We start from the raw sequence: 144179 nt of genomic DNA on the forward strand, positions 1-144179 counted from the left end.
AGTGAAGATATACCTTGAATATGGGGCTGGGGGCCAGGAATCCCTGCACTCTCACTGACTTTGATCTTTAGCAAATTACTTATTCCCTTCATTTCCCCATGTGTACAATGGAGGTGATAAATACCACTCCCCCAGGCATGTTGTAAGGGTGACTAATTGTTAATGTAGGCAAAGCTCAGGTGCTGTTAAGCATTTCTAACTATTCATTAATAGCAAATCTGTGAAAAAACTCCACATTCAGAAATCCCCTGCTTTGTACTTGTTTCCTGCACTGACTGTCCCCAGAAGTCTTCTGTAGGGGAACCAGTGAGCCCTGCTTATTTCATAGGTGATTTCCCCCCTCCCCAAACTCCTCTCTCCCATGCCCTCCTGCACTGTGTGCCTGGGATACTTCAGCAGGCCTGCGAAAACAGTTCAACAATCAAACCCCAACCCCACTGAGGAGGTGGAGCAGGAGTGGTCATTTGCCCTCAACTTGTCTGAAACCTTTATATAGACCAGATTCAGATTAAATTGCTGAGCACTGCTCTATTTCACTGACTGAACTACTGTAAATGATGGGTGTAACTGTGATCATGAATAACACAAGCAAAGCTGTTACTGTCAGGTTAAACCGAATGGGAGACCAGACATGGATTTCCAATGCAGAAGCAGCAGCAAACCCATAATTAAATAAAGCAACAGGTGGTGTATTTTTAATTTTTAAAAACAATTACTTTTTCATGGCTATTGGGTATGTCAGAAGGAAGCCTCCTAGTTCTCCTTCCAGACTTGTCTGAATTCTTTGTGCCAGAGTAGTCTCATTTTCCCAGACACTCCACCTACGCCAGTTTTATTTCATTCCCGACTTGCAGAGAATGTTAAAGACTTTGGAACCTCCTGCAGTAAAACAAACCATCTGGTTAACATGCCAAGCTGTACAATCCAGGAAAGAACTTTCCCAAGTCTCCAGTAAGAGGCAGTGGTGCTTATGAAGAGGAAAGGACACAAGGACTTTCATTCAGTGTGGGCATCCACAATTTGCCCAACTGATGGCAGCCTTGGTAACTTGGCAGGAGCCCAAGGGCTCTCCAGAACTTAAAATGGAGTAGATTGTGGCTGTCCTCGCCTTTTTAATAAGGAGCAGGCTGCTTGGATTAAAATGGACCTCATTGTAGGCTGAGGGTCTGTTGTCTCTGCTGTCAGGTCATCCATTTTTAAAAATGAGTGATTGCTCTTGACCAAACATTTCTACACTTTAGCCATCTCACTGAGGGACGTCATAATTAGGGATGTGTGTAGCTGGATCTGAAACTCGTACACAATCTGAATCCTATTTTGGGTTCAAAAGAGTTCGATTAGTTTTAAAATAATAATTGTACAGCTGAGAGGTCTTTTTCTTGCATTAGTTCTGAACCTGTTAAAACCATGACCTTCTGGGACTCTCCTCAATGGGGCTGATTTTTACATTGGTAACTAAGAGTCTGATGCAGCCTTCTCAATTCCACTTGAATTCAGTGGGAGACTAAGGGCACTTCACATCGCACGGAATTGGGTCCTAATGCAGTTCAGATATGTTCAAATAAGGATCTTAACCTGGGACTGTCCTAACTAAATTGAACCAGCAAATCTTTTCAGGCTCACTCACTGAATGCACTGTTGCATTGGAATTCATTGTAATGACTATGAAAGGTGACTTAACGGGAAAGGAAGGGGTGTCATATTGTTTTGTCTGGTGCCCCTCCAACCTGTAAGGCTGCTTTCAAAATAACATTTTTTTAAAAATAAAACCTATTTGTATTACAGTAGCTCCTGGTCCCAGTCCTAGCTGAGATCTTTGCTCCATTGTGCTGAGCACTGTACCAATAGGAGACTGTACCAACAGGAGACTGCCTGCCCCAAAGTGCTTACCATCTAAATAGACAAGACTAATGACAGGTGGGAGAAAGGTATAGTAGTGTCCCCATTACTCTGCTAATCCAATCACTCTGTGCTGCTAATCAAAGGACATAGTGTACATAGTGTTTTGCAGTGTGGTCATTCTCACTCAAGCTAGTCTAGTTCTAGTGGAGTATCTCAAGTGTAGTGGAAGAGCTTCAACAGAAGAGACTGAGAGAACTCTGCCCCAGAATAGTCACTAGTCTGGTGGTTAGGCACTCATCCGGGGGACCTACGTGCGAATCCCCAATCTGGAGCATGGACTTTACTCCCCTTCCAGGTGAGTGCCCTAACTGCCAGCTTTTGGGCAGGGCACCACCATTTCTTTGTGAATCTAGTGTTTCACTTCCAAATTTCCTTTTGCTTTTATTTATTTATTTTTCAAGTTAAAGATGCCCAAAGCTGAAACAAAGAATCTTATATTGAGTAGAATGAAACACCTTGTTTGACCTGATTACAAGATAACCTTTTCAGATATAAAGTAACTTTTCAGTTGCTGGAATATTCTCCTACACCCACCCCCCCCCCAAAATTATTTTCAGGTTGACCCAAAATGATTTTTTTTTATTTCTTTGGAATTGACAGAGAACTAAAAAAAAAAAATTAAAAAAAAATCAACTCTTAGCATCATTTTAGAATTGTGTGATCTTTGTATTTCTATTTTTCAGGTTGAGAATACACTTATTAAATAAAAACATAAGAATGGCCATACTGGGTCAGACCAAAGCTCCATCTAGCCCAGTAACCTGTCTTCCAACAGTGGCCAATGCCAGGTTCCCTAGAGGGAATGAACAGAACAGGTAATCATCAAGTGATCCATTCCCTGTCACTCATTCCCAGCTTCTGGCAAACAGAAGGCTAGGGACACCATCCCTGCCCATCCTGGCTAATAGCCATTGATGGACCTTTCCTCCATGAATTCATCTAGTTCTTTTTTGAACCCTGTTATAGTCTGGGTCTTCACGACATCCTCTGGCAAAGAGTTCCACAGATTGACAGTGCTTTCAGTGAAGAAATACTTCCTTTTGTTTGTTTTAAACCTGCTGCCTATTAATTTCATTTGGTGACCCCTAAGTTCTTGTGTTATGAGGAGTAAATAACGCTTCCTTATTTACTTTCTCCACACCAGTCATGATTTTATTAGGGTGACCAAATAGCAAGGGTGAAAATGGGGACGGGGATGAGGGGTAATAGGCATCTATATAAGACAAAGCCCCAAATATTGGGACTGTCCCTATAAAATCGGGACATCTGGTCACCCTAGATTTTATAGACCTCAGTGATATCCCCCTATAGTAGTCTCTTTCCCAAGCTGAAAAGTCCCAGTCTTATTAATCTCTCCTCGTACGGAAGCAATTCCGTACCCCTAAAAATTTTTGTTGCCCTTTTCTGGACCTTTTCCAATTTCAATATATCTTTTTGAGATCGGGCAACCACATCTGCATGTAGTATTCGAGATGTGGGCATACCATGGATTTATATAGAGGCAATATAATATTTTCTGTCTTATCTATCCCTTTCTTTATGATTCCCAACATTCTGTTCGCTTTTTTGACTGCCGCTGCACACTGAGTCGATGTTTTCAGAGAATTATCCACAATGACTCCAAGATCTTTCTTGAGTGGTAACAGCTAATTTAGACCCCATCATTTTATAAGTATAGTTGGGATTATATTTTGATGAGGTTTTGATATTTGCACAAGTGGTAAATAGAAAGAATCACTCAGAGATAGAATTGATGCTATTACAGTACTTTTTAGGAGTTAATGCTAAAGCCTTAGTCTTTATTAATATTACAGTGGTGCCCAAAGGCCATGATTAGGATCCTATTGAGCTATGTACTGTACAAACAGTTACTTGCTGTCTTAGTCTTCTTTTCAAACATCTGGTTATGATTTCATTTTACCTTTCCAAAAACCACTAACTACCTATTTAGATCTTTTGTCAGACCAAATGCCTGTGATTCACAAGGTACAGCACAGACCTGGAATTCTACTCTCCCCTTCTTTCTCATGCACAGTGGAACTGTACAATGTCTTCTGTACCCAAAGTCCTCTAGATTTGAGGATTTGGCCCCAACTTGCATCTGGCATGTTTTTAGAGTGTAAATATGTTTTCAGTCTCAGAATAAAAATGTATTATTATTTAAATAGCACGATTTAGTTTTGATTAAAAGAATTCAAGACTGCCATTTTCTGGAAATTGTATTTATTAGCTTTGAAAAACATTCAGGGAAGACAAAAAGACATTCACAGTCTACCAACAAAAACTATTAACCACAGTCTAAACCGGACATAAGTAAAACAATTGATCAGTTTCATTATTTTTACATGAACATGAAGACATGACGAAACTACATTTTACCTTTCACGTTTCCCATAAAAACTTCCATGGCAACATTTATAATGCAAGGATACGAAATGGAAGCATTTTATGCAGAACGTAAAATAGGAGTGTAATTTGGCTTACATATAACCACAAATGTAGAGAGACTTTATGATATCCCTGAAGGAGAGAAACAGACCTACACAGTACAGAATCGAACTCTTAGCAAAGGTTTGTCTGCTTATGGACAGAATAACAGATTTAATGTAAGATCTTGTACTGAGACTCCCTCATATTCGGGCTTATGTATTTGTATTACATAATAAAGCCATAATCTGCCCCCAATGTGCTAGGCGCTGTAAAAACACATTGTAAGAATTTACAGTCTAAAAAGATGAGTAAGGATGGGTGAAAGGAAAGATTAATATCCCCATTTTGCAGATAGAGAGCTGAGGTACAGAGATGAAGTGACCACCCTCCTCTCTCAACCTTTTGCAATGGGATTGCTAACAAATGTAATTACCAATGTTCATGTTTGCAGGATTAGGGGCTGTGTGCTGACCCTGAACTAACTGAGTATGTGAAATCCTGACCCACTCGTGTCAACAGCAAAATTCCCATTGGCCTCACCGTCACTTTATTTTCAGATATTCTCTTCAAATTATATTATGTTGAGAGACTTAGTGATGCAGAATGCATGTACTAATAAATCAGTCCATAAATATAAATAGATAATTGGGTATCTGTTTTGTACACTAGAGGGCAATGGTCCTTTCAACCCAAGTGACTAGTTGCTTGAGCAGTTTTTGTGGGAAATTTGCGGGGTGGGAGCGGGAGAATTCTTCAGAATGTTTTTCAGATTTTTGATGGAACACCTCAGCTAAAAACAAGTGTGTCGATGTTTGAAAACTATTTTTTGGCTTAAAAAAAAGTTCAGTTTGTATAAAACCAAACCCTGAAAAATTTTACTGAAAATATTTCACTTTCTGTTTTTTCATTAAAATCTGAGAATTCTGACCCAAATGAAAATTTGTATTGAAATTTTCATGGAAGTTGAAAAGCTATTTTTTGTTTGTTTTTTGTTTTTGATGAAAAAACTTCAACCAGCTCCACTAGGTACCCAGTCAGGCTCTGATTTCACAATACTTGAAATCTGCTTAATTTTAAGCATAGGGAATCATCCCACAGAAGGCAGGACTAATGTTATGGCCATTTAAATGTGACTCAAGCTATTAATGCAAAGAGACAATCAAATCTTTACATTCCTCCCCTCTGCCCTCTTTCCATAGTTTATAATAATCACTTAAAACTTGAAACTATTTCCACGCACACATCTATCTTTCTCTCCTCCCCTTCTTGCCCCCCCCCCTCCGCATCTTGGTACTTTCCATCTGATAAACATTGCCTCCTGTATTTTAAAGGAGTAAAAAGTAATATGGCTGGCATTTAGCAATAACTACTTTTAATTGTTCAAAAGATCCTTGTTTGTACATTTGCTAAACTAACCTCCCATTGGTGGAACAAGACCTTAAAGATATGGGGACTGAAATGCACTGAAGTTGGTCGAGCTGTGGGTGCTCACAACCTGTGAAAGTTAGGCCAACAGTATCTGGCATTAACCTTCCAAGGGCCCTGTCTAGACTAGGCAAACAGGCTGGGGGTAGAGGGCCCAAAAGCTAAAACCTAAGTAGAGAGGGGCCTGAAAGGGATTGTCTGGAGCATAGAACAGCAGCCCTCAAAACATCTTAAAGTGGCAACTAGGGTTGCCAATTTTGGTTGGATGTATTCCTGGAGATTTTGTCACATGACATAATCTTTAATTAAAGATGAATCTTTAATTCCTGGAGACTCCAGGCCAATCGTGGAGGGTTGGCAATCCTAACCTAGACTTAATTGCTATCACAAGGATGAACTAGAAGAGGCATCAGAGTACTAGGCCTAAGAACCCCCATAAGGTAAGTTTACCCTTTTACCCCACTATGGGGCTGCTCAGTAGGGGGTTGAGTTAGAAATTACAGGGTTTGTCTTTACTTGTTATTGGCTGAGACACTACCAAGCGAACTGGTATCCTGTCTTTTCTGCTAGCCCTAGCAAATCCTTTCATTTGGGAGGTGTGTAGGAGTGCTCATTGGGAATCCACCAGCTTCCAGAGCCCTAGGGTCTAGTAGTTGAAATGTCAAAAGAGAGACTTTGCACATACTTGGTTACATGCTAAGGTCTGCTCTAGGGCTCCACCCAATGGATGGCTGGAGTGTCCATCACAGAATAAATAGAATGCCACCCTTATAAAATGGCAATGTCACCTCGGGGCTAGAGAAAGGGACTGGTAGGCAAGAGATCTGGTTTTTACTCACAGCTGTCACAGATCTCCAGTGTGACCTTGGGCAAGAAACCTCATTGCTCTGGGCCTCAGTGTACCCATCTACAAAATGGGGATAATATTTACATTTCTAAAGTGCTTTGATTTTCTTGGATAAAAATCTCTAAGTGCCTGGTATTAGTATTATCAAATATGATTGCTTACCTAGACTTTTTCTCAATGACTTATAACATTTTTATGTGAGCTTGGTGCTTGTGAAAGTGCTAGGTTGGCAGCCCTACAGAATGAAGTTCTCTATCCCTGGAAGAATCTCAGCATGGGCCATATGAACTATGTAGTGTGCTTCAACCTGGGCTTGGTGGAATCATCCTAAGGGTAATAAAAGGTCAATCTCCATGTCAAGCCAATTTTTGGTCTCTCTAAAGAAACTGTTAACAAGCTTCCAGCTGTAGTGACACCTCATTACTAGAAAATGGACTGGACTGAAACAAGCAACATCCACTACCGACTTCAAGTTAGATCCTGCTTGCCTTACTTATGTGAGTAGTCCCATAGGCCTCAAGGCAAGCAGAATCTGTGCCCTGATTTGTTTAAACAATGAACTAGTGAAAATGATTTTCCCAATGCATTACTGTAGGTCAGTGGTTTTCAAACTGTGGGTCGGGACCCCAAAGTGGGTCGCAACTCTATTTTAATGGGGTCGCCAGGGCTGGCATTAGACTTGCTGGGACTCAGGGCTGAAGCCAAGGTCCGAGCCCTGGGCTAAAGCCCTAAAGCTTTGGCACCCCACCATGGTGGCAGGGGTTGGGCTTTGGCTTTGGCCACCCTGCCCTAGACGGTGGGGGTCAGGCTTCGGTCCCCCTTTCCGGGGTTGTGTAGTCATTTTTGTTGTCAGAAGGGGGTCGTGATGCAATGAAGTTTAAGAAACCCTGCTATAGGCAATCTTATGAATGGCCAGTAAAACACTTTCTTTTATAGAACTCAAGTGTTCTGGCGTATAAATTAGTAAACTATAACATATAATAGAGATGGCAATAAATAAAATGTAGAAACCTAACCAGCAAACCTACTATAAATATTCCCTGATGGATGAATCAACATAAGTTATAAAGAGCTGACTATGCTGAGAAGAGTTATAATTCAGCTGAATTAGTGTCATGGAGATGTCAAATGTAATTGCAGGGGGTGGGGGGGCGGGACCGGAAGGTGGTGGTGGTTGTTTTTTTTTATTTTAATTATTTAAAGAATATGTCCTGGACACTGAATTAGAAATGAATGTGATGGCAGAGTAACCAAAAGAAAACAGCAGTAACTATAACTAGTAACTTGGTCTGATATTTTTTTTATCCAATTAAGTCTACATTGTATTCGTACTGTACATTTTGTCTTATAGAATGCAACTGCCTACTGAATTGCTTCAATATTTGCTGTCAGTGTATCTAAAAGCACAAGTTAAGACAGTGCAGACCAAACTTGACAAATATTTGACACATAGACAATAAAGCCTTGTCTCCACTAGGGTTTTGGTTTTGATCTTTGTTTTTAAATCTCCCATTGGTGCAGTTTTCCGGGTCGAGGTAACAGTAGGAGTGTTCGTGTTGAAAGGCACAGGCAATTTTACTATCATGACATACGGATCTGCTCTGAGCAGGGTTAGATGGCATGATAGTAAAAATGCTTGTGTCCTCTCTATGCTGGCAATACTATCCACGGAGCTGCACTAGTGGTAGTGCAATGGTGAGAGATTTCCTGAGAAATGCTTATGTAGACATAGCATTAAGGGCTTGATCCTGCAAATCCTTCATGCATAGAACTCCCTTCGGCTTTAACTGGAGTTCTGGGCAAAGAGCCCACAGGACCGGGCTCTAAGCAGGAAATTGCCACAATTACCTGGTGACAGCTGTTAAACTGATAATACTGATAACTGATCTTGGTCAAGAGGCTCAGAAGAAAAGATCACCTCAGGCCAAGATTCAGCATTCAGGTTTGAGGTAGTCCCCTAATCTAAGGGCTTGTCTACACAGGCAATTTACAGCGCTGCAACTTTCTCGCTACGGGGTGTGAAAAAACACCCCCCTGAGCACAGCAAGTTTCAGTGCTGTAAAGCGCCAGCGTAGACAGTGCTCCAGCGCTGGGAGCTATGCCCCTCGTGGAGGTGGGTTTTTTTTAGAGCACTGGGAGAGCTCTCTCCCAGTGCTGCACCGCGACCATACAAGCCACGTTAAAGCCTGGCAGCGCTTTAGTGTTGCCAATGTAGACTAGCCCTAACTCTCCAAATCATCAATTTTCAGTGTCGGCTGAGTCATTCCATCAAAGGTCGTCACTGCACTTTGACACTTGATCCTATGTTGTTTCAAAACAAATATTCCCAAGAGTGATTTTTCATGAAGACGGTGCCGTCTGGTGGCCAGATGTGTTTATTCCTGGTAGCCCTAATCCAGAGAGAAATCTGGGGCCTCTGGGATTCTATACTTTTCAGAACAAAATAATATTGGAGTGCCTTCCAGTAGTGCAACATGTCTAGCATCTGCTACATGTGGTTCATTCTCTCCCTCTCAAATTCTCCCAGAAGGAGAATTGTGGGTTTTGTTTTGATAGGGCTTTCTTTTGTTTTGTTTTTTTAATGTACACAGTGCTGTGTGTTTGTTAGACAAGGCAAGTCAATGAAGTTTGCCTTGCATTTGGAGCTGAAAGTGGTGAAGTTTATGATGGTCCTTACTTCCTGTGGGAGTTGACTCCACAGTTGTGGACCAGTCCCCAAGAAAACTGTCCCTCGCACAGTTGAGCTTTTAGGTGCTGACTCTGTGGGTGCTGCGAGGCTGGAGCTCCCATGGGGAAAAATTAGTGGGTGCTCCTCACCCACCAGCAGCCAAGCTCCCCCCACCCCCACCCCCTCCTCCTCCCCTGAGCACACCGTGTCCCCGCTCTTCCCCCTTCCAGTGCTTCCCACCTGCCGCCTAACAGCTGTTTGGCAGCGCTTAGGACTTTCCAGGAGGGAGGGGGAGGAGGCAGTAAAGAGATGGGGTGGGGACTTGGGGGAAGGGGGTGGAATTGGGGCAGGGTGAGGGCGGGGCCAGGGGTGGGGCCGGAGGGGTGGGGGTCAAGCAGCCACAGGGCAGAGGGGAAGTTGGCACCTACCTTATGATAGAAATTTCCATTGTGCCTGAAAAGTGGAGTTGTCAGACACAGTCTTCATCCCAGAGCTTTAGGCAATCTTTTAGTTATATTGGGCCTAGGCATTCAGCACCTTGAAGATAAAGCCCAAGATCTTGAATCTGATTCACTGTTCTATGGGAAGTGTGGAAAGGAGAGGGTTTGATGTAGTGGCTGAAGAAACATGCTGCAGCATTCTAGCTGGAGTTTCCTAAGAGCTGATGACTTCATGCCCAAATACACTGCATTGCTTGTGACACACAGGCCCACTTGTGGTTCACTACTCCATGTTAGCAACTCTTGTCAGGCCTGACATTCTCATTACAGCTCACGCACTGGTGTCATGATATTTAGTTAAAAGGTGACATGTAATATAATATGTCTATCTAATGAAATCTAATAACACACTGGCCCTTAATGTCACTGTAAAATGTTTGTAACACCTCCGTAGGTGAAATCATGGATACTCTCTGATGATATGTCCAGGAGACTATAAATAGACAAAGGTGACAAACAGGTTTCTTCTATATAAAGGGGAAAGAAAGTATGGTGGCAGATACCCTGTCTAGGAAAGAGGGTTCTGACCTACTCCCTCAAAGTCAGCGGATGACTCCCAGGCTGGGAGCTACAGTGGCAAAGCATTGTGGGACACTCAGGGTTACAGGGTAAGAAGTAACACAACTTCTCACTGGTCTGGATTGCACCCCGAATTCTGTGATACTGCTGTAGTCCAGACTGGACATGACAAAAGTATGTATAACCAAGGTCAGGATGAGATGGTGTCTCCTACCTAGCTGAAAATGATAGCATCTATGAGTAATGCTTTCTATTACATGAGAGCTTAGCATCAGTGAGGAATCCAAGAACACTCCTAAATTACAAACTGAATTGACAAATTGTAGGGTGTGTACCTTCAACCTAAGTGTACTGCACCATCGCTGCAAACTCCTCAAAGTGCTTTCTTCTGCCCACCACAGCTGAGGAGACTATTGATGGATTTATTCTCAAGCAGGTTAGGGACACATTCTGCATTAATTTCATATTAGCCTTTTGGCTAAAATATCTGTTTCACAACTGATTTGTTCTCTAGTGGCAGAGTCTGTCTTGCACATGATGTTGTTTGGTAACTACAAGAGCCATTTGAGAAGCTTTTTCTCCTTCACAGCTTGTCTGCTCTTTCATCTTACCCATACTGCCAAATTCCTCTCAGTGAAGCTGCATGGGTGCAAATCAGGGCAGAATTTGGCCTATTATGCTGAATTTGTGACATCACAATACATTCTGTATGTGGCAATTTCAACTTTAACATTAGGGATGGTGACATCCCTGCAGGATCTAGCAAAAGGCTTAGTTAGGCTATGAGACAGAAAAGCCCTCTTTTAAAACATAAATATCTTTACTAATAGCAACATGGAAACAGGAAAATCAAACTATACATGTTTGGGTGTTCTTTCAAACTTTTTTTTCAATTTTGATATAGTGTTAAGGAAGGTCCACCTTTAAATACAAAGTTGAATGTGATGTGTTATAACATGTGCCTGCTTCTGGCTTGCAAGTGATAACTTTTTGTAAAACTTTAATCAGACGCTCTACTTTGCTTCTGGAAACAAATGTATTTTTGAGTAACTCATAGCACCAAAGTAGCTAATCACAAGTAAAGGCAAGTTTTACCAGTTTGGGCATAGACAAGTCCTTGCACATTTCAGGCCTAGTCTTTAAGGTGCTGAGCACTTCCTGTAGGGTGCTGAATTCCATCAACTTTCCTTTAAATTAGTTTCAGAGTAACAGCCGTGTTAGTCTGTATTCGTAAAAAGAAAAAAGAAAAGGAGTACTTGTGGCACCTTAGAGACTAACCAGTTTATTTGAGCATGAGCTTTCGTGAGCTACAGCTCACTTCATCGGATGCATAGCATATCGTGGAAACTGCAGAAGACATTATATACACACAGAGACCATGAAACAAAACTTCCTCCCACCCCACTGTCCTGCTGCTAACAGCTTATCTAAAGTGATCATCAAGTGATCATCAAGGAAGGCCATTGAAGAGGCTCGTTCACCTGCACATCCACCAATGTGATATATGCCATCATGTGCCAGCAATGCCCCTCTGCCATGTACATTGGTCAAACTGGACAGTCTCTACGTAAAAGAATAAATGGACACAAATCAGATGTTAAGAATTATAACATTCATAAACCAGTCGGAGAACACTTCAATCTCTCTGGTCACGCAATCACAGACATGAGGGTCGCTATCTTAAAGCAAAAAAACTTCAAATCCAGACTCCAGCGAGAAACTGCTGAATTGGAATTCATTTGCAAATTGGATACTATTAATTTGGTTTTGAATAGAGACTGGGAGTGGCTAAGTCATTACGCAAGGTAGCCTATCTCCCCTTGTTTTTTTCCTAACCCCCCCCCCCCCCAAGACGTTCTGGTTAAACTTGGATTATTGCTGTGCACATTGTAAGATGAGCTATTGCCAGCAGGAGAGTGAGTTTGTGTGTGTGGTTTTTGGAGGGGGTGTGTGTGTGTGTGGGGGGGTGGTGGTGAGAAAACCTGGATTAGTGCTGGAAATGACCCACCTTGATTATCATGCGCATTATAAAGAGAGGTTTCAAAGAGGGATGGGCTATTACCAGCAGGAGAGTGAGTTTGTATGTGTGTCTGTGTGTGTGGGGGGGAAGAGTGAGAAAACCTTGATTTGTGCTGGAAATGGCCTTCCTTGATGATCACTTGATGATCACTTTAGATAAGCTGTTAGCAGCAGGACAGTGGGGTGGGAGGAAGTTTTGTTTCATGGTCTCTGTGTGTATATAATGTCTTCTGCAGTTTCCACGATATGCTATGCATCCGATGAAGTGAGCTGTAGCTCACGAAAGCTCATGCTCAAATAAACTGGTTAGTCTCTAAGGTGCCACAAGTACTCCTTTTCTTTTTTCTTTAAATTAGTGGGAGTCAGGAAAGCTGAGCGTCTCCTCAGAATTAGGACCCTCAGGGCAGAGACAAAGCTTAATTTGGGCTGTAGTTAGTGATTTGGTCGAAAGCTAAATTAAAAGCAGCAACTGGATATTTTCCCTTCTGTATTGCTCAACCCTAAATTTGTTTGAACATACGGGGGAAAATAATCCTAACTTCTTTGAAAACAATTGAGTTACAGCTCCACTTAATTTGGCTCATTGAGTGACAGAATTTAGGAAAAGTGCGTGCACTCTTGCTCTCTCTCTGACACACACACACACTGGTGGGCAGTGTGACACCCTGGCACCAGGGTGGTGTGATGGCATGGAGGGGGGTAGAGTGACACCCTGGCATAGGGGTGGAGTGGGGGGTGTGTGGAGTGACACCTTGGCACTATTATTATTTGGTGTGTGTGATCTGGTCAAGCCAAGCCACAGCATTCTTATCAACGATGTTCAAGGCACAAAGACCTCCAGGAAGTTGTCATTTAGCAGTCCTCAATAATGTGTGTCATGGTTTGGGGCTGCCCACATTGACATAGTGGACTGTCTCTGAAACGTTGCTGAAATTCCGCTGCAGCACAAATTCCATGTCCAGTATGAAACTAGCTCAGAAGGCTCCATTGCCTTAGTGGTAAATCAAATCTGGGTTGACGTTGAGTGGGGTCTCAGAAAAGATAATTGTCATTTTCTCTGTGGACCACGAAGCTCGCCACTCATCCTCTATTGGAAATCCCTTGTCCGGTAAACTTATCCACAATGGGCAACATCAGGGCAGATGACCATTTGGTTGATTAAACAAGTCTTTATTTAACAGTAGATGTGGCATATCATGCAATATTGTCACGAGTTTTGCTATGCTTCCTCTTTGTGAACACTGGGTGGAGCAATATTGCAGAGAACTGGTGACCATGGTAGAGGAGTAATGCCCCTGGCACTGGGGCAGTGTCAGGGTATGGGGGGGTGGGATGAGTGCTGGCAGTGGGGTGGTATGATGGCGTTGGGTGGGATGCTTTTATGCCTTGGCATTGGGGCAGTGTGAGAGCATGGTGGTGGGGGTGGTATGACCCCCTGGCACTGGGGCAGGGTGCGGGGTGTTGTGGGAGCGGTGGAATGCCCTGGCACAAGAGTGGTCTGAGGGCGTGGGGAAGTGGCATGAATCCTGGCACTGAGGCAGTGTGAGGGTGCAGTGGGGGTGGTGGGAGGGCATAGTGGAGGGTGGTGGGATGCCCTGGCATGGGGGTGGTGTGAGAGCATTGGTGGGGGCAGTGTGACCCACTGGCACTGGGGCAGCACGTGGGCGGGGCGAGACGCAATGTGCTGCCCTGACACTGGGTTTGTGTGAGAGCAGGTTGTGGGTGGGAGTGGAGTGATGCTACAGCACTGGGGCAGTATGGGGGTGTGATGGGGGGCAGTGTGACACCCTGTCAGGGGGGCAGTGTGGGTATGCCCTGGCAGGGGGGTACAAGACTATGGGGGGGGGGCGGGGAAGGGATGACGCCATGGGGCGAGCCCTGACACTGAGGCGCTGTGAAGGAGCGGGGGAAGAAGGAGCAGGGGAAGGGGCCGTGTGAGGCCGGGGGGTATGACGCCGTGGTGGGTGGGGGATTCCCTGGCACGGGGGCGGTGTGAGGCCGGGGGTGCGCTGTGATGGGAAGCGATGGGATCCCTGGTACTGGGGCGGCGTGAGGCGGGGGGCAGCGCAGCGTCACCCGGAGAAGGGGCCCGAGGGGAGCAGCAGGCAGAGCCCCGCCCGCTTGGGCGAGGGGCACAGAGAGGGCGTCTCCCTGCCTGCCTCGGGCGCCGCCGGCAAACCCTGGGTCCTGTGGCGGGCGGGAGAGCTCCGGGCCCGGCCAGCCCCGCCGCCTCCCCCGCCCGGGGCCAGGCGGAGCCAGCCGCGGGAGGAGGAGCGGGTGAGAGGTCGGCCAGCTCCGGTCGCCCACAGAGGCTGAGTCCCGGGCGGAGAGGGCGGCGGTGAGTGCGGCGGCCCAGCAGGGGGTGGCGGGGAAAGGGCTCGGCTCGGCTCGGGTAAGCCCCGCAGGCGCTGGGGGGAAATCGCGGCTGGCGGCGACCCGCAGAACAGTGGCCAGCGCCGTGCCCGTGCGGCCGCTCTCCGCGCCGGCGTATCTGGCTCGGCGGGTGAGGTGGCTCCTGAGACCCCACCGCCCCGGCATGCCTGGCTGTGCGGGTGTGGTGCCCGAGACCTCCCCCCCAGTTACCCCCACCGCCCCGGCATGCCTGGCTCTGCGGGTGTGGTGCCCGAGACCTCCCCCCCCACCCCAGTTTCCTCCACCACCCCGGCATGCCTGGTTCTGCGGGTGTGGTGCCCGAGACCTCCCCCCCCCAGTTCCCCCCACCGCCCCGGCACGCCTGGCTCTGCGGGTGTGGTGCCCGAGACCTCCCCCCCAGTTACCCCCACCGCCCCGGCATGCCTGGCTCTGCGGGTGTGGTGCCCGAGACCTCCCCCCCCACCCCAGTTTCCTCCACCACCCCGGCATGCCTGGTTCTGCGGGTGTGGTGCCCGAGACCTCCCCCCCCCAGTTCCCCCCACCGCCCCGGCATGCCTGGCTGTGCGGGTGTGGTGCCCGAGACCTCCCCCCCAGTTACCCCCACCGCCCCGGCATGCCTGGCTCTGCGGGTGTGGTGCCCGAGACCTCCCCCCCAGTTACCCCCACCGCCCCGGCATGCCTGGCTCTGCGGGTGTGGTGCCCGAGACCTCCCCCCCCACCCCAGTTTCCTCCACCACCCCGGCATGCCTGGTTCTGCGGGTGTGGTGCCTGAGACCTCCCCCCCCCCAGTTCCCCCCACCGCCCCGGCATGCCTGGCTCTGCGGGTGTGGTGCCCGAGACCTCCCCCCCCCCAGTTCCCCCCACCGCCCCGGCATGCCTGGCTCTGCGGGTGTGGTGCCCGAGACCTCCCCCCCCCCAGTTCCCCCCACCACCCCGGCATGCCTGGCTCTGCGGGTGTGGTGCCCGAGACCTCCCCCCCCCCCCCAGATCCCCCCACCGCCCCGGCATGCCTGGCTCTGCGGGTGTGGTGCCCGAGACGCCCCCCCCAGTTTCCTCCACCACCCCGGCATGCCTGTTCTGCGGGTGTGGTGCCCAAGACCCCCCCAGTTCCCTCCACTGCCCCGGCATGCCTGGCTTTGCGGGTATGGTGCCCGAGACACATCCCCCCCCCCCCGGCATGCCTGGCTCTGCGGGTGTGGTGCCCGAGACCTGCCCCGGCATGCCTGGCTCTCCGGGTGTGGTGCCCGAGACCCCCCCCCCAGTTCCCCCCACTGCCCCGGTATGCCTGGCTCTGCGGGTGTGGTGCCCAAGACCCCCATCTCCCTCCCTGCCCCGCCCCTGCTGAGGCTGACCCTGGGGGAAGGTGCCTCCTGAGACACCCCCGTCCTCTCCCACGCCTGCCCGCTGTGGCGTGACTGGCGGTGGGAGAGTGAGGGGTGATATTCACATGCTCCTCCAGCGTGGTTAGCACACAGGGCAAATGGTTATTGAACTTCTCTCCCTGCATAGAGAGTGTGCCTGCTTATATAAGTGCCAGAGATGGAAGTGATGGCAGGGTATTGGGAGTGACTTATTACAGGAACTTCCCAGCAGGTGTGGAAATAGCACCTACCCTGGCTGGCTAGCCTAGTTTTCCACTTGCTGCTGTCCCTTCAGCCACTTCCTTAGAGTTGAATCAACCCCCACGCAAACACCTTCTGCCCCATCTTTGTGATACTGCTAAATTTATGGGGTAATAGTACTTGATACTGTTACAGGTGGGAAAAGGAAATACCTTGATCCTCGATGGGAACAATCATGACAGGACTTAAACCTATGGTAGAACACATCGTCTGGGGATTGTCTGGTGATAGTTGTCACTTTATTACTGAATATTTAATATATTTTCCCCCAAAACTAGTGGCAAAACTAGTCTTAAGGGAAGTGTGGTAACAGAAAGAAAGAAGGAAGTTAATTAAGGTGTCCTGTCATGTTTAGTGTTTGTCTGTTTGCCATGTTTGGCCTGTTTGCTGCTGGGAAAAAATATGCAACTTGTTGAAAATTCCATCTGGATCTAAACTCTGTTATCTATCTTCTCATCCTTATTACCTGTTTATCCCCTATTCCCCAAGCTGCTTTTGGGGACAGAATATTTACATTCACTAGTGTAATGACAGTTGTTTCAGAGGCTGGTATACTGTATACAGATAATCTTTTAGCTGATGTCAAAAAGTGTATTTGTTTTAAGAAAGAGTTTGGCTCTGCTTTTAAAGTGTATTAAACCTTCAAAATATTGCACATCCTCTTATGCTTGCGTGTAGCAATCTCTGGTGTTTCAGCTGCAGAAGTGAATGGATAAATCAGATAATGACCAATCTAAATCAGCCAAGGTTTTAGTTAGCAAGTTTGTGCTTTTTTTAACTTCCCCCACAAATTTCAATTTTGCATTAAAGCCAACATATATTTAGACTGATTTTATTTAATTTCAGTTAGTTACATATCCCTACTAAAAACCCCAATCAATTGTTAAAAATTACACTGAGTATGTAGCTATAAAAGTTCTGCTTAAACAAAAACATATTTGGAATAAGTATCTTTCCATCCATTGTGAATACTGATTAATTTTTATTCAGTATGTCTTTATAGTGTATGTTAGTGATCTGAGCATGAGGCTGGAGTCAGAAATTGCTGTGATCTAATCCTAGCATTGACACTGATTTGCTGTATAGCCATGGACAAATCACTTACAGCTGTGTCTCATTTTCCGCATCTATAAAGTGGGAATCACAAAATTCCAAAAAGGAAAGTTGTGTTGATTAAGGCCCCAGTCCTGCAACTATTTTTGTGGGCAGACAAGAACTTCATTGGGGCTCTGTGCTGGTCTAGTAGTCTGTCTTCATGCAACAAGTTGCAGATTGGGTCTAATTAGTGCATTTAAGTAGAAACATGTTATATTATTAATCAAAATGTGCCTCACTAACACTTGTGACTTGTCTTATATATAAATTTACTTTAGTCATTCTTAAACTGCAATAGCTTATGCCAGGCTAATATTCATGATGTTTTTAATGAGAGAAATTCTTTAAGATCCATCTAGATGATGTTTTTATTGTATTTTTTAGCATTATGTATAAAATAATATTTAAAGTGATTTGTCACATTTTCCCCAATATTGCAGTTAATTTAGAGCTAATCATAATAGGTTATTAGTTTGTATTTACTTTAATTGTAGATTAGCTTGAAAATAAAACTCCATGAGTAAGTGACCAGTACTGTATAGTAGTACTATTGTCTGCTGGTCCAACACAAACTAAATGCGGTTAAAGGATTAGTATACAGTTAATGACTTCTAAATCTCCTATTTTATCTCCCCATTGTATATTTTAGAGCAATTTGGGAGCTTTTTAATCAAGTGCTAAATGTCAGAATACATTTCATGAATTGCTTTCCCTTAGAAATTTAGTGCAATAAAGCAATCTTATCTGCATAATTATAAAGCTAATCAAGTTACATACATTTAGTAATGAAACACTTCGAATTTGTTCTGAGACTTCTAACTTCATCTCTTTTTTTGGATATATTGCTGTCTCAGAAGTATACACACTTCAATTCTATTTTTAATATTTTAGCACAGATACTGAGTTATAACAAACATACATTTTCAGCTACTTGTTTCATTTTAAATAATATGTATAATTCAGATCTGTAGTTATGTAGTAACTAATTCTGTGGATACTAAAGGTCTGAATTCTTGGGCCCTGATCCTGCAAAAGCTCAGGACCTTGGAGCCTAACTCATAAACAATGTGTCTGTGGCTCTACGAGTACAACCTGTGGAATATCTTAAATGCTGGCTTCACAGCAGGCTTATGTGTTCTTGGGATATTGGGTCTGTCCTGGAAGATATTGAACAACATAAGTTTTACAGAAGGTAGTAGCTCAGTTGCTGTACAGACAAAGCTCCCCAGCTCCTGATTCTTGGTCTGTTGGTTAGGCCCTGCAGCGGAAGCAAACCAATAGGAATTAGTCCAGCAGCCTGGTTCTAATGAACTGACCTACCCTATCCCATAATACAAGAACAAAGACAGACTAAATTAAATTGACAAATTTTAAAATGAATAAAAAGTACTTTTTATGCAATATAAAATTAACTTGTGAAACTTGCTGCCACAGAAATAAGCAAGTAACTTGGCAAGATTCATAAAAGGATTGAAGCCATCTAGAAATGAAATTAGCATCTGCATTTATAAAATAAAGGATAAAAATGACAAGGGCTATCAGCCCTCTTGCTTTGGTGCAGGGACCAATGACCTGCACCTGCTTAAATTGAAATCCGTAATAAAATGTATTAACTTCAGTGAGAGCAAGGAGCAGGATCTTTTCTCAAATCCTGAGTTGGGCTGAGGACTTGCAATTCCCAGTGGAACCAAACCGGCAGATTGTTTGGCATCTCTCTGGATTTGGTCCAGTTTTATCACTGCTGGACTCAGGCAGCTTTTTTCCCCTCAATGTGGTGATATTGCATGGACTAGACCTAATCTCTCTAAGGACGTTTCTACACATTAAAATTAATCCAGAATAAATTAAGAATTTAAGGTGGATTAACTATCCATGTGAGGACACTCTAACTCTATATGTGGATGCTTTTATTCTAGAATAAATCAGAAATAGCTATACTGGAATAACTCCACATGTGGACAAGTCCTACCCTGAGTATCATAATGGTATTTCAGATGGACCATAGGACAATTCTGCAATTGATGTGGCAATTCCTCTGCTCCTAACTATAAACCAGTGTGTGCATGTGACTGGATGTGTAAATCAGTGGGGGGAAGGTTTGCTTGATAAGTGAACATTTTCCAGTGTCTAGCTTCCAAGGATTAATAAGAACTATCAGTGAGTTTAAAAGAAGATTAATGAAAATTACCTCAAGAGTGACTTTTAATAATAGTAGTGGTGTGTGTGTGTGTACCTATATAATGAATGAGGGTTTCAGGATTTTTTTCCCCACACAGAAAATGTCTTGCAAATATGTTAGCTGGAGGGGAGAGTGTAGTTTCTTTCCTAAGTGTGAACAAATTGCTTTGTTTCATGATGACAGTTGGCAACAAAATGGCAAATTTAGGCAGCCCACTTACAAACTTTGGGGTATAAAATTCTCGCTGGAAAAACAATATAGGGGATATCAAGAAAGGGCGAAGGGAGGCAATGCTTGTAGACTGCTGTTATGGTCTGTCTTTCCATGCCTGCCTCTGCTTTCCTCTATAATAGGCAGATTTCCCTCCTCCATTCTGGATGTGCAAAAGATCCCGAATGCAGTGGAACCCTGTGCAGTCTGCAGCGCCTACCCGTTGCACTTACAGCTCTATGGGGCTCTATGCTTTCTAGTGCAGGGGTAGGTTTTGAAGACGGGAGAGACAGGTGGACTCATAACTGTTCGGCTCCACCTGTCAAACCTAATAGGGATGCTTCATTTTTGAGGCTGCTGAAGTCTTGGCTGTGGAGCAGCCTTGGTACCACTTCCCATTTTGACCCTGTGGAGGGACTACTGTTCCTGATCAGTGTGGACATGCCCAGTTTGGCATGCACACCCATTGGCTGAGCAGTGCTATATGTACTGACTGAAAATGGCAAACTGGGAGAGAGGGAATGTTGCAGGTTCTTCTGCCTCTTCACACCATTGTTTACCCAAGACCTCACCTTTGCTTTCACATATATTGTACTAAATCCAGTGTGCAACTAATATAATTGTTACATGAATCACTGAATTTTCTTTGTGGATCAGCAGATTTCTCCATCTTGTTTTGTCTTCTAAATGCACCGTCACCACCAACCTGCACCTGTTGAGTGTCTTGCTGAACCACTGGCACTGGAACACTTTTGAACACCACCAACCTGCCACACCTGTTGAGTGGGGGTGCTGAAAGCCAGTGTCTCCCCAAACTTTTTACTTCACACCCCCTTTACCCTGTCCGTGCCCCCTCTTCCCAGAGCTGGGGCCAGGACTGGGCCGTGGCTCTGGGAGGGTGGGGGGGACGCGAACAGGGGTAAGGGGGCTGAGGCTGGGACCATAGCTGGGGCCGGGGCCCCGCACAAAATCTTGGGGTGCTGCAGCATCCCCCGCATCCCTAGTTCCCACGCCTATGGGCTGAAGTGGTCTCTCGCTGGGTTTGGTAATCTGTGAATAGTTTCATTAGCCACATCAAAAGGAGATATGGTAGGATCATCCACAAGCACAGTGGGAAAGAAAACACTGACACTCATTGTTTGGTGGGAATAGTCTCTAGATCGGCTATTGAAAAGTCCAGTCTTCAGAGTTCTTGGAAATTTTAAAATGACCTAACATTTCAGTGTATATGTGCACAGCTGCTCATTTCACATAATATGCACATATGACTTAGTCCTAAGTAATTACTTTTTCACCATAACGATAATTATTTGTATTGTATTAGTGTCTAGAGGCCCCAGTTGAAATCAGTGCTCCATGGTGCTAGATTCTGTACGTACACCTAGTAAGAGATTGACCATGCCCTGAAAAGATTGCATTTAGGACTGGGTGTACATTTTTGGCAAATGGTAAATTTTGCTAAAAACTGCTGTCTCAGCTAAATAAAAAATTAGGATTTTTTTTTTAAAGTCAAATCGACAGGTTTTTTTGTTCTTTCTTTTTTTTTTTAAATGTTGAGTTAATGATTTCTCTCTCTCTCTCTCAACCCTCCCCCCCCCATTTTGGTGAGGGGAAAAAATGAAAACAAATCAATTTAGTTTGAAAACTAACAGCATTCTTTTGGGATTTTCAGTTCAGCCATTGAACCAAAAATTGATTATTCAGTCTGCTCTAATCATGTTCTAATGTAATGGATATTTGCTTAGGCTATGTCTACACTACACAGCTTTTAGTGACATGGCTGTGTCGCTAAAGTCACGCCATGTAGCCGCCATTTGTCCGCTCTCCTGTCGACAAAAAACTTCCACCCCCATCAAGCAGCGTTTGTGTTGTCGGCAGGAGAGTGCTCCTGCCGACAACACCCTGTTCACACCAGCACTTGTCGCAGCAAAACTTTTGTCTTTTTTGGGGATGGGGGGGGGTGTTTGTGTTTTAACTTTCGGAAAGACACAAGTTTTGTTGCTCAGTTGCCAGTGTAGACATAGCCTTAGTAACATTACATCAATAGGTGATGATACTGTGTCCATGGGACAGAACACCACATATTGCTGCATGTTCCTGGCAGGAAAAATCAGTTTAGAAAGGGGGCTGTGGAGGGCTGCTGCTAGTCAGAACACAATTGTGCTACTTTGGTAGTGTATACTAGTATCAGATATATGTGTAGGTCAAGAATTTTGTCCCTGCTATTTAGATGTCAGCTAGGCTTGTTCTGTTTATACCATCTTTCTTTCCATCCCTTTTCCATATTTTTTTTAAAACTTGCAGTACAAACATTTCACTTTGACATGATTTAGTTTCAGGTTTAGTCATAAACTTGTTCTAAGCATTATTTTTTCACTCTGCTTAATGTACAACCATTCTATCATACAACATCTCGTAAAAGTTGACAGTTAAAGTGAAGCAGCTGTCCTATCTCGGGGCCTCTCCTTCTGCCCCTCCACCCCCACGAACATGATACAGTTCTGTGGTGACCTAGAATCCTATTTTCGATGTCTCCGACTCAAGGAATATTTCCAAAATACCTCTGAACAACATACTAATCCACAGAGGCCTCCAGACCAACATTACAAAAAAAAAGGATTCTAGGTGTACTCCTCCTGAAGGTCGAAACAACAGACTGGACTTCTACATAGAGTGCTTCCGCCGACGTGCACGGGCTGAAATTGTGGAAAAGCAGCATCGCTTGCCCCATAACCTCAGCCGTGCGGAACACAATGCCATCCACAGCCTCAGAAACAACTCTGACATCATAATCAAAAGGCTGACAAAGGAGGTGCTGTTGTCATCATGAATAGGTCGGAATATGAACAAGAGGCTGCTCGGCAGCTCTCCAACACCACTTTCTACAAGCCATTACCCTATGATCCCACTGAGAGTTACCAAAAGCAACTACAGCATTTGCTCAAGAAACTTCCTGAAAAAGCACAAGATCAAATCCGCACAGACACACCCCTGGAACCCCGACCTGGGATATTCTATCTACTACCCAAGATCCATAAACCTGGAAATCCTGGGCGCCCCATCATCTCAGGCATTGGCACCCTGAGAGCAGGATTGTCTGGCTATGTAGACTCCCTCCTCAGGCCCTACGCTACCAGCACTCCCAGCTACCTTCGAGATACCACTGACTTCCTGAGGAAACTACAGTCCATCGGTGATCTTCCTGATAACACCATCCTGGCCACAATGGATGTAGAAGCCCTCTACACCAACATTCCACACAAAGATGGACTACAAGCCGTCAGGAACACTATCCCTGATAATGTCACGGCTAACCTGGTGGCTGAACTTTGTGACTTTGTCCTTACCCATAACTATTTCACATTTGGGGACAATGTATACCTTCAGATCAGCGGCACTGCTATGGGTACTCGCATGGCCCCACAGTATGCCAACATTTTTATGGCTGATTTAGAACAAGGCTTCCTCAGCTCTCGTCCCCTAACGCCCCTACTCTACTTGCGCTATATTGATGACATCTTCATCATCTGGACCCATGGAAAAGAAGCCCTTGAGGAATTCCACCATGATTTCAACAATTTCCATCCCACCATCAACCTCAGCCTGGTCCAGTCCACACAAGAGATCCACTTCCTGGACACTACAGTGCTAATAAACAATGGTCACATAAACACCACCCTATACCGGAAACCTACAGACAGCTATTCCTACCTACATGCCTCCAGCTTTCACCCTGACCACACCACACGATCCATCGTCTACAGCCAAGCTCTGTGATACAACCGCATTTGCTTCAACCCCTCAGACAGAGACAAACACCTACAAGATCTCTATCAAGCATTCTTACAACTACAGTACCCACCTGCGGAAGTGAAGAAACAGATTGATAGAGCCAGAAGAGTTCCCAGAAGTCACCTACTACAGGACAGGCCTAACAAAGAAAATACCAGAACGCCACTAGCCGTCACCTTCAGCCCCCAACTAAAACCCCTCCAACGCATTATTAAGGATCTACAACCTATCCTGAAGGATGACCCAACACTCTCACAAATCTTGGGAGACAGGCCAGTCCTTGCCTACAGACAACCCCCCAACCTAAAGCGAATACTCACCAACAACCACATACCACACAACAGAACCACTAACCCAGGAACCTATCCTTGCAGCAAAGCCCGTTGCCAACTGTGCCCACATATCTATTCAGGGGACACCATCACAGGGCCTAATAACATCAGCCACACTATCAGAGGCTCGTTCACGTGCACATCCACCAATGTGATATATGCCATCATGTGCCAGCAATGCCCCTCTGCCATGTACATTGGTCAAACTGGACAGTCTCTACGTAAAAGAATAAATGGACACAAATCAGATGTCAAGAATTATAACATTCATAAACCAGTCGGAGAACACTTCAATCTCTCTGGTCACGCAATCAGAGACATGAAGGTCGCTATCTTACAACAAAAAAACTTCAAATCCAGAGTCCAGCGAGAAACTGCTGAATTGGAATTCATTTGCAAATTGGATACTATTAATTTAGGCTTAAATAGAGACTGGGAGTGGCTAAGTCATTATGCAAGGTAGCCTATTTCCCCTTGTTTTTTCCTCCCCGCTTCCCCCCCCCCCCAGACGTTCTGGTTAAACTTGGATTTATGCTGGAAGTGGCCCACCTTGATTGTCATGCACATTGTGGGGAGAGTGGTCAGTTTGGATGAGCTATTGCCAGCAGGAGAGTGAGTTTGTGTGTGTGTGTAGGGGCGGGGGGTGAGAAAACCTGTATTTGTGCTGGAAATGGCCCACCTTGATTTTCATGCAGGTTGTAAGGAGAGTGGTCACTTTGGATAGGCTATTACCAGCAGGAGAGTGAGTTTGTGTGTGTGGTTTTTGGAGGGGGGTGAGGGGGTGAGAGAACCTGGATTTCTGCAGGAAATGGCCCACCTTGATTATCATACACATTGTGAAGAGAGTGGTCACTTTGGATGGGCTATTACCAGCAAGAGAGTGAGTTTGTCTGTGGGGGGGCGGAGGGTGAGAAAATCTGGATTTGTGCTGGAAATGGCCCAACTTGATGATCACTTTAGATAAGCTATTACCAGCAGGAGAGTGGGGTGGGAGGAGGTATTGTTTCATGGTGTCTGTGTATATAGTGTCTTCTGCAATTTCCACAGTATGCATCCGATGAAGTGAGCTGTAGCTCACGAAAGCTCATGCTCAAATAAATTGGTTAGTCTCTAAGGTGCCACAAGTCCTCCTTTTCTTAAAGTGAAGGGTGAGATCCTTGGAAGTTTGGAGAATGTAAAACTGAATTTTATCTTGGTGGGTAATGTATATAGAAAACCCATTCTTTCATATGGGCTGGTATTTAAACGTTGACTTTACAGCTGCAGAGACTGGTATTTTCAGTTCCCTGCCCAATCGTCGTCTTGTAGTTTGTGACCCACCCTTGTTAAACAGGGAGTTGTAACATGTTAAATGAAGTCCTGCTGGATCTTGCATTCTTAATAGATAGTTATCTGTGAATGCTCATGCAGGTAGGTGTTCTTAGGAAAACACAGTGTCTGGAACAACTTTTCTCACTTGCATGGGTGGAGATTGGGCAGTTTGTATTGAGGCTCAAAGGCAACTGTAAATTTCATTTAACTATTTGAGATTAAATACTCACATGTAAGGCAAAATAACAAAGTTGAGTTATACTATTCCTAGTGTTGATATAGGATACAAACAATAAACCTTAATTAGCCTTTCACTGCTAGAAACTGTAGAGAGATGCGGGGGGAGCCACAATTCTTATGGTTCTAGAGGGATTGATTTCCTCCGAGCCAGATTCTGTTACCTTCACTCCTGCTGAGTAGCACCTTGCTCTGCAAGTAGTCCGATTGAATTGAATGGGACTGCTTGCAGAGTAAATTACTACTCAACATGAGTGAGGGTGTTCAAATCGGGTGTGAATGAGGAAATGTTAAACATACTGTAGGTCTTGGCTAAGTGGCAGCTTAGGGGATGTGGAGTCGTAACTGTCTGCAAGTATTTGAAGTATGTCAATACCAAGGAGGGAAAAGAATTGTTGATTATGATTCAAGGGGCTATAATTAGGAAAAATTGGGTAACAGTAAAAAGGGAAATTGTAGGCTGAATATCAGGTGGAATTTTATGACCATGAGACTTGTTGCTATGTAGAATAGTCATCCAGCGGAAGTGGTAGAAACCCTGTTTTTACAATTAAATTGAACAAAACCAGAAGAAAATGTATTGTACAATGCATAAGTGTTCTCGTGGGGAAGTATAAAAGATATATCATCTAGTCTTACTCAATGACTCTTTCTATTTGATCCAGGTTGGCATTCATCTTTGTGCTTTAATAAAATGGCTGGAGCTAATTGCTTATAAATGAACACTAGTGCACTTCCACCATCCTCCATCAATTACATCAATTACATATTCATCTGAGAAGCCAAAAGTGCTTTTCTGGTAGGGTATCTTATATTACGAGTATTTTTTGTGTGTGGTTAAGGCCCAGAACTGTACACCTCTTTGTATCTCCATTTCCTTTCCTGCAAATGAGACCTCCCTAACTCAAAGGAGCGTAGTGTGGCTTGGTTTGCTGATATTCATAGTGCATTGAGGTTCCTGAGTGGAAGTCTCTCTGAAAGTGTAAAGTATCCTCTCTATTTCTTCCTGGAGGTAATTTTTTTTCCTTTTTTTAAAGTAACACTGTCAATATCTATAGACTTAAAGATGTAGCAATTTAAAAACATTCACTCCAATCAGAACCTCCTGATGTCTTACATATAATTACATTTCTTTTAAAAAGTATAAAAATTCTTTGGGTCTGCAGCAACCAACACAGCCCCAATGTTGTGCCCAGTGTTCCCTGCATGAAAAAATAGAAGGCTTATGTTATCTTTCATCAAAAGATCTCAACGTGCACTAAATTTGTGAGGTGTGTACGTTTTATTTTGTCCAATTTGAAGGTGGAGAAGCTGAGAGGTGGAGAAGTTTGGATTTGACCACAAGGTCACCCAGTGAGTCAGTTGCAAAGCCAAGGTTAGAATCCAAAATTACTCTGTTCTTTGCCAAAATAGGCAATGCTCCCTTCCTACACAGCATGCCACTACTACATATGTAGATTTAAAGGGTTGGATCATTTAAAAATGGTGGTTGGCCTGCAACATCTAGATAAATAGTAGGTGGGAGGCGAGCAATGGTGCAGGGATTGGTTTCCAAAGTACTGTATCGTAGCTAATAGCTGAGTCAGGGGGAGAACGTGACTTGGTGGATAGTTGGTAGGCACTGGTGTGAACAAGTTAAATGGAGGCACTATTACTTGGCACTTAGTGTTTACAGGATCTTATCCTAAAGTGGAACAAACTATCATTTATTTATTTCCCGTTCATGACATCTTGCTTTGCAATCCTAGGCAGGAGACCATCAATCGAATTAGATGTTAGAAATTTTCTCTTTTTTCTTTTTTGCCAAATGCCTATTTGTTTTTAAATTGTTTGTACATAGCAGACAGGAATTCAGTCATTTTAATCAATTGTAAATTTTTTAATTTATAAATTAAATGCTCTGTAGGAAGTCTCCAGAAATGTTTTCTGTAAACTGCCTATCCCTAATAGGATATGTTTAGATTTCTGTTCTGTGTAGTTACGTTTTCATGCTTAAATTTTCTTAACAGTTGGTTGAATATACAGTTACATGCTATTTGAACTGTCTGTGTTTATGAATTTAAATCCTTAAAACTGGCTCGTTGCTTTAAGTCATTAATCATTTCAATAAGTAATGAAGCTTTTCAGGAAGAAAATTTCCATTCTGTATTTTTTTTTTTAAGTCAAGTTTACATAAACAGGAATTCACAATTTGTTAGACTTCAGTGTCTCAGTGGAATAAATGAAATTCTGTTGTAGAGCAGTCCATATCAGTTCGTAGATGGAAATGTTGACCATATTATTTCATCTGGAATGTATAGTAAGTCTAGAAAAGATATGGCAATTCATCTGTGGCTGCCATAATTCATTTCTGCTTTGAGTTTACTAAAACACAACAGAAATAATGGTGCAATCCTGCAACCTTTACTCAAGTTAATAAGCCTTACATGAGCAGTCCCATTGGCCTCACTTGGCCTACTCTCTTATGTAAATGGTGCAGAAGAGTAAATAATTTGTGTTGCATTGCAGCTGCTTTGTTCTCCTTTTTCTCTTAAGAAAACGGAAGACTATAGAGGGATCTGCCCAAAGCGGCATATACCGTGTTAATAGCATAAGCCTGCTGAGCTGGATTTATCTACCTAAAAGAAAAAAATGACTGAGATAATGGACTATTGAGTTTACAGAGGCATAGTTAAAATAGATTGATGTGGCAGTAGTTTAGCATAAATTGGAAAACTTTGGATGCAGAGTTTTTAAAGCATCTGTGACTTGTCTTTCACAAAATAACTCTGCTTTCATATTTAAAGTATTGCACTTGTATAAACTAGCAAAAATACTTAAAAGGGGTTTTAGTAAGTATGTAATTTTAAAACATAAATATTAGGGCTGTGAAGCGATTAAAAAGATTAATCGTGCAATGAAAAAGATTAAGCGTGCGATGTTAATGGAATGCCATTTATTTAAATATTTTTGGGTGTTTTCTACTTTTTTAAATATATTGATTTCAGTTACAACACAAAAAGAAAAGGAGTACTTGTGGCACCTTAGAGACTAACCAATTTATTTGAGCATAAGCTTTCGTGAGCTACAGTCTCTAAGGTGCCACAAGTACTCCTTTTCTTTTTGCGAATACAGACTAACACGGCTGTTACTCTGAAACCTGTCAGTTACAACACAGAATACAAAGTGTATAGTGCTCACTTTATATATTTTTATTACAAATATTTGCACTGTAAAAAATAAAAGATAGTATTTTCAATTCACCTCATATCTTTTGTTTATCATTTTTACAGTGCAAATACTGCACTGAATTTTATGAAATCAGTAAAGGAACAAATGATATAAAGGAAGGCTAATGCTAAAGACACAATGTACTTTATTCATTTATTTTGACAATTAGAGTTATTTATAATACTTTAGGGCAGTGGTTCTCAAACTAGGGCCACCACTTGTTCAGGGAAAGCCCCTGGTGGGCTGGGCCGGTTTGTTTACTTGCCGCGTCTGCAGGTTCGGCTGATCGCGACTCCCACTGGCCGCGGTTCGCCGCTCCAGGCCCATGGGGACTGCGGGGAGCGGCGAGGGCCAAGGGATGTGCTGGCCGCCCTGCCTGCAGCCCCCATTGGCCTGGAGAGGCGAACCGCGGCCAGTGGGAGCCGCGATTGGCCGAACCTGCGGACGCGGCAGGTAAACAGCCCGGCCTGGCAGGGGCTTTCCCTGAACAAGTGGCGGCCCTAGTTTGAGAACCACTGCTTTAGGGTACATCTATACAGAAAAATAAATAAAACACTGCAGCAAGTCTCAGAGCCCTAGCATAAATATCTACACTGCTATTTTTAGCCCTGTGACCCTGAGTCAGTTGACGTGAACTCTGAGGGGTAGTTCTGACTGCAGCTAGACACCTGTGGCTGGCCTGTGCCAGCTGGCTCACGCTTGTGAGGCTCGGGCTCAGGGGCTGTTTAATTAAGTCCTAGAGCCCAGCCTGAACATCTACACCACAATTCAAGAGCCCCTGAGCCTGAATGTCTACACCACAACTAAACAGCTTGTTAGCCTGAGCCCCATGAGCCGAAGCAGCTGGCCCGGGCCAGCTGCGGGTTTTTAATTGCAGTGTAGACCTATCCTGAGACTTGGCACTACAGATATTTTTGCAGCGTAGACATACCTCTAGCATGCCATTTTTAAATGGTAGTGCAGGATAGTTCTTAAAGAGAATAAAGATTTAGCAAAATAAGAATTCACTTAACCTCTTTATTATAGGGCTTGAAAATTTAACCTTCAGGCCAGTACACATTAGGTAAGTCTAGCCAGGGTGAAAAATACTTACGCTGCTATACACCCTGCAACTAATATATCAGTCAACTCTCTATTTAAAACATTAAAAAAGAAAACACTTGCTCTGTCCCTCTTGCTTTTGTTATGCCTGCTTTCCTTTCCTGTCTTGATAGCACTTTTTTTTTTCTTTAAGTTGGCCTCTTCCTTAAAACTGCCAACAAGGTTGACACGAGCTTGTCTTCACTAGAAAATTTGGCTGTACCAGGATACAATGTACAACTGATTTTGCTGTCAGTGTAGATGAGGACAAGTAGTGTTTAACACTTAACTCACAATCAAGAGACAATTTTAAGCATTGTTTGCCCCCATCGTGAATGAATGCAAAGTTAAGTTTACCATTGCAGTGTTGCCTGCTCTATTGACTTTATCTGCGCCTTGTGATATTTGGTGTTTTTCTTAAAGCTACAGCTGCTTCAACTAAGGGTCTGTCTACACTGGCAGAGTTACATCGCTGGCAGTTACAGCGCTGCTCAGAGAGCGCTGAAGGGAAACCGCTCTTGTGTGTTCACACTGTCGGCTGCCTGCACAATCGCATGTTCACACTTGCGGCACTTGCAGCGGTATTTGGAGCAGTGCACTCTGGGCAGCTATCCCACCGAGCATCTCTTCCTCTTCTGCCGCTAAGAGTTGTGGGAAGGCGGAGGGTGTCGCGGGGCATCCTGGGTCCTGTCCCAGTGCCCTGTGATGCATTGCTTCGCATCCCAGCAATCCCTGTGCTTCCGTCCGCATTTGGCACCATCCTTCAACTGTTTGTGTACTGCGCGCTCTGCCTCTCTGGTCTGCAGGAATGGATCCCACACTGTTGACCAATAATGCTGCTCGGTCTCACTAACACATCATGAGTGGCAGTGGAGTTATTCCTTAAACTACAAAGGTAAAAGGAGTTCAACATTGATCTCTCCACATGTAGTAGCTATGACACGAGATTGCTTGTGGCATTCATGGAGGAGCTGACCACCGTGGAACGCCGCTTTTGGGCTCTGGAAACAAGCACTGAGTGGTGGGATCACATCGTGATGCACGTCTGTGATGACGAGCAGTGGCTGCAGAACTTTCAGATGAGGAAAGCCACTTTCATGGGACTGTGTGATGAGCAAAATTTAGCAGAACACCTAACAGCATGAGGACTAAACTGAGGGGTGGGTGGCTATTGTCCAGGGACAAAGGTCAGGTGAGCAGCCAAAGGTAGTTGGACTCATACCAAGGTGCTCTCCCTGAGTCCTCTGAACAGAGTCCTGTTTTGTAGCTTCTGACTAGCAGGTGTTGAATAAATTGATTCGAAACCCTTCCCTATGTGCAAACCTGGCTGCTGAAAAAAGCGAAAATGCTTATATTCCTATTTTCTTCCCTTCCACTTTCTCCAGAAGTTCCTGGGTAGAACATGGGTGGAGGGAAATAAAGAGAAATCTCCTCTTCCTCTCTGACTCCATTTTTAAGTCCTCCTTGCCAGTGAATAGATCCAGTGTCTGTCTCTGCTATTGCTCATAGCCTTCTTAAGGAGCAGCAGCATGAAATTCACTGCTCTGGGTGAAGGAGTCTTTTGTTCCCATTTTCCTTTCCTCCTTCTAAGTTTTTGTTTTTGTTTTAAACCAGTGCCCCCTCCATTTATTTGCACTGAGACCCTGGAGTCTGGTGTCTCTTGTTATGGGAAGGTGGTTTCTGTCATTAGGATGATCCAGTTGGCTGTCAGTCTGGGCATGAGGCATGTCACCCTGATGCCAAGTTAAAGTGGTTTAAAATAACCCTGACCAGCCCTTTAAACCTGGTTCTGAAGTACCATATTGACAGGATGTGTGGCAGCAATTTGACTAATACAGACATGCAAGTAACAGAACAAGATAAATACTGGATTATATGATGTTTGCCACCACTTACAGTATTAAATGTCTGTGTGGTGAGCCAGGTCACCTGAGGGTATCTTGCCCATGTACCACTAAATCTGGGGACACGGTAAGACTGTGGGGCCCAAAAATAGAAGGGAGGAGGCTGGGACATTACAGGGTCAACAGAAGTCCATGCCTGCGCCTCTGGGATCTGCATTGCCTCATTGCCCTAGAAGTTGCCCTAGATTATGTGCTGTTCAGGGGTCAGCCCCCTGTTGTGACCTGGTAGTTTTTACTTGATTGGAAACAAGTCCTAGACACTGGAGTGCCTTTTTGTGAAGCAAACAGCTACAAATTCTGGAGAGGTGGGTCCATCTGGGACAGTTTTTAAAATGGCTAAGCTTTTGGGAGGTCCCTGAGTTGCTGGCTGTGGCAGCTGATGGAGCCATGCAGGATCCTGGGGAACAGGTTTGTGCAGTGTCAGGTAGAAGCTCCATGCCTGGGGTTCCCAGTGGTGCCCTGCTTCCCCCAAGTGTGGTGAGTCCACTGGCTTCAGATCCTGCATTCCATGGTGGTGATACTGAGTCTCAGCCTCAGGCTGCTCCACTCCCTGCTCCTCTGAGGATGGATCTGATTGATGTGCCCACTACTTCTCCTATGCCTGGTCCCCTTTTGAACAATGGGGATGCTATTGCAGAAGCCTGATATTCTTCTGTGTTAGTGAAGTCCTAAGGAGATGAAGAAGATGATGATGTCTCTGATTTCTTGCTGGTCCCTGATGTCCTCACAAGTCAGCTGGACAGGAAGGGTGGTACAGCATGCAGGAGGTGAATGACTTTTGAGATGACACTAAAGGGAAAAGGGGAATTGAAGTTGAGGCCTGTTTCCCTGATCTGCAGTGCTTTGTTCATTTGGCTGCTCTTGTTTTGAGGGATACCTCATTTGATAGCAGGAAACGTTTCCATTTCAAGAAGTTGGTAGGCAAGGTCAGAGAGCATGCTGGGGACTGTTCAGGGCCTTAAAGCTCCCCTATGGCTCATGTATCTCTGGGTCGTCCCACTCTGACTTGTTTCCCTCTGCGCTCTATCTTTATCCTTCTAACTTCTATGGTGCTGCTCAGCCCTGGCTCTCTGAAATATTAATGGGTACCAGGGTGGTTGTTGAAGGGCACAAGTTCTTGAGCTTCTCTGATAAAACCTGGACAGTCTTTTTTGCAAGAGATTTGTTTGGATCCTGATGACCAGGAAGCTGTCTGAATGAAGAGGAAGGGGAAGCTTGTTTGAGCCGTGGCTCTGATGTCAGTGGTAGGGTGGCTGTACTTTTCTCCCAGAGTGCAGCTTTCCTTTGTGAAAGAGATTATGTAAAGTCAGATCCTCCAGATGGAGGTGTGTATTGGTGCTGTGGTGGTTAGTTTTTTACTGTCTGTGGCCCTACTCTTAGGCAGGACCATGTTTCCTTTTTGCAGATACCCAGTTCCTGCTTGGCTCTGGTCCTGGATGCTATTATTGTCTGCAGGGGCGGGGATGATGACTTCATTTGTACTGTATATTGTTTTAGACAGGAGCCATCTGGAGCCCCACCCTTCGCTGGCCAAGGAGCTGTATTGTCTCTTGTAGAACTTTGGGTTAGTGGATGACTGGAGGTTGTCTCACACCACTGTTAGGCAGTATTTTGGCTCAAAGGCCACCCCAACCACATCTCTGGGGCTAGACTGGATTGCTTTTATGCTGTAAAGTCCGGTATGATTGTTTGTTCAGTTCTGCTTGTCTCCCACTCACTTGGCTGATCATCATTGTCTCTGTCGGTGTTTCTCTGCCCTGTCCTGCCTATGCTTCCCACTGGTGTTTTTATCACCAAATTCTTTCAGGACCTGAATTTCACCCAGGCATTAACTGTTTTTTTGGGAACATTGGCAGCAGCAGAAGTCCTTAAGACAGTGGCAGAACATGAGAGGTCCAAATCCAATTGTTTTGCCAATGCTACACTCAGGCTGCTGTGAGGGCCTTGCGTCATGCTGAGTGCCCTGGGATGGGACACTGTGGATCTTCGTGACAGCCTTGAGGCTTTCATTTTTTATGAATTGACACTAGGAGTTCATGGGAGAGGTCCGAAACAAGCCATTGTTTCTCTTGGAAGTACAGCAAGACTTCTTGGCAGAGTGAAAAGGACCAGTCATCAACTACATAACTGAGTGGCACAGGGCACATTTTCTTCCTTTTCTGTTTACCATTTCTGAAAATATATTAAAGAAGACCAGGGAGAAAACCCCTAACCAATCAAAAGGACCAAAATTTGAGCCTCCAGAGCACTTCCTGGAGGAGAACATTTCAGGGAGCTCTGGTTTGGGCCTATTTCCCTCATTTCTTTGGTTTGGAGAGGAAGACTGTGGACTGTCAGCAGATTCACTGTCTCCAGCTGCCCAGGCATATCTGACATCTGATTCTGTGGAAATCCAGAAAGCATCTGTGTCTTTCTGTGGTGCTTTGTACTTGCTTGAGTCCTGTGACATGTTGGCAATGGTGGAGCTGCACCACAGGTTTCCCTGTCTCGCTAGTGAGGAACAACAATGTCTGGAGCCCTTCTGTCCTTGCAGGAGCTCTGTTGTGGTCCAGCAGCTCTCTACAGGCAGAGCCTTGGGAACAGACGAGATGTCGTCTAAATTTTATAAATATTTCTAGGGTCTTACTGGTCCTGATATTTTCCTGGGTGGTTTCTGGAGTGCTGCCTGGGGATGGAGCTGTCCCTCAGTTGTCACAGGGCAATAATTACCCTGCTGCCCAAGAAATGTGACCTTTGTGATGTGTGGAACTGGAGACCTATTTTTCTTCTCTGTCCCAATTACAAGATCCTATTCTATCCTACTTGGATGCAGTGTTTCATTTTTTTCCTCAATTGTTCCCATTTGATTAATCTCTTTGGGTATGTGTGGTAGCTTTTCAATGGCTGGGAACTGCTTTTCTCCAGACTTGAGTTTATTCTGGGAGTGCAATACACAGCCTGGGTTTTTTTGATGTGTGGTGGTGTTACTGTATCAGGTCAAACTGGTCATTCTGAACTTTCCCAAGGACAAAGTGACAGGGATAAAGGGGCATGATGTACTGGAGTTGTTCTGCATGCTGATCGGTGCCTGCCTCTGGGTTTGTTACCTTTTTATAAGCTCACTTTGAAGTCTGGATATGTTTTGATTGACCAGATGTATTAATAATGTCTTGAGCAAACTTGATTCTGGTGTCGCTATAGTGATCCATGTGTAATGTTTGTTTGGGGTGGGTTTATTGCTATTTATTCCTTTCTTTGTGTATATTTAATGTATTTAATGACATTTTGAAATATTTAAATGTTTTTTTACAGTGAATAAAGGTGTTATTCACATCTCTCCTACCCTTCCCGTGCCCCAGACCTAAAGACCTCCCTGAATCCTGAAAAACATTTTTTGGAAACTGATATATGGAGATTAAACTGATACATCTGCGCAAAACATTTTGGTTTCAGTGAAAACCTATTTTGCTGAAATGACAGTGTTCTGACTGGCTCTAAGTTCTGAATAGGCACAGAACCTGCCAGAGGTCTTTCTCACTGCTGCAGTCTATGTGCAGATTTTGGAAAAAAGCACTGCATTGGTTCACACTCACTTAACATTTGAAAGGTTTTGTTCTTTGCCATAAGTGCTAGGAACTTAATTAAAAAAACAATATAAGCTTTCATTTTTTATGAATTGACACTAGGAGTTCATGCGAGAGGTCCGAAACAAGCCATTGTTTCTCTTGGAGGTACAGCAAGACTTCTTGGCAGAGTGAAAATGACCAGTCATCAACTACATAACTGAGTGGCACAGGGCACGTGTTCTTCCTTTTCTTTTAAACATTTCTGAAAACATATTAAAGAAGACCCGGGGAAAAACCCCTAACCAATCAAAAGGACATAAACGTAGTGGTTGGAATGTGTCCTTCAACCCATGTAAATTTGTTGTATCAACTATCTGATGCCACATCACAGTGAGAACTAGGGTGGCTGCATGAGCTAGAAAGGCAGAGCAGAAATGCCAAAATCTTCTCATACTGATTTCTAATGTTATGTACCACGTTATCTATGTACCATTTACTTTTGTTGGTCACTCCTATCAGTTAATCGTGCTAAGAAACATATCCATTAGTACCAGGTTGACGTTGCCCAAGGGTGCAGAAATAATGGCAAAGGAGCAGAACAAGTGGTTACTTGGAGATCATAGCAAATGGGCTCCATTCATGAGATATAAATACTGTCCTTTTGTACTCTGTGCACATGGACTAACAAAATAAAAAAGCAAACTATATGGAATGGCTCTGTGAGAGAGACTTCAGTGTGTAAAGTCTCTTATTACTTCAGCCTTTGCTACACAGTTTCTCAGTGTTCTCTAGTATTTTCTGTAACAACAGCTGAACTGGGTGATGAATTCTAAGTTTTGGCACAATGAGAAGTAAGGATGGCTCCAAACTCCAGATCTGAACATCTTTGAATTTTGGGAAATTTCAGATCCATGTCAAAACTTTGAAGCTTAGATTCCTCTTTAACTGGAACTTTTAAGAACCACAGGCCTATTCAGGTAAACTTTACCTGAATGGGCCTGTGGTTCTTAAAAGAAATCTAAGCTTCAAAGTTTTGACATGGACCTGAAATTTCCCAAAATTCAAAGGTGTTCAGATCTGGAGTTGGCGCCATCTTTAATTCTCATTGTGCCATAACTTAGAATTCATCACACAGTTCAGCTGTTGTTACAGAAAATACTAGAGAACACTGAGAAACTGTGTGGCAAAAATATATATTAATTATACACATTAATGAGTTTTAAGCAAATAATCAGAGCCTTTCTTACTATGCATTCTCTACAATCTGCATAAAAATGAGCACTCAAAATCCACTCACGTATTAGCTTAGTAGCATACTTCCAAGATGAGTGCCGTCTACTTCTGCACAAAAATCTATATTATTTATTATATAGGTATTTAAATACTTGTCCAAAATATATGAGAGACTCTGCAGAAGGAAAAAGAGTGGTGTTTCAGATTTTTGTGGAGGGCAGTGGAAAGGGCAGTATAATGAGATGAGCATTATACTGGTTGCTAGTCTAATGGAAATACTTGATAGCTAAATTGCTTTTTTGAATGTTCACAGCAGTGTACAGACTTTTACTAGTCTTTACAATATTCCAGTGAGATAGGAAAGTATATACCTTCATTTTATAGATGAAGAAATTGGGAAATAGAAGTATTACATGAATTGATTATGTTTATACAGTAGATCAGTGACAGACCATGATTTGTTTGAGCTCCTAGGTCCCAAGCCTGTGCTCATTCCTGTAGATTATGTTCTCACCTTCTTACTATCTCTGATAAAGAAGAGTAATGTGGGTGGGTTTTTTGTTTTGTTTTTTTTTAAAGTTTTTGAGGTTTTTTAAGTCTCCAGTATTATTAAAATATTAAACAGGCAAGCTGGTGCTTTTTTGACAGTGTGACAGAGAGCCAAAGTTTAAAAATTGCTTGATCATTTTCAAGCACTGGAATGAGCCTTTCATAAACGTTGTTCGGTAAATTCTATTTCTAACCAAAAAAAAAAAAAGGCTTTGGTTTATTTCACAGTTAAATGAACAACTAGAAAATTAATCAACATTTTTAAAACTAGGAGCTCTACTTTACAATTGTTTTGAAAGGCTTTAGATTTCCATTGCTTGCAAATGGTAAAGCCGATTCTCTGACTATATGCTGCATTGACAGATTTCAGCCACCTTTTGGGATTGGCACTGAAATGGCAGCCCCCAGTGAGTAGAAAAGCAGCCCCCAGACTAAAGAAGCATTGGGTATTTATAATAGCTGTTTGGAACATGTTTTTAAAAATACCTTCATGACTTACTAAATATTTATTTAAGTATCTGTTGTGTTATGACTAAATCATTATAGATTTCCCATTAGTTGTCACTGATTTGGAAGTGTTTTAAGCTAAACTGGAAAGAGGCACTCTTATTCTGGAATAAGAGAATCCACATATGGAGTTATTCTGGAATAGTTATTTTGTATTAAATTCACACCTCCTTTATTCCAGATTTAGGTTTCATGTGTAGACATGCCCTTACTACCTATGTTGATGTCTCTCTGTAATTTTGCCTCAAATGGTTTTTATGCAGCTGTACTGTAATTTGTATATTTGCTTTTTAAAATCACTCTGGGCTACAATCATTCCCTCTGTTCCTGCAAATGAAGGGAACCTCAGTCAGATGGATCTGTTATGAAGGACAGAAAAGGGGAGAGAAGTTTCAGGATTCTTCTTGAAATTGTTCCGTTGACAGTGGGACTTGCCTATGGATCTCCATAGATACACTGAGCCCCTCAGAGCTTATGCACAGCTACTCTGCTGGCTCATCCTCCTATAACCCATGTTGCCATCAGGTAACTTTCCCCACCAGCTGCTCAGTAGCAGCCCCAGAGAGGCCCAGAAAGAGTTAACATGGTTTGAAGCAACATGTACTCCTATTCATATAGTCACAGGATCAGCAGAAGCAGAGGATGTGGAAAGTGGGTGTTTCCTTTCGCTGCCCTCCCCCAAATCCTGGAGTACCAAGTCTCAGAACTGTAGAGGAGAGCTTCTACTATGCCAGTGTAAGAGAGGGGGTGGTGGTGTCAATATTACAGCACCATTGCCTCATTTCCTGCCCGCTATATGTGGGCTTATTCTAAAAGCTTCACAAGCAAATCTTGACGGGGGTGCGGGGGAGCTTTATTAGGGGAGTTCTGCCCTGCTTTCTACATCACAGTTGTACTAGTAGTGGTTTTTAATCACTGGTTGATTTGATAGGAACTTTGAATTATTACATTTTTGGAGTGGAAAATGGCCATTAATATATGGCAGAGTTTATTTGTATGTTCATTTAAACTGAAAATTCCCTAGCATGCTCATTATTCAAAATATATATGGCAACTTGTATAGCTAAACTCTCTCAGTTCATACTACCTGTTATGTGATTTGGATACGCCAGATTAATTCCTGAAGTATCTGTTTCTTTGTCATTACATTAGTGATTTCCTTTGTTTTTCCTCAGATGTCAGAAAGCAGGTGTTATATAGTGCTTTTTTTATATCCTTAATGTTTTAAAAGACTGTTCAGTGTCTGTGACTGTGTAGACAGAAACACGTATGTATAACCTTTCTTTTTTCCTTACAGGTTTTACTATTTTACGTAATATAAAATTAGATATTGCACAGACATCTAGGGTAAAAGCATCATAAAAGCTTTGTTTTATGCAACACAGCTATTGCGTGTATTTCAGGGAAGAATAAAAGTGGCACTATTTTTTGTGCCTTTGCTTGCTAAAGATTTGAAGCAGAAGCCCAGGAGAGAGAGAGTACAAGTGACTTGCTGCAATTCAGCAATCTTTGGGGGGGTAGGGGGGTTGGATTTTTTTTTTTTTTTACACTGCAAACAGTAATTTTGAATTTTACTAGTCAGTTTTTTGCCTTCAATACTGAATTAATGGCATTTTTTGTTGTTCTTTGTTCATTATTTTGGGCTATATTATACCCCCATCCCCAGGGAGATGGAACCCCTAGGGTGGGAACACCAAGAGCCCAGGAATCTCAGCAAGCTTTTGTGCACACACAGCTTTGGGTGATTATTCCCTCTTCAGGAAGAAGGTTTTGGGGGCTATGAGGCAGAAGTATTCCAAACATCACAGATCTAGGGTCTCTGCCCAGAGGTTCAGCCCCTCTGCATTTTTCCAGGCTCCCTTTTAGGGGATTTTCTGACTCATTTTACTCTTCTTAACTCTTCTGCTCACTTCATCAGAGAGAATGAGTAGCAGGACCATTAGTTTTTACAGTTGAGTATGTAAGGCTGTGTCTACACTACAGACCTTACAGCGGCAATACCAGTTGTAAGGTCTGCTGTGTAGCCGCTCTATGCCAACAGGAGAGAGCTCACCCACTGGCATAATTAAGCCACCCCCAACGAGCAGTGGTAGCTATGTCGGTGGGAGATGCTGTCCATACCAGCCCTTTTGTCAACAAAACCTTTGTCAGTCAGGGGTGTGTTTTTGTTTTTTCCTCCACGCCCTGACCGACAAAAGTTTTGCTGACGGAAGTGCTAGTGTAGACAAAGCCTAAGTCTTTAAAAGTTTGCTTTAAAATGTATCTTGCTCTCACCAGTATACACAATTAAGTGTCAGTTTATTGAGTAAAAAGGATTCAAGCAAGAGAAACAGTTGGTCTATTACATTCTAAATCTAAACCTTTTCATCTTTAACGTTAGCATTATATTTAACATTTTTTTAAATGCCAGCAGGAGGGAGTTATGTATCTGTTTTTAATTTAACAGTCAGTACTTATGCATCATTCTACTTCTGATGTGCTGGAAACTTGTTCTACATTTCGTGCACAGCAATAAGTGTAAATCTTTAGCTAATTATATGAGCCATGGCTCTGCTCCAGCTCTCCAATGGCACTGGCACAGGCTTCTTGTTTTAATTGCAAAAAATTCAGTGAGTTCCCCAGATCCAATGGCTTCTTTCAGTTCTGGTAATGAATAATCTGTTGCTCATCTACATTTTCAATGTAATAGTCACCAAGTGTGTATAGTATACATCCTGTGTTTTTTGATGGAGGGCATCTACCTTAGGCTATAAAGGGTTATCTATGAAAAAGCTCTTTTTTTACACTTTGTACACGCTTAAGTGAAGACACTTCTACGCCAACAGGAGATCTCCTATTGGCGTATTCAGTTCACCTCCATGAGAGGCAGTAGCTATGTCTATGGGAGAAGCTTTCCCAATGACATAGTGCTGACTACACCAGGGGTTAGGTCGGCATAACTATGTGCTCAGGGCTGTGGATTTTTCACACTTCTGAATGATGTAGTTATAGCGATCCAAGCCTGTCGTGCAGAGCTGGCCTAAGAAGAGTATAACATATCAGTACTGATTATAAATACAGGTATAAATTTATATACATAAATTGCAATATATGGCTGGTACTGAAAGATATCTTGAAGCACATTACAATTAACTGTGGGGAAAATAACATTTATTTTTTTACAGAACAATTTCAATAAATGTTACTGAAAAAGTACTAATTATGCCTGGCCCTGAATGCATAACTTCTGGGATCAAATCAATACGGGCTTTAAGAATCAATGAAAATGTTATTTGTAACCTGTTTTTGTAATATAGCCCTCGTTAGTAAAAGTTACATTACTTTTTGTATTTGACCACTCTCTCTTATCCAAAGTATTATCCACAAGGTATGAAAGTGCCACATTAGTCTTCAGTTAATTTGACACCCAGGTTTGTTTACCCAAATAAAGAAAAGATCTAGTCACTCCTGTGATGGTGCACAGCTTTTTCTTTTATTTTCAATTGAGGCCTCAGCTAAATTATGCTTCTGAACCATACCTGATCCCATTACCTTTCTTTCATGCACAACAACTTTATTAAATCACAATCTCCCAGGGACTGTGATTAAGTCTTAGTTTTAAGTTTAAATCAATAAATCTTCAATGAAGCAAACATTTGAGATTGATGTTAAATACAATATCAGGTAATCATACCTGAAATTCACCATTCTTGCAGTAGTGAACATTGGTTGCAATGAGAGCCAATGAATCTTAGATCTCCCAGACTCTGAGAGCTCTTTTCTGGGATCATGGGACTTTAGAGGAAACCGGGACTGTAAGGGCATGTCTAAACTGCAATAAAACACCTGTGGCTGGCCTATGTCAGCGGGCTTAGGGGCCTCTGGCTGCAACGCTATAAAATTACAGTACAGATGTCTGGACTTGGGCTGGAGCTTGAGCTCTGGGAGCCTTCCCCCTCACAGGGTCCCACTACCCAGGCTTGGCTGGAGCCCAGACATCAACACTGCAATTTTATAGCCCCGCAGCCCCATGAGCTCGCTATATGGGCCAGCTGCAGGTGTCTTATTACAGTATAGACATACCCTAAGACTTTGTCTACAGTCCAGCGTTTCTCAAATATGGCTGCATGTGGCCACTAGGGGCTTTTTGTGTGGCCACAGATTCCTGGGCAATGATGGGGATGGGTGCAAAGCAGTGGTAACAAACATACAAATATCACTTTTCACAGAAACAGACTTGCTAGCTAGCAAGTCTTTTAAAAAAAAAAAAAAAAGCATAAGCAACAACAACAAAAAAAGCCAAGAACGTGCAAAGCACACTTGTTTCTGTTCTGTTTAGGTCCAGTAAAGAATAGAGACCACTGTACGTTATTTTTATTGAGACTGCAATAAAAACCTACATAAATAAATTATGATTTGGACTTGTATATGTGCATATTTATTTGTTTTTTTTCTCCTAAAGTTAATTAAGTATTTTAGGAAAAATGGTCAGAATGGCCACCAGCAAGAGTTGGTGGCTGCACTCTGAGGCCACCAAAATTTTTCTTTTGCGATCCCCTGGTCTAGGCTAGGATTTAAGGGAACGTTGTCAGAAGGTGTTAGCCAGCACCTTCTAATGAACACATTTGAAAGTCTCTAGCATAGATAAAGCATTGCATACTCTTAATATGGGTTAAAATGGCATTAAAGCTTAGGTTCCCTACTTCAACCTGACCGGTTTAGCATGTGTTACAGGCAGCCTGACTTGTTTACACTAGGCAGCTAAAATGTGATCGCTAACACCGTCTAACAATGTACCTTTAAATCCTAGGCTAGGCAAAGCCAGTAAACCTTCCACCTTCACTAGGAGCTCAGCTTTGGGAGCAGTGAGCTTCAGAAAGGGAAAATTTTTATGCAACTAAAAATTATGATTTCCTTAAAACGTTGATAGAGGGTTACGACGACTACTACTACTCTGAAAAAAAAGAAGCAATAGCGAGTGCAGCAACTTGCCAAAAACATGACACCAAAAGCAAAGGGGGAAAAATTATACCCATGATCCTTAGTTATGATGTGAGAAAACAAATATATAAAACACTCTAAAAAGGTTTCTCTCCCAGTTATTTAAATCCTGGTTTTCTCACTGATGATGCCTGAAACCAAACTTTCCCTCTTCCCTGGGGTGCCCGAAACCAACCTTTCCCTCTTCCATTGCTTGTGCACAGAGGTTTATTGGCTCTGGTCTGATAGTGCAGAAAAATTATTTCTAGACTTCTAGCTAGAAGTGTTTCTACTCTGTTATAGCATACACTTTTATTGTGCACTTATGCATTTTTCTTTGATTTAAAATTAACCTCTCCCAAAATGAAAAATTAATATAATTTTTTGTTCTAAACATTAAACCGTATCAAAGTCTTTTAGCCAAAAGCTTAAATTTTTTGCTAATTTTTATCATATTTAAAGTGAGACAGAATATGTTAAATATCAATAATTGTGGTAGGGGAGTGAGCAGCTTGATTGTTGCTAAAGGCCTGATGCTGGGAGGGGCTGAGCCTCTCTTTACAGTCAGGCTCAATAGTCAATAAACAGGAGCAGGAACAGGGATGAAATCCTGACCACACTGTAGTGAATGGGCATTTGGCTGCTGACTTCAGTGGGGGCCAGGGTTTCCGACACTGAGGCTACGTGTACAACACAGAAACTATGCTTGCATAGCTGTGTTGGCTTATCCCTAATATAGATGCAATGTACACCCACAGAAGGACTATTCCTACCAGTGTAGAAACACCCCTGCCTCAAACAATGTTAGCTACCTTGACAGAAGGTCAACAGAGCTGTCTCTACACAGTTTTGTGAGCATAGGTGTCAGACAGGGGTGTGACTTTTTTCACAACCCTGACTGATGTAGCTATGCCAATGTAACTTTTAAAAGTAGACCAAGCTCCAGCTGACTTTTCAAAGAGGCATGGGTTCAGATCGTTTTTCAGAATGATCGAAGTACTATTATTTTTTATTATTGCTTTAGTGTCTCCTATATGCTAGGCGCTTCCCAGACACAAGGTGCTGTTCCTGCCCCATAGAGCTCTCGGTTGGAAAAGACAAGGGAAGTGTGAAGAGTTGGGAGATGGATAAAATGTACAAAGGATTATTTGTCAAGTAGATACCAAGTATGCTCACTGACCCCCTATCTAGCCATTATCTGCTGGCTAGATAAATCTGTTCTGGTTTCTTGTAGTTTAACCGTCGAAGGTGGTCTGGAGGGGAGACGTAAAACTGTTCCTCTTGGCGGCTTCTCTGGGAACTTCCTGATTTTTTTTTTTTATTTTTTTTCACCCGTCTTTGGGAAAACTTCCTGTGCTGTGGCCATAGCCGCTGCTGGGTTTATGCTTTGGGAGGTGAAAGCAGTGTGTGGGGATTTTTTTTTTTTGAATTTTTATTTTGCTTGGGTTTTTTTGTTTGTTTGTTTGTTTTTGCCTGTATATAAGGAAACTTTCAAAATATTGTAGTCTTCTTGTAATAAGAAATGTCAGCGTTCAATTCTAATCTTTGGCTTTCTTATACTGTGGGTATAGCTGTATTTTAATTTTAGTGTGTTACAGATTTACTACACTAATTAAACCTGAACAAGCTGGGACAAGCGGAAAGACTGCTTGTCTAGGTAAGTGTTCAGCACACACCCTTTTCTGTCTTTGATTACAAAATATAAAAAGGCATGATATTCAATTTCGCAAACCAAGTTGCCTTAATTTTACTCTGGAGTAAAATCAATAAAATCAGCATTTATATTTGGCTCTGAATTTGAACATTCTTGTTGCTCTGGAATAGTTTGCATATCCTACTTGGCTGGGAGGCAGTAGTAGCGACTGAATCTCTTTTTATTCTGAAGAACCTACTAAACAAATTAAATGTATTGGATGGTCATTCTTTCCTCCTATTTTCTATGCTTTTATCGTCTCTGTTTTCTCCATTTTCTTCTGTTCCTTTCTCATCTGTCTTTTCCCTTGCTTCAACCTTTTTCAGTTTCCTTCCTTAGTTATTCCCTCATATCTTCCCCCTGAAAAATATCCTCTCACACATCCACTCTCAATCTTTTTTCTCCCTTTTGCTCTGCCACAATTGTCCCTAATGCCCAGCAACAGTCCAGTGCTTACAAGGTGCAGGAGAGGTGGTGCAGGAGAGGTGAACAGAAGCATGGATGGCACTTCCAAGTCTAGGTCGGTAACTGCCTGCATATGGTAGCATGACAGCCAAACTTCCTGTAGACTTGCCACTTGCAGCAGCGCTCAGAGTCTCAGACTCTGCTCACATCTGATTGTACAGCCCTGTCTGTGATATGGAAAATTTTTAAAAACTTTCCACGATAATTAACGCTTGTTTAGCTTCACTGGTGTTAGCATATTAGGAGACTTCGTATAGATGTTAAGTATCAGGGGGTAGCTGTGTTAGTCTGTATCCACAAAAACAACAAGGACACTTCAGAAGTGGGGTTTTTACCCACGAAAGCTTATGCTCAAATAAATCGGTTAGTCTTTAAGGTGCCACCGGTCTCATTGTTGTTTTTTTGGTATAGATGGGCTGCTGGCATCTTTAACATAACTCTTTTCAGAGCAGCTCTAATCAGCACTTGTTTGTTAATAATAATTAATAATAAAAGAATCAGCAGCAACTGGTATCCCATCCATACTAAGACTTCCAGAGATGCTAACACTAGTGGCGCTGAACAGATATCAGCAATGATGGGAAACTTTAAGAAGATTTCCTATGTCAGAGGAAGAGCTGGCTCATAAGGTTGCTGATTGTGAGATTTAATTGAGTGGGGATATGATCATTCGGTAAATCTGTGGATGGTCCCTGAGGTGCACACATGCTTCCTACTTCACTATCAGTGCCAAATAATTATTATCAGTTCCAAAAATTCAGTTATCCGTCAAGTCTACTGGGGGTTACAAAAATCAAGACTAAACAATGTCTTCTGTAAAACTGACAGGGACTTTGTCAGTTTTCAGGGATAGTTGGTTGCCCATTTATTTATAAAACCCTGAAACTGTGTGATGTTAATTCACATAAGTACAGGGTGGGTGTGATCATGGTGGACAAGAGTCAGTTTGTTTGATTTTCCTGCAGGGAAATGGGTAGGCAGAAGTTGGCAAATGATTTTTATGGGCATTTATATCGGGATACTATCTTGTGTGAAATCAAGCACTCAGATAATACTGTGATGGAGGCCATATAAAAACCTAGATACATTACACATTATGGACCATACCTCCAAAACCAATAGTGGTGGCTGTTTTGGGGAGGCGGATGAGAGAGAGCAAGAGAGCATGCGCAGAAGCAGACATGGCAGACATCTGATCAATGCCAGTTCACCTTGAATAAAAACGTAGTGACCTGGACTATACTTCATTTTTCTGTGTGCTGCTCTGATGCATGAATTTCAGGAAACAACGTCCCTGCTCCAGTGTTTTTAATTGTAATTTCCGAGCGTCATCTGCTGCTTTGGATGGGGTTCTCCTCGCAAGCTGACAAATGATGCTCCTTCTGGCTTGTTCATTCAGTTTACTGGCAGTCAGTCAGTTGCAGATGACTTCTTGATTTGTATCTGCTAAAATAAATCGATTTTATCAGTCTTGAAATACCACACTTCTTTCTATATGGGTTTCTCTTCCTTGTCACAGAACCAATAAAATTCGAGTACTCTACAAATAGCCTCCCGTCAACCCTTTCAAGTGGATGTTATCCCTGTTTTACAGGTTAAAGAATTTGCCCAAGGTAACACCCCACTGTGTGGCGGAGCTGGAAACCGAACACAGATCTCCTGACTCCTACTCCTGACTCCTGTGTTTTGACCACAGGACCATCTCTGCCCTACATGCTGTAAGGTAAGCTATTTTTGATAGACTAATTTATAAAGAAAAGTTGTTTATAGTTACTTTTAGATGATTGGAAAACTTTCCAATTGTAGACTAGGCCGACAGCACCATCTGGAGGGTAATTGGTATGTCCCTTAGAGAGAGATTTAGAGAAATCTCACTACAGTTTGAGGAGTACGAATTGTTCTTATAAATGACATTTTGTTGATATTACCTGAATGAGATAATTTTGAGTGGTTTCAAAGTAACTAGGTCTAGGGTCAACTTTCACTTTGATGCTTTTATTTACTGGTAATGGTCTGAGTTTTGGGAATGTGATCAGTAAAAATGGAGGGGGAAAAAGACCTAATATTCTCCACTGTTCGCATCTCTACCAATCAGTTATGCTTGACAGAATTGCACATGCCATTCATCCCCAAGACATGGTAAAGGAGAGCTTGACCTTAAAAAGCCTAAATCACAGAAGTAGCTCCATTAGTCAGTGGGACTACTTGCATAAGAACTACTCTTGGGAGTAAGGCTTTGAAGAATCCAGTCCTTAACTGAGTATCCAGTATGATGAATCCAGTTGAGAAAATTGGAAGTAAATGCCTTATGCTTTCATTCACTTCCTTACACCTTCGTAGGGTTTTTTATGCTATTCAGGAATACAGCCAAACTAAAAGACACTGGTAAAAATGGTGTTTGTTTTTTTTTAAATGTACTCACTCTGAATAATCTCTTGAAAGCAATAATCTGAAATCTGTTTCCTTATAAAAAGGGATCTCTTTCACTGTGCACATGCACTGAACTGATGAATGACTTTGGAAAAGTCACTGTACCTCTGTGTTCCTCAGATTTTTCAATCTATAACATGGGGAGAATGATACTTTTCCTTCATAAGTGTTTTGAGATCCGCAAATGAAAAGTGTGATACAAGAGTTAAGTGTTGTTGTACTATTTATTATGGAAGTGATTGTGAAATGTATTAATATACATCAGAATGTAAGCAAGACATAAATGGAGTATTCCAGTCCCATGCTTAAACCATTAACTTCAACTCTCTCTCTTGTAGAAAACCATCTCTTGGTGCATTTATTTCAGTTTCACATTGCATACTGAAATATACAGTCTTTTATACTGACTCCACTGCAAGCCCTAGCATAGGCGGTGTGTCGGGGTGGGATCATAGCATGCAGTGTGGTAGATTCTAGGCAGCACTGGGGCCCTTAAGACAACCAGGGAGGCTTCTGAAACTTAGGCCCCAAGGGCTGTCTTAAATTACTCTCTAGGACCTCTGTCCCCCAAAACAGTTCAGGATCAGGAGGGCAGAAGGCCACCTTAACTATTTTCTTCCCCTGGGCTGCATGTTCTGGCACAGCACAGAATCTCACCCTTAAGATCCATTGTGCTAGGAGCTGTACATTCATATAACAGGCAGTCCCGTCTCAAATAGCTCATAATCTCAGTGATTGTAAGGCATCTTTTTTTTTTTATCCATGTTTTATTTTAGCATCATGTCCTGTATTTCTCGATGAGGACAAAACTTTAAGATTTCTTCTCAACACACAGTTTTTCTTACACTAATCTCTTTAATGTAACTCAAAATTAAAAATATAAAACAAAGGAGTACAAATTTCAGAGTATCAATTTTGTTGATAGTCTGATACATCTGACTTATTTGCTGTCCACTAGGTGTCACTCTTGTTCTAATATTAGCAGGGCAATGAAAACCCTTGCGTTCACAAGAAAGTGAAAGAAGTAGAGGCCTATGTAAGAGATAAATTAAGTAAGTCTTAGGATTTTCTGTCTGGATTCATAATTAGAAATGAGGCTAGCTACGTGACAGCTGAGCAAGCCTGAATCTGATGTTCAACTTTGAAATAACAGAGGTTTCTTTGAGAGGATGCAAGAGGTCTGTTAGCTGGGGAGTCATCATTATCAAAGGTTTCAGAGTAGCAGCTGTGTTAGTCTGTATTCGCAAAAAGGAAAGGAGTACTTGTGGCACCTTAGAGACTAACCAATTTATTTGAGCGTAAGTTTTCGTGAGCTACAGCTCACTTCATCGGATGCATAAGGATCACTCTCCTTACAATGTGTATGATAAACACCCATTTTTTCATGGTCTGTGTGTATATAAATCTCCTCACTGTATTTTCTACTTTATGCATCCGATGAAGTGAGCTGTAGCTCACGAAAGCTTATGCTCAGATAAATTGGTTAGTCTCTAAGGTGCCACAAGTACTCCTTATCATTATCAAACGTGCATAGCCTACGAAGGACTGTTACACTAATGACAGCGACTACAGTGGATGGTGTCGCGCCAGGTGTGTGGTGAAGTTGCCAGATAGGAGTCAATCCTATGAATTCATGAATCTCTGGGGTGGCCCTGTGGGTGGCACCAGGAAGTGTCAGAGCATGCACCACTTCATGTGTTGATGGAGAGTGTGAAAGCATAGTATGCTGGGGTATTTTTGTCCATCCTGGAAACATGGCTGAAGAGCAAGCAATGCTGCTTTTGGATATAATGAGGGCTTGAAGGAAGGCCGGATATTTGCAAAACTGACATTTCACACAAAGTCAAACTACTTTATGCTCAGGATTTAGTGCTGACAGCACATATGGAATACCTCTAGCTGCTCCAAGTGTGCTTGTAGGAACTGTGACACTGGAAGACCAGATTTCAGCTTATGCCAGGGCTCACTGAACATTGACAAATGTATAGCTGGAAATCAGTCTGGCTCAGCTGTGTGTGAATACTGTTAAAATAGATTTTAGAGTTATAAGTATGTGTTTAGTCTTTATGAAATGCTTGTAGGATGCTGTATGTAGTTATCTTACTTATATTTGTATCCCAGGTTATAAGGTAACATTTAAGTGTTCGCAACTGTAAAAATGTTTGCTCAGACTGTAAACCCCCACAGTCAAGGGAGAAACATTAGTGAGATGCTAGTTTACCACATGAGGTGTCCTCTTCTCCCCCAACAAAAGAAGGTCAAACAGACAAGCCATTGTGGAACATCAGTGGACAAAAGACTTTATTGATTGCTTCCCCCACACCCATGAAGAGGGTATGTGTGCACAAGCCCTCATCCCATCATTGCTTGAAAGCTGGGTGAAGGGAATAAAGATCCCTGTCTAGGAGGAATTGTGATCACTATACTGCTTGTAATTCGGAGACAGCAAAATTTTTAAGCATAAGCAAGGGATCCCCAAGCTTTTTGGCTTGGTTAGCCCCAGGGGACATACAGAGCTTGCATATTATACCAGCTAGTATAACTTTTTGGAACCTAAGACTGTACCTTATGTATATATGTTTACCTGCTTTATCCATATAAATAATTCTCTTACTACTTTTTCTTAATAAATCATTAGTATTATAGGATTGGCTACAAGAGTTATCTTTGGTTTGAGGTCTGAGGTACAATTGACCTGGAGTAACCTGAATATTTTTGGACTAGGAGTAACCTGAACATTGTTGTGATTTTTGGTGTAAGGGGCCATCTGTCACAACAGCAGGCTTGCCTGGGTGGCAAGATAGACCGGAGTGCCCAGGAGGATTGTCTATGACTCCATGTCAAGGGTGTTATAGTGCTTTAGGAGTTCACGATTATTACTGCGTTGATGAAATCTAATTATAGAACTTAAAGCCAGTTTGGGGTTTGCATCTTGTTCCTTGACAGTCTGCCTTGAGATTGGCATCATGCTTGTGAGCTACTCGAGATAGCTTGACAGAAGGTCCAGGGTTCTGACCCATATTGCAATACTGGTAATACACAGGTTTGATAGATCCTGGGCTTTGTTTCAGTGCAAAGACATTTTTGCACCCATTTCTCTCATGTGCATGTATGGCATCTGCAGAGCAACAGTGTGTAGATGCAGTTGTTGGTCCATAAGCCATTTCAAGGCCTCCTCTGTTACACTGTGGATATCATCCAATTCACCTTTCAATTCATATTTGGGTCACTGCATTATGATGTATTTGATGGTTTGGATGTTCTCATCACAGTTGCACGAAGGGGATTTTCCATTTGTGTTTCAAGAAGCCTCATCTTCCATGGTTTGTTCAGATGCGGTTCAGTGTGGTCCAAAGTCTGTGTGGCAGGTCAAAACTAGGATGGTGGCTTGCTGGGTAAGTAATAATGTACTTGTTTGAAATGGTTGATGAGGTCTGGACACTTTGCCATCCCTGGCCAGATCTAGAGACATGAGGTGGTCATGTGTGGTCCATAGTGGTTTTCATGATTTCAGGTGTTTTTGGGGTATGTTATCCATAACCAGTTGAATCGGAAGTTCTGGGTAGTCTTTGGCACGTTTAAGTTTTTGTGCTGTGGCTATATCTCAGCTGATAGCTGGATGTTCAATGTTTGCTAACACAGAAAGTCACAGTAGAGGTGTTGATTTTAAAGTTCCCATAATGATTTGCATGATCTGATTCAGCTGCCCATCCACAATTTGGGTATGGCAACTTCTTGTCTACGCTTGTGCACAGTACTCTGCAACTCTGCCAAGACCAATGTTCGTAGCACTGAGGCAGTTGATTCCCAGCTTATTCCCACTAACTTCTGAATAATATTGATGCAAGTCTTACCTTTAGAGGCTACTTTCTCGAGGTGGTCATGAAAGGTCAGTGAGCAGTCAAGAATGACACAGAGATATGTTAGTTTTGGTTCATAACCGTTCCACCACAAAACTCAACAGTTAGTGTTTTGTGTGATTGTATTGTCAAGGGGGAAAATAGAAACTACTGATTTGCTTGGATTTGATCTCATCTTCCATTTTTGGAAGTACTCCTCCACGATCTTAAGGTCAGATGTTAAGGTCACTTCAAGCTCTTTAAAGCTATGGGCCTAAGTTGCAAGTGCCAAATCATCAGCATATGCAAACTTCTGAGCTATCATTTCAGGCATATCGGTCATACATACATTGAGGAGTGTTGGATCATGAACAGAGCCTTTTGGTAGCCCAACATTCAAAGTGCATGGTTTGCTGATTTGACCTATATGCGCATCCTTCCATAGCTAAGCATGGTGTTCAGCAGCCTGTGAATCTGCACATGGGATCACTTTGGACAGTTTTGGTAGCACACCATCCTTTCAAACTGTGTCATATGTCTCTGACAGATCGATTCAAGTGGTACCGGTCTTGAATTTTCATTGGAATCCAGCCTCCATGTCTGCAGTGAGGTCCAGGTTTAAATGCACATGCTAATTGTGGTATCTTCAATAAATGCAGCATATTGCCTTTTCCCCTTTAAAAAAAATAAAAATCCCATGTGCTGCTTATAAGCATAACACAGGACCTGGTTGCAACAATTTCGGTGCAGTCAAAAACTAGCTTGCTTCTTGGGTAGGCTGGCATCCACAGTGGGCCCAATTCATTTCAGAATTATACACTCCATCAGCTTGTAGGTAGTGGTGGTCAATAGGGAGATTGGCCTATTAACTAGAAGAATGACAGGTTTAGGAGTAGCAGCCGTGTTAGTCTGTATCCACAAAAAGAAAAGGAGGATTTGTGGCACCTTAGAGACTAATAAATTTGTTCGAGCATAAGCTTTCGTGAGCTACAGCTCACTTCATCGGATGCATTTGATGAAGTGAGCTGTAGCTCACGAAAGCTTATGCTCAGATAAATTTGTTAGTCTCTAAGGTGCCACAAGTCCTCCTTTTCTTTTAACTAGAAGAGTGATCTGCAGGTTTTCCAGGCTTTAGGACTGCAAAAAAAACAAAAAATCAAAGCAATACCCTGGAAAAGGGTGTGTGTGATTATATCACATCAGGAAAAATCACATTTTCCATAACCTTCGTAGCTGCCTGAGACTTTACATAGCGCAAAATAACTTGAACTCTTGTAGTATTTTAATTCTTGTCAATGTTTAAGTGAAACAGAAAAAAGAGCAGTCATTTTCATACATCAAAATGCCATTCACAAATGCACAAAATACAGTGTATTATAAAGATAATGTATCACACTTTTACTCTCCATTGTGCTATAAGTATTTAATAGCTTTGCAATATGCATCATAGAATATCAGGGTTGGAAGGGACCTCAGGAGGTCATCTAATCCAACCCCTTGCTCAAAGCAGGACCAGTCCCCAGTTTTTGCCCCAGATCCCTAAATGGCCTTCTCGAGGATTGAATTCACAACCGTGGGTTTAGCAGGCTAATGCTCAAACCACTGAGCTATCCCTCCCTCCAAATCATATTTAGTAACATTTTATTTTTGCAGAAATCCTTTAAATAAGTCCTTTTCAATTAGGTCATCAACTTGACCCCACACTTTTGTGTTTAAATCCTCAGTGACTTTGAAATTTTAAATAGATCATAAACATATAAAACCCTTTTTTTTTCTCATCACTGGAGTTTCTGGTGCATGCTTTTATTTAGTGGCTTTCTTTTCGGGCATGATCCTGCAAACCTGAACATGTTTAACTTTGTGCATATTAGTAGTACCACTGACTTCCCTGGGCGTACTTATGCATAAAGTTAGGTACATGCATATGTTTTTTCAGTCTTGGGGCCTGCAAACTCAGGTCTATGACCTCATCTGGCAAGGATTAACTCTGTTTTTGTGTATTGGACAGCATTGAGCCCAGTGTTTGGTGTTAAACAAATAACAAACTCATTCAGAGTTTAGGACCCTTAAGGGGGGATCTGCAGAAGGACTATCACTTAAGGAAGAGCCTCACTGGATCACCACAGACTGCCTGTATGGAAGCTTATCCATAAAGATATGTTTGGGCTTCAGAAGTTCAAGGAGTCTAAACATAGTCCTCTGGGCAAATTCCAATGCAGGGAACTAGGCAATTCAGTAGGGTGGCAATGTCAGGAATTCTTACAAGGTCCTTCAATGGGTAATTCCCTCAGGGACCTGAAAATAGTCAAACTGGATTGTGAAATTTCAGTTACAGAGACATTTAAATACCTACACACAGCACAGGTTTTATAGGCTGACAAGTTTTGTTGTGTGCTCAGTCGCTTTTGTTGGGTGCTCAGCTCAATCATTTATTTTAGGTGCCTAACGATGGACTTTGGTGCCAAACTTTAGACTCTCAAGTTTGAAAATTTTGGCCGAGGCCAATTTTTTTTTTAAATTACACGACTCATTTCAAAATAGCAAACCTGGTCTCGAACAACCAGAACCCCCAGAGCTACATTAACTAACCAGCAGTCAAGTAACACTTCTCCTTCCCTCATAACAAACCCCATACCTTTTAAGCCCCCAAATGCCTGATAAAATAGTTGTCTTGAGGCATGCCTTCCAGGGAATAAACTTGAGCCGTTTCAGACCCAGAGGCTCAGGTGAATTCCAAAGTCCAGGTCCTTTCACAAAAAACACATTGTCAGAAGCCTTTCTGTATGCAGTGCTAAAAAATCCCTCCTGGCCAGAGGCAACATTCTGTTACCTGTAAAGGGTTAAGAAGCTCAGCTAATCTGGCTGGCACCTGACCCAAAGGACCAATAAGGGGACAAGATACTTTCAAATCTTGGTGGGGGAAGGGGAAGGCTTTTTGTTTTGTGCTCTTTGTTTATGTGGTTGTTCTCTCTTGGGACTGAGAGAGGCCAGACAGAAATCCATCTTCCTCAACCCATCCTAATCCAAGTCGCCAATATTGCAACCAGTATAGGTAAGCCAGGCAAGGCGGATTAGTTTATAGTTTGTTTTATGTGAATTTTCCCTGTGTTAAGAGGGAGGTTTATTACTGTTTTCTGTAACTTTAAGGTTTTGCCCAGAGGGGGATCCTCTGTGTTTTGAATCTGAATACCCTGTAAAGTATTTTCCATCCTGATTTTACAGAGTTGATTTTTCTTTTTCTTTTTTTTTTTTTTAAATAAAATCCTTCTTTTAAGAACCTGTCTGATTTTTCCATTGTTCCAAGATCCAGGGGTTTGTGTCTTTGATGATTTTGGAACCAATTGGTTAGGATATTATTCTCAAGCCTCCCCAGGAAAGGGAGTGTGTAGGGCTTTGGGGGGTATTTTGGGGGAAGACGTCTCCAAGTGGTCTCTTTCCCTGTTCTTTGTTTAAAACTCTTGGTGGTGGCAGCATACTGTTCAAGGACAAGGCAAAGTTTGTACCGTGGGGAAGTTTTTAACCTAAGCTGGTAAGAATAAGCTGAGGGGGTCTTTCGTGTGGGTCCCCACATCTGTACCCTAGAGTTCAGAGTGGGGAAGGAACCCTGACAAAGCCCTTCCCATTTTAATCAAGATCCCAGCTCAAGTGCCTCCAACAATTGTAACTGTGGCAGAATGTCAAGAGAAGCAGGTGGCATGATAGCTCAAAACCAACATCTGAAAGGAGCAGAGGTATTCTGAAATATACCTTATAAAAATGACACCTCCTTACTCAGCAGATCTGCTTTTTATCAGTATTCAGAAGAAAAACTGATGACTTAAGTGACAGTAAGGTCACTGCTTTTTACTCCTGTTAGCTCTGAAGAGTCAAAGCAGCTAAGGAGAGACTGAGCTGGATTCTGTTCCTCCTTGTGTATCACCTACCAATTTGTCTACAAATTTCCATGTAAGGGTAGTGCGGTTCAAACATGTCACTGGGAGCATAATTAGAAGATAAGGTCATTGCACAGGTATCCCTGGGGGCATAACTTAAAAATGATGGGGTGGTACATATGTAACTTTCCCTGCAGAACCTTTGTTGCTGGTTGTGATAACCATCTGAACCCATACTGGGAGTTTGCAGAGCTGGCAGTTTGAAAAAATGTTCACTTGTAAAGTGAACACATTTAATATGAAATAAGAGACCATAAACATGGAACTCTACAATGTCATTTTTATAGTCCGTTTCAGATCAGAAATAGAATGTAATTACCACTTAAAAGCTAATAAAGAACTGATGCAGAATTCAGAGTATTGGTGTAATATGCTGCTGATACACTAGGCGGCAGACAGGCAGCTGTGTTCTGATCTAACTTTGCTTTCTGAATAGTTGTTAGGTGCAGCACTATGTAAAGCATAACAGTAGTCTAATCTTGAGGTGACAAAGGCAGAGCAGGTGGTAGTGAAATCCACATTCAACAGAAAAGGTGTCTGATTAGATGTGGAGTTCCAAAGTTGTTGTGTTACAGACAGAGAAATGCCATCAAAGAGACAAGAGAAACTTTTGAACATCACATCCAATCAATTCCAAAGTTGTCATGTTACAGACAAACAGAGAAATGCCGTCAAGTTGAGTGTAATGCCAGTCGTCTTCAGATGGGTATTGTGAGAGTTAATTTAATCATGTTTGCAAAGTACTATGAAATTCTCAGAAAATATTAGTTAAATGCAAAGATTATTATAACTTAGTAGTAGTATAATAAATGTATGCAGTGTAGGAACCACTAAATATGTCCAAAATATTAGAGGCCATGTTGAGGCCTTTTAAAAATTGTGTTCTTATATTCTAACATAAAGGTTTGTTTTCATTTGTTTTAATCTTAGTTGTATGGATGTTGAAAATGTGCTGTGAAAGGTCACTAAATGCATTAAAGAGCTGTGGGAAACATCACCTGCTTTGTTTACTTTATTTTCAGGTGAATCGCCTTGATACAGGTGAATCACTTATGGAAAATCCTACGTAAGTGTGGGGAAAATGTGGCAAAGTGATATTTACATTTAGCTGCCTTGATCATGCAAAAATGTCAATGCATGTAGCCATATTCAGGCCTAATATTTTTCTACAGAACGGTAAAGAATCATTTCTCTTCTGTTTATGCTTTCATTAGCTCAGAGTGGCTACAGCAGTGAGAACATGCCAGATGATCTGATCACATCATCCTGAGTAATTTAATACCTAAAATGGCATGTGGATTACCTTATATGGCAAGGCTCAGAGGATGGTTTTAGGTGGGTTTTTGGTTTAAGTTAAAGGTGATCTTCTAGACTGTAGTTTCTCTCTGGAAAGTTAGATAAGGTACATTAAAGATCCATCAGTGTATTAGTAAATTAATCCTGTTAGAGATATACTAAAGGTTCACATGCTTATCTCAGTAGCAGGAAAAAATGGACTGTACACATTTTATACGATGAAGAATTAAGAGAAATATGTACTCTGAGAAAGTATGAACAAAGGGAATATATAATACGTTACTGCAGCTCTGTAGTTAAAATAGAACTTAAATCCATGTTTCCATGGTAAATATCCCTTTGAAAGGCTTTTAGTTCAGCTGTTTAATTTACTTTTGACCCCAACAAAGTGGTTAAGCAGGATTGTTTTCTGTGTTACAAAAAGGAAAAAAAAAGTCTGGCAAGGAAATTCATTTGCCTCATCTACCTCAGCATTTCTCCCTCTGGTGGTGGGGGCCTGGAGTAAATCAGTCCTACTCCGGAGGTTTTTAATTCTTCACTTTGGTTTATTTTTCAGTATTTACAAGGTGGGCCTCAGGGTAGGCCTGAATAGTTCTTTTAAGCAAAAAACAAACTCACAACACACAAGAAATACGTACGTGTCCCTGCCCCCTCCCCAGGGTGTTGCCTTATTATGCTGGCTTCTGGTCACCAATCCTTTCCCCAACAGAAGTTAACTTGATTGTTTCCTCTATCGAGTGAACAGACTTCCACACAGGAGCAGATTTTTCTCCCTGCTGCAGCTTGTTTTCTCATCCCTCCTTCTCTCTCACCAGAAGAGACATTTTTAAAGGTGGTGGCCATTAAATTGAACTCAGGTGTGTTGAATTAACCTGAGGTGATCTCATTTCAGCTCATGAGGAAAAGGGTCTTCACCATTCAAGACCTGATATACCAACCTTCCAACACTCTTATAGCTGTCAGTTCTGACTTTGTCACACAGAGCAAGTGAAGTATATTGTAATTCCATAGTGTTGTGTTTTGCATTGGTTTTCATTATTGTGATTTAAAGAGAAACTTATTTATGATGGATTAGTATTTATGATGATTGCATATAGTATTGAATGGGTGCATATGTATAAATAAAATGTAAAGTTAATTAAAATATGCTCCCCTTCATTGACATGAACCACATGATGATGCTTTTTTTGCATGAAGAAGGAGGCTGTAGGCTTCATGGTTTTTTCCCCATGTCCTGGGACCACCAGGATTCCAAAAGACTGAGGCTCTGTTGTTCAGAAGGTGGTGAATTGGGGGAGCAGCCACTCTTTGGGTCTTGCTCCCTGTAAAAGTGCATAGATCTGAGTTAATACTACTCCAATATCACTAACTCCTGTTTTATGCCTACACCTTTCTCAGTGCGGAGGGATTGCCTACACTTGGGTAGAGGAGCTAATAGCAGCATGGCCAAGGTCGTGCACTGTCATGGGGAGCCCTGCAGTACCATAGAGGGCTCAGCACACCATGTGGGCATCTTCTTTTGCCCACTGTTCCTGTGATCTGCACAATTTGAAGGCAGTATCCCCTTCCACTGTGCAGCCCCCCAAGCCTCAGTGTATTTAGGGGTGTATTCAAAGGACACCTTCATCCCAGAGCTTCCTGGCAATTCTGCTGCCCCTGTGGTGTTTCTATAGGAGTGCAGGGTATGGCCTTTAGTTTTACTTTGGGTTGGTATCACTTTTTGTATTAAAACATTACTTAGAAACTTGGGACTGCATCATGACTGTGACTTGGATCCCTGTTATAGTTGGCCTCATACTGTGGATTGACACAGTGCATGGTGATAAAATCACTGTTAACTGGTGTATTAAAATTACACATGTTAAGTACTGTAATGTTCACTGTGGTTCTCTGTTCAGTCTGGTTTATTGCTGGATCCACATTTTTAAGTCGGTCAATTTAAAAGCAGTTCTCCGTCAAAAGAAATAGTGGCAAAATACTCAATATTTTATTCTTAATCTTTATTTAGGTCTTTGTTAGATTAGAATTTTTGATGTATTTTTTTAAAAGTAGAACATCAGCTGAATTTATGCAACTGTAGTGAACAGCAAATTATCTACAAAGGAATGCTAAGATGGAATTCCCCTGTGTACTTTTACAGGAGTGAGTTAATTACACTTCACTCAGCAGGTTGTTCATAAGTCCTAGATCTAAGACTCAGTAAAAAAAGATAGATTGGCCTTTAACTATCCCAGCTGGAACTCAGCTTTAAGACTGAGCCATATACCTGCTGAGACTGTTGTTTTAAACACTTATAGTACTGTATCTTCGACGTTTAACAAAGTCTGCAAAAAGAAGCAGGATGACATATTGAAAATAGTGTACGCATTCTAGTTGGGGAGAAAAGTTTTAACTTTGCGTATGAGTTTTTCTGCTATTGCTTGTAAAAGGGAGAATATGCAGAACACACTAAATGCACATTAAAGGACACATTTTTTGCCCTGTTTGTTAAACCTTTCCTTACCAGTGTAATGCTCTCCTGGTAGAGGTCATTGTAGAAACAAAACTAAAACCTCTTCATTTTTCTATGGAAAAAACAGGCATTTTCCCCAGAGGCTGAGTTAAGCCTGCGTTAATCTGGTGTGCTCTGGGTTTTTATTTATTCTCTTGCTAAATGAAGAGCTTTAGCACAATGGATACCTATATAGCTTTGAAATATGTAGAAGAGCACAGGCGATTTTGCTAGTTTCTAGTGCTGATTAATTTTCCTGCACAGACTTTGTTTCTTTTCTGATTTTAGGTAATTTATTTTATTTTTCAAAAGTTCTCATGTTTTTAAGGGAAGAACTTCTTTATGACGGATTGATGCAGATAACAGCTGCAGTGCAAATATGTGACCGCTGTGATGTTGCTTTCTGAACTCATCCATTGATTTGGTTTGTACTTAAACACTGAGTGTGGCTCCATACAAAATCTGTGTGACCAGTGCTTCTGTACAGATGTTTCCTGGTGTCCAGCTGTGACCTAAACATCCAACTGTATGCTCAAAAGGGCTTAATATTTCTGTAAATTATGAGCCCTAGGGCAGGTTCTTTTGGAGCAGGGCACTTTTTAAAAAAGGCATTTTCGCAGTGGGTAGTTGATTCCATCATTCAACCATAAAGCGGGAGTGTGGAGGCAATAAGAGAAAACAACTGAGCCAGGGAAAGGGACAGCAGAGTGAAAAAGGACAAAAGGTGATAGAGAGCACACAACAAAATAGAAGATGCTGCTCTGGGGGAGTAGCTGGAGGATGAAGGTTGTTCAGGATCCCATGGCTCAGAAGTAATGGGAGTATCAATTCAACAGAGTGGTTTGAGGGTTCAGATTGTGGTTATAGGGTAGTCACAGTTTAAAGAGGCCACGTTGAATTATTTCATTGCCGATTTTGGTTTGATGTTGATTGCCCCTCAAAAAGCAATGATCATCGTCAAATTGCAAGATGAATTGTCTCCAGAGCCCTTTCAGATATCTGAAATATGCTCTGTCTTTGACACATCTGACAGAAAAGGCTACAGATAAACCTGATTATCTTATTCCTATTTGTAGCTTGTAAGTAAGGCCTGATCAACGCTAAAAAGTTAGGTTGACTCAGCTACATTTCTCAGGGGTGTGAAAAATCCATACCCCCGAGTGACATAGGTAAGCTGATCTAACCCCTGGTGGTGACTGCACCAGGTCAATAGAAGAATTCTTCAATCAACCTAGCTACCGCCTCTCAGGTGGATGACAGTCCTTCGCTGATGGGAGAACCCCTCCCATTGCAGTAGTGTGTGTCTACACTGAAGTGCTACAGTGGCGCACTTCTGCTTCCTGTCTCATCACATACGTTCAAGCTTCTCTTCCACAAGGCTCTACGTAATCTTGTCCCTACCTACATCTCAGCTCTCTCTTCCTCTTATCCCCATCTCACTCCCTATGCTCTTCCCAAACCTCTCCCCACTTCTCCCTCTGTCCCCGTCTCCCAATCCCAGCTTCATGCCTTCTTTCTTGCAGCCCCATGAGTGCAACAGTCTCTTTGTTCCCTGCCACCAAGAGTCCTCGCTCTCCTTCAAATTCCTCTTTAAATTCCACTTCTTCAGGAAATCCTTCATCTCATCATTAGTAAATACCAGACCCTCCCTCTCGTCAATTGTTGTCCTTAACCTATGGCTAAGTAGGTGGCAACCTAGATTACTGCTCCTGACTGGCTAAAACTTGCGCACGTCGTATCATTTTTGTTAACCCCACTCACTTCTTTATCTCATCTGCTTCTTATGCCTAATATTTTAGGCTACGTCTACACTACGGCCTATGTCAGCAAAAACTTTTGTCGCTCGGGGTGTGAATGTTCCACCCCCATAAGCTTGTGTACACCGTGTTATGTTGGTGGGGGAGCTTCTCTCGCTGGCATAGCTTATGCCGCTCGTGGAAATGGGGTTTTTTATGCTGACGGGAGAGCTCTCTCCCATTGGTATAAAACATCTTCACCAGATGTGCTGCAGCAGTGCAGCTGTGTCAGTACAGCTGTGCTGCTATAGCAATATATGTATAGACATGGCCTTAAATTGCAAGCTCTTTGGGGCAGGGGCTGTCATTTGCTATATGTTTGCACATCATCTAGCGCTGTGGGGCTTTATGAGGCTGACATCTAGGTGCGAACACAATATTATGTTAAATAATAACTGTCTTATGTAGATTGTATACCGTGAGGCCTTTGGGGTAGGGAATGTGTCCCACCTATGTTCTGTAAAGTTCTCTCTAATTTTACAGTTGCATGTAGATGTTTTATAATACAGTGATGCCAAAGTTTTCTTGATGAGTAGAAAACAATATGCCCATTTCAACAATGCCAGAGTTTAAGCAAGCTTTTGAGAATCTGTTTAACACACCCACTCTTTCCAATTACCCCACATGCAACTCAAACCACTACCAAGAGCAATACTTAAAATGGGGATCAACTTCCTCTCCCAAATGTAAGGCGAATCTAAGTGTAGCAGGAAATGACAAATGAATGGGTATCCTACTGAGAAAATTACTAGGAAGACTTGGAATCTCCTGATGTTTTTGTCCTTGTACTGTCATGCTCTACCTGCTGATGGGAGTATATAAACTGCATATTTACTGGTAATTGGAAGGGTGACCTATTTCTACCTCTTTGAGGAGCTTTTTAAAGAATCATTTGCTTAATAGCGTATTAAGAAAATCCTTCTCCTAAAATTTGAGCACAAATAAATATATAAATTCTTCAGAGTTTATTCAAAATGTATATAAAGTTGCAAACAGTTCATCACCATAGTCTGAAGTAGAATGCAAATACTGCCATTGAGGATTTTTGTGACTGTTTGTGTTGCGTAGATTCCTCTAGACTCTGAAGGAAAAGAAGATTATTGGGTAGTAGTCTGGTTGTTTAAAACTCCTCTTAAAATTAGGACTTTATGTAGGCAGCCAGCCCGTCTTTAAAATCACATAGCTAGTCTGTATTCTGTTTAAAAAATCTGCAGAAGAGATCTACTCAGTTTTGGGAGGACTGTGTAAAGTCGTGCTTGCTGCTGCTTATGTTTGTTTGAAGATGAGGGAAGAAATAGTATAGGTTCAGGACCAAACTTGGCAATTTAATTTCCAAAGGGCATGAATGTCTTGTATGTCTGAATTACCAATAAGCCTAACTATTTAAGAAAATGGACACTGGAACTTATTAAAAAGGTCATTATTAGAATTTTCTTTTGTCCAGTACTTTTTAAGGTCAAATTTACAATGTAAATCCAGAGTAACTCCATCAATTTAAATGGGAGAAAGTGTTTTTCAATGAAGCTAATCTGTATTTACATCAGTGAAACTGAGAGAAAAATTTAGCTCTTAAACTTCTTAGTAACTGCTCTTTGACCTATTTTTCTTTTGGCCAAGGAAGATTTAATGCAAAAGGTAGGGAAATCATCAAGTGTGTATTCCATTTTAAGAAGAAAAGGGAATCTCAGATTTTCCTTTTTTTCCCCCGCAACTTTTTTTATTATTTATTTTTGTATTGTTGTAGTATCTTTGAGCACTAGTCATGGATCAGGATACCACTGTGCTATGCACTGTACAAACATAGGACAAAATTTTGTAGTATATTAAGTAAAAATTGAGAGGCATGGAACCAAAGTTCGGATTGTATTTGTTGGAGTGGATCCAGGCTCTCTGGGAAAGGACTTCACACCACTTAGCAAATACCTCTTCGCTACTCCAAACATTTTTTTTTAAAATTACAATCAGTTTGCTCTGTTGATAACCAGTAAATCTTTGAATCAGGATATGATGTATTTAATATCAAATTCAGTGGCTGTATTGGTTGTCATATCTAACAGCATGTGTTGCAGGTTAGCAACTGGAAGTTTTGTCTTTAAACAAAAAACAGCATGTTCAAACAAGCACATTTTATTCTTGAAACAAGGGACCACGTTTTTGCTAGGCATTTGCACAGTGCCTAGGACAATGGGGCTATGGCCCGTGACTGGGACTCCTAGGTGCTACTGTAATACAATTAATAAATAACTGACCTAGAGAATACAACTCTCAATCTGGCTAGATTGTTTAAAATGTTTTTTAAAAAATCTGCGAGAAGTCCAGTTAGGACCCGAGTTCTCAAACTCAGGCAGTCTCAGGCAATGTAGTTGGACCACATTTGAATAGAGGCACACTCCCCTGCCCTTTTACAATCACATAATATCCTTGTGGCAACCACAGCGATTGTTTGTGTAAATGCAGTAAGTTTAACTTGTACCCAGCAGTCTTTCACTACACTCCTTACCTTAGGCCTTAGTTCCTCCTGTGCCACTGACACATTGCTTCACTGATTACAGTCACTCGCTAGGTGTGGTACTTCCCAAGTGATGCCAGCACACTCAATATCCTACCTCATTGTCTTCTGCCAGTTCTTCCTTGACCTTCCTTGCTTTCTTTCCTCTCTCGGTACCCAGTTGAGTGCTTGTTTAGCATGTCTTCCATCTTCCATATGGCATACATGTCCCAACCACCTGAGCCTTCTTTCTGTGATGATTTTTTGAACATCCGGCTCTGTTAGCCCCCTTACTCTTCCATTTGTTATGTTGTCTTTCAATTAAATGTGTAGTCTCTTCCTCAGCCATCTGTGATGGGCAGCTTCTAATCTCTTTTTGTTAGTGATTGTCATTGGCCAAGTCCCTGCTCCATACAGTAGCATGCTCAGTACAATGCATTGTGTAATCTGACCTTTAGTTTGGTGTGGAGACCTCTGTTTGACCAGATATTGTTCCACCTCCAAAAGTCGTGCTTGCTTTTTCCGACTCTCGTATGCCTATTCTTTATCACAGCCACTTTCAAATGTCATCACGCTCTCCAGATAGCAGAACTCTTCTACCTGTTCAATTTCTGTTCCATCCACATACACCTTTGCATCCGTTGTCCTACCTTCATAAATTGGTTTCCTTTACATTTATTTTCAATCCAATTTTTGCTGCTTCCTGTTCTATCTCTGATGTAAGGACAATCATTCTGTTCCATTTCAGACTTAGTAAAGTAATGTCATCAGCAAAGTCAAGGTTATCCTACTCATCTCCGTTAACTCAGGTTACAGCATCCATGATACCTTTTGTTGCCTGCTTCATCACCCAGTCTACTGCTAATCCAAAGAGGATTGGTGATATGTGATATATCTTGACTTTAGCAAAGCTTCTGATACGGTCTCCCGCAGTATTCTTGCCAGCAAGTTAAAAAAGTATGGATTGGATGAATGGACTATAAGGTGGATAGAAAGCTGGCTAGATTGTCGGGCTCAACGGGTTGTGATCAATGGCTCGATGTGTAGTTGACAGCCGGTATCAAGCGGAGTGGTTTTGTTCAACATCTTTATCAATGATCTGGATGATGGGATTAATTGCACCCTCAGCAAGTTCACAGGTGACACTAAACTGGGGGGAGAGGTAGAGACGCTGGAGGGGAGGGATAGGGTCCAGAGTGACCTAGACAAATTGGAGGATTGGGCCAAAAGAAATTTGATGAGGTTCAACAAGGACAAGTGCAGAGTCTTACACTTAGGAAGGAAGAATCCCATGTACCGCTACAGGCTGGGGACCAACTAGCTAAGCAGCAGTTCTGCAGAAAAGGCCCGGGGGATTACAGTGGATGAGAAACTGAATATGAGTCAGCAGTGTGCCCTCATTGCCAAGAAGGCCAATGGCATATTGGGCTGTATTAGTAGGAGCAGTGCCAGCAGATTAAGGGAAGTGATTATTCCCCTCTATTCTTCACTGGTGAGGCCACACCTGGAGTATTGTGTCCAGTTTTGGTCTCCCCACTACAGAAGGGATGTGGACAAATTGGAGAGAGTCCAGCAGAGGGCAACGAAAATTATAAGGGGGCTGGGGCACATGACTTATGAGGAGAGGCTAAGGGAACTGGGGTTATTTATTCTACAAAAGAGAAAAGTGAGGAGGGATTTGATAGCAACCTTCAACTACCTGAAGGGGAGTTCCAAAGAAGATGGAGCTCGGCTGTTCTCAGTGGTGTCAGATGACAGAACAAGGAGCAGTGGTCTCAGTTGCAGTGGCGGAGGTCTAGGTTGGATATTAGGAAACACTATATCACTGGGAGAGTGGTGAAGCACTGGAATGGGTTACCTCAGGAGGTTTTTAGGAATCTCCATCCTTTGAGGTTTTTAGGCCCGGCTTGACAAAGCTTTGGCTGCGATGATTTAGTTGGTGTTGGTCCTGCTTTGAGCAGGGGATTGGACAAGATGACCTCCTGAGGTCTCTTTCAACCCTAATATTCTATGATTCTATAACTCATGCCCTTGTCTAACTCATCATAATATTGAACTACTCTCCCAAGCCTGTATCCAATCTTACAGTACAGTTTCCGATTTTATGTGTGCATGCATATTTTTGCTAACCACTCAGCAATCGCATTCTTCACTTCCTTCAGAACTCTTGGGTGTACACCAACTGGTTCTGGTGACTCGTTGCTCTTTAATTTATCTGTTTGCTCCAGAGATTTATTTTTAATACCTCCATCTCTGAGAGATCTGAGATTGTAGAGGAACAGACATTATTTTCAGGTTGAGAAATTATTCCATTCAGTTCAAAACATCCACGTCTGATGTGTATCTTGGGTTTTTGATTTGCAGACATAGTAGCACATAAAAAATGCATTTTCTGCAATAATTACCCTGGTATTGGCCTGTATGACTAGTAATATCAATTGATCTTTTTCAAATACATTGACATTGCCTGAAGTGTGAAATAAATTTATCCAAATAAATATGTTCTTTGTTAATGTGCAGAGGAAACTTTTCCTACTTTCTCTTACTGTATGACTTTTACATTTTCTGATAAAAACTAAAACCTGGAGAAAAATGGCCTTTAATATTCCTTATCATACTTTTTTGCTGAGTTAATTTTCAGTGTTGGTCTATTTTTATTCTGTTATCTTCTATGGGTATTATTTCTCTTATTAATAGTATTAACATAAGAGAATCTCTTGAATGGGAGTTGATGTCTTTAAAATTGTCTTTCTAATTGATTTTCCTGCAGTTAAAGTATTATTTTGAAATTGCACTTGACTACTACTTGCAGAAAACAGACTTACTTTCCAGCACAGGAGCTGAGTCATATCTCTCTAGTGCTTCTTTTCTTTCTCTGATTGTCTCACAGTAAGATGAAACAATCTATTTAATGAAGGGGAACACAGCCCCATAGCAAAAATTTCCATCAAAAATTAATAATGTAAACTCTCCACCCACATAAAAGGAAAACTGATATAATAGCTGTACCTTTTTGTTCTGCTATGGTTAAGGTTCTGTCAGTATTTCCATGATAAAGTCCTAGTTTCAGGGGCTTCGTCTAATATAAAAATTCACTGTCAAATTTTACTTGTAACATTTCTAGTGAAGGAGGACTTACTTGTGTAAATTAAAATAAAAGCTTGTTGCGCTCTTTATAACTGCAGAACCAATAGAAGTGAACAGTTTAAGATTCCTTTTATATTTATAGAAGAAAAATTGCTTTAATTTATAAATAAAAGTCTGATCCTGTGGTTCTTAGGCAAAACTCTTCTTTGAACTCTTTGGGAACTTTGACTCAGTAAAGAATGTAGGTTTAGGCCCTGAATGTATTAGTGGATTTGTGTAGTATAAGTTCTGATTGCTTTTTATATGAGGGAAAGAGAGATGTGTGGGTTTTTGAGTAAGACCTTAAAGGAGTCTTTTCTCTCTTTCTTTAAAATTCCATTTTATTTTTAAATGATGTTTTTAAACTTAAACATGCTGCTGTAAAAACCAAGGCAGTTTGTTACCGTACATGAGTTCTGGCTTTCTAACTCCTTAAGCCAACTCCTCTTTTTTTTAAATAGTTGCGCGTCACTGACCAGTAATATTCCAGTCTCCTGGCTCAGTTCACTGGACAGTGGTGTAGCTATGTCATCTGAGTAGTTTTACTGGCAGAGCTGTAAACATGTCAGCTCATGTGCTGCCTGGAGATAGTGTCATAAGAACTTTGGCTTGGCCATTGTAGTAAGTTTCTGGTACGCAATCCTTTAAAGATCATATTGCTCACACATGTCTGGTACAAAACAGCCAGTGCTCTCATGGGACTGGTTTCCCTTTTGTAGTTGCACAACAGGAAATCTGAACTGTTATGAGTTCTTTAGACTGCTAACTACAGCTTATTTTGTGATTGTGTGGAAGTAAAATGTCTTAACTTAGGCATCAGTAAGTGTAAGATTTTAAACTAGACTAAGCTGTTTTTCAGTGTTAAATTATTTCTTCCCATTTTAAAAACTCTTCTTCCATATTTGTGATAGACTATATAATACATTCCTGGATGACCAATGTCACTTAAAAATATCCCTTATTGAGCTGGCTATCACTATCTTGTATTTGAAAAATAGCCTGTTTGCTGTGTAGGCCTTTAAATCTGGTCATTCAGCAGATGGTTAATTCACCGCATAATAAACCAAAACAGAAAGTCTCTTGACTTTTTAATTCCCAGCAATTTTCAGTTAGGATGTATTTTCCAAAAATAAAAAGTGCACCTGAAAACACTTCACCACCACCACCAAAACCAGACATCCTGCTCAAATAATAGCATGTTGTTTCCCAGCCAAAAACGAAGAAATATCTGCCTTGTGAATATTTTTCATATGCGAACTGTCACTATGTTCAGACAAATGAATTGATCTCAGTAGAATCTTCTCCTCAAGTCCTTTGCAAATGAAGTTGCTAACACTGCCATACTGACAGCATTTTAATAGTTGGGTAACGCAGTTTCCCTCAGTGCACACACTGTACACTACTACCAGGAATGTCTCCCAGTTTGTGCTGGTATTTTAATTTAATATGGTATAGATGGTAGACCAGACTGGAAGGTGATTAGTATCTATGTTAGATTTTTTGTGTGTCAAAATGTTGATACACATGATATGTCAGCTGTCTGTGAACCCTTGACCGTCTTCCACACAGCCAAATTACACAAAGACTTCTCACTCCCCAAAACAGACACTCTTCCCAGAGCAGTTTAAACACTGCTTATACCAGATTAAGCAGTTAGCAATGCTAGGGCTTATTTTTCCTTTAAATTTAAGAAGATAAACTTTTGTTCCTGCAAATGTGGGACTTGGGCAGACTGAGTGAGTTGTAACTTGCAGGTGCTGTATGAGCTGCGCCACACATTTCTGCCAGTATACTACAGTCCTGACCTGTAGCACCTCAGCTACTCCAGTCCTGCACCTCTTTTGAGCATTGTCTGCCAATTGTGACCAGAGACTTTTTTTCATGTGTGACTTAAATCAGGAGTTTAATATAGGTCCACAGAGCTTAAAGGCTAGGGAATTAGTGCTTTGCACTACCTACCTTTTCCTTTATCCTGTCCTATTCCTCCGCTCCCACCCTGTCCAGAAATCACACTGATTTTCAGCTCTTTTGGAAATGAGGAAAGAATCAATATCTACCAAATGAAAAGACAAAATCAGTTTGGGGGTTGGGGTGAGGATGAGGAATCTATTTTCAGGTTTCTAAGAAGGCATACTATTGCAGAGTCAAAAATATACATAATGAAGAAAATGCTTTTGACCACTTTTTCTTTATTTTTGGAAGTATGTACTAATTTCCTCAGTTTTGTTCTGAACTTTGAGTAATATACGGATTTATCTAAATTGTTATCCCCAGAGGGCCACATTGACAACTTTACAGGAGCATGATAGGCACTGCTGATTTGCAAAAAATTGTAGTCACACTCCTCATATGTGGGAAAGTATCACCTGGGAAGATAGCAAGTCCCAGCAGGTATTTTTCCATCCCAAATGGAACATTGTATGCTGTAGTTTCTGTGGACCACACCTCTGTATTCAGGATAAAAATGGTCACAATGCCTTGTTACTTGACCAGATTTTCATCTGCAGATAAATGATACTTCTTCAGAATTTCAGGACAAACTGTCTGTTACTATGTGTATGGGCAGTGCATGATATGAGCATAATAGGACTAGATCTCAGTTGGGGATTCTAGATGGCTATTGTATTACAAAAAACAACACATTTAAGCCCTTGAAAACCAACTGTTCCAAAGGAAGCACTATCAGCATTTGGGTTTTTGTCTTGGAAAGATTTTGTGTTGAGGACAGTCAGCGCTGAATAGGTTCTGTAAAATGGAGTGTTGTAAATTTGACAAAAGTCTAGTTTCAGGTCACTGATACAGTAAACTTTGGAGATGAGGGAGCTACTTGTACTGCAACTAATCAGTTAATAAGTTTTTTTTCCAATCACAGAATTTGGATGACTTCCTTCTGGTAGTGATCTGTGTTTGAAAGGGCTGGCAGTGTGTGCTGTCTGCTCTGCCTTCCCAACATACAATTGTGAGAGATGCCCTCTCTTTCCAAATTGCACCATCTTTGCTCCAGCTCTGCTAAGGAAAGCTGAAATACAGAAACCCTTGATGGAAATACTCTGTGAATTGGATAGTATGCAACCCAAGGCCAGTTCAATTCTGAAAATGCTGCTTGCAGTGTCAGCACTAGAGACTATCCTAATCTTTGAACTGTCATGATGATTTATAGAAGAACTCCTTCAGTCATGTTTGCTGAAAGTCAGCCATTTAGAGTGGTAGCTTCATTTAAATTTATTCTGTTTCATTCTTCTCTAGTCTCCTTGTCCCTGATGGAAATAAGGGAGTTACTAGAAAAGTGGGGCAGTGCTGTGAAAGCAGGTTATTATTTAAATGGCCAGATTCATCTAGATCTGTGAGATTTATGAATGTGTTTATTTTTTGACATGCATGATCCAGGAAATAAGTTTTAAATGATACTTGGAAATCTGTTATTTAGTGTCCCTTCTGCTTGCTTTTCAGTAGGAGGCACTGTCTGTCATTTTCTAATTGAGTCCTTCCACATTGTGCATTTGGCTTTCTTCCAGCTGGAAAAGCTTTTGCATTGTGTGTAGCTTGTTGAAGGTTGACAGCATTCATTCTAAAGCTGTTTCACTTTTCTATGTTCTGCTTATGTGCAGCATACTCCTACTCCCATTGAAGTCGATGAGAGTTCTGCTACTGACTTCAGTGGGAATGGCAGCAGGCTTTTGATTATCTTTGCATTGTCTCCTGATTCATCGTTGTGATAATACAGTAAAAGCTGTGTTATCCGGCACTTTACCAAACGGAAAGCTCTATAAACCAGCATTTCTGAATGCCTGGTTAAAAAAGAACCCTGGTGGCTCCAGTCAGCACCACTGACCAGTCCATTAAAATTCCGGTTGACGCAGGGTCGGCCGGCTCCCTACCTCCCTACGGCAGGCTCCGTACGCTGCCCCCCGCCCTGAGAGCTGACAGTTGCGGCCAATGGGAGACTCAAGTGAGTCACTGTATGTAATCCTTCTGTCAAGTTAACAAGAGGAGATAGCGAGACCAAGTTTTGAAAGGTCAATTGAAATAGTGATCCCAAGGGAGAAGGGAATCCTGCAAACTCCAAGCCCTTATGTACAGTAATGAGCCTGATCTTCTGAGATGTCAAGTATCCTTAACCTCCTTTGAGTCAATGGAAGTTGAGGGTATTCAGTACTCTGCAGGATCCATTCCAATGTGAGTAACTGTGGGAAGTAGGAATCTATCATCGATATTTGTTAGAGCATTCCTCATTTGAGTGTCTAATTCTATACTTAACTTCTCCAAACCAGCAGCATAAGAAGCAACCCCTGTTATCCCACGTATATACACAACTCCCCCGAGGGTGCAGAAAATAAATTCTAAATATCCAAGCCGAATACAAAATTGGGAGAGTGGTCTGCCAGATGTGTATGACACAGATAATGTAAGATTCCACTTTGTTCGATCCTCTGAAGTGCACTGCTCCTGATTCATGTGCATTTGGCAGAGTGCTGACTAAGCAGACCCATCAGTGTGATAGCAAGGGCAATGCCATTACACTGCAAGTGGGAATCCAATGAGATAGCCACTTCACATGGCCCATAAAAACAGAGGGACTGGACAAGTTATAAAAAGGTGCCCTGGTCAGAAACCAGGCTGCTTAACCTTGAACCTGATTCAACCAGCGTTTGTGGCATTATTGAGTCAAACTGGTAATGGACAGTAGCTTGATTATAAAGACAGCTGTTACCCACAGATATCTTTGTGCTTATCGGTGATACAGCACTTCAGGTGGGTTGTAGTAAAATGCACTTTTCTAAAGTATATTTAAAAGTGATGCATCCTAATGCTCTTAAGTGTCTGTTCTCTCCAACACACACCCAGAACCCCCTTGTCACAGGGTAGCTGGCTCTCTGATGGGGGTCAGGTCTCCAGTTACCTGTGACAGGCTCCACTAAGGAGAACGAGCCAATCCAGATCCACCTTTGAATAGTTAGTTGCTGAGGTGGGTGGCAGCAGTTGTTAAGCTAAGAAACACCTGGGCCTAATAAAGGGTTGTGAGAGCTCAGTTAGGAGGTCCCAGAACACAAGAAGCTCTTGAGGAGAGGGATGACTTGGGGGTGCTGGTTAGGGAGCTCACCATGAAAGGGAACCTAGGAAAGGTACTCCTAGAGAGGGAAGAGATTCTGAAGGGGAGAGTTGAGTGCCAAGCCCTAAAGAGAACTGGCTCCAATGCAAGGAACTGACCAGGTGTTGGTAGGTGGTCCAGATGGCAGAAGAACTACAGACCATTCCAGAGAAGAGCAGCCGTGGTTTGATTTCTGGGGAGGCTGAGAGTCTAGAGAGGGAACCCTTCCCCAAGTGATGACAATTAGACTGCTGGTGTGCAGAGGCCACTGCCTGTCATGCTGATCAACGTTGTCTCTGTTTCTCCTCGTAGTTCCTGTCTGTCTGTATCCATCCACCTGTTGTCTTGTGTTTTATACTTCTTAGAGTATGTCTAAGACCACAAGCAGGACAGCACGTGTATACACGCTCAAGATAGCTTTGATGGAGAGAGCTCACGAAAGATAGCAGAGTAGCTGCGGCAGCATCGGCTAGCTGACAGAGCACATACCTGGGGTCTGGGCATAATTGCAGTGTGGTGGCTAGCCTGTGCTGCTACCCATGCCCATGCCGCTACTCTGCTATTTTTAATGAGCTAGGTTGATCAAAGCTAGCTTGGGTATGCCTACATGTGCTGCAGTCATGCCTCCTGATTGCAGTGCAGACATACCCTTAGATCAGTGGTCCCCAAACTGTGGGGTGTGCCCCCCTAAGATGTTGCGGAGGAATGTTCGGGGTGGGGGATGCGTGATGGGGCCCAGGCCAGCCCCCACAGGGGCAGAGAGGGAGCACTACCCAGCCCCCCTCTGTCCCCAGACCACCTCCGATCCCAGCCAGAGCTCCACTCCACCCCCTGCTCTACCCCCAACCCATCTCTGCCCTCATTCCCACTCCGCCTCTAGCCCCAGCTCGGCCTCCAGACACAGTTCTGTCCCCAGCTCGGCCTTCAGCCCTAGCTCCTCTGAGCCAATTGTGCAGTAATGGAGGGGAGGCAGATTCCATTGCTGGTAAGGAGTTGGGGATGCAACAGGAAAAGTTTGGGCATCACTGCCTTAGATTGTAAGTGCTTTGGGGGGAAGCGACTGTCTTTTTGTTCTGTGTTTGAACAGTGCCTTGCAGAGTCAGGTCCTGATCCATGCCTGGGGCTCCCGGGTGCCATGGTAATACAAATAATTACTAAGGGAAATGAAGGCAATATCTGAAAAGTCACTCAGGAAGTCCATGGCAGAGTAGAATAGAGATCTTATGGTTTCCAGTTCAGTGCCGTAGCCACAAGACCTTCTTTACATTTGTATAGATTGTTTGTTTGTTTCTTCTTTATTCGTGATTGTATTTTACTAAACAAGAAGCTATCAAAATATGTGTAAATGAAGATTAGTTACTTTTGATATTTTCTTTGTACTCATGGCATGAACGTAACACACACTCTTTGCTCCTTTTTTGTCTCTGGGACCCCTCAGTGTAATTACATCTTTATTATACATGTTCAGCTAATTCTTTATAGTAGAATCTGCTAAATTAGAATGCCACTATAGATGGTCTTTAGTTCTGATTACATGGAATTCACAGTTAATAGAAAATACTGGATAATTATTCATGTCTCTGTCTGGGGAGAGCAGTGACGTTAATGAAGAGGCCAAGGGAGTTGGGAGGAGACTGTGCTGGGACAGGATCTGAGCCTGTTGCTTGTCCAGCTTTCACTGTAAGGAGTCCTGAGTTCGTATTTGGCAAGAAGCTAGCAGGGAGAGTTTTGAAATACCGTAACTTCGTATACTTTCTGCACATATCACAGCTATTGTTAATGTATCTAATTCTTGATATGTCTTAGCTGCTTTGCAGTGCAGAACTGTTTGATCAAATCTAGAAAAGTATTGGAATACTGTTCAAATTCAGAGAGGGAGAGAATGCTCTATACTATTCTGTGCAAAGAGGGCTTTTAAAAAAAGCAAGGTGCTGCTGAACAGGCTGAAAACTACAGTATGTGGGGGAAAAAAAGGGCGGGGGAGATGCTTTTTGTTAGGACAAAATAATGCCATGCTTGTTTGGCTAGACACGTGCAAGAATGAAGAGGGGAAAAAATGGGATGGTCTGGATAGCTGGACAAAGGTGAGAAATATGAAACTTCCTGTGAAACACTATATTCAGGGTCTTTGAGAGGTGATTTTTTTTATATGTTTGAGTTGAGTCCGTGTAGTATAAGTGAATTTAAACACAGCACAGCAGTAGTTGATTATTCACTTCGTCTCTAAGGTGCCACAAGTACTCCTGTTCTTGTTGTGGAGAATAAGACTCACTGCTGAGTTTGTATACAAATCCTATTAGAGACGTGCCAGTATTTTCATAGAAGTTTGACATAGTTTAAATTACAACCTGGCAAAGTGGCTTTGTCCTAACCAGATCTTTTTTGCTTATCTAGATATAGAAGCACCATAAAGACATATTCAAAATATTGCAGTAGCACTGCTGAAACAAATACCTTTTTGTTGATTTTGTTTTATTAACTATGCTCCTCTACCTTATGTTTCCCTGTCCAACCCCCTCCAAACTGCCATCTGCAATAACCCGCAGGCTAAGGTCTTCGCTAGGCAGAAGTAATACCATTCGGCTATAAAATCCAGAGCTAAACCTGTGCCTCTCTAAATTCTGGCTTTTTTACTTGTCATCCCTGCCATGTGAGGGACTAAACAAAGGAGCTTATTTAATGCCACTTGTGATCAAGCAGATATCTTCACAGTGTGACAGAAAGCCAACACTTGTCTCCTCCAGCAGTCACATAGCAAAGAGCTACTCCTAGGCCAGGAGGCTGACCTACAGTATAAAACCTGCTAAAGAGACACCCCCGCCCCCAGCGCACGAGTGACTACTTGCACCACCACTCTCTCATGTGCAAACCTTTGGAGAGAGACCACTCTTACAAGTGACCACATTTGCTTGCTCCCATGAGTGGTCACTCTTGGCAGGTTTTACTGTATTTGTTTTTCTGTTTTCTAGAAGTATTTGAGGAGGGTAAAGTTTACTAGTTTGATCTCTTTGCTGCTGCATAAGGAATTAGTGGAATTCGAATATTATTTTGAATTTGATGCTGCAAACTGCTCAAGTTGCCTCTTCTATCCTCATGCTGCTCTCTGATCAGTGCTTGTTTCAGCAGAAATAATGCTTGTTTCTGAAATGTAGGCTGTACTTTCTGCAGAGATGAGAAACAACTTAGATTATATAGGACAAATGGCACGAATGTTGCTGCCCTAAAAATAAATAATAATTATACTTAGCTCTTATGTAGGACACTTACTAGGTGGAGAGTTACATGAGAGTGGCATGGTCTAGTGGTTAGAGCAGAGAACTAGGTGTCAGGGCTCATGTGGCCTTACTTTTTGGGAGTGCTGCACAAGCTAGCTCCAACTGAAGTGCAGAGGAACTATGTTCAGCACCCAGAGAATTAGGCCAAGGGGATCTTTTCCCCAGCTCTTTCAATAATTCACTTTGAGGCTTTGGGCAAGTCACCCTAGGCCAAAATTTTCAACGGGAGCTGCAGTTGCTCATCGAGGATAATTTTTTGAATGTAAGAGCCAGGATTGTCTGTCTTCTCTATGAGTTCCGGTATAGCCCTTTCTACCTTTAGGCTCAACATTTTCTGCTCAAAAAATTAAACTTCAGCCTCAGTAGTGATTAAATCCATCATGAAGTAGGCAAATTCCTTGGACCCATCTTTCTTGATCTTTTTAAGAGTACTCTTATGCATCCTAGATGTTTCTATTCATGTGTCGTTTAATTGGCCGCATTGTTTTGTGGTTGGTCTGCACTGATGATATGCTTTATTTGCATTTGCCTTAAAAAAAATTAAAAAATAAAATAAAAAAAAAAAGTCTAAATGTAACAGCAGCTAGCTGTGAGTGGATATAACGGTTTGTGACCATGACCCTAGCCTATGATGAGGGTCAGGAAACAAAGATCCATCTCTTGCTAGCATGCCAGTGTTTTGCACCTTGGTTACAGTGTTATTGTAATAAGGAAATGATGGTAAATCAAAGGCACAGAGGTCTTTTAGAAAGAAGACTTTGCAAAGATTATGCTTCAGTAGGACTTATGGGGGGGGGGAAACAATAGTTGAGCAGTGAAGTCCTCCGCAATCCTGTAGTCCTCCATGCATGTGTAACAAACTGAAAGTGGCTTGATCACATTATGTCTTTAGAACTTGCTTATTACACAACTTACAGAGGCCACCCTGTGATTTGATAGATATTGAGGTGTGAATGGTGTAGAAGTTGGCAGAGTAATGTATCCTCAGCAGACAGCCATTATGAAATACACGTCTGTGGCCATGATCGTGGAATCTTTTAAGAGTCTTTGTTGTAACGAGACCAACATTATGCCTGCCAGATGAAAACACCAGTCTGAGCAAACAGTTATGCTTAATTATTTACTTTTGCTGCAATTTTGATTTAGACAGCAGTTTTCTTTCTTTTTTTCTCCTTAATTATCATTGAGTTGGATCTGGCAGAGTGACAGCTTTGCTCTCATGCTTGTCACAGTGTGGCTTTACACAGGGTTCTCATTAGCTACTTCTTAGGATTTGGTTGTCTGTGATTCTGAGAGCAAATCTGGTGTTTCTGTGCATGACTCAGTGAGATGCTCTGATTTACTGGCAGTGGTTTAGTCACAGGCTTGAACTGCCTGTGATCAAAATCTGCACTCTGATCACTCACATGGCTTTACAGAGGCTAACTTTACACACTATAGAGTCAACGTCCGAAAGCTTTGATCAAATTTCAGGCATGTGCTGCTGAGATCAACTGAACACAATGGGTAGTGTCCAAGTGCAGCACTGTTAAAACTGTGTGGCGTGAGTGCTGCTTTGAATTCTCATCCTGAGAAGAAAAGTATGATCAATATCAAAGTTGCTCACTCTTTTTACCAGAAACACATTTTGAACCAGCCATGCAGGGTGTGTGTGTTGGGAGGGGGGTTGGGTTGTGGAGTGGGAGTATTTCTCTAGACTTTGGCAGCTGTTATGTCTGATTCCTATGAGAAGCTAGAAGATTGTCCTTAAGTCACTACAAAATCCAAACATAACCTTATCCGGGTGTGTGGCAAAGTGGTGGTGGGGGAGAGCAGGAGGTGCACGCGTGACATTCTCTCTGCTAATGAGCAAGTGGGCCATGTCTCTGCCCCTTTCCTTCTCTGCTGACCCGCAGATGTGCCTGGGGAAAGGATGCTGTGCCATGTAAGGACTGTTGTAAAATACTCCTCCACCTACAAGAGAACCAGAGGCCAGCAGGAGAGAAATGACATCTATCTCAGATACTGTGTCTCCTGGCACAGTCTAGATTCCACAACCTCCCCTTGCTCGGGGTTGTGCTAGGGGGCAAATTCATCCCATGATAATCAGTAATAATACCCTAGCTTTGGAGAGGTATATGTGGCTCTAAAGCTAGTATCTGGCTCAGTATACAACTTTCTCTAACCTTCTGTGCAGAGATCTCTGTTTTTAAAATGAGCATAGGAATACTTTTATGACTGTCTTCAACTTTAAAAGAATAAATAGATTAATAAAAAGCTGCTGGGAGGGAAAGTACGAAAGTGGCGAAACTATTAGTGGAGGCTGTATTCATATTATTGGGCTTGGAATTAGGGAGAAAAAAGATACATAAAAGTTTAAACAGTGTTATGCGCTTTTTTTCTTGCTAGTATTTTCTCTCTACAATATCTGATCTGTCGACATTTCACATAAAAGAACTAACAATCCTTTTTCAGCCTATGACATTGCCTCTATGCAGGCAATTTTTTAGAAAAATAACCGATTGTTTTTCTTAACAGAGTTTGAGCGATTTCATTGACAATGACTAGCAAAACAACTAGCACAACAAACAATATAGCTCAGGCACGAAGAACTGTACAGCAGTTAAGAATAGAAGCTTCTATCGAAAGAATAAAGGTGAGAAACATTCTTACTGGTCTTTCGCTCTTTTTATATGAACCATGTGAATTGTGGCAGGTATATTTTAGTAAACTCACAATATATATGTACCTTTTTTTGTATTATGCATTACACATAACAGGGGTTATCTTTGAATGTGGTAGTTTCACTCATACCTGTGGTACTGAATTTTACAGATTTCCATATTGTTGCGATAGAAGAAATTGTACCAACAGTATAATAGGTACTTTATGGATATGTGAGAAGCCTACTGTGAGTTTATGATCTAAATCTATAATACATAGCGAGTGGAAGATGAGATGTGATGTAAAGCAGGTTTTTTTTCCAATTTACCATGTTGGTTTTGGATGTTTAAATTTTACTTTGCAGGTAGGTCAAGGGTTTATAGCCCTCTTGAAAGAGGAGGAGAGTTGAGACAAGGTGCACCTAAATTATGATGGACAAGGAGCCCAAACTCCTCCCTTTTTCTCCCTGTCCCACCCAATGGTTAAGGAATTTGATTAAGCTAAAATCTCACCTACTAAGATTTGGCTTTTTGTTGTTCTAATCATACCATTCCTTACCTTCATTCTCCATTTTATTAATACTTTTATTAATACCAACAGTCCAAAGGTCAGCAGACTGGTTAATTCAACTGACATAGGTGCTTTTCTTACAGTCAGCTAGAGATTAGGAACATGCAATGTCTTGCAAGAAAATGACTGAATCAATTTCCTAGAAACTGTAAGTTAGTTGATGACACTTCAGTGATTATTAACAATGTCTAAAGATATAAAATCTTCTTACTAGAAGTCTGCTCTATTGTTCTGAACCTGCTGTTCAAATCTCAGAAAAATGTAAAGTTACTCATGCCTATCTTCCCAAACTAACCCCAAAGTACCTTTAAAGACACCACATCCTGGGTTATCCTTGTTTTTGCTTGCCTTTTCCCCATTCTACCAACCTCACCAAGGCCAGTCCAAAAAGCAAAGCCCAGAAACCTTTGCATTATGCTTGGTGGCCTTAGCTCTGGACCTGAAGATTTTATGGATTTCTCAAACTCTGTTCTTCCATATGCAGAACTAATTCACTGTAGCTATGGATGCATCCCACAGCCCATTCCATCCTATTGCAAATGATTTGGGAATATTTACCATTTTGTGTGTCTTTTTTTTTTTTTTTTTTGCCAGGTGTCAAAAGCATCAGCAGATCTCAGGTGCTATTGTGAAGAACATGCCAGGAAAGATCCTTTACTAATGGGCATACCTGCTTCTGAAAACCCTTTCAAGGATAAAAAAACATGCATTATATTATAGCAGAGCAGTGAGTACCTCCATAGCTTTCCCAAGCAAAACAAACTACAAGCAAATTCTTAGAGAAATAACTGATATCAACGGTGTAAAACAGCAGTGTATTTACTATGTGTGTAAATGAATTTTTAAGCTTAAGATTTTTTTCTTTATAGCATCCTTACTGGGAATGAAGATTATAAACTAAATTATCATATTTCTTGTAAAATGGAATGTGGTCTGTGGCATGCAGCTGGTAATTCTCTTGTGTTGGTTTTTATGTAAGGCCAGGTATACACTACACACCTGTGTCAATATAACTACGTTGCTCAGGGTGTGAAAAATCCATGCCTCCTGAGTGACGTAGTTATACCAGCCTAACCCCCTGTGTAGACAACTATGTCGGCAGGAGAGCTTCTCCCGTCAACATAGTTACTGCCTCTCTGGGAGGTGGATTAACTATGCTGGTGGGAGAAGCTCTCCCATTGGTGTGGGAGCGTCTTCACTAAAGTGATCCACTGCAGCACTGTATGTGAAGACTAGCCCTAAGGAGATAGGGTTGGATGAGGTGAAGGTCTTTTTTTAAAACGTGTAATATCTGCATTTCAGTTTAAGGTATTAGGCTACACAATCAAGACCAAAGTTGCCTGATCTTCGCCTACAGATCAGCAAGGTAGACCCGTAATTTGGCTCTTAATCAAGATTAATTTACTGTAGCTTTTTAAAAATAGTGTATTTGTATTCAATTAGTATATTGGTTTTGTGTGTGTGTGTATATATGTGTTTGTGTATATACACATTCCAAAGTGCATTCTCTGACAAGACTCCTTGCAAACTACTGCTGCAATTATTGATAAACTCCATAGGTTCATGCCTTTACCTTCAGTTATGTCTTAATTCTTTTAAAAAGTGAAAAATCTGTTTTTGTGTCAAGAATCAATACATTTCTGATGATTTATGTAATTTTTCATTTTTGAGAAGGTCTAATAAAGGAGAATTTTAATCCTTTCATTCGGCACCTCTAATTTTTCTCCTCAAATTATGATCATCGTAGCTCCTTTGATAAGGCTACAGTAAGACTCCAACACTTCGGAATTAGCATTTCTCTTGCCCCACTGCTAAGGTGAGGGGGAGGATTCTATCACTCCAAGCCACATACGTCACCTGTGCAAGTCTCATTTAGGTTTTGTGCAGTGATCCAGGATTTGGTTCTTTTAATAATTGAGTTCACCTTTTTTTACGGAAAAAGAAGCCAAATCCTATCTGGATTACGATCAAGCAAATGTAATTGGAAGGCCTTTCCATAACATCACTGATGTACAAATAGCTGAATAAAGTTTTATATATGTCTTATGTATTGATGGAATAAGTGAGTGGAAAGAAAACAATATTGACTTCTAGTAGGTTACCAGTGTGCTGTTTTGTGTGTGTGTGTGTGTTTCTCTATAGCCAGCTATACAATGCCTGAAATTGTGATCTTCTGTAATGATATTTACAGAAATCAACCACTTTTAATTTACTGTTTTATGTTGCATGTGTCTAATTCTGTATTAAATTATATATACACTGTTGATAATATATTGAGAAATTATATGTTTTTAACAAATCTCCTTTCAAAAATCTAAATTTGAGACTTCCTGTAAGAAAAAATAAATGCACGGATTGTTCTGTGCTGACGTTCAAATTATTTTTATAATTAGAATATTTTTCTAATAACAATTTCAAAACTATCTAGATTTTTCACTGATTTTATTTACCATATTTCAGTCTATCATTTTATAATGTGTCTTGTTAAAAACAGTAATTAACTTAGGTATATACTTTCATAACTGAGCTGTTAGAAGCAATCATTCTGTATTTCCTCAGTTCTGTAATATCTTGGTTTTTTTCAAAGTAACTTTTTACAACCCAAATATTGCCCTTCCATTGATCTATTATGGCCTGTGTTGTCAGCACTTTTGGCTAAATGTTTGAACTGTTTAGAAGCCAAATGAATGTATGAAAATGTAGTAGATACAAATATGGTGATGCAAAGGTTATTTTGATACCTGGCTCTTTCTCTTTGACCATTTCTAAGCTATTGGTTTATGATCCTTCTTACGCATAGCATTTCATGTCAGAAGTATTCAGCTAAATTTGAACTTTACTAACTTGTTTTATAACTACTTACGTTGCATTAATTTGAGTAATGAGTTTAACTGAAGACTTTTTTACATAGATTTTCTTTTGACCTGAATCCATTTTGTTCAGTTACTACTTCCATATCAAATCTACCCAGTATTTTTACAACTGGAGTCATAAGTGCCATGATTGTGTTTTTCAAGTTACTGAATCAAAACATGTAAATGATACATTTTAAAGTATTATCACAAACATGTTGCCATAAAACATACGCTACCGGAAATATTTTCATAAACAGCTGGGGCCTGACTCAGTTCCCATTGAAGTCCATGAGAATTTTGCCATTAATTTCAGTGGGAGTATGAGGAGACTTGGGGTGACTAGCATAACCTGTTGAAAATGTCTTCATAAATATTAGGATTTTAAATGTTCATAGTGCCACAATGTATGCCTGTTTTTAAAGGATGAGTCAATAGTGATCTATTCAGCCCTGTTTACTCTGAAGTGTATTTTTCTACTTTTTTTATACACTTTTTTGACATCTTTACAACACCAGGACAAAATTTATAGCAGCAGCTGTTTAATTCTTTCTTATACCTATGCATTTAAATAGCAAAAGAGTTTTATTAGAACATAATTGCCCCTTTACCCACATATATATGATTAGAAATAGAGCAAATAGGGTGCCAACTTCTTTCAGATGCTTTCTAACTTTTAGCCTAAAACACATGGAAACTACAATAAAACAGTGAAATACAACTAACTGCTTCTGATTACTTTTGAATAGGTTTTTAAATAAACTCTGTGTATTGTATTTTAAACACAATATGTAGTGTCATCTGAAGCTTCAAATTGCTGCTTACATTTTTGTATTACTCTTTAAGTACACAAAATGCACTATGAAGTAGACCTTTTTGTTCAGTGAACTTGTGAAGAGAATGAGTCGTGCAGATCGTGAAGAACTGTGAAGACATATGGACTTTCTAGTTAGTGACATGAAATAATGAAAACCAAACCCACCCACCCCCATCGCCCCCAGATTCATAGCTGTAGGTTTCAGGAATGATTTTCGGCCGGGCTAGCTAAGCATAACAACTGTGCCACAATACTGCAACTTACTTGGTGCTTTGAGTGCAGATACCTCAAGTGTAAAATCTTTGTGATGTAAAATGAACCTGATATTATTTCAGAAAATTTTAGGGCTCTTTTTCTTAAACTAAGAGGCCTGTTTGCTTGATTTTTCCCCCCTCTGGGTTTATTAATTTGATTGTTTTAATACTGTGTTGTTTTGTATTGTCATTGTAATTTCAGATTCACATGAATGTTGTCACAATGATTTGCCTTTGACTTACAAATGGTTTTATGGAATTCTTTTGTTTTCTCTAACATGCTTTTGCCATTCATCAGTGAGCCTCTTAAAGTTGTTTATTGTGGTCTTTCTATGAAAGAGGGCTTCTTATAGCAATGAGAGAAAAAACTGTTAACCAAGAGAATGTGATGGATGGCTAGCATGTTCAATATTATGGATATGAAACACTTTATTAAAAATATCACTGCTTTGTATATTGTTTCAGCTTGTCATTGTAGTTTAGTTTGCTTTCCAATGCATAGAACCTGTTGAGGAATTAGACAAATGTCCGCCATCCAGAGGATCTGAAGGCTTTCAGCACAGTGGTGTCGAACACTGACAAAGACGATGTTCTTGGAAGAAAGACAGACTAGATATACATTTTGGGGGAGTGGGAGGAGAGGAAGGAATGACTCACTTTGTAGGTCAAATTTGCTAAGCACCAGAGCTTAAATTGGGAGGGTGGCTGTGTATATGCAGTGTTACTATCAACTGTAATCTTATGCTCCAAATCGTAGCTTTCCTCTTTTTAAAAAAGTCTCTCACCCTGTGGCTACAAAAAACAAAAAAAAGTCAATGGTACAATTACGGTTAACGTCAGTGAGAGCAGGATCAGGCCCTTATCACAGTACACTCATTTTAAACTACTGGTGGCGTGGCACTTGCAAATGCAACACCATTCCACATCATGGCCCATGTGGGAAGATCCCTGCATCTGCGGGGAGTCCCACTAACTTCAGTGGGACTTGTCGTGGGCCTGATTGTAGGACTGGAGCATATAATGCAATAGAAAATAGTACTACATTTAAAGGGGGGGGGTCTATTTACATTACCATTTTCACAAACTCACTTAGTAATTAATCTGCAGAGTTACAAAATGTGCATTTGTTGATGCACTCTCTTCAATTAAAATTATTGGAAATCATATGTGGGGACACGAAAAGGGTGAAAACCTGGCTCCATTGATGTCAGTGGGGTCAGGATGTGTTTATTTTGGCTTTAACTGTGCTGCTCTGTGGTCATTTTGCATATGGACACATCTAATGCCTTTGTGAGTCATGGGAAAGTGAGAAATCTTGGCTGCCAAAGGGTTTCATCAGAGTCATAAAGCAATTCCAAGACACTCACGAAGTAAGAGCCCTGAGCCTGCCATGAAAGGGTTTAGAATTTCTACTGCTCTCAGCCAAAAGTTTTGGTTTTAGAATTTTGATAAGTGCAAAGTACTTCACACACACTAAATCCAGTAGCACTCAGGTAGGAGAGATACATTCATTTCATGCATGGAGGCGGAGTGTGGTTAAGTTCATCATAAATAAAAGAAGACTTTAGGATTCTGCAGAAATGATCCAAAATATGTCTTACAACAGCTCTTCCTGCTTGCATGCTTACAGTTAGTAATAGAAAGTGTCTTGCCCATTTTCACATAGTAAGTCAAGGTTGGAGCCAGCAAATTGTATCAATGAATACTGACTCCCAGACTTGTGCTCTAATCGCTAGATGTCATATAGAAACTATTAGGCCCACCTGAATGCTTAAGTCTTTTTCCATGACATTATTTCACAATGATTGGGGGGTGGGAGAAATCTGTAATTATTAGTCTGAAACTTCCATCTTGTAATGAATTTGCCACTGTGTACCACTGTCCTGTATGGGGTGGGACCCAAACTATTTGGTTGTGTTATAGGCCATGTACGGCAAACAGATAAAAGAGATTATCTTTTTAGATCATGTCCTAGAGATCTGTGTTTCTGGAGTGAAAGGATGTGTGTGTTAACCCTATTCTCACCACAAAATTCAGAGTAGCTAAATTGTGCTGCAAAGTGATAGCAATGATGTTGCAGGTAGCCACAGCTGTTTTACAATACCTTTCCAGAAAATAGCTTATAGTTGTATACATGCTAAAATGCCGTCCAGTGAGAATGGCCACAAAGAACTTTCTGTTCTCCGAGGGATTGCACACATTCATTCCGCTCTTGTTGTACACCCAGTGTGCACCGGGTGCACCGGGTGTGCATCGGACCTTTTTTCCCTCACTGGTGCCCGCTGGTGTGGCTCAAGCACTGCCTGCTGCTGCGCACCACTGCACGCTGGCATAAAGGGCCAAGCTGCCCCAGAGCGCGCTCGGTTCCTTCTTGCCATCCATGTCGGTTGTTGGAATCGCTTGGCTTGCCTTGCCTTAGCAAGTGCTCTCAGTGTGTTCATTATAAATTAATTTAGATAGTTTCTGGATTTATAGTGATAGCACTTCGTTAATAGTGTAGATAGTATAAGTTTTTCTTTTTTGGTCCCAATTGGAGTGTTTTTCTGTTACTCGGTACTGAGGGATAACTTGGTCACTGGGCTTCAAGCCCTGAAGTCTCTTGCCAGGTGGTACCAGAACGGTGGGGGCGGGGGACACAATGTCATGTCCCCCCCCCATTTTTTACTGGCTGTAAGGGCGAGCGATGGGAGGAGAGGGCAGAGAGGAGCAAGCGGGGGGTGGGGTCTTGGGGGGAAAGAGGTGGTGCAGGGGTGGGTCCTTAGGGAAAAGGCCAGTGTGAGGGTGGGGGCTCAGGGAGAAGGGGCGGGCACAGGGGCTTGGGGTGGCATGGCGCATGGGACCATGGTTTGGGCACATGTGCCCCCCCCACTTTTAGGGTGCTTCTGCTTCTCCTGTATCTTCCATTAAGCCAATGCCCATAAGCAACCGACACTCAAGCTGCTTGAAGAGTTTAGGGGAAGCTCATATTCAGGATCACTGCCAGATCTGTGAAGACTTTAAGCCTCAGACAGGGAAAGATGGAGAAGCCAGGTTACAGTTTTTGCGCATGGAGGCAGCCATGAGACCTCTGTCAGAATCTGGTCGATCAGGCTCAGCACCGAGTGCATCCTATGTGGCCTGAGTCCCGACACTGCTCACCCTCCTTAGTGCTTAAGAAGAGGTATAAGACCTGTAAGCAGACCACCAAGAGGGGATGGTCACTGGTACCGAAGTCATCTAGGCGTGGGCATAAGAGTAAAGTGCAGCTGAAACCTAAGCACTCCTCTTCGACCTGGCACAGCTAACTCTTCCACTGAGGCAAGCACCGTCCTGTTCGGAGCGTGAGGGAGTGCCTTCTACATCTACGGCCCTGCACGACCCCGAGACCAGCATTGGCCAAGTGGACGATACAGGAACGGCGGAAGCAGTGGTAGCTGATGGCAGTGGTAGCCAATGACAGAACAAGGAGTACTGGTCTCAAGTTGCAGTGGGGGAGATTTAGGTTGGAAATTAGGAAAAGCTTTTTCACTAGGAGGGTGGTGAAACACTGGAATGCGTTACCTAGGGAGGTGGTGGAATCTCCTTCCTTAGATATTTTTAAGGTCAGGCTTGACAAAGCCCTGGCTGGGATGATTTAGTCCGGGATTGGTCCTGCTTTGAGCAGGGGGTTGGACTAGATGACCTCCTGAGGTCCTTTCCAACCCTGATATTCTATGATATTCTAAGCACCCTAAAAGTGGAGGTGCCACAGGTGCCCAAACCATGGTCCCACCTGCCATGCCATGCCAAGCCCCAACCTCACACTGGCCTTTCCCGAGGCCCCGCCCCTGCACCACATCTTCCTGAGGCCCCGCTCCTGTGCCATCTCTCCCCCCCCAAAGCCCCACCCCCCACTTACTCCTCTCCGCCCCCTCCTCCCATCGCTCGCCCTTACGGCCGGTAAAAAATGGGGGGCATTTGCTGCACCGAGAGAGCTGCTTAGCCTTTCAGTGCTGGTATACCCAGCGGTGCAGGAGACCACGCACTAAATACCAGCAGATGCAGGAGGGCAGCAGCGCTTGGTACCATGTCAATCTCTGTTGCCTCAAACTGCACATCCACCAGTACTGTTGAAAGGGAAGCCTGAAATGTTGGTGATGCTACTTCCAACTCTGCACCAGACTCCGACATTGTAGAGAGCAGCCCATCCTCAGTCAGGGGCGGGAGAGTTGCCCTTTTCTGAATTGGAGATTTGGCTCTTATGTTCCCCAGCCCTGGAGCTGCTCTCACTACTCTCCACTAAGGCACTACTCCCCTGCTAGGGAACTTTCAGCAGGAGTAGTACCATCAAGTAGATAGCCAGGGGGTCACTGGACCCACTACCAGCCCAGTGGCCTTATTGGAACCCGTGGTTCCCCCCTCCCCACCCCCCAGTTTCTAGGTCATACATGAGACGTTCTTGTTTTGTGTCCTTAGAGAGTCATGGGGCACCTACTCACCAGGCACTACCTTTTCCATAGCCTGATACCGAGCAGCAAGAGGTAGTTAAGGAGGACCTTGCTGGACAGCTAGTGGAGGAAGAGCCACCTCAGCCTGTGTGGGCCTTTTCCTCCTCCTGATGAGGCAATCTCCTTGGGGCCATTTAACCTCCACCAGTGGACTATAAGGCCCACCAGGAGCTGTTAAGAGGGTGGCCTTAAGGCTGGTGGCAGAGGCTAAAGAATCCTTGCACAGCTTTGTTGACATTTTGGCCACAGCAAGGCCTTCAAGAGTGGCCTTACTTATTAACAAGGCAATTATTAAGGCTCTCTGGAAGACCCCTTTGTCCCTTCCCCCTACCTTAAAAAGGGCTGAACATAAATACTATGTAGCTTCCCAGGGGGTTGAAATTTATATATATGTCTGTGGGAGCTGCTTTCCTGAAGATACTATGAGTACAAGTCCACCCTTACCTGGACAACTTGCTAGTCAAAGGCTGGTCCAGGGCTCGTGTTGGCTCCGATGTACAGCTCATCCAGTTAACCTTCAAAGCTCTAGGTCTACAGATCAGCTTAGACAAGTCTACCCTTTGTCCAGTGCGGAGGATAAAGTTTATAGGAACAGTGCTACTCTACTCAAGCTTTCCTTCCAGACACAAGATTTCAAATAGTTTGATCTACTGTGGCACATTTTAAGGTCCACCCTCAGCTTTTGCTGACAATGGTGATGGACATGTCTCCCATGGAATGGGGAGCTCATCTGGGACCCCTCCAAACTCAAGGTTCTGAAGGGATCTCTCTCTGCATATCAATATCAGAGAGCTAAGGACTGTCTGCCTCTCCTGTCAGGCCTTCCTACCACATGTTAAGGGCAAAAGCCTGTTTGTTCTCACAGACAACACTCTGGTGATGTTTTACCTCAGCAGACTGAAAGGCGCTCATTCTTCCCTGCTTTGTCAGGAAACAATTCATCTATGGAACTTTTGCATTGCCAATTCAATCAATCTCAAAGCCTCTTACCTTCCAGGGGTGCAGAACAAGCTGATCGACTGCCTAAGCAGATCATTTATGAGCCACCATGAGTGTTCTCTACTCCTGGATGTAGCCAGATAAGTTTTTCAACAGTGGGGACTCCCCAGATAGACCTATTTGCAAACAAACCCAACAGGAACTGTCAAAAATTTTGTACCCTCCAAGGCAACAGTCCCAGTTCCATCACAGAGGCTTTCCTGCTTCCCTGAATGAACAAGCTCTAGTATGCTTTTCCTCCAAGCCCACTCCTACACAGAGTGGCGCTAAAGATCAAGTGGGACCACGCCTGAGTTACATTAAGAGTCCCAGCATGACCTTGACAGCACTGGTTCTCAGTCTATTGGATCTGTCAGTGGCACCTCCAATTTCACTCCTGTCGCACTCAGACTTGATCTCCCAAGATCATGGTTGGCTGCTCCACCAAACCTGTGAGGCCCTTCATTTAATGGCCTAGAGGCTCTATGGCTAAATCCTAGGGAGGAGTTTTGCTTGGACCAAGTTCACCATGTCTTGTTAAATAGTAGAAAGCCCTTCACCAGAGCTGCTTCCATATCAAAATGAAGGTGTTTTTCTATCTGGTCTCCTCAGTCCAGCCAATGCAGTTCTCTATCCTGGACTATCTATTGCGCCTACAACAGCAGGGGTTAGTGATTTCTGCTATCCAGGTCAACCTGGCAGCCATATCAGCTTTCCATCCCCATGTGGATAACCATTCTATATTTTCTAATGATATGAGAATCAGATTTGTGAAGGGCTTTAACCTAATTTTGTTGAAGCTCATGGGGCCACCGTTTGAGCCTCTATGAATGTGCTCCTTACTACGCCTATCTCTGAAGGAGGATTTTCTGGTAGTCATCACTTTGTCCAGGAGGGTGGCCAAACTGCATGTTCTGACATCCAGAATGCTTTCTACAGTCTTTTTTAAGAATAAGGTGTACTTGTGCCTTCATCTAAGGTGTCTCTCTCTAAAGTGGTATCTAATTTTCATATTAACCAGTCAATTTACTTACATGCATTTTATCCCAAAGCACATGTGAACAGAGAGGAGCAACATTCTGCTCACCTTAGACATTAGAAGAGTGTTGGCATTCTACAGAGAAGGAACAGGACAGTTTTGTTTGTCAGACCGACTATTTGTAGCTTTAAAATCTGTGCTATTTATTCAGAATGAAGGATCTCCTGGTCTCTTTGCAAAGAATTTCATCTTGGATAATTTCCTGCATTCATGTTTGCTGCTGGGCACACTGATGGCACATTCCACAAGATTGCAAGCAGCTTTGAGGGAAGTCCTTGCACAAGTCCCTATCCAGGACATTTGTAGCACGGCAACCTGGTCTTCAGTTCACATCTTCGCATCCCATGATGCTATTACTCAGTACTCCAGAGACGATGCTAAATTTGGCCAAGTTGTACTACAGTCTGTGTGCATGGGAATTCCAGTCCCTCCTCCTACGTTACGGCTTGTGAGTCGCCAGGAGTGGAATGTACATGTGCAATGACTCAGAGAAGAAAAAGCGGTTACTAACCTTTCGTAGCTGTTGTTCATTGAGATGTGTTGCACATGCCCATTCCATGACCCACTCCTCTGCATCAGAGTTGCCCGGCAAGAAGGAACTGAGGGAGCTCAGGGGCAACTAGGCCCTTTATGCCAGCGTGTAGCAGCAGAGGGTGCTTGAGCTGCCCCCGATGGATACCACTTAGGGAAAAATTCCCAATGGCTGTGCATGCGGCATGCACACACCAAGAGTGGCATGGACATGTGCAGCACATCTCGAAGAATAACAATTATGGAAGGTTAGTAACCATTTTCTCCTTCTCTTCTGCTGAAACACAGCCTTGAGAAGAGTTGGAACAGGGCAACTACTCAGCATCAGCAACACTGTACAAGCTTCAGGCAGTGAAATGAATAACTGCTGCAATTAACATTACGTGGGAAATTTAGGAGATTTTTGTATGCAATTGCAAAACAACTCACTTGCACAGTCAACCTATGGAACTCATTGTCAGGGGATGTTGTGGAGGCCAAAAGTATAACTGGATTCAAAAAAGAATTAGAAAAGTTCATGGAAGATAGATCCATCGATGACTATTAGCCAAAATGGTCAGGGACACCACCCCATGCATTGGGTTTCCCTAACCTTGTGACTGCCAGAAACTGAGACTGGATGACAGGGGATGGATCAGTTGATAAATTGCCCTGTTCTGTCCATTCCCCCTGAAGCATCTGGCACTGGCCACTGTTGGAAGCCAGGATACTGGGCTAGATGGAGCATTGGTCTAACCCAGTATGTCCATTCTTATGTTCTAACTCTGGGGGAAAGTGACTGGACATGGAAGCTCTGCTCCCATGCCCTTCAGATTTGTGATTGGGCAGATCTCACACAGCAATAAGTTTTAAACTCTATGCTATTTTATTCTTCCTAGGCTTTTATACTGAACCAATTGCCATGTTGTCTGGGTACTGTTCATGTTGGACTCCAAATATGCTACAAGTCTATCCATTCCTGCTCATAGTGGTTTTCCACAGTTAGGAGTGTCTGTATTCTAACACTGTCAGTCTGTGCTTCTCTAATAATCTTTTATAACACTACCAACAAAAAAGACAGTGTTATACCAGGTGGATGCTTCTAACAGTGCTGGACAAATTTCTGCTCACACCATTAGATTTGTTGTGTAGATGGGGCTTTAGTGCCTGATCAAGGTAAAATGAAGCTACTGGCTCGGGACAGTTAGGGACTGTACCTAATCCTCCAGATCCTGATTCCAACATTCGTTACACCATTTACCTTATTGACTTAGGAATTAGCAACAAAAGGAACAAAGCCTGGGACATGGAGTTGAAGAAAGATTAAAGATCCAGCAACCTCTAATTACATGTTTATAGTCACATATATTTAAGGGATGACTAAACTGTTTCCTTAATATCTACATTTCTGCTTCTAAATTACCTCCAGCACAACAGGAAGAGAGGGGATTTTTGAGATGGGCATGAGTTGGGGGGAAACCTCTAACACATTCAGTCTTCAGTGTGTATTTACTTTTGAAATGCTGATAGTAAATTTAAATGCCATGGTAAAGCAGCACATCAGAATCTAAAGAGACAATGTCAAGTTAAAAATGTTTTCCAAAAATTCCTTTCTTTTGTTACTAATGCTATCTTAGAATAATTTACTCTTCACCATTTCTGTTGTAAACGTATCAGTGTCACTTGTGGTTAGAATCTCAGTCACATTCTGGTGATCCTGCATTTATGTAATATGTGGGATGCAAACACTGCGGGGGAATGTTTAAATCTGAAGTAAAGAATTGTTACTGGCTTTTTGTTTCAAATGACAAAACGTTTCTATTAAAATCCAGTCTGGAAAAAAATTAGTAAATGGGGGCCATAAACATTTCCTTTTAACTTTATTATTTGTATCACTGTAGCCATTCGCGCTAGTCATGGCCCACAACCCTGTTTTTCTAGGTGCTGGACAAACATGGAACAAAAAGATAGTCCCTGCTCCAAAAGGACTTACAAAAAAGTAGAAGATGAGACAACAGATGAGAAGCACAAGGAAACAATGAGAAAATATTCATTAGCAAGACAGATAGTTGTCTCAGAACACCTATGGTCTCCCTATTGTGAAGTTTTTTGTAGGCATCAGGACAAAGGAGAGTTTTGAGGAGGGATTTGAAAGTAGATTATGAGGTAGCTTTGCAGATGTTTATAGGGAGCTTCTCTGAGGCATGGAGAAAGTATACTCTTTGCAGCAGTAATCAGAAGGGATATAAATGGGGCAAGTTAACCCACAGAGGCCTTAATCCTTCAAAAATTTACACATGTATTTATCTTTAATCTTGGGAGGAGTCCCATTTCTGGGAGTAAAGTAAAGTATGTGTGTAAGGACATTTGCCCGATCATGGCCCAAGTTTGCAATTAGCTAAAAGCAGCTGTCTTATAGTGCAAGATTCTCACACTCTGAGATAGCAAGTGCTACAAACAGGTTCTAAAGTTACATGTCAGATGTCTCCTACCAAACACTGACCCTAATAGAATATGAACCAGCAAATAACACTTTTGTATTTCGTAGTTTGGCCCTACAATTAGTCTGTTTCCTAGAACCATACTAAAATTGGCCATATTCTGCCCTGCCTTAAACAAGGTGCAAACTCAGTCTGGTCATTGGGGGAACCCACAGGTGTAAATGAGGGCAGGATTTGGTTGGTCTCTGTGGATCGCCTGTCAGTCCCAGCTTTCTTGTCTGTCAGTCTTCTTTTACGTGCAGTTAATCTGGACACAAGGCTTGCTGCAGAAAGAATGCCATTTGCAGGGTTATACTGGCTGCCTATGTAACCCCCAGGCCATGTGTCTGAAGTATGTATCCTGCTGTTCAAACAAAGGTCAAGTGTAACTAGGCCTGAAACCAGGTAGAAGAAGCATACAGAGCATGAGGAGAGTCTTCCCAGCTAGGAATGCTAAAATGACAGTCCTTCCAGGGTTTCTGGGCCTATGGTGAAGTTGATGTATTGGCAATGACCCTGGCCAAAGATGGATTAGCCTCTAAATTCCTTCTTGGCCTGTAAGGCCTTCTTCATCAGGTCCTGTACAGCTGGGCTGTAAGGAATATGGGTGCATGTTGCTGATGGAGAGATTCTAATGGCTAACCCACCCACCCCCACTCCTCTTTTGTCTGTCTTTGATTTTGGTGGCTGCTCCATACCATCTAAGCATAGATTCCTTGTAACAGAACTGGCAGTGTTTGTCTGAATCTCCCCATCCCATTAACGGGTGTTGATCCAGCAGGGAAAGTCTTAAGTGGGTTTTACTGACTCATTAGTGCAGGTGCCTTGTTACTCTTCTCAAATACAAAGGAGGTAGGAGTTGCTAAGCGGTTCACGGACCAAGACATGAATTGCTTTTCAGTGTAGGAACCTTGCTGTACAATTCTCAAAAGCACCTAACTCATTGACTTTCAATAGGACCAGGGCTCCTAAGTCACTTAGGTGCTTTTGAAGTGCTTGAATAATACGTAGCAGGCCCCACTCTCACCAATGTACTCTTATTTTTTTAAAACCATGACAGAGTTTAGGAATTAAACCCACATCCCACTTTCAGGCTTGGTCCTGTAACTTCTGTGTATATAAAACACCTATCTGCTAAAATGAATTGTAGCTGCAGAATCAGCTCTTAGCATTGCACAGTATTGAATTTGGCAAGAAAGTAAAAAGCTAACACAAGGATTTTTGAGGTTTTAAAATTTTTATTTCAGTAAAATAAACACCATCAAGTTTCAAACAAATTATATTAATGTAGCTGTTTTAATATTTTATTTTATTAAAACAAGTGGTGTAGTTGTATACCAGTTGCTTAAGGGTATTCTGGTTCTGAAGTTCATAGCATAAATAAAATCTTTGTCAATATCATAAAATAACTTAGTATATCTTAGAATAAAACCTTGAGCATCAACGTCCCAAAATACAATACATTTTTTAAAAAGTTTTGATTAACCTTTTTGCTCTTTCGTGTTAAAGGCGTTTTAAACCAGAAACTACTAGTTGCACTTTTAAAACTTCAACGTGTTTGGTGCATTTTGAAAGTAACTCAACCATGCAGCTTCTTAAATCTTCCTGCCTGGTTTTTAGTTCCTTTGTGACACACTTGCTTACAACTCTTTCAGCACAGGTTCTTTTTTCATTCCCTTAACTTTCTGGCTACAAAGTCAACTTCCTTCAGTCCCACACACCATGTTCTTCAATCTCAGTCTACCCACTTGACATCAGTTGTTTGTAATCCTTTCATCAGGTATAGGGATTTACTTCCTGACCAACCGCTAAAGTATTTCAAAATTTCAGTGCAATTTTGTTCAATTAGTTTTCATCCAAATACCATCATCGCTCGGGGAGATTAATCACTGGGACCCACTGATCCATGTAGCGACTTTCCCGGCAAAAGCAAATCAGCTGACTCAATGCTGGATCCTTCCACTGAGATGCATGGGGATTCTGGAAAAAAAATAGTTGTTTCAAAACAAAACTGAATGGTCTTAACTCACTAGTGCAAAAATATGGTGCTCCTAACTAACATCCAACTAACATCCAAATGCAAAGCTAAACTGGATCCTTGAACTCAGATTTTAGTTTGATACAAATAGTCTCCTCAAGCCCCTTAGAGGTTTTGTGAAATCCTATGCTATATACATGACTGCATTGCAATAGGGATTCAACATCTAAAAGCTGAGTAAGGGCTTCAGAATTTGGCTGTGGTGGAGGTGTGGTCTAGTGGTCAGAGCATTTTAAATACATTCCTATTTTATGTACTGGCATTTTCTTGATGTCTTGAAATTTTGTTTCATTCTAGTGTTAATCATGCTGAAAACCACACACAAACATTAATGATCTGGCTTCTTATTTGAAAATGCAGGATTATATACGATGGACCATAACGAGAGTGTCAGGATATTGTAGAGAGGTTGTAGAAAATAACTTTAACATTATACTGCACCTACACTATTGCATATAAACGTATAACAGCAAAGCAAACAAAACCACTTAAGATTCCTTTCATGTTTCTTCTGCAGTATGGGCATAATGGAAATACTGAACAAGTGTTTTGAGGACTATTTTTAGCATCGGGAAAAATATTAAAATAAGGAACTGCATGAATATAAACTTCCTCTACTTTTTAAACTGAAAATTATTGACCCATTTCCTGCTCTGTGTCTCTAAAGAGCAGATGAATTTCAATTGAGTTGAATTATTTCCCTATTTTTCTCCAGAGAAATGTACACAGCAATTTTTGACCATGGGCTAGAGTTAAGAAATTATTACTAGTGTTCAGTCTTGCCAAAACCTTTAATGAAAATTTCTTCCCACTCTAAGAGCTTCCTCTAAAAAGCAACTAACCTGTGCTATCTAATCTCTACTCTGAGCCAATTTGTAATAAGGAAAGACAAATAGAGGAGGCTGCTGTAGCAAGGTGACTCATGGGGATCTCTCTGCTGCTGGCAGGATCTTTAACATGTTTGAACATGCCCATATGGGGAAAATCTTTATGATCAAATCAGGAACAGCTCTGATGCAATGTCCTTAGTACAGGAAATAACTAAGTAGGGAAAAGGGCATGTCATTCCCCATAGCAAGTTAAAGATAGGCCTGATCCAAGTCCCATATCTGAGCACTCCCAGATCTGGGGGTGGAGGGTGTAAATCCAAACCCAGATTTGAATATATAATGGCCAGAACCCCAGATCCCAAACTCCATGTGTTCAATATCTTATCCAAGGGCATATTTTAGGTTCTCTCTAAAGTAAACCCAACTGTAATCAGGTAAGAAACAGGCCTCAGAGACCCAGCTTAAGCTGCAGCAAGGGAGCTCTGTGCCAGTGAGTCTTTTGTGCTCCTGCTACTGGGGAGGGAGAACGGGATGGTCACTTACTGTGACAAGCACACAGTGCAGGTCTGCAGGCTGCTCAGCTCCCCCACTTGCCCCCAGAAGCAGCAGCTCAGCCAGCCGGCCTGGGTTGCTCACTCGCAGGATGTTAATGTCATTCTCACAGCAGAAAGCCTGGATCAGGGTGAAGTGGATTTGCAAAGCAACATCCCGATCATCCTCCTCATCTGCAGCTAGCAAACAAAGCACCACATTATCCGGATCCCTGCAAGGATGAAACAATACAGCCTGATTAGTCACAGCTAACACACAATTACGTATTTAACAGAGACACATACCGATGAAACAAACAATGTCTCAGCTTATACACATGCAGAAGCTACTAGGTAGACTGATGGTGTGCGTCTGAGCCATGAGTAATCAAATGCACACGTATGTTCACCAGGGGAGACCTGTGTACACACAGTACATACCTGCAGTACATACCGATGCGTCCCTATTTATCTGCTTTACATGCACACAGGTGTACTTCCCCCAAGCCCCACTGTACATGCACAGACGTGTTCTTCCCCCAGCACTGTACATATGCACAGGTGTACTTCCCCCGGCCCCGCTGTCCATGCACACAGGTGTACTTCCCCACAGCTCCGCTGTCCATGCACACACTGTGCTCCCCCCGGCCCGGCTGTCCATGCACACAGCTGTGCTCCCCCCGGCCCGGCTGTCCATGCACACAGCTGTGCTCCCCCCCGGCCCCGCTGTCCATGCACACAGCTGTGCTCCCCCCCGGCCCCGCTGTCCATGCACACCGCTGTGCTCCCCCCCCGGCCCCGCTGTCCATGCACACAGGTGTACTTCCCCCAGCGCTGTCCATGCACACAGCTGTGCTCCCCCCAGCGCTGTCCACGCACAGCGCTGCGCTCCCCGCACACCCGGCGTGTGAGGAGGCGGTTAGCCCCCAGCACACCGCACAGACCGGCAGCGGCGGCAGGCTGTGCCCAGGGGCACCTCGCCCCCGGGGGGAGGGCGGGCAGGGGATTACCGGACAGCAGAAGGCAGCCGGGGGCCTCCGGCCTCCCCACTTACACGTTGAGCAGCTTGGCCGCCTCGTAGACCCCGACGGTGACGCTCCTCTGAGTCAGGGCTTTGCTGAGAACTTCCTCCAGCGCGCTCCCCGCCGTCTCCATCCTGAGAGCAGCAAGAACAAGCCGCGAGGCTCCTGTCAGCCACCCGCGGCGGGGTCCTCGCTGCGCCCGCCCCGGCCCCGGCCCCGGCCCCGGCCCCGGCATCCCCTCGCCCCCGCGGCGGGGCGATCGGCTGACAAGCAGCCCCGCAGCGCCCCCGCCCCCGTCGCGACCAGCCCCCCGCGCCGCAGTACCTGCCCATCGCCTGCTGCTCTCCAGCCAGCTCCTCCAAAGTCATAGTGCAGCCGGAGCGCGCCCCGCCCCTCCCGACACACCGGCGGGGGCCCTGCCGCGACCCTCACGCCAACTTGCGCCGCCCCAGCTGCGACCCCGGCCCCCGCCGCGCCGCCCGCACCCGCCAGCAGCGCCGCAGCCTCTGAGGGACAAAGGCGGCCTCGGCCGGGGTTATCCTGCCAACATCCAGCCAACCGTCTCCTTCCTCATTTGCATGCGGCCGCCCCATTGGGCCATGCAAATATAGTTTCGCGGCCTATTTGCCCCCTTTGCCCGGGCCCCGCCGGCCAGAGGAGGGGGCCGGCAAGCCGGGCGCGGGACGACAGCGGCGCCCCTCCTGCCGATTGGCGGGGCAGGGGGTTGGGAGGCGGGGTCTGCGGGGCAGGGTGCCGCCGATCATCACGGCAGCCTCTGTGGGGCTGGTTCAGCTGTTTTTCTGGTCGGTGCACATTTCTCCCCCCTTGGAGTGGGGGAGGGGGCTGCTGTGTCGAGCTGTTGCCAGGGCTTAGTGCTCGCAGAGCACCGGGACAATAGGAGTTGTTGGTAAGCAGGTTAGGAAAGCCAAGGGTAGCTGCCCGCGTGCAGCGCGGTGTCCCTTCCAGCTGATGTTCATTGAACTCCTGCATTGCCTGGGGGCAGCATTTCGGGGGGGGGGGGTGACCTGCCACCCAGATGTCACACGGCATAGGCAGGGGAGGGACCCGGTTTCTGTATCCACCTCTGCTGCTGCATGGACTTTGGCATGCATATGGCTCCATTTGGAGAGGTGCTAAGTACCCCCTCCCCCAGCTCCTCTTGATTTCCCTGTAGCTGTTGACTTGCAGTAGGAGCTGGGGGTGCCCAGTGCACCTTTAAAAAAAAAAAAATCTGGTTTCTGTGCCTCAGTTTCCCCCATTTGAACACCTCCGAGGGATGTTGTGAGACTTGGTTCATTAATGCTGGTGAAAGCTGTGTGAGAACCTCAGATGGAAGGTGCTTAGGAAACACAAAACAGTATTATTGGGAGCCTGGTTATTATGGCATACCCATTTTTAACATATGTTTGAAGAATGCCATTGTAAGTGTTACTATTAGAATTCATTAACATCAGAAGAGAGGTTACCAGTCGCATGTAATATAACACAATTCTTGTGAAGCAGCTGTAACTAGAAAGTAGGGGCCAGATTCTCAGCTGATATAAATTGGCATAGCTCCATTTAAGTCAAAGTAACTATGCAGATTTACACAAGCTGGCCCTTGGCTCCTAAAAATCAGGACTTAAATAGGCTTAGTAAGCCAAAAATTGTCTATGCCCACAAATACACACTAAGGGCCCAATGCTGCAAGGTGCTGAATGCTCTGGCATTAATCCACAAAAGCACTTAATGTTTAAGCATGTGCTTTTCTGGGTCAGGGTCAGAATGCTGATCTGGCAGATCCAACACTTTGCTAGCCAGCATTATGGTTACAGTCAGGGAGAGCTGGGTTACTGGGAACTTTCCAGTTTATGGGACCTGTCTTGCCCTCCTGGTTGGGTTAGTCTCAGTTTCTGCTGAGTGAATACTGGAAGATATGGCTGCGTCATTGGCCTTGTGTGCTGCTCTGGAGCTTCTGCGGGTCATGTCTCAGCTGTGCACTCTGACATCATTTCCTGCCTGCTACAGAGTGGGTCCATTTCTGTCTCCTGTCTTCAGTTTAGGTCATTTTCCTGCACCCCTCACTCCCAGTCCGTCTATTGTTGGACTCCAGGCATATTTTTAGATTCCTTCTCTCTGCCCTAGGGCCTCCATTTCTGGCCTCCAACCTGCTCCAGCTTTTTTTCTTCTAATTTCCGCCCCTCCCCCACAACAGCTCCTTTTTTACTTTCAGGTACCCCTTTCCCCTGGCAAGATCTCTCCCTTCTCTTTTGGTAACCCTGCGATAGAGGTGGGGAGAGAACGAGCAAGGAAAGAGACATTGGAGGAGGGTAAGTGGGATACTGAGAAGAAGCTTGAGGGAGAGCTGATACAAGAGAAGAGGAAAGCTGTGTAAGTAATGCTGGTTGGAGGAAGAGGGAAAGCATAGGGAGCAGAGAACAGAGAGAGAAGATGAAGCACCGAGAACTTAGGGAGACAGAAACTCAGAGAAGCAATAAGGAAATAAGGTTGGAGTAAATTAAAAAGGGAGCAAAGCCTGCAAGAGGTGGGGCTGAGACTGTGGAAGCCCTGACTAAAGGAAGCACTGAGATGTAAGGACTGTTTTTTCCCCACTTCATCCTTTACGGTAATAGTCCTGGTTTCTCTTCTGGAAGAGGGGCACATGGCTAGCTCTGGAGGGGAGTGTCAGAGGTGCCTCTTAATGTCCAGGCAGAGCTCTGGCCTTTCCTCCCACAATCTACCATGGCAACTGCCCTGGTTTTCCACTTCAAAAATCTGATTTCCCTAGTTAAGGATGGTAACTGAAGGAAAAACAATGGGCTGGAAATAAGTAAGTGCGTATCAGACCAAATCACCCTAAGTATTCCCAGTCATGCACTGAAATGGATTTCCCAACTCTTCCTCAGGTCCGAGACCCATCCAAATCTGTTATCTCACGTTTGTTACAGTAAGTTACTGACGTAAGATTATGCTGACTCATGCAGTGGAAATGACAGAAAACGTTTTCTCTAGGCCAGCAGTTCTCAACCCACTGGCTGCATGCAGCCCAATTATCACACAGCTGTGGCCCAGCTGTGTGCGAAAGGCTGCCAGGCCACACAGCATGGGTCCGGGCTACTGGCTGGTCCTGCATACTGGGAGGTCTGGGGCTGCTGGTTGCCCTGCACAGTGGGAGTCTGGGATCCAGGGCTGCCGGCCGGCCCCGCACAGCACAGGTCCAGGGTCACCGCCCGGCCCCATAGGGTCCATGTCCGGGGCTGCTGGCTAGCCCCATGGGGTTGGAGTCCGGGGTTGGTGTCAGGGATGCCGGCCATCCCCAGGGGGTTGGGGTCCGGGCTGCTGCCTGGCTGCCCTACCATGCAGCGGGGTCCAACAGGTCAGGGCTGCCGCATGGCCCCGCATGGTGGGGTCTGGGGTCCCTGCTCCCCAGACTCCCACCCAGGGCTCCACTCCTGGTCCCACTCTGTGGAGAGGTCTCTTGGTGGGCGGCGCTGGGCATAGTGGTCAGTGGGGAGAGGTTCGGGGAAGGGGGGGCACGCTGTTTTTGGCTAAGGCAAGAGGGTGCCCAAAAGTAAAGTCAGTGATATCTGTGTTGGCAGTCAGCTGAGGTCAGGGATGGATCAATTTAAAAAAATCCTGAAATATAAGATTATATCACCATTAGAAGCGTGAAGTGCCTGAACTTGTACTTTCCTTGAGAGAGAAGCAGAGGTAGCTCGTTGACTGAGATCACCCTTTAGATCAGGGGTGGGCAAACTTTTTGGCCCGAGGGCCACATCAGGGTGCAAAACTGTATGGAGGGCTGGGTAGGGAAGGCTGTGCCTCCCCAAACAGCCTGACCCCCGCCCCCTATCCGCCCTCTCCCACTTCCCGCCCCCTGACTGCCCCCCTCAGAACCCTCAACCCATCCAACCCCCCCGCTCCTTGTCCCCTGACCTCCCCCTCCCGGGACTGCCCCCCAGGACCCCCCCATCCCCTGACTGCCCCGAACCTCCGCCCCATCCAACAGCCCCCTGCTCCCTGTCCCCTGACTGCCCCCCGGGACCTCCTGCCCCTTATCCAACCCCCGTGCCCCTGCTCCCTTACCATGCCGCTCAGAGCAGCAAGTCTGACAACCACGCCGCCTGGCCAGAGCTAGACACGCTGCCGCACTGCCTGCATGAGCACGCAGCCCCGCCACCCAGAGTGCTGCCCGTGCGGTAGCGTTGCTGGGGGGACAGCGGGGGAGGAGCCGAGGCTAGCCTCCCCGGCCGGGAGCTCAAGGGCTGGGCAGGATGGTCCTGTGGGCCGTAGTTTCCCCACCTCTGCTTTAGATCTTGTGCCACACAATGAGCCCCCCTGTGAAAAGAAGTGACTCTCATATCATTTTAAGGCCCACATTCAATCTTGTACTGGGGATAAATGTACATGCAAGCCAGGTCTAGCCCTGGGCCCTTGGCCAATTGCCAATACAGCTCTCAGTGACGTTACATTCAGGTGCCTCTGATTTAGCATAGGTACAAAGTTTTCTATCATATCCATTGCATGAGTCAGCATTTATGTCAATAATTCACTGTGATAAAAGTGAGATAGAAACTATGGCTGGCACAGAGGTGAGTTGGTGCTTAAAATGAGGGAGCTGGGCATTGCATTTCACTGCATAACTGGGAGCAGCATTTGGCCCAATAATTCACTTTTCCTTCTGCATCAGAATTTCTGAAGTGCAATATTGCCAACCCCAAGCATTCAAAAATCACAAGTCAGGCCCCCCCAAAATCATGACACTGGCTTAAAAATAATGAAATTTAAAAAAAATTGGGGGTTCTCTTTAATTTGCCATCTTGTTTCTGGGCCTTTAGGGTACACTCAGGTCACATGTTTCAAGTTGTTCTTCATAACCAGGAAGTCTAGAGACTTACTTTGCTTTTTTCAATGAAAGTTGAGATACTCGGCTCATTATGGCATACAGCAAACAGGAAAACATAAAAAAAAAGAGCTCTCCAACCTGGAGACTCTCATAAATAACCCAACCTTCCATACAAACAGACTTTACTAAAATAAGACAGGAGATCTATATTACACACTTCACCTCTCTACAAAGGAAAAAGGACCATAAGCTGTCTAAAATCCTACCTGCCACATGGGGCCACAACAGTGATACCCCTAACTCACCCAGCAGTATCGTCAATCTATCCAGCTACACACTCAACCTGGCAGAAGAGTCTGTCCTATCTCGGGGACTCTCTTTTTGCCCCACCACCCCCACAAACATGATACAGTTCTGCGGTGATCTGGAAGCCTACTTTTCCCGTCTCCGACTCAAAGAATACTTTCAAGATGACGCTGAACAGTGCACTGATACACAGATACCCTCCCACCAACAGCACAAGAAGAACTCCACATGGACTCCTCCTGAGGGTCGAAATGACAGTCTGGACCTATACATAGACCACCGACGTGCTTCCACCGACGTGCACAGGCAGAAATTGTGGAAAAACAACATCGCTTGCCTCATAACCTAAGTTGTGCAGAACGCAATGCTATCCACAGCCTCAGAAACAACCCTGACATTATAATCAAAGAGGCTGATAAAGGAGGTGCTGTTGTCATCATGAACAGGTCTGACTACCAAAAGGAGGCTGCCAGACAACTCTCCAATACCAAATTCTACAGGCCACTTTCCTCAGATCCCACTGAGGATTACACTAAGAAATTGCACCATCTACTCAGGACACTCCCTACACTAACACAGGAACAAATCAATCAACATACTCTTAGAGTCCCGACTGGGGTTATTCTATCAACTACCCAAGATCCACAAACCCGGAAATCCTGGACGCCCCATCATCTCGGGCATTGGCACTCTCACTGAAGGACTGTCCGGATATGTGGACTCTCTACTCAGACCTTACTCCACCAGTACTCCGAGCTATCTCCGTGACACCACTGATTTCCTGAGAAAACTACAATGCATTGGTGATCTTCCAGAAAATACCATCCTAGCCAGCATGGATGCGGAGGCTCTCTACACAAACATCCCACACGCAGATGGAATACAAGCTGTCAGGAATGGTATCCCTGATGATGTCACAGCACAACTGGTTGCTGAGCTCTGTGACTTTATCCTCATGCACAATTATTTCAAATTTGGTGACAATATGTACCTCCAGACCAGTGGCACTGCTATGGGCACCCGGATGGCCCCACAATATGCCAACATTTTTATGGCTGACCTGGGACAACGCTTCCTCAGCTTTCGTCCACTCACACCCCTTCTCTACCTACGCTACATTGATGACATCTTCATCATCTGGACCCATGGGAAGAAACCCTGGAAGAATTCCACCACGATTTCAACAGCTTCCACCCCACCATCAGCCTCAGCCCAGACCAATCTACATGGGAGGTCCAATTTCTAGACACCACGGTGCAAATAAGTGATGGTCATGTTAACACCACCCTATACCAAAAACCCACCGACTGCTATGCCTACCTTCATGCCTCCAGCTTCCATCCCAGACACACCACATGATCCATTGTCTACAGCCAAGCGCTGAGGTACAACCGCATTTGCTCCAGCCTCTCAGACAGAGACCAACACCTACAAGATCTTCACCAAGCATTCTCAAAACTATGATACCCACATGAGGAAATAAGGAAGTAGATCAACAGAGCCAGACGTGTACCCAGAAGGCTCCTGCTGCGAGACAAGCCCAAGAAAGAAACCAACAGAACTCCACTGGCCATCACATACAGTCCTCAGCTAAAACCTCTCCAATGCATCATCAGTGATCTACAACCCATCCTAGACAACGATCCCAAACTTTCAAAGGCCTTGGGAGACAGGCCAGTCCTCGCCCACAGACAACCCGCCAACCTGAAGCATATTCTCACCAGCAATGACACACCGCACCATAGTAACTCTAACTCAGGAACCAATCCATGCAACAAACCTCGATGCCAACTCTGCCCACATATCTACATCAGCAACACCATCACAGGACCTAACCGGATCAGCCACACCATCACCGGTTCATTCGCATGCACGTCCACAAATGTAATATACGCCATCATGTGCCAGCAATGCCCCTCTGCTATGTACATCGGCCAGACTGGACAGTTATGCAAAAAGATGCAAAAAGATAAACGGATACAAATCAGATATTAGGAATGGCAATATACAAAAACCTGTAGGAGAACACTTCAACCTCCCTGGACACACAATAGCAGATTTCAAGGTAGATTTTTTTTGCAGCAAAAAAACTTCAGGACCAGACTTCAAAGAGAAACTGCTGAGCTTCAGTTCATTTGCAAATTTGACACCATCAGCTCAGGATTAAACAAAGACTGTGAATGGCTAGCCAACTGCAAAAGCAGTTTCTCCTCCCTTTGTGTTCACAACTCAACTGCTAGAAGAGGGCCTCGTCCTCCCTGATTGAACTAACCTTGTTATCCCTAGCCTGATTCTTGCTTGCATATTTATACCTGCCTCTGGAAATTTCTACTACATGTATCTGACGAAGTGGGTATTCACCCACGAAAGCTTATGCTCCAATACGTCTGTTAGTCTATAAGGTGCCACAGGACTCTGCTGCTTTTACAGATCCAGACTCACACGGCTACCCCTCTGATACTTGGCTCATTATCTGACTCCAGCAGCTGGGGCTTCAAGAACAAAGCACAAAATATTGCAGGATTTGCAATACAATCCGGAGAGCTGGCAACTCTGAAGCGAAAGATGCAGCCACAACTTAATAGGTTTATTTGTGTTTTTCTCCAAGAAGCTGGTAAAGAAATATCCCCTCTGCTTTTTAAATTTATTTTAAGTATTTTATAATTTTAATTGTGCAGCAATTCAAATTACTTATACTAAAAAATTGCTAAGAGTGAATAGAAGAAGGGGGCATGTGTGCAGCTGATACTGTATATCCTGATTACACAATGCAGCCTATCCCTCAGCCTTTGTGGCTTTCTGAACATCTGGCCTTGTTAGGCATTTAAGCACTGGGGTTAATGTCCTCTTCATACATCGTCCTCCAAAGAATATAGGAGCTTTTGTCAGTGACTTTGTAGAATGCTTGGGTTTGTTTTTAGGAGCCTAAAGGTTTCTCATGTCTATAACTTTTATTATAACATGTTTTTTAATTATACACTTGTTAATTGTGTCATCTTCTGCCATCGCTAAATTCTGTCCTGCATGTTCTGTAAGTCATGCACGTGCCTGGTGTGATCTTTTCACCAAAGATTTTAACTGGGGGAAGCTTCCTGTACTAAACTGTGTGGTAAGTCAGATGGTTAGACAGAGAGTCTTGGGGCTGGTGGTCACCCTTAGATGTTCCTCCTAGAGAACATGCTTTCTGTCTTAGACAATTACTGGATTCAGAATACTTTACTCTCTGATGCACATAAATTTGGATCTCTTGGGCTCAGAAGGGCACAGCGTCCCTAAATATGGCACAAAGTCTTAATATAACAACACTATCTCTACAGTGGACACCCTGGCTACACTTTATATCTGCCCCTTGCTGATAAGGTACCACTGATAACTGTGAAGTAAGGAGAGCCACCAGTGCACCCTCAGCTCCCATTGGCTTCAGTGGGATTTGAGGCCGCTCAGCACATTCCAGAAGCTGCTTAGCACCGATTAGGGTTGGGCCCTCCTCCTAGCAGCACCATGGCGCTTTTTAAATGTATGGTTTAAATAAGCCCAAATAAATAGTAATTCTCACAGGTGGATCCCCGCTGTCAGATCTGACCTGAATGAGCCTAGACAACAAGCTGCATAGAACCAAACTGATCTATGTTAGAACTGATGGGAGGTGAGTATTTCGTTCTAGTGAATCTAGTTACTTCAAATTTGAGACTTGGCCCTTCAGGCTATGCTTTTCTCCAAAAGCCAGATAATTATTTGCAATCGCTGCAATATTAACAAAATAACTTTTCTAAAAGGTACTGCGAGAAGCCTTCCATTTTGTTCAGTGTCTTGTGTCTTTAAGCTTTGGATGGCATCTTTAGTTGCCACACACACATTTTCTGGCACCGCCCCCAAATCCAGCCATTTTGATCAGACTTTACAAAACCTTTGACAGACCAGAGAGATTAATAAAAAATCACAGCCCAGTCTTCAGCTGGTGTAAATCAGTGCAGCTCCACTGACCTTAGACCGCTACATTCCCGGAGATAGACCCCAAACCTACAAAAAAGTTACAAAAGATATTAACTGAAGCAGCAAAGACTGTGACTCGTAGGAAAACTACAACAAAATATGAAAAGAGGAAAGGGAATAGATCTCTTCTTAAATCAGACAGTCTGTAACTTGTTTGAAAAGCTAACACACAGGAAACAAGTGGCAGTGCCTCAGGGCTAAAGCTCCACTGTACTGTCTTTCAAAAAATATCAATCACTGAATAAATTCAACCTGAACACAATGCTGTACAAACCACCCATGTATCTGTGTATAACAAGTTCAAACCTACCCTACCTGTGTATAACCGTGCTGCACTGAATACCTTTGAATATACAATAATTAAACTCAATAGCTATACACATACCTATGTATAACAATAGCACACCAAAACGCACTGTCCCTTTCTGTTCTGCAATATTATGCCAAATATTTACATGTATATTTTACCTTTGGACTTATCAAGAAGTACTCCTATAAAATGCAAATGAACAGCTAAACAAAAGGGTGCATATAATCTCAGACTTCCCCATTCAAAAGTGGCTTAAAACCAACTTTGTTTCTTTCCCTCTCGTTCTGCACAGAATATTGCTCAGCTTGGACAGAGAACTGGGGCTCAAGTTTGCATTTCACTCTCTACCTTAGCTAACCTGTTGGGGTTTTGTTTTTTTTCCTGGCTTTGAGGAAGGTGCTGGATTTACCTTTGAATTATACTTGTATTTGTAATAGGTTGCCACCACCTTTGCCACTTATTTCCCTGTAGGAGAGACTGGGATTCATTTTGCTGGTGATTACTGAGATGTAGAAGAAGCAGGTGATTGTTTTCCATTGAAATTCTTGCTCTGATGGAAAGGAGATGGTGGTCTGGGCAATTGGGGTGAGGAGACTTCCCACCACCCTCTATGCTAGAGCAACTCTTTTATCTGTTTTAACTAGTCCATATTTGGAAGCTTAGTTTATACATAACCCTTTTTTATTTGATACTTGCCTATCATAGAGGTGAAGGACTAGAAGGGACCTCGATAGGTTTTTTTTCACTGCACTGAGGCGGGACTAAGTATTATCTAGATAAGTGATTCTCAAAGCCGGTCCACCACTTGTTCAGGGAAAGCCCCTGGCGGGCTGGACCGGTTTGTTTACCTGCCGCATCCACAGGTTTGGCCAATCGCGGCTCCCACTGGCCGCAGATCGCCGCTCCAGGCTAATAGGGGCTGCGGGAAGCAGTGTGGGCCATGCTGGCCACCCTTCCCGCAGCCCCTATTGGCCTGGAGCGGCGAACTGCAGCCAGTGGGAGCCGTGATTGGCCGAATCTGCAGACACGGCAGGTAAACAAACGAGTTGGGCCCGCCAGGGGCTTTCCCTGAACAAGCGGTGGACCAGCTTTGAGAACCACTGATCTAGATCATCCCTGACAGTTGTTTATCTAACCTTTTTGTAAAAACTTCCAATGACAGAGATTCCACAACCACCCTAGGAAATTTGTTCCAGTGCTTAACTATCCATAGAGTTAGGAAGTTTTTCCTAATGTTTAACCTAAATCTCCCTTGCTGCAGTTTAAGCCCATTACTTCTTGTCCTGTCATCAGTTGTTAAGGAGAACAATTTATCCCCCGTGTCTTTATTAATAACCTTTCACATACTTGAAGACTGTTATCATGTCCCCCCTCTGTCTTCTCTTCTCCAGACTAAACAAACTCAGTTTTTTCAATCTTTCTTTCTAGGTTATGTATTTTAAATCTTTCCTCTGTTTTGCTACTCTCCTCTGGACTTTCTCCAATTTGTCCGCATCAGTCCTGAAGTGTGGTGCCCGGAACTGGCCACAATACCTCCACTGAGGCCTTATCAGTGCTACATAGGGCAGTAAAATTACTTCTCGTGTCTTGCTTACAACAGATGTGCTAATACAACCTAGAATGATGTTTGGTTTTTTTGCAACAGTATTACATTGTTGACTCATATTTAGTTTGTGATCCAATATAGCCCCCAGATACTTTTCTGCAGTTCTCCTTTCTAGGCAGTCATTTCTCATTTTGTATTTGTGGACTTGATTTTTCCTTCCTAAGTGGAATACTTTGCATTTGTCCATATTGAATTTCATCCTATTTATTTCAAACCATTTCTCCAGTTTGTAAAGATCATTTTGTCCTCTGACATGCTTGCAACCCCTCCCAGCTTGGTATCATCTGAAAACTTTATATGTGTACACTCTATTCCATTATCCAAATGATTTATGAAGATAGTGAATAGAACCAGGCCCAGGACAGATCTCTGCAGGACCCCACATGTTATGCCCTTCCAGCTTGACTGTGAACCACTGATAACTATCCTTCAGTTTTCTAACCAGTTGTGCACCTACCTTATAGTAGGTTCATCTAGGCTTTATTTCCCTAATTTGCTTATGAGAAAGTCATGTGAGACAGTATCAGAACCCTTACTAAAGTCGAGATATATCAAATCTACCGCTTCTTCCCCCATCCACAAGTCTTGTTACACTGTCAAAAAAGGATATTAGGTTGGTTTGACATGATTTGTTCTTGACAAATCATGTTGATTGTTACTTATTACCTTATTATCTTCTAGATGCTTACCTTCTGTGAAAACTTTATAACTTGACTCCTGAAGAAGATAATCCACCACCTTTAGCTAACACAGACTACTTCTACCAGGCTATTCTCTGGCTAGCTATTATGCTTTACTCCTGCACTTGGTACACTGTATTGGCTTTCTGTAACATGGTAGACTGTGGTTTCAGATTCTACAGTTGACCTGTAAGGCTTTGTAAGGACAGTAGTCAGCCCAGTGCTTCTCTTTGAATTTTTGCTGCCATATGTTCCCATTCACCCTGTAAGACCTACAGGGGAGGGTTTATTATAATCAGAACTGTGTCAGAGATCATGCTTTCTCAGCTGCTGCCCCAAGAAGCAAGCCTCCCTTTTCCAGAAGACCTGTATTCATTGTACATTATCTACAGAAAACAGAGCTGGAGGGTCAGATCCTCCACTGGTGTAAAATAGCATAGCTCCCTTGACTTCAACAGACCTATGCTTATTTACATCAGCTAAGGATCTGGCCCTGAAAAATCTTTTAAAGATGTCTTGGCAATATGGTTTAATATGATTTGTTGTTTGTTTTCAGATTTGCTTTTTGCTTGTTATAAATGGCAACTTGGATTTCAGAACAATTAAGTCAATCTAGTGCAATGCATGCCTGAAACCCTCTAAAATCATAGCTTGAAGCATGCAGCTAAATGAGGTAAAGGTTTATTCTGTATGCTGTACTTAGAACCATTTATTTGAGCATCTGTTAGTAAGAGCTGGGTATGAAACTACCTGCCATAGCACAATACAAAGGGGTTATTAAACACAAAATTAGTGGATCTTTAATTGCTTCTGACATGGGCAAGAAAACAGTTGTGGGCACATTTCACTAGCTTAGCTCAGCCTGCATTGTCCTTTTCTATTGTCCTTTTCTCATTTCTAAGGTGGCACTGAGTGTATCAGATGTGACATGACGTGACTTAACAATATGTATCACATATAGGGAAAGGGAAAAGCTTCTTTTGCAGCAGGTAGAGGATGGCAGATGGTAAGACAACAGCAAAACAGGTGGAACCATTGTTTGATGATGATCTGAATTAAGTTCAGTTAATTTACTATATCTTTACATATCCCTAGCAACTAAAATCTCAGACTTCATTGCACGAGATCGAGATCAGGTTTATACTTTGCAGACAAACTGTCAGTGCAAGTCCATCTGTGACTGCTTGTAGAGCCAAATCTGTCTTAAAGTCAACTGCAAAACAAAATGCCTGTTTCTATCTTCTGGGTGTCAGTAACCCCCTGAAGCAGGACATTCGACACCCTGTGCAGTGCTGTAAAAATGTGTCTTTTCTCAGGATTTTCATGCACAGGGCAATTCCCCTCCATTCTCCTTTTACTGATAAGCTGCAAAAAAGCTCTGACAATGACACAGATTCATCCTTCTCCACTATAGCCCTACCCTGGCATTTTCAGAATCAGGGCCCCCTCTCATGCTGAGGTTGCTGGCTAGAACTTGGGGGAACTTTTGAGTTGATTTCCAAAACAGATTTACTTAAAGTGGTAAACCAGATGCACCCTTGCCCTCTGTCAAATGGACCACGGTCAGCCTAGTTGCTTACTCAATGATTTTTAATCCTGGGTCACATATTGGCCAGGATAATTCATTTCCCCTTGAAGAGTGTGGCATGTCTTTGTGTACTTAGATGCACTATTTGTTTTGCTGAAAAGACCTCTCTCCCTTCTCCTGTCTTGTGTGGACTAAGATCCTTTCAGACCTGCTGATTTGTGAGCACAGTTGTAGGGAAAGGCGTAGCAATGCATCCCATCTACCTTTGCTCGTATGAAAATTCCCACTTAGTTTTAGATGTAGACACAGCATAAAGACAGACTGATATGGGGCTGCTAATACTGCCACAGCAAAAAGGTGGTTTCATCTTGTCCTTCTTTATATTCTTTGTATTATTACGGATGACTAGAGCTGGTCAAAAATTTTCCGATGGAACATTTCAGAAAATGCTGATTCCACAAAATCAAAACATTTTACAGGAACATATTGAGTTAACAGAAACTTTTGATGAAAAATTATCAGAATGTTTTGCTTTGATAAGGGGAAACCGTTTTAGTTTGATAAGATCAAAGAGTTTTGTTTTGACTTTATTCTTTTGATTTTTCTATTCTAGGCTATTCTAACTCAAATGTGCTTTGACCTTATCGAAAGGAAATGTTTAGATAAGGTCATTTTGATATTTCGGAAACAAAATTTGTCTGAAATTTCATTGTGCAGGAAATTTGAAATTTTAGCTATTTTGTTCTGATTTTGACCAATCTTGAAATGTCAGGATTTCCCACAGAACAGAAATTCAGAGTTTCAACCAGCTTGATGCACTAGGTCATTGGGTTCTTTCACCCCTGTGAACACATGGAGGGCCTATGAGGTACTGTCATTACCTAATTTAATCAATTTCCCTTTAAATGTCTTTCAGCTGGCTCAGTTATTCTGGGATTCCTCTGCTTTGTGACCAGCCTATAGATTTACTTTGCAAAAGTGGCTAAGGGAACAGGGGAAGGGTAGGCTCAGTGCTGTCTTAACATCAGCTGGTCAGGATGGAGTGTTTCAAAAGTGGTTCTGGCTCAAGTCAGACAAAGCTGATGTGATCCTGACTGGCCTGATGTGCTCTCTGAGTCAGGCTCCCCCATTACTCCCACCACGTTACATTAGAAGATTCAGAGCTTGCCAACAAGCTAGAGATCCATATGGATTCAGTTGTTCCTTGATTCTCATCTGGCAGCTGTCACTAAATCTGCCTTTCATCACCTGCCAAAAAGTGCTGAAGGCGTTTCACTCTCACACAAACTCTGAGCTTTAATCCCTACTTTCATAATTTGCCAGGTTGATGCTTGTAAATCCCTCTGTATGGGTCTCCCTGATAGCTCTGTCAAGAAACTGCAATTAGCCTGAGATGCAGCTGCTCAAGTATTTCTCCACACATGCCCCTTGTAGAGGACCTTCTCTGTGCACGCTTGCGCACAGGCCAAGTCTTCAGGCGATGATTTGCTGAAGTCTGCCAGGATGAGGGCGGGTTTGCAGTGCTTCATGGCTCTGCATTTGACTCACTGCTGATGTTAACGCTCCTTTAGTGGCCAAGTGAGGGCTCTTCTGTTTTCAGTCAATTTAATTCCCAGGAAAGGACTACACCAAAGTCTCAAGTCTTATGTGTACCCAGAGGTGCACGTACTGCACGGCCAGCAGGCATGCAAGCTTCCTCACACTGCCCCACCAATGTGACTCAGCACCGACCTGGCAGGACCACTCCATTGAAAAGCTAATAGCAATAATTAGCCCTTTGCCAAGCATGAATAAATTAATCCTCATAATGCCCATGTCAGGTGGGTAAGTGAGTATTAACATCCCTGTTGTACAGATGAGAAATTGAGACACAGAGACAGATTGAGAGGCAGCTGTGAGCTGGGGTAACTTTTTTCCTTTTTCTAGCCCCTTCATGCTTGTAAATGAGACCAACTAATTCTCCCTTAGATTCAGACCCATTTGCTATTACGTAACTAACACATCACCTGTGAATTTGGCCCTCTCAGCCTAACAGAATCGAGGGCCTTGGCTACGCTGCAGTTTTGTCAACAAAAGTTATGGCGCTTTAATTAAAGTGTTTTAATTAAACCGCTGTTGCATGTCCACACTATGCTCAGAGCACATGCACACTAGCAGCTCTTACATGGACACAGAGAGCAGTGTCCTGTGGGTAGCTATCCCACTGTGCAACTGGTCGCAGGGTGCTTTGGGAAGGGTTTGCAATGCCTCATGGAACAGGTACAGAGTCACATGATGCAGGTTTCTCAATCCCATCTATCTCTAGGCATCCTACTAGATTGCCAGCCACTTTTCACCTGAAGTGTATGGGGTGGGGGAGAGTGCGTGACAGCGAGTGTGCGTATGTATTGTGGGGGAGAGACAGAAACAGGGTGTGTTTTGGGAAGTGTGTGCGTTGGGGAAGAGTGAGTCTCTTTTTCAGATAGCAGCCTGAACAACCAACCCTGGGGGGTGGGGGGGGGTGGGCGTGGGCATAGGCAAATTAGTGGGTGCTTAGCACTCACCTGCAGTCTAGTTCCCCTCACTCCTGCCCAGCGGCCCACGCCCATCAACTCCTCCCCCTTCCTCCCAGTGCCTCCTGCACACCACGGAACAGCTGTTCCCTGGCGTGCAGGAGGCCCTGGGAGGGAGGAGAGGAGCGGGGATGGGGCATGCTCGGGGGAGGGGGCAGGAAGGGACGGGGCGGGGGTGGGAAGAGGGTGGGGATATGGCCTTGGGGGAAGGGGTGGAATGGGGGCGGGAAGAGATGGGACGGGTGGGGGCTTGGAGGAAGGGGTGGAGTGGGGGCGAGGCCTGGGCTGAGTGGGGGTTGAGCACCCACTGGGAAAATTAGAAGCCAGCACCTGTGGGGAGGGGGACACCCCCCACATCAACCCCCAACTATGCATAGCAGAGCACAGCAGTCTCTTCTTCCCTCCTGCACCCCACCGCAGCAGCAGCAGGAGCCTGCTCTGCCTGCCTATGGTTCTGTGATTGCCTCCGAGTTCTCCCACAGCCTTCTCAGCTACCAGGAGCTGCATCCTGTGAGCTCCCCGTGCTGAGGAATGTCAAAGCTTCCTGAAGCTTTGAAAGAAGAGGGCGCATGCCTGCAGGGCAGCTGAGTTCAAAGAAGTGAGCACAGCGGTCACAGCAGGCATTGTGGCATACGGGGGAGGCCAGTTATGTTGATATAATGAACGGCAGTGTCTGCACTGGCACTTTGTTGACAAAACTTTTGTCCAAAAAGCCCTGTGTCTCTCATCGAGGTGGTTTTATTTTGTTGCCAAAACTGAGGAGTTTTGTCACCACCAGTGGCATTGCAGTGTGTATACCTCCTCTGGTTTGCCGCCAAACCTGCCTTTTGCCGACAAAACTCTGCAGTGTAGACGAGGCCTAAGTTGGTATAACTCACATGATACAGCTAGTCCAGAAGAAGGTGTAAGTTACATCAGCTTAGGTCTTACCTCTAGACGAAAGTTGCTAACTAGGGCGATGTTTACTTGACAAGCTGGAGGTGTGAATCCCCTGCTCCTGTACACAGACCCCTGCTAGCTCAGCAGTGTAGTTGCCGTTGCACAGACATTGGCAGCGGAGACACAGCTGAGCCGTGCTGAGCACAAACCCACCGATTTATACTGGGCACAGCTCAGCCATGCCTCTCCTGGCGTTACCAACGCTACCCCAGCTACCCTGCTATTGATACTTGCACTAGGTCAGTGAGAGCTGGGAACACCCCTCGCTCATAGTGTTAATGTAGCCTAAATCCAGTTCCGTTACGGCGTTGCAAAAGGCTGCTTGAACACTCTTGTTTTGGTTTAACGGAAATAAACCTGGTTTAAACCAAAATTAGAGTATTTGCACAGCTTTTCGCACTGGTTTGATTAAATCGGTTTAAAACCACACCTTTGGTTAAACTGCTATAACTCTGTATGAAGTCTCGCCTTTTGATTCGCCTCTGAATTTGGCCCAGAGAATTTGAAGGGACATCGTCATCTTGAAATCTAGGGAGTTTAAAGAGGAGATTCAGAGCAGTTTCAGGAATTACTCCAGTCCCTGCCAAAGTTTCTGGCTTCACAATCTCACTTTCTTATCTTTGTTTATGTTTTTTCTCCTTTGTTGCTGTGTGAAAGGCCCATACAAAGAACAGGGGGAAACAGGGGACTGGCATGGGGAAACTCCTAAACTGACTATACACAATGTACTGTCAAATGCCTAATGTAAACAAACTGAAAATACAGAGACATTTTCCCCTTTAATCTTTCTGTTATTGGAAACTATAGAGCAGGGGTGGCCAAACTGGGGCTCGCAAGCCACATGTGGCTCTTTTACTGTTAAAGTGAGGCTCGCAGAGCCCCTCCCCCACTCTCCACCTACCAGACTGGTGTGGGGGGGAGCTTGGGACCTGTGCCTTGCAGCGGGGTGGTGGGGTAGGGGCTTCTGCCCGGTGGGCAGGGGGGTTTGGGGCTTTAGCACCGCAGGGTGCGCCTGCCAGGGATTGGGGCTTCAGCAGGAGTGGAGCTGAAGCCCTGAGCCTCATCAGATGCCTCCCACGGGGCTCAAGCCCCGAGCCCTGGCAGGTGCATCCCAGCTCTTGAACTTCTGAAGATTGTCGTATGCGGCTTGGAGGTTCAATAAGTTTGGCTACCCCTGCTATAGATGTTACCAGTAATACTAGTACATGAAAAGTTTTCAGACAGCCAAGTGGTTTTAAGCTGACTGTGTTCATAGAGTGACAAGGGGTAGTCAAGCGTACCCAGACGCATGGAGGTTTTCTCTTTCTGATTACCTATGTCATGGAGATCCCCATCCCATCCCCATGCTACCCTCCACTTTTACACCATATCTTAACTTAAGATAACAGAGTTTTAGAATCACAGTCTGACTTCCTGCATAACACAGACCGTACAACCCCCTCAGTAGTTTATGCATCAAACCCATCACTTCAGTTTGAGCTATCGCACATCTTTTGGAAAGATATCCAGTCTCGATTTAAAGACTTCAAGTGACGGAGAATCCACCATGTCCCTAGATAATTTATTCCACTGGTTAATTACCCCCGCCAGGGCTGGCCCTACATCAAATGGCACCCCAGGTGGGGAGCATCTTTGGCACCCCTCCCATTTGTTAAACTTTTGAATACCTTATTTTTTTATTGCATTTGTAGCCCATTTCACAGCTTTGATGCATGATTTGCACACATGATTTATCCCTGTCATATAAGACTGACTGGCGACGCCCTGCCCTTTATATACCTGCAAGGGCATGACAGACAACAGTCTAAGAAGTTTGAGGAAAATGTAGTTCTCAGAAAGTCTGGAAGGTTCCATGAGATGCTACAAAGGTCCAGAACATTCTAGGAGGCTAGTGAAAAATGAATCCACATATGGAATACCTGAAACATTTTACTTCAAACACTCTATTTTCCCTTTTGTCACTAACAACAAAAACATCACCCCAAGCTGGTAACCCCCCAAGCCCAGCATTTCAGTTGGTCACCTGCCCCTAAATCTGGGCCTGACCCCCAGCGTTACAAATGTATATCTTATTTGTAGTCTGAATTTGTCTAGCTTCCAGCTTCCAGCTTTTCTTTTATATAACCAGGGTTCAGTCTTTAGATCAGCAAGTTTTGACTATACTGATGCATAATAAAGTTTCAGTAAATGAGTAAATTCTCTGAATGTTGACTTTGTAGGTGACATGCAAAGACCACAGGGCAAATGTGAGAGCTAGTATTAGAACTGCACAATTACTGGCCCTACCACAATGTTCAGATGCTAGGGCCTAGGCCAGAGGTTCTCAACGAGGGGTCCAGGGCCCTCTGAGGGGGCCGCAAGTAGGCTTCAGGGGGGCCGCTAAGCAGGGCTGGTGTTAGACTCACTGGGGCCCGGAGTGGAAAGCCGAAGCCCCACCGCATGAGTCTGAAGCCCGAGGCCCTGAGCCCCGCCACCTGGGATTGAAGTCGAAGCCTTAGCAAATGTAGCTTCATGGGGACCCCTGTTGCGTGAGGCCCCAGGCAATTGTCCTGTTTGCTACCTCCTCATGCCAGCCCTGACTTTTATATGCAGAAATAACAGTTGTTATGGCACACGTGGGCCATGGAGTTTTTATAATATGTTGAGGGGGGCCTCAGAAAGAAAAAGTTTTGAGAACCCCTGGCCTAGGCCATGCTGTCTCTATGGTGATTTACTCTACTTGCCCTTTCAATCTCTGGCTTTAAAACCAGTATGCTATTACAGCCACTAGGAACCAGACTGACACCACCAACTCATTTCACATAGGTCACCATAGCTGTCAGCTAAGCCTTTCAATCTCTGCTGACCATAACCAGATTCAGCTTTGTGACACAGAGATGAGAGGTTTCCAATCCTCATCAACTAAGCCTTGTCAGGCCCATGTAAGATGGAGGAGGGTCCAGTGCATCTGTGACTGATTACACACTGTCCAACTGGGAAGGCACCTGGGCCTTATAAGGGGGAGACAGTAGCAAAGGAAGGATATCTATGCTCTGGTCTCTCTCAATGGAGGGAAGGGAGGGTGCTGCAAAGGAAGCTGTGGCAGAGCTGCAGGACAGAAAGGAGACCCTGAGTAACCACAAGAGCAGCAGAGGGGGTTTGCCCGCTGACCTCTCTCAGACAGTGAGAAAGAGATGAAGAAGGCTGAGGTCCAGTGAGGAAGGGCAGGAAGTGGCTGCTTAGTGAGGAGCAGACTTGGAAAGAAGAGCTCTAGGACTGGCTGAAGATGCGAGAGCTAAGTATGAACTTTTGTGTTGTGGTCATGGACTTTATTTTAGGACTTCAGGATTGTTTTTGACTTATCCTATTAAACCAGCCCCAGGCATGGGTGGCGGTAGCTCTGAGAGAGCCTGTATGGAATTTATTAAGGAGCCCTGAAAGAAGGGGAAACTGAAGTTGGTCTCCTGAGAGCCAGCAGGGGGTGCTAGAGGGCAGGTATACCCATTTACAAGCCCAAACAAAAATCCCCCATTCAAACCTCTCCTAACTTCAGGATTTTTTAAACCCTGATCCAGCTTTAATTGTAATCAAGTATTTGTTTAAGAGCCACCTCAATTGCAGAGTGTAGTGTTCAAATGCAATGGTCACAGGCACTATTGAGACATCTGAGATAGTGACCCTATACATGCATAACTCCTATAGTCAGCCAGTAATATGAGACTGGGTCAGTTTGATAGCAAAGTTACCGACATTTAATTAGAATTTATTCCAGTAAAATACCAAATAAAGCATTTTGCAAAATATGTGTATTATATATTTTGCCCTCTTGTTTATACTTGCAAAATGAAGCACTTCACCCAGAGATACAGTTGTATTTTCAGAAACCCTTCGATTGTGGACAAAAACACTCAGACTATGGTGGTGGGTGCATTAGCAATACCTACAGAGATAAATGGACACAAATTATAATTAAGAAATGTAACTGAGACTTGAAAAAACCCTCCTGATTTAGGAGCAGATAATTCTCCACAGGTCAAGCTAAAATATTACACCACACCATGCATGTAAGAACACAATTCACCTCTCTTGGGCTTTTGGGAATGAGGCCAAAAATCAAATCCTGTAGGTGGGAAGTTGAGCTGTGCTCGTGTCAAATAAACAAGACTAAATCAAGCAGGGTCGACTTACTTCCTCATAGTTAACAAATTAGGATTTGGTGGAACAACAACAAACTAAGCAAGCCTGCCCAGCTGTGTTTGAAGTTGTTTGAATCCATTATGCAGGAGGAGTCTAGTTTTACTCTCAGTGATTCAGACAGCTCCACCACATGCAAATTATGTGACCCTTGCACTAAATGTGTTAACTAGTGAAATTAACTGGCTGGAGCCCACATTACAGGCACAGTCTCACTCTGCTGCCAGGATCTACCTGTTCCTGAATTTTCTAATTGGAAATGAGCTGAAGCAAAGAATAAGAACAATGTTAAGAATTTGTGCAGTACTACATGCTAACTGTGTCTTGAACCCTGTATCATTGCTATGTTTCTGGAAGTACCCAACAGAAGCTCTTATTCAGCAAAGCACTTCAACACGTGCTTAGGTGCTTTCCTGAATCGGGGCCTCAATGGCGTGTTTAGTTTTAGAACCCGAAAAATACAATGCTAAATGAAGTAGGTGCATCACAGCATAAATATCAGTGAGGGAAAAGGGCTGAATCCTGCTGGGTTAAATGTATCCTGTGCGCTGCATATATTAGAGCAGGGAAAATACTGCAAAAGTTGAGGGATTATTTGTTTGTCTTTTTAAACACATTCACTTTGATTGTGCCCCTTCTAAAATCACTTTCTCTGACTACTCTAGCAGTTGTAGTTTCTGGTAAGAGGCAACAGATCTTTGATTTGCAGAATAGTCACAGGAAGCTTATTTTGAATTTGTAATTGAGAGCATTCACACTGATTCTAAGGGCTAGATCGCAAGCTGGACTACACACGCGTGCAGGGGAGTAAGAACCCTCCTAACACCTGTGCACTGGCTATATGGGGGTTGGCTTCAGGCATGCAGTGGTAAATGGGGAGAATATGCTCACTGACTCCTCTCAGACCAGGTGGCGTTGGCCAGTGTAGCTGAGCCAGCACAAGAGGTGTTATAGGCCAGCAGCAAATGTCTACCCCACCGTACCCCAATACACACTCCTGCACAAGGAAGATGCAGAGCAGGATGGAATTCTGCCTTCAGAGCAACAATTCCCCTCTCTGCCAGCCCCATGAGTAGCTCCATACACTACATCCCTTGCTCAGAACTGTGCCTAACATCACAACCTAGCCCTTAAAGTTAAGCTCTTCCAGTCAGGGGGTAGGATGGATACACTGGGACCTATGTGCTCAATCAGGTTGTTAAACATTGAGCACTCACAGCAAGCGCTCTATGAAGAAAAATTGTTTGAGAGCATTCAGTAAATCTCAAATAGCAAATAAATTTGAGAGTCATGACAATTTGCTCACAGAAAAAGAGGAAACTCTTTTTATCCACCCATCTGGAGGGTAGAGACACATCCAGTTACTGAGAGAAGTTTTTTAATACTAGAAAAGTACTTTTTTGTATATGAATGTCTGATCTGAAACTGGGGCTGAGGGGAAAGGTAACTTTTAGTTCTTTACTCAGTGAAAAGTGACACTACATTTATTCCAGAGTTGAATGTCCTTTATTTATTTTAAAAAAAATTTAAAGCCGCGTTTCTTTTCTTCCTACAAAAGAGGACACGGAGGCTGCCTGCATTCCGGCTGCTCCACATTTACTCAGTCCCTTGCTGACGTGCTCATTTGGCCCAGTTTCCATCTTATGGTCCAATCTCTGCTCTGCCCTGTTGTCATTTGCATTGCCTCCTTCCTGCTGTGGAAATCTGTCACCAGCTGCCTGCTGTTGTTGACTTTATTAGAATCTTTAGTCTGCTTCACTGAGCTTTCCCCTCTGTCATGTTGTTGCTATGTAAAGGCCCTGGATTTGGTTCCTTGGTCAACAATGTACAGAAGTATGTTGTCTGCACCAGTTAGCAGGCTCTCTGGCAGGCAAACATAGCAAAACTTTCAGGTTTGCCTCAGACTCTGGATTGTAATTTTAATTTCCCATTAAATCTGTGAGAAAACCTCTGGTGATTCACATTGAAAAGTGAACAGTAGCCAGCAGATTCCACAGACCCCTTACAATCTCCACAGTTATTTCATTTTCCAAGTAGCGCAAGTTCCTGCGAGCTTCCTGAATTAACACACTAAGAATCAGTAGTGAAGTAATTAGCAGTGTTGCTGATATAACACTGCACGGGCATCTACACAGAACTCATAAAAACCACCCAAAATCCTGTTACAGATGCTGCTTGAGCTGAAGGAGCAACTCCATTAACTAGTAATGGTAAGCTGTTGTCTGCTAGTAGACCAGCCAGTAAAGGGGTGTGACACACCCTGCCAATGTGATAGTCTTGCACTGACTCTGCCTTTGTTTGGAGAAGACTTCCCCATCCAGCACCTTTCACAAGTGCTACATTCACTAGAAGGGCTTGTCTACACTGGCACTTTATAGCGCTGCAACTTTCTTGCTCAGGGGTGTGAAAAAACACCCCCCTGAGCACTGCAAGTTTCAGTACTGTAAAGTGCCAGTATAGGCAGTAAGAAAAGGAGTACTTGTGGCACCTTAGAGACTAACCAATTTATTTGAGCATGAGCTTTCGTGAGCTACAGCTCACTTAGGCAGGGCGAGGGAGGCCCGGGGACTGGAGCACCCATGCTGTGTATGAGCTGGGGCTCAGGATCTGCCCTCGTCAAGAGAATATTTACAGTGTTAGTCACTGAATTGCCCTCTGACACTATATCCCCAAGTTCAGAAATCATTCTACAGCCTTCCCTTCTGGTCTCTGGTGCAATCTGCATATAATAGCATTGTGGAGTGGCTATCATTGCCATGAAAGCAGCTAGAGTCCAGCAAGCTTTCAACTTGGGTGTCTCATTTTGACGAGAGAACACATTCCTCAGAAAAACAGCTGCGGAGGCAGCTGTTGTGATGCTCCCCAGGGGTACCCAGGGTTGGGAAGCACCTTGCTATTACTTGCCCTTAGCATGAAGGAGTCTTGTCTGTGCCTACTGTGGCTCAGCTCCCTAAAACCACCAGCCAATAGCAGCACAAGCCCTGCCTCCCAGGCCTCGCTCCCTCTTTCAAGGAAAGTGAATGGTACACACCAGCCCGGTGTCTCTCTGAGCATTCCCTGTAATGTCCAGCCTCTTATTCCCTGAGCGCTCCCAGAAATACCGGGCTGCTGTTCCCAAATGAACTGTGTGCACACCAGCTTGTAAAAATCAGCTCAGCAACAGCTCTTAGATATATTTATAGTGAAAACAAGAATACGTTTATTATTAAAGACTAGAGATTCAGGAGGGAGAGAGAGTAAGCATAGTGGAAACAAATGGCTACATATAAAATAAAGTCACCATACACTTTCTACCTAAAGTTTATTTCTCCCACAGTCTTCTTCAGGGTTTTCAACCGAGGTTGGCTTAGATGCTGTTTTCATGAATGTGAATGCTCTGTCCATTTACTTTCTACCAAGGTGTCTTCTGTGCCTTCTAGAAATATCCTAGACAGGATAACTGCCTTGAGGATTGTTTTTGTGTGCTCCTTCTCTGTTGACTTCACATCTTTGTAATGATGGAACGAGGCATCCATTGTGTTAGCTTACAAAGCTTAATTTACAACCGACAGAGGTACACATTTCTTCCCTCTTGCCTGGACGAAAACCTGGTTTTCACCTTTGCTGGTGACTAATACCTTGATACAGACTTTAAGAACATCTTTTCAGTGTGTGTATATACGTAATTCCTTACACCATATCTCTACATACATTTCACAATGCTATTAATGACCTGTGGGACACTGGCTGTCATTTGAGACTCACATGACATTCTGTGGTGAACTAGAATGTACACATCAGACTTATGAGATTTCTGCCACCCCTTGCCATTTGGCAGTATGAGATTCCTGGCTCTCAGCTGTCCTCTACTCTCACTTGCAAAGGGCGCTGGGGACAGAACTCTGCACGAGAAGCAGGTCTGAACTTCTTCCTTTCTTTCAGAACTCAGACACCAGCAATGCTGCAAAATAACCAGGGCAAATATAGGTTTTTGTACAGCAACTCAAAGAGTAAAAGAGCCTTTAATGTTAAAGGCCAGATTTTCTGCCAGTGGAAATCAGGGAGCAAGGCACCTAGTGGTAGAAAATCTGCACACAAGAGGGGTTGCATAAAGTGCCCACTCAACCAGGGGCCCAAATGGCAGCACTGGCCATAGCGAGAGTGGCCATCATGCTCAGCAGAGATGCTGGCTTTAGTTATTATTTATCCAGATTGTGGTAGTGCCCACAGTATGCTGTGTGTTCCAAACCCAGAGACAGATGCAGCCCCTGCTCTGACGAGCTTCCAGACAAAGAAGGACGGTGGCGTTGTAACACCCAATCACAGTGATCAGGGCCGTGACTGGCACATGTCTTGCTAAATTATAGGTTTGGTGGAAGTTCTTCATCTATGGGGGTTTTGAAGTTAACGCACAAACAATCCTCCCTTCAGGATCCTGCCTACTGCTTTCTCCCATGCTGATTCCTTTGTTGCTTCAGTTCCAGTGGCCTTACCCTTCTCTCCATGTCTATGAGCAGGTCACTCCTGAGAGAGACACAGGAAATAGATAAGGGCTACAGCTCATTTCATTGGATGCATCCGATGAAGTGAGCTGTAGCTCACGAAAGCTTATGCTCAAATAAATTGGTTAGTCTCTAAGGTGCCACAAGTACTCCTTTTCTTTTTGCGAATACAGACTAACACGGCTGCTACTCTGAAACCAGGAAATAGATAAGCTAATGAATTTGCCAGTTGTCTCTTGCTAGAAGTGGGCCCTCACGGGGATCCAGATGAGGTGAGGATAATGGCTTTGTGGGCGGCAAAACTGTGGTAGCCTCTGCCAATGATCCCCAGTTTGGGGGAACTGAGGCACTGAGTTAAGTGACTTGCCCAAGGTTACAGGGAGTCAATGACAAAACGGTGGATCAGAGCTCAGCAGTTCCTGGCTCCCAGTCCCATGCTCAGGTTGTTAATCATTTTGCCTCTCTGAAGTTAAAGACTGAGCCTATTCTCATTTATACTGAAGCCCCTTCACATCCCATGGCGCAAGAATTTCACCCTTTATCTCTGAATTGCAGATTCCAGTTGTGCTATACCACATGGGTGACAAATACACATAGGTAGAAGACTCACACATGGCCCTCCATGTCATGATACCCTTATGGTACCCTACACACAGAGGAAACAACTTCACGTTGGCTCCCACGATACTGAGGGGGGAAGCATTGGGGACAGATGAGGGAGATACCTCATATGTGGATCTATTCACATATGAATCCAGTATCTAGGGACCCTACCAATGGGTTACAGTTCATCGCTGCGGAACGGTCATGGAGGGGCTGCCCATGGTCTGATTGAGGATTACATCCTCCCCTGCATTCTACAGAGTTTTTAGTACAAAGACCATTTATTTGGGCTTTTGTACACAGAGGGTGTATTTCAGCTAACTGCACACCATTCCTATCCTAAACATGGAAGTTAGATGTGTTCATCTGGGAGAGAATATGCTCCTAACCCTTGGAAATTTGTTTCCCACATTTTTACTTAGAGGCGTTTCTTGAGTCTCAATGAAAATAAAAAACAAAGTTCAGCTGAAGCAACTCCCTCTCCTCTGCTGGCTTGCCTGTGTCATTTTTATTGTTTTGGCCAGACATTCAGTGAATTCATAATGCAGCTGGGAAAATGCAACTCTCTCAATTTGTTTGGCTTCTGAGCCATATGGGTACACATGAGCCTAGGCATCTGGCCAACAGCTTTCCTAAAAGTCAGGGTCAAGGCAGTCAACAAGAAGTTGTTGTTTGCTGCATAGTGCTTTTTGCATCAAGTGAATTACAATTACCTACATGTCTTGCTAATTATTAGCATTACTTCCTGTAGATGCAGGAGAGATGTGCAGTAAAGGAAACTCACTAATATTGTTCTATACTTAACCTATGTGCTGAGCAATGATAATAGTACTTCACTGATACTTAGTAGTCTAGCACAGATGCATAAGAGCCTCCATTTGAACACAGCTTGAAAAGGCTACTGAATCCAAGCTTCTGTTAATTAGGATCAGTCCTATGCTGAATCTGCAATGATTATTCCAATGAACTGGCTGACCAAACAGTTTACCAGAAGGGTATTTTAAAATGCCTCAGGTCTGAGGAAAAATATGATTTCTCAAACTGCACAGCAGTTAAAAACATGTTTTAGAAGTTAATGAAGCAAGAACAGGACTTGCTTGGCAGAAGTCAAGCCTTTTTTCCTGGAAGGTGCTGGCTAAGCTGGCTGCATAAAATCTAAACAAAATCCACAATTTCTGAAATACTGTCCATAGCTGCTGGGGTTTTGTTTGTGTAGCTGTAGGTGGCAAGAAGTTAAACTGTAACTGCCAGTTAGTCATTGGCACTTTTTTAACCCTGTGACACTGGGAGCAAGATTTCACAGCGCTAACCATCAGTACGAAGAGAATTACTGGGCTAGAATGAAATCCCGATGCCAGGAAAACAAGTTGGCTCAGAAGGAAATAGATTTTGATGACTGATAAGCTGTACAAATCAGTCCTTAAATTACTATGTTTAATGCAGCTCTGGAACTTGTTTCTGTACACAAAAGCCATTTAAAGCTGAAGTTTTTGCTATTTATTTTGGAATAAGGAAAATGAAAGAGAACAAATGTAAAACTTCCATGTGTTTATCACCTCTGTACCAGGCTTCAGAAACTCTGGGTATGTCTACGCCGCAATTAAAAACATGCCTGCTGGTCCATGCCAGCAAACTCAGGCAATGGGGCTGTTTAACTGTGGAGTAGATGTTCAGGCTCAGTCTGGAGCCCAGGCTCTAGTACCCTGTGACGTGGGAGAGTCTCGGAACTTGGGCTGCAGTCTAAGCCGGAATGTCTACGCCACAATTAAACAGCCCAGCGAACTGGAGCCAGCTGGCACAGGCCAGCCATGAGTGTCTGTTTTCAGAGGATATGTCTGCACTGCAATTAAAGTGACTCTTGGAGTTAGAACGGTGGAGGTGCCACAAACAGAGCAAGGATGTTACAGTTTTATTGCCGTCTATAGCATTGACCCAAACTGCAAAGTTTGGATCTAGAGCTGAACTTCCCCAAAGTTTGGGCACGTTTGGGTGCAGAGAGTTTAGCCTAGTTGACTTTAACCCATGTATCATACTGTCAAAGAGGAGTACCCATGTGCAGATGAGGTGGTAAATGGCTACCTATTGTCATTCTGCTATCCTCAGAGAAACAAAGTCTCGTAGACATTAGAGATGGGACTCAGTAGGTTATCTAGTTTATCCCCTGCCAGTAAAGAGCGTATTCAGTTTTGGGGCTGAGTACTGAGCTCCTATATAGTGTGGATTAAAGAAAAGCAGCTTTACATGAAACTGGGAAAGAATCCACATCCTATAAGTGCTCAGGAATGAATAGTTCTACTGATAGTCAGCCTCCTACAATGTGCCTCTGAAAAACCTCTTTAGTGATACTGTCTTATTTTCAGACTAAAACACACATCCTGCTGGATTATTAAATCTCAAGGAGAAAACACAAATGTTGCTAATGTCCATGCTGGGAATGGAAAACAAAGCTACAGCAATGTTTTGTCTGGACTTTGAGTTGTGCAAAAAGGAGCACACAGCTGGGCCAAGAATGCTGGGCCAAGAACGCTTGTAAGTCTGGCTTGGTGCCTCACTTTGAAAGATAAGCAAATAACCTGCATACGAGTTAAAACCAGAGTTAAATGGAGAATACTGTAGTCGCCACTGGTTCTATCCAGTGGCAAGAGGATCAGAGTTAAAGATCCTCGTGTTCCATTCACTGCTATTAGTTTTACTTGTGGCACCTCAGAGGCTCGGTTTTATCCACCTATGCATGTGTTGGGTTTTTTTGTTTTTGTTTTTGTTTTTATTGTACTGCCCAGAGTGTTACATTAACAATGACAGCTGAAAAACAGGAAATATAAACTAGAATCGTTTTATTGTTTCATGATGGCCCTAATTTATTAGATTGTGGTCATTTTTCTTCTCATCTAAATAGAAAAAATACCAGTCTATATCTACATAGCCTCAGCAAGGGGAAGGTGATTTGTTCCTTTTCATGGTAACTAGGTTTCATTCCAATCAGGGAGTAAGGAGTGAAGGATCAGGTGAAGATATTAGCACCTGTTAGCTTGAGGCAACAGAAATCAGTGCCACTTAGTGAAGCCTGAAACCTGCTAGAACAGTGGTTTTCAAACTTTTTTTTCTGGTGACACAGTTGAAGAAAATTGTTGATGCCCGCAACCCAACGGAGCTGGGGATGAGGGGTTTGGGGTGTTGGAGGGGGCTCTGGACTGGGGTGTGGGGTGAGGGCTGTGGGGTGGGGCTGGGAATGAGGGGTTCAGGGTGTGGGAGGGGGCTCTGGGCTGGGGCAGGGGGTTGGGGTGCAGGAGAGGGTCTGGGCTGGGGGTGCAGGCTCTGGGGTGGGACCAGGGATGAGGGGCTTGGGGTGCAGGAAGGGGCTCTGGGTTTGGGGGGGGCTCAGGCTGGGGCAGGGGCACAGGTTGGGGCACAAGCTTACCTCGGGCAGCTCCTGGTCAGTGGCGCAGCGGGGATGCTAAGGCAGGCTTCCTGTCCTGGCACCAAGGACTGCACTGCGCCCCAGAAGCAGCCAACAGCAGGTCCGGCTCCTAGGCGGAGGTACGCAAGTGGGTCTGCGTGGCTTTTGCCCACAAGCACCGCCCCCCGCAGCTCCCCTTGGTCCCAGTGCTCAGGACAGAGGCAGCGTATGGAGCTCCATGGCCCCCCTACCTAGGAGCTGGACCTGCTGCTGGCCACTTCTGGGGCACAGTGCAGTGTTGGAACAGGTAGGGACTAGCCTGCCTTAGCCGGGCAGCACCGCCGATTTGAGTAGTAAAGGCTGAGGAAGGGCAGAGAGGAAGGAAAGGAAATTGTCTCTTTCCTGCTGTCCTGTTAAATAATTTTATCCAATATGCAAGTGTCTGTGCTTTTGAGGCTTGGTTCAGGCAGCCTTACTGGTTTAGTGTTTGGTGGATGGCATGCGGATAATTCTATAACAAATAGAAATGCCACCAACAATATGTGCAGTATTATTATCTATTCCATGGTGCTAAGTGCTTTGCAGGAGACAGACAGGGCCCTATCCTGAAGAGCATACAGTCTTGACTGCGACCCTCTTATTCACATTAGTGAGCAGTTATTCACATAAGGAGTTCCACTGATGTCAACGGGAGTCACAGTGTGGCCCTAAAACTGTGTGCACGTCTCTTTTGCCAGTCTTGTTTCTTTAGGGCAGAAACAAGGCTGGCTTTAATATCTGGGGAGCTATTACTGAAGTTACTTATGGTGTTGGGAAACCCATTCCTTTGATTTCTTCTCCTCCCTGCAAATTCCCCTTCACAAATCGCCCCCTCAGTTACACCTCATGCTGTCTTCCCCCCACCCCAAACTAAATGTGGATTCATTTCACAAATCAGAACATAATGGTTTTCCTTTAGCTTTCCTTGCAGCATGGTTTGGACTTATGGGAGGATGGGTAGGGTTGCTACCTATCCAGTTTTCACTCAGATAGTCTGGGTTTCGACTTGTGTGTCCGGGTGCCGTTTGACAAGCCCTGATGTCTGGTTTTCTTTATCTGGGGGAAGAGGCGGAGCAGGAGGAGGGACCATGGGGAAGAGCAGGGGGTGGGGCCTTGAGGGCCTGGTCAACCACCAGTAGAAAGGTGGAACCCCTAGTGGTGGGTGGGTGATGTGCATGTTTGGGTAGCCATGTAGTAGTGAAGATGGGATATAACGGGGGGATTTATCTATGGAGATGGAAAGCAAAGAAGAGATCTTGGAAAAAGCATCATCAAAATTTGCAAATGGCCTGGATGTATGAAGCAAGCAAGAAGTCAAAACTCACACCCACATTATGGGCTTGAGTGACAGGGAGCATAGTGGTGTTGTCAACAGTGTCAGAGAAGGTGGAAGTAAGGAGTGTAGTTTGGGCCATGTTCAGATTAAGCTGATGACAAGACATCAAGGAGCTGTCAGAGGGTCACTGTTGGACGTGAGATTGAATGGGAGGTGCCAGGTCAGGGTTGGAGAGGTAGATTTGTGAATCATCAGCATATTGGTGACCACTAAAGTCATATGAATAGATGAGATTGCCCAGAGAACAGGTGTAAGGAGAGAAGAGCAGGGAGCCAAGCACAGAGCCTAGGGGTACCTCCTGCAAACAGTAGCAGTGGAGGCCCCATAAAGAGAGAGGCTGAAAGAACAGTCAGAGGTAGGAGAGGAGATAGCATGAAGACCCAGTGGGAATAAGATGCCTAAGAGAAGAGGACAGTTGACAGTATCAAAAGCACTAGAGAGATCAAGGAGCAGAAAAATGGAGAAGAGACCCTGATAGCTGGCCAAAAAGAACTAATTAGAGACTTCTGCTTTGTTAAATGCACACAAGTAATAAGCTGTGGCCAAGAAAAAGTAGGCAGGAAGCAGCAGGTGATGTTCTGATTCTGACAAGGACATAGAGGGATAAGGGTGCAAGAATCATTTTTATTTTGAGAACAAAAATGTTCCTCACGTTTCATTCCGGTCTAGTCAGATGGCTGATTTGATCAGCTTCATTAAAGTGCTGTACACCCGGTTAGGATTCACCCAAGCGTGCAAAGGCCAAGATGTGAGAGAGCAGTTGGATTATTTTTCGCACAATGAAGCAAGCAAGTTTTTCTGTGCTTGTTTTTGACGTCTAGGGAAAGAGGAGGTCTATTTTTGTCCCCGCTGGATTTTGGGTAAGGGAGGGCACTCCGGTCTTGTTTGCTATCCTTTTTTACACAATGCCGAGAAAACTGCTCTGAATTGACAGTGGCATTTCTGTGTTGGAGATTAAGATGGAAAAGGGGATTAGTCATTAGTTAATGGGTAGGCAGGAGGTGAGTGGCTACAAACTGGGCATGCAGCTAATCTATGCTAAAACAGCCTATTATTCTTGTTACCTGCTCTCCCACTCTTGCCACCCTTTGGTTGATGTAACCCATCCTTTATGCCTCATCTGTTTAGGCCTGATGCAGCAAAGACATGCACGTGCTTGGGTGCTAGAAGTAGTTTTTCATTGACTTTCATAGGACGGTTGATAAATTGTATAGTCAATTGTTTGACCATACTTGGCTATGAAATATACTCAGGAGACTAAATAACCAATACTAGTCAGGTTTATTGCTTTAAGCCAACAATAGCATAGTACAGGGAAAAGGTTCAATATGATACCAGTCTTTGGGAAGCTGTCTCGCGCAGTGTTATATTCACCTTATGCTGCAGGGGTGCTCCCAAAGTTGCATATTTCAGCTGGCATTATTTGTAGGATGATTTCACAAGTTACACATCTCTTTACATGTCACTAAAATCCAACCCATCAGTTGTCCTAGTTCCTTAACTTGTTCTGTTCCTTTCCTTGTCTTTGTTTTGGATACTAGCATTCCAGGTACTAATGTGTGCAGATACCGCCTAGGTTTGTACCAGGGTAGAACAATCCTATATCTTGTCCTTTTCCTTTAGGATGTTCCAGTACTGGCCTGTGAGAATAACTCCCTACCTGTTGCTATGGTAAAATACTTGTATGTCCTCATCCTGACAGTGTTCTTATCTACTTAACTGAAGTAAGCTTTTGCTGAATGCTAGGGGTTATGGATACTTAGCATAAATGAACAGGGTTTTATAAAAAGCATAGGCCAATTTAGGCTAGATAACTACTACATGCTTAATATATACTGATTTTTATATGTATATGTGTGTGTCATTTATACCAATATATAGATCTATAATATGCTAGCCCAGAATATAGTGTATATATATACAGTGTGTGTAAAGTTCAGCGTATGCACAAGTCTTGGCAGAATTGGAGCCTGATGTTGTAAGCTCTTTGGGGCAGAGACTGTAATTTACTATACGTTTGTACAGTGCCCAGTACAATTAGACCTCAGCTTCGTTAAGGCCTCTAGATGCTTCCACGATCAAAATAATTGATCCTTATTAGAAGCTGGATTCTGCTTCCTTTGAAGTCAAAGGAAAAACACTCCTTAAGTCAAATTCTGTGTCATTCAGCAGCCTCTAGTCTCTGAGTGGCTCCAGCAATGCCAACCAACCAATTAAGGTGAGTTTGCAGCTGCTTGGCATTGCCAGAGTGGTGCAAAGCAGCAAAAGCAGACCAGTGAATCTAGCCATTCTCTCATATAGGGGAAAGTGGTGCTTTGAAACTGATGGTATGTCCACCGTGCAAAAAACAATCCGCGGAAGCAGGTCTCAGAGCCCAGGTTTACTGACTCATGCTCAAGGGCCTCACACTGTGGGACCTTCCCAGTGGGGCTGGAGCCTGGGCTCTGAGACCTGCCTCTCTTGCTGGGTTTGAGTCTGGGCTCCAGCCCCATTAGGAATGTCTGCTCTGCTATTTTTAGCTCTGCAGCATGAGTCCCACAAGCCCGAGTCAGTTGACCTGGGCTCTGAGACTCAATACCATGGGTATTTTTGTAGGGTAGATGTACCCGAAGCATTGCAATATCAGCGCCTTTCCAACTGAAGCTCAGTGCCATTTCTCTCAGAGCACATATTAAAAAAAGGTGTGGTGACAGGATTTGGAACAGAAAATGTTTGAATCAGAGTGTAAAATACTCTGCCAATGCTTTTAGGGCCAATTCTTGGCCTACATTTTTAAAATATATTCTAATTTGATGGGAAGGGGGGAATCACTCAGACACATCCCCTCCCCCAGCTGCATCCTATGGATGCGTCTTCACTTTACAGTCAGGATCTTTGATTAAAGCCTCTGGACTTATTATACAATGGGATGCATTATATAATAGGGAGGCAACCTAGTGACAGAGGATGTGGAAAAAGCTAATGTACTCAATGCTTTTTTTTCCTCTGTCTTCACGAACAAGGTCAGCTCCCAGACTGCTGCGCTGGGCATCACAGCATGGGGAGTAGATGGCCAGCCCTCTGTGGAGAAAGAGGTGGTTAGGGACTATTTAGAAAAGCTGGACATGCACAAGTCCATGGGGCCGGACGAGTTGCATCTGAGAGTGCTAAAGGAATTGGCGGCTGTGATTGCAGAGCCATTGGCCATTATCTTTGAAAACTCGTGGCGAACGGGGGAAGTCCCAGATGACTGGAAAAAGGCTAATGTAGTGCCAATCTTTAAAAAAGGGAAGAAGGAGGATCCTGGGAACTACAGGCCAGTCAGCCTCACCTCAGTCCCCGGAAAAATCATGGAGCAGGTCCTCAAAGAATCAATCCTGAAGCACTTACATGAGAGGAAAGTGATCAGGAACAGTCAGCATGGATTCACCAAGGGAAGGTCATGCCTGACTAATCTAATCGCCTTCTATGATGAGATTACTGGTTCTGTGGATGAAGGGAAAGCAGTGGATGTATTGTTTCTTGACTTTAGCAAAGCTTTTGACACGGTCTCCCAAGTATTCTTGTCAGCAAGTTAAAGAAGTATGGGCTGGATGAATGCACTATAAGGTGGGTAGAAAGTTGGCTAGATTGTCGGGCTCAACAGGTAGTGATCAATGGCTCCATGTCTAGTTGGCAGCCGGTGTCAAGTGGAGTGCCCCAGGGGTCGGTCCTGGGGCTGGTTTTGTTCAATATCTTCATAAATGATCTGGAGGATGGTGTGGATAGCACTCTCCGCAAATTTGCGGATGATACTAAACTAGGAGGAGTGGTAGATACGTTGGAGGGCAGGGATAGGATACAGAGGGACCTAGACAAATTGGAGGATTGGGCCAAAAGAAATCTGATGAGGTTCAATAAGGATAAGTGCAGGGTCCTGCACTTAGGACGGAAGAGCCCCATGCACCGCTACAGACTAGGGACCGAATGGCTAGGCAGCAGTTCTGCGGAAAAGGACCTGGGGTGACAGTGGACGAGATATGGATATGAGTCAGCAGTATGCCCTTGTTGCCAAGAAGGCCAATGGCATTTTGGGATGTATAAGTAGGGGCATAGCGAGCAGATCGAGGGACGTGATCGTTCCCCTCTATTCGACATTGGTGAGGCCTCATCAGGAGTACTGTGTCCAGTTTTGGGCCCCACGCTACAAGAAGGATGTGGATAAATTGGAGAGAGTCCAGCAAAGGGCAACAAAAATGATTAGGGGTCTGGGACACATGACTTATGAGGAGAGGCTGAGGGAACTGGGATTGTTTAGTTTGCAGAAGAGAAGAATGAGGTGGGATTTGATAGCTGCTTTCAACTACCTGAGAGGTGGTTCCAGAGAGGATGGTTCTAGACTATTCTCAGTGGTAGAAGAGGACAGGACAAGGAGTAATGGTCTCAAGTTGCAGTGGGGGAGGTTTAGTTTGGATATTAGGAAAAACTTTTTCACTAGGAGGGTGGTGAAACACTGGAATGCGTTACCTAGGGAGGTGGTAGAATCCCCTTCCTTAGAAGTTTTTAAGGTCAGGCTTGACAAAGCCCTGGCTGGGATGATTTAATTGGGGATTGGTCCTGCTTTGAGCAGGGGGTTGGACTAGATGACCTCCTGAGGTCCCTTCCAACCCTGATATTCTATGATTCTATGATTCTATGTTTATTATCTTTAACTACATAATTAACTCGGTAAGGTGCTTCCTTTGGCAGAACTGCTGTAAGTCCACTTCAGAATGTTTGCCATTCTTTATGTCCATTTAGGGCTCAGTTCTGCAGAGTGCCTCTTGCGCCACTCCAGGGTGCTTGTTACTTTAGAGCAGTGTGTAACACCTTGCAGGACTGAACACTTAGAATTTTAGTAGTCTCTTCTCCAAAAATGCTTTTCAGGTGACCTGATACTAAATTTGCGTGCTAACTGGGCCATTTTCGTGTTTCCATCTCCGCTATTGGGTACCATTTAGGGCTGCCAACTTTCTAATCCCACAAAACTGAACACCACTGCCCCACCCCTTCTCCAAGGCCCCACCCGCTGCTAACTCCATCCCCGCTCCCTCCATGGCTCACACTCCCCCACCCTCACTCAGTTTCACCAGGCTGGGGCAAGGGGTTGGGGCGTGGGAGGAGATGAGGGTTCCAGCTGGCGGTGCAGGCTCTGGGGTGAGGTCAGGGACAAGGGGTTTGGGGTGCAGGAGAGGGCTCTGGGCTGGGGCAGGGGTTTGGGATGTGGGGGGTATGGACTCTGGACTGGGGGTGCAGGCTCCAGTTGGGACCATAAATGAGGGATTCAGGGTATGGGAGAGGGCTCCAGGCTGGGGCAGGGGGTTGGGTTGTGGGGGTAGGAGGAGTGAGGGCTCCAGCTGGGGGTGTGGGCTCTGGGGTGGGGACAGGGATGAGGAGTTTGGTTTGCAGGAGGGGGCTCAGGGCTGGGACAGGGAGTTGGGGTGTGAGGGGAGGTTGCGGGGTCCCAGCAGCACTTACTGCAGCTCCCAGGAGGCGGCTGCCAGGACCCTGCAGCCCCTAGGTGCATGGGTGGCCAGAGAGGCCCCACATGCTGCTCTTGTGCCCACAGTTGCTGCCCCCGCAGCTCCCATTGGTCGTGGTTCCCGGCCAATGGGAGCTGCTTAGCCGGCACTTGAGGCGTGGACAGCATGCAGAGCCTCCCTGGATTCCCATGAGCCTAGGGGCTGTAGGGATCCAGCGGCTCCTGCCAGGAGCTGCACAGAGCTAGGGCAGGCACGGAGTCTGCCTTAGCCCTGGGCCCCCGCTGCACTGCCGATCAGACTTTAACAGCCTGGTCAGCAGGGGTGAATGGAACTGCTAGGGTTCCTTTTTGATTGGGCATTCCGGTCAAAAACTGGATGCCTGGCAACCTTAGATACCGTGTGCTGGACACAGTACAATAGCCCTAATGAACTTCTATAAATTACCAGTGCCGCTACCTAGAGAAACTCTAGATCTCGAGTTCAGCTCTGTAGCTTATGCAGCTGATGTTGTACAACAGCCGGACACCTATGAATTAATGATACTCTTCGCTATCTTGGAAAATTGGTGTCGTCGACTTGGAATTGCAATAAATGCCAAGACAATGAAGTGGTTGTAGCTTGGAAAAGGGACGATTAAGTGGTGAAATGCAGTAGTGGTGAAGTCACACAACAGGTAAAACCTTATGTGTACCTAACATAAGGCCCTGCAGGTCTACAACCCAGGCCTGAAGAGCTGCTAGGAGCTGTACCAGCTTGTGCTCCACTGCCCACAAACCACTGTGAACACAAACCATGGGAAGTCCCACCTCCAGGGACTGTGTACTCTAGGGGTCTGACAGGCAGCAGCCTTATGGCTCCTGATTGGCTCCCCACCTTATATAAACCCACGGGACATTCCAGGAAGTATCCAGGCATCTTCTGTAGCTGCCATGACCATTTCTGGTCCTGAACTCCTGGTTTCAGCCTCTGCTTGATTTGTACTTCACCTCCTGACCTGGACCCTGAAACCTGAGTCTGACCCTTGGTATCAACCCAGGCCTGGAACCTGACTATTAACTCCTCTGCTACTCCCAGCCTCGGGTTTGACCCTGCTCAGACCCTTGGTCCCTACTTTGCTTGTTAGGATCCTGACCCCCTAGGAAGCTTTATCAGTGCCAATGGTTCCATCAAGGATGAAGTTAAAAGGAGATGTGCTTTAGAGCAAACAGCTGCCCAGAAAGTGATGAAATTCCTGACTAATAAAAACATTGTTTGGTACCAAAGTGAAAATGTATCAAACCAGTGTACTAACAGTATTACTCTATGGTCTGCAAGCAACTGCCTTAAATGAAACACTGTAAAAGTGCCTTAGGATAAATGAGAATCAGGCCCAATACCTTTTTATCTCCTTCCTTCACAAAACCAAGAGGTGTGTATCCAGCATGTCTCCACCTTTCCTGCTCCATGGATTTCCCAGATAAGAGACAAACTAGAAGCTTGTTAGACCTGACAACTGAGAACTTTGTCTATAACCAGATGAGGGTTGGAACTTTCATATTACTGCTTTATGATATTACTTTCCTAGTGTTTTTGTGGTGAGAACAACTTAGTGCATAACGATGGGGGGGACTAAAACTCTCTCTACAGTTTATACAGTGCACACAGACTCTAGTGCAGACAGACCAGCAAACTCCTGATTTTTGGTGGTGGTGTGTGTTTTTTGTTTTTGTTTTTGTTTTTTTCAGTGGGAGAGGGATATCCATTTTCAGAGCCAAAATTTAGCGTCACATACTTCTTTCCAGGCATTCTGGGTATGTCTACACTGTAATAGAAGCTGTGACTGTAGCCTAGGTAAATCATCAAGCACCCAGAGAGGAGAATGTTATTTTTAGCTCACTTCACAAGCCTAGGATGAGTTTTCCACATGTAAACCATTTCCTCATAACAACTTCAGTACCTAGTAATTGGTCCTGGGCCTGTCTGACTCAACTGATTGCAAAGCCAGAGTGCACTGTACATATTTATAATATAGCCAACTAATTTAGCCACTTCCTCTGGCTGAGCCATGCTGAACTTAAGCTCCACTCTGTAAAAGGGAAGGTCACTGAATGGCATGGGTGGGACTAAGACGAGGTAGTGAAAGAGAGGATCTTGAGGTACCCTGCCAGGAAAAAAAAAATTGGGGTATTTCTTTTCCTTCCGTAAATAGAATGGACCCATTTGAAATTAAACAATATAGTTCTCCAAACCAATCGGCTTTTGCAACACAGAGTGGAAACCTGTTCAATATATAACTAAGGTGCTCAGAAAGTCTGTTTTTGTACATGTAGGAAGTATTCATTTAAAAGGGCCCCATTGTGTCAGAATATATGTTTGGCTAGGAGTACAGAAACTGTATTCTTTCATTGTCTTATTAGGTTCGTTTCTTCAAAGATTAACTTGGGAATATTTACCTTCTGTTGTGCAGGAAGGTAATTCCCCCCCCCCCCCTTCTAAAAAATAGCTCTTTGCTTAGCAAAGTTGCTCTGCAGTTCCTTCCCTATGGTTTTTCTGGCTGAGTGCTAGTCATAATTAGCCAACGTATGTATTTAATAATGGAGGCTAAAGGAACAAGAAGAGAAGTGGCCTGCCCTGGACAGCCTTTTCTTTTCAAAGTGCAGTTCTGAAGAGTGAATCTGTCAAAATGGCATGATGAGTTCCATGTTAATTGATGTGGGCATGGTGGCAAAATGAGGACAGAAACTTGCATGGAATTAAGTAGCAGGCCGCAACTTTTTGCACAAGGATGGGACACTACCTGCTGATCACCCACATTCTCCTATGCCAAGCATTTAATGGGTTCCAGTGTCGAGGCTCCTTACCATATAACCCATAACATGGGGTAGGCTCTCTGCAGCTTTCCCCCCAGGACTCAGTTCTTTTTGAACCCTAGCACCCTCCCCTCTGTGAAGGACGGAGGGTGCAGCACGGTGAGGACCTCGGCCCATGAGGGCCACAAGGTCTGACCTTGGCCTGCAACGGCCACAACGTCTCACCCTATCACATGAGCCCAAGGCCCATCACCAAATTCCCAGGTTTTTTGCTTCTGGGAACCCTTTCCAGAATAAAATGAATGAACGGGTTCCCCATGGCCCCTGTGCTGGGCTAAATCCTGAGAGCTGGGGAATGCTGACCAATCAGCACCCCTCTCCCCTGCTGGCCAGTGGGTGCCAGAGACTCATGAGAGGAGTTACCTATTGTCCCTTGGCAAGTGCCTCTCTCCCTTGCTATTGGGGCTATTCCCCTTTCACCACTAACCCCATCAATTTCCCCCACCTGTTGATGCAGGTGGGTGGCATTGGTACCTCTGTGATTCCTGATCCAATCACCACAGCTTGGCAAACTCCGCCTGGAATCTGGAAGTCACGCTGGATTCTTTCTATTGGTGACGAAGCACTAGCTGGAAATTCCTATACTAGAAGATCATTAATAATTCTGTTGATGATGCACAAACCCAAATACAATCCAGTCCTCTCTCCTAGAGCTGAATCGGTGCTGCACTGTGAACTAAGTAATAAATCCAGTAGTAACTTACTTTAGGGCCAGATTTTGCTCTGCGATATTTGTGTGCAATTTGAAGTGATTCACACTAAGCCAGAAAGGTAGTGAAGTGATTACAGCAGAGTCAAAGTGAATGATTGTTGCTTACAACTAGGGTGGAATGTGGACCTTAGTCAAAGAAGGGAGCAGAGTTGAATCTGACTCCATTGAGCAAGAATGCACTATTGCTACTTGGTTGTTTTCCAGAGCAGAACCAGCCATTTAAGTGGGAGGGTCAGATCATAATGTGCAGTACACTTTGCACCACACTGCTGTCACATGCTGGACTGAAAGTAAGTGTAGCTGGTGCAGTGAAGGGAGACTTTCCAGTGCCATCAAGACAGGGGGCCCAGTCTATGCTGATTCTTGGCTGCTATAATATTGGGGCTACTGGCAACCACTGTAGCTTAGAGCAGCCTTTAGATCACATTTACCACCTCCCTAGCTGTATTGTGTACTCCTCAGCCATACTGATAGTCTGGACTGGAATATTTTTTTTTTATGGTAAAAGAAAAAGAAGGCTAGAGTGTGACAAAGTAGAAATATCACCGTCAACTGGGATCTTGACACCAGTCAAGATAACTGGTCAGTGCTTGGCTCAGAGACCCTACTGATCCCACAAAGATAAATCAAAGGTGCCGCAGGGAGTGGAATCATTGATACAATGGGTGGCATTCTTCCTCAGAGTGAGTTCTGAACCAAAGCCCATGCATCGTTGTAAGGTAACCTCACTTGAAGGGTGACCTCCAGAAGTGCTGTAAACCCAAAGTCCTGACCATTCATCATTTCAGATTCCTTGATAAGATCCTTTACTGGTGTCCTGGCCAAACTACTATATAGGTAATTACATTCTGCCTACCTAAAATTATTTTGTGTAGTTTAACTTGGGTATGGTAGTTGCAGAAGTTCAGAAGTGAAGGAGGGGTGTTGCTGTCAGCTGTTAAACAGTCACCATGTTTTGCCCAAGACGTGACTGCATTTTAGCCGTGCCAATATATGCATAGCATTGTGATATGTGTTAAGATTCTTTTGGACAAAAGCCAGTATATAAGCATTACCATAGTGTGCAAGAGCCCTAGTCATGGGCCAGGACCCCGCTGTGATAGGCACTGTACAAACACAACAAAACAATAGTATCCGCCCCAAATAACTTATCATCTAAGTAACATTGTTCTCAAAGGGGCCTCATCATGGCATATACATTTGCCCAATTCTGCATCTAAAGCCATGCTACACTGCCACTGATGTCACTCAGGGGGGTGAAAAAAACACACCACTGAGCGACATAAGTGTCACCAGCACAAGCAGTGGTGTGCCTAGCACTACTTTGGCGGGAGAGCTTTTCCCACCCACATAGCTGCCGCCGCACATTGGGGATGCTTTAATTATGTCACCAGGAGAGCTCTTTCCCATCGGCATCGAGCGGCTACACGCGAGATCTTACAGTAGCGTAGCAACATCAGTACAACTGTGCCGCTGAAAGGTCTCTAGTGTAGACACAGCCTTTGACTCTGCTTGCAACTGCCATTTGCACTCACACTCACCATGTTTGTGTGATCTAAAATTTGAAGGCAGAGAACTTGATTCTCAGTTGCCCTGCCCCTTCTGTAGATACTTATGCCAGGGCAGAGTGCATGCAAAGTGGGTGTAACCATGGGGGGTGGGTGAAGCTTCTCCTTGGGGAGACTAGCCCCCTGCCCTGCCTCTTCCGGCTGAGGCCCCACCCCCACATGGCCCTGGCTGAGGAGGGGGCTGAGAGTGCGGCTGGGATTGCAGTGGAGCTCTCTGCCCTGGCTGGAGCTCTGAGCCCAGAGTCCCTCCCCCATTCCGCATGCAGCCCCACCCATCGTTCCACCCCTTCCCTCTGTCCCTGTTCCACCCACAGCCCTGTCCCAGTTCTGCCCCCACTCCGCCTCTTCCTCCCCCGCTGTGGTCCCAAGACCGGAAAAGCTCTGTGCCCCTGCCACAGCCAGCCCTGGGGCCACAGCAGGGGGAGACTTTTCAGATGGCCCCCAAATCTGCCACTGCGCCCCCCCCCCCCCCCGCCCCTTGGTGGCATGAGGTTTGGGGAGCCTTAGCCTCCCCTAGCCTCCATTAGGGCCATGCTTTGGTGTAAATGGCTATACAAGCTGCATGGAAATGGAGAATAATGCTCAGTTTTTTGCCCGGAATTTTAACCGCTACTTTTGAATATCTGTCTCATAAAGCATGACTGTGAGTGGAGATGAGGGGCTCAATAGATTAATGGATTAAGAAACGAAGGGCCTGATTTCCCCAGGATTGTGCACCTTGTGTAAGCATTTACACCACTGGTGTTGTTCATGAAGAGCTGTAACTGGTAGTGTTTTACATCCACTTGCATAGATGTAAAAGACTCTACAAGGTGCAAGGCAATGGAAAAATGAGAACTTGAATCTAACAAGTGAGCAGTTTTCATATGGAATTCTGTTTTACGTATTTCTCTAGTGCCATCTTGTGGCTGCTCCTTTTATTCAATCCTATTATACTCCCCGTGCCTCTAGTTTGTCTTTTTGACTGAAGAACTTATGTTCAATGTTGCATCTATATTTTAAAGACCATGAGAACTCTATCTTTAGTACCTTATGATGTTATCCCGTGTGTGTTTGTTTTTAATTGCTTTTGACAGATATCCAGAAGAAAGGTTTCAGAGTAGCAGCTGTGTTAGTCTGTATTCGCAAAAAGAAAAGGAGTACTTGTGGCACCTTAGAGACTAACCAATTTATCTGAGCATAAGCTTTTGTGGGCTACAGCTCACTTCATCAAAATGCATTTCGATGATGTGAGCTGTAGCTCACGAAAGCTTATGCTCAGATAAATTGGTTAGTCTCTAAGGTGCCACAAATACTCCTTTTCTTTTATCCAGAAGAAAGTGGCCATTAAAGCTGGGTAGGAAATGGGTTTCCCATTTTGTAAACATGTCTAGATTTAAAAAGAAAAGAGAAGTCCCATCCTGAACTGGGTCAAAAATCTCAAAAGTTTATAAACAAACAAACAAAAAAAGGGTTTGGGTCAATTGAGACATTTCATTTTTGATAACTTTGAAACATTTCATTAGATTTTGAACATTAAAAAAATTACTAAATTTCTAAATGAAAAGTAATTTTGAAAATGTCAACATGAAATGTTTTGACAACTTCCAAAGGTTTTGTAAAAAAAAGGGTTGAGAAATTTGTTGAAACCAGTAATTTCCTGTGATGTTTCAGCTTCGATGATCAACATTTTCTGACTGAAAAAATGTTTATCAAAAATCTCAGCCCACTCTATTGGCCATCTTACAACATGGCTCTTCTCTGAAAAGTGACTCTGTGTGGCACTGTGAGGTTGCATGTACTACATCACCTCTCCAGGATTTCAGGACAAATGTGCTCAGGTTTCAAGTAAAAAGATGATGAGTGGAGAGCTGAAGGAGTGGTTTATCTGCTCACCCTGCAGGCAGCCTGGAATCTGAGTCAAGCTGAGTTCTTTCCATATCACCACCAGTAGAAAAGACAATGGCTTTACAGGACTAACAGGAGTAAAAAGTAGTGAGCTAAAGTACTCAGTGGTTACACACAGAGCAGATCTGTTGAGTAAGAACGTGTTTGTGTGGGAAATTTTCCCCCAGCATTCTAACCGATTTTAAAAACTGTTTGGAGCCACAGACCAGGCAGCCTGGATTGTTTTGACTAAATCAGTTTCAAATGTAAATTGGTACACTTTAAGGTGTAAATTTTTACTTATAAAGCCTAGATCTTGTATGCCTCGGATCATAGCAATGTAGGGCTAGAAGGGAGCACAAGAGCTCATCTAGTCCTTCCCCCCGCCCATGCTGCAGCAGGATTCCATATACCTAGACTATCCCGGACAGGTGCTTGTTTAACCTGTTCTTAAAAACCTCCACAACCTTGTTAGGTAACTCGTTCCAGTGCTTATAGGTACAAAGAGTTTCCTCTCTAAGAGTGTGTCTACACTGGAGCTGGAAGGTGTAAATATCAACTTGAGGAGACATACCTACACTAGCTTTGATCGAGCTAGCCTGCTAAAAACAGCAGTGTAGCTCCAGCAGTGCTAGCCACCCCAAGTATCTACCTATGGTCTCAGACAGGACTGTACTTGGGATGGCGAGCCTTTCCCATCCCTCATGCTGTTGTGGCTACACTGCTATGTTTAGCATGCTAGCTCAATCAGAGCTAATACAGGTATGTCTCCTTGAGCTGGAATTGACACCTTGCAGCTCCAATGTAGACATAGACTGTCTCTCCCTTTACCATCCTGTCAGAATTGTAGTGAGTGGGTCTGCTCAAGCTGGAACTTCCTCAGTGTTGGGGAAACTGTGTGCATGCATGCGCGGGGGAGGGAATGCTACCAGAGCCCTGCCAAATAGCCTGAACCATGGTATGCTGAAAAGCCCATCTAGTCTCTCTGACTTTTCAAGAAGGGAGAGATTTATGAAGGTTCTGAGCGGTGAGAAGCAAGGGAGGGGGACACAGTTCAGTGTCTATTTTTTGCTGGCTGTTGTTGGTTAGGGGAAACCGAGAAAATTGTGAACTACAAGAATAGTGGCCAAGAGTTTAAAAAGTGATTTTTGGGTGCCTCTATCTTTCAGTGCCCAACCAGAGACACCAGGTAGATGCCTGACTTTCAGAGGGTGGCTGCTCAGCATTTTCTGAAAATCAGCTAGTACCTAGGGCAGCTAGTGCCTCAGGTAGGCGTTCTGTCTTTTATCTGTTTTTTACACATTGTTCAGTTCAGTAACAATACTGTTCTGACTTGCAGGTGAAAGTGTGTGTGGGGAAAGCAAGCAACCCCCATCTTAAGAGACCACCCCCGAGGTATGGTATTGACTCAGAGGACAGCCTCCTTCTGATACACTTATGGAGCTTCAATTACCTCTAATAGGAGTTGCATCAAGGAGGGTATGTGTTTGTATCCACTGAGTAAACCATTTATGGACTTACTGAACAAAGGGCGTGAAGAGCTGTATAAATTAACAGTGCTGATGTAGAAAGAACTCTAAATTACCCTCTAATGAAAACTCTGAGTTAAGAATAAACCTCAAGCTCTTAACAAGAGAGGAGGCAATTAGGAAGATAATGACAAAGCCAGCGGAGGCTCACCATTATGTCTGAGAGGATCAGGTCTGACCAGTAATGATTCTGCAGTGTCAGGGTTTAAGTTTGGGGAACTGGCACGTATTTGTCTGCATTTGTCAGCCAAACAATGTGGCAAGACTAGAAACCGGGCTAGAGTCAGAGCACATTAAAGCTGTGCATTATCTGCTTATCAGCAGGAACTGGACCTATAATAACACAAAAAAGCAAGGAATAGCCAGACCGGAAGAGGGGGTCTGAAAACATATAGTATGGAAGTTTGGCCATTTGGTTGTTCAGCACCAAGTCCTTGTTGAATTGTCCATTGTTGGCTTATGAAAGTCAAAATCTACATTTCTTGGACCTGTGCCTTAGAACAATGATTAATAAAGTTTGTTTAAAAGCAGGAGAAAAGAATCAAGATGCAACATGTTTAGGGACAGAAAACCATAGCCATGAAAACATGTCCTCCTTGCCATCCTACTGCTCATTCCCACTCTACCACTAGGATGCTTACGGATCAGTATTCCTTTCTGAGTAATGTAGTTCATTGAGGTCATGATTCAGCAGAGCATTCAAGTTCTATTGAAATTGGTGTGATACACAAACATGTCTAAATGAACGCGCTTAAACGCTTTGCTGAATTGAGACTGGATTTTCTTTTCTCTTTGGAGGGGTTATTCTTATTCCCTTAAAGTGTATTTTCTTTCTGAGAAGTTGCTATGGCCTCAAGGGCTCTGTTCTTTTATCTTTCAGTATTTATGAGTGTTGTGGGATAGAGAAACTCAAAAGGCCTAAGAGGTTTTGCAGGATGTGCTCCTCAGCCAAGCCCATGTCTGAGATTCTCAGTGACAAGCTTCTCATTATGACTGATCAGTAGTGGGTCATCTGACTGTATTTGAGCAACATACCTGCTGATTCCATTCTTGCTTGTTATGTGTGGCCAATGTGATATATACGAAAGAAGATCAGCACAGGTTATAATTTAGCTAAAAAATCCCATTTACAAAATATCCGGAGACAGTGATGTAGCAAAAATGTCATAGTCATTATTAATTTATTATGGTAGCATCTACACTGCAGCTGGGAACATATCTTGCCACCTGGGTAGACAGACTTGCACTAGCTCTTCTCGAGCTAATGCACTAAAAATAGCAACATGGATGTTACAGCACAGACAGCAGCTCGGGCTTGCCGCCCAAGCCTGCCCAACACCCTGGGTCTGAGATGAGGTGGCTAGCCTGAGCCACTGCCCATGCCGCAACATCCACACTGCTATTGTTAGTGTGCTAGCTTGATCAGAGCTAGTGTGAGTCTGTCTACCCAGGCCGGGAGGCATGCTCCCAGCTGCAGTGTAGAGATACCCTGCAAAGCCCAGTCATGGACCAGGACTCCACTGTGCTAGGTACCGACACAGCGCAAAGACTGTCCCTGCCCCAGAGAGCTTAGACTCCAGCTGTTAATTCCACCATACGTAGCTTGACTCCTGTGTTTAACCTGTGCTGGGGAGATGCCCTGCCAACACGCATTAACGTTACAGCTTAGCCATAAATCAGCAAGAACATTTGTTCCAAAAAATTTTCAAATTCGAAGAGGATTTTTCCAAACAATCAAGCAATATTTTAAGGTTAGATTAAGTCTAAAGACTGGGCTTTGATCTGAAAAAGGCTTCAAGTGGTCAAATTCCATCCTCCGCTACATAACTTCAAAAGGCCTGCAAACCAAATGGCGGCAGCCACTCTGTTTCAGGCTTAGTCAGTAGAACTTCAATATACCTAAAGTGTTTCAGATTTTAAAATGAAATAGAAATGAATTACATGGGTGTGGGAGGAAGAATCTTTAAGAGGATTTTGTTTGGTTCTATAGTTTTTTATTAGTGAGTTCTATTGGCTATGGACCATTTTGTTCACACAAATTTTATCATCATGTAGATAAAGGCCCAGCTTCTGCTGTGCTCCCTTTATTCTTGAAGGGCTCTGCACAGAATCTGACCCATAGATTTCTTTAGGGCCTGATTCTGATTTCACACTTCTGTAACTTTACTGACTTCAGTGAAGTTATTCCTGATATTCACCAATCTAAGAGAGATCAAAATCAGGCCCACAACATACACACACACGAGGCCAGTTGCAAATATTTTCCCTTGCAGGTCCCCGTTAGGTTCTATCACAACATTTCACACCCCCACCACACATACCCCAGCATTTGAGGCCATCTTGTCAGATGTTCCATTCACTTTTTGTTGGGCTTTTGGCATGTGTCCAAAGATTAAGCAAACATTTCCCCAAATGTTATAAAACACTCCAGTGCTTAAATTAAGGGGTAAAATTTCACACCGACCCATGGAGATAAGAGGTTGATGTCCCCACATGTGAACTGTTACAGCATGGCTCGTGTCTTGTCGTATTTTATTGCATAATTGAAGACCATTTTGTTTTACCAACATATCCACCAGGACGAACATTCTGTTTCAACAGTGATCTCTTCGTCACAGGTGGTGATTATCCTAGCAGTCCTTACGTTTGTGTCAGCATTTCCAGCGCATACTAGTAAGACCAGACTGTACTACTAAGCCCCAAGAGCAGCACTGCCCCAGGGGAAGTTCCAGGCACTTTCGTGCCTTCCTAAACTGCCTGGCATATAGAGGTAGCATGCCTACTACATCAGCCATTTCTCCTTTCCCTGTAGCCTGTCAGCATTGATGGCCAGTGTGGAAGGTGACAGGGCCATGATGGCTCTGCTTCCTCCAGACCCTTCTCTGCACCTACAGAGCATTAGCAGTGATCAATCCCTGCATCCAGGAGAAAACAGGGAAAGCAAGAGAAGGAAAATATCTTTTGCATTGACTATTATACAGATATTGACTTTGTTGGTCCAATACAAGATATTACCTCACCCACCTTATCTCTCAAATATTGGCTTGAAAGACTGAGTCTTACCTTACTGAGTATACATAGTTTTGGAAGGGGCAAAACAGAGTGATACCTTGACAAAGCTCACATGAAAAAATCAGCTAGAAGACACTGGAGGTAAGTTTTCTAAAGGCTCCTTACCAGACATCCAGGCATATACTTGTGCACCTGCAAAATTGTCTCTGCACATATTCATGCCCAAACTATGCAGGGATTTGTACCTCCAACACACTTTAAATAGTCTAGCAGCTGCACAGGTGTGTTAGAATTTGCACTTACAGAATCCACTAGTGGCAGTAGATTGCATAGGTGCAAAATTTTAAAACAGAGAGGGGTTAGTTTATTGAAAGTGAGTGCATAGGTGTTGGCATCTGTGAAGTGCAAGTGCAAAGTCAGAGGCTGGCTCTGAAACTGTCACCCTTTGTATCACCCTGGCAAAGTTTGTTAGACTCTAGTAGCTGATGATTCACATTTAGCAACTATGACGGTAAGACATTTTGTTGCCAGCCCCAAGTGTTCAAAAATCATGAGTGAAGGCTCCAAAAATCTTTGTTTTGTTTGTTTCATAAAAATCAAGAGGTGGGTTTGTTTTTTTTGTTTTTTGGGTTTTTTTTAAACCATGTTAGGGATCTTTTATCTGCCTTCTGGCGGTTGAACCCATAGAGTTCACATTTTCATGCTTCTTTTCACAATGAGGACTAAAAATGTACATTTTTAAAAAAAGGTGCAGCTGAGATTCTCACATAATCACTTAAGTCCAGGAGCTGGGACTTTAAGAGAAACATAAAATATCACAAGACTCGTAATAAAATCCTAATAGTTGGCAACATTGAAAATGGCTTTACTGGTGCCTTCTTTGCAGTATGTATATGGCTCAGCTTTGCAGTCCTACAATGCAATCTCAACAGTTCAAAAGATAGGGGCATCCTATAACAGGCTGGTGATATGCCAGGGCAGTAAATAGATGTTTATGG

The 144179-nt window shown here is 43.6% G+C and overlaps 2 protein-coding genes across 7 annotated transcripts; one reads left to right on the forward strand and one right to left on the reverse strand.

Moving 5' to 3' along the window:
* The first annotated feature begins 14454 nt into the window (after positions 1 to 14454).
* On the forward strand, positions 14455 to 82135 carry GNG12 (G protein subunit gamma 12). 6 transcript variants are annotated; one of them, XM_074961559.1, is made up of 5 exons: positions 14455 to 14648; positions 46201 to 46329; positions 55830 to 55873; positions 76886 to 77003; positions 78176 to 82135. In XM_074961559.1, exons 4-5 carry the CDS (start codon positions 76908 to 76910, stop codon positions 78299 to 78301), a joined length of 222 nt encoding a protein of 73 aa, XP_074817660.1. In that variant the 5' UTR covers positions 14455 to 14648; positions 46201 to 46329; positions 55830 to 55873; positions 76886 to 76907; the 3' UTR covers positions 78302 to 82135. The 6 variants fall into 6 exon arrangements, with proteins under 6 accessions (XP_074817660.1, XP_074817655.1, XP_074817656.1 ...); XM_074961555.1 differs by lacking the exon at positions 55830 to 55873 and adding an exon at positions 44037 to 44105 and having other exon boundaries at positions 14523 to 14648; XM_074961556.1 differs by lacking the exons at positions 14455 to 14648; positions 55830 to 55873 and adding exons at positions 14722 to 14813; positions 44037 to 44105.
* A 10152-nt stretch (positions 82136 to 92287) lies between these two features.
* GADD45A (growth arrest and DNA damage inducible alpha) lies at positions 92288 to 95878 on the reverse strand. The gene is made up of 4 exons (XM_074962272.1): positions 95722 to 95878; positions 95430 to 95531; positions 94389 to 94608; positions 92288 to 92957 (listed from the first exon to the last, which is right to left on the reverse strand). Exons 1-4 carry the CDS (start codon positions 95763 to 95765, stop codon positions 92844 to 92846), a joined length of 480 nt encoding a protein of 159 aa, XP_074818373.1. The 5' UTR covers positions 95766 to 95878; the 3' UTR covers positions 92288 to 92843.
* Between the last annotated feature and the right edge of the window lie 48301 nt (positions 95879 to 144179).

This window comes from Natator depressus, chromosome 8, assembly GCF_965152275.1.
Source record: "Natator depressus isolate rNatDep1 chromosome 8, rNatDep2.hap1, whole genome shotgun sequence".
NCBI lineage: Eukaryota > Metazoa > Chordata > Testudines > Cheloniidae > Natator > Natator depressus.

Excerpts from the sequence above, each read along its gene's own strand:
- GADD45A (XM_074962272.1), bottom strand. The coding sequence starts at position 95,765 with ATGACTTTGGAGGAGCTGGCTGGAGAGCAGCAGGCGATGGGCAG. Across the intron at positions 95,532-95,721 it reads GAGCAGCAGGCGATGGGCAG|GATGGAGACGGCGGGGAGCG; the intron begins GTACTGCGGCGC and ends TGCTGCTCTCAG. Across the intron at positions 92,958-94,388 it reads TGCACTGTGTGCTTGTCACA|AATCCCCATGCATCTCAGTG; the intron begins GTAAGTGACCAT and ends TTTTTTTTCCAG.
- GNG12 (XM_074961559.1), top strand. The coding sequence starts at position 76,908 with ATGACTAGCAAAACAACTAGCACAACAAACAATATAGCTCAGGCACGA. Across the intron at positions 77,004-78,175 it reads CTTCTATCGAAAGAATAAAG|GTGTCAAAAGCATCAGCAGA; the intron begins GTGAGAAACATT and ends TTTTTTTGCCAG.